Source organism: Equus caballus, chromosome 5, assembly GCF_041296265.1.
Source record: "Equus caballus isolate H_3958 breed thoroughbred chromosome 5, TB-T2T, whole genome shotgun sequence".
Lineage (NCBI taxonomy): Eukaryota > Metazoa > Chordata > Mammalia > Perissodactyla > Equidae > Equus > Equus caballus.
Genome location: NC_091688.1, coordinates 23,975,220 through 24,119,398, shown reverse-complemented (window position 1 = coordinate 24,119,398; position 144,179 = coordinate 23,975,220). Strand labels below are relative to the sequence as shown.

At 42.0% G+C, this 144,179-nt stretch overlaps 2 protein-coding genes and 2 long non-coding RNA genes across 9 annotated transcripts; 1 reads left to right on the top strand and 3 right to left on the bottom strand.

The window, feature by feature from the left end:
* Window positions 1–11,394: 11,394 nt before the first annotated feature.
* NEK2 (NIMA related kinase 2) lies at window positions 11,395–23,583 on the bottom strand. Its single transcript, XM_001489608.6, has 8 exons — window positions 23,040–23,583; window positions 22,018–22,235; window positions 21,221–21,461; window positions 18,976–19,058; window positions 18,103–18,229; window positions 16,988–17,207; window positions 15,194–15,319; window positions 11,395–12,183 (listed from the first exon to the last, which is right to left on the bottom strand). The coding sequence occupies exons 1-8, from the start codon at window positions 23,133–23,135 to the stop codon at window positions 11,957–11,959; spliced, it is 1,338 nt and encodes a 445-aa protein (XP_001489658.2). The 5' UTR covers window positions 23,136–23,583; the 3' UTR covers window positions 11,395–11,956.
* LOC111773477 (uncharacterized) lies at window positions 23,349–33,105 on the top strand. 3 transcript variants are annotated; one of them, XR_011438517.1, is made up of 6 exons: window positions 23,349–23,510; window positions 26,510–26,665; window positions 27,934–28,011; window positions 31,015–31,204; window positions 31,469–32,061; window positions 32,163–33,105. It is a non-coding gene; the product is annotated as an uncharacterized lncRNA (long non-coding RNA). The 3 variants fall into 3 exon arrangements; XR_011438518.1 differs by lacking the exon at window positions 26,510–26,665 and having other exon boundaries at window positions 23,366–23,510; XR_011438516.1 differs by lacking the exons at window positions 26,510–26,665; window positions 27,934–28,011 and having other exon boundaries at window positions 23,370–23,510.
* A 10,786-nt stretch (window positions 33,106–43,891) lies between these two features.
* LOC111773478 (uncharacterized) lies at window positions 43,892–60,754 on the bottom strand. Its single transcript, XR_002807940.2, has 2 exons — window positions 60,420–60,754; window positions 43,892–48,515 (listed from the first exon to the last, which is right to left on the bottom strand). It is a non-coding gene; the product is annotated as an uncharacterized lncRNA (long non-coding RNA).
* A 6,910-nt stretch (window positions 60,755–67,664) lies between these two features.
* Window positions 67,665–143,295, bottom strand: LPGAT1 (lysophosphatidylglycerol acyltransferase 1). Of its 4 annotated transcripts, XM_070266728.1 has the most exons (9): window positions 142,694–142,895; window positions 142,253–142,444; window positions 141,119–141,383; window positions 108,578–108,696; window positions 104,558–104,653; window positions 101,602–101,875; window positions 98,558–98,684; window positions 74,538–74,644; window positions 67,665–72,431 (listed from the first exon to the last, which is right to left on the bottom strand). In XM_070266728.1, the coding sequence occupies exons 2-9, from the start codon at window positions 142,376–142,378 to the stop codon at window positions 72,280–72,282; spliced, it is 1,266 nt and encodes a 421-aa protein (XP_070122829.1). In that variant the 5' UTR covers window positions 142,379–142,444; window positions 142,694–142,895; the 3' UTR covers window positions 67,665–72,279. The 4 variants fall into 4 exon arrangements, with proteins under 4 accessions (XP_070122829.1, XP_070122828.1, XP_023496524.1 ...); XM_070266727.1 differs by lacking the exons at window positions 142,253–142,444; window positions 142,694–142,895 and adding an exon at window positions 143,099–143,295; XM_023640756.2 differs by lacking the exon at window positions 142,253–142,444 and having other exon boundaries at window positions 142,694–142,928.
* Window positions 143,296–144,179: the final 884 nt, after the last annotated feature.

The window sequence follows — 144,179 nt, the reverse complement described above, 5'->3', positions numbered from 1 at the left end:
ACGCCAAGGCTTGGCAAGTGGGTGTGCATTCCCGGGCGTCCCCGGGGCAGCCTGAGATGCGGGTGACTGCCCTGGGTCTTGGCATCGTGCGGGCAGATGATGTGAGCCCAGCTTCCCTCATGCAGAGTTTGCCAGCCTTACAGAATTCCTGCCAGCCCAGCCTGCCCCTGATCCCAGCCACGTTTCACCTGGGCAGCCTGTGTTCCCATTTTCCACACCTCAGTCCCTGCCCAGAGGGTTCGGCTGCTGAGGGGAGCACCGGATGCTTGGGAATGAGCTGCCCCAGCAGGTCGATATGCTGGGAGCCCGCAGTCTCTCCTGGGCTCATGCCACCCACGCCTGGCATCCAGCCCCACGCTGGCTGCCTGCCAGCTTCTCGTGTTTCGTTTGCTTATCGCTGCCTGTTTTGGAAGCTTCTAGGAAGCGAGTCTCCACCTGAGGGAAATCCTGGGCTCTGGAGACCCGCGACATCTGAGGCTTTGAACTCTCAAGAAAGCCCAGCACGCAGTCGGCCACCTCAGGCCCAGGGGCGAGGACAAAGGTCACCTCTGCGCCACAGCCTGGCAGACGCTCCTCATACAGCTCTCCAAAGCATTATCTTCAAGAGAAGATGAGGCCTCCCGAGACAGCTCATCAGCGGGACCTGCAGGAAGCAGCTGCCATCAGGGGTCAAGGCTGCGCAGGGCTCCTGCTCCATCTGAAAAGAGAAATTAGAAGCACCTTGTATGTCTCCCATAATTCATTTGGCTTTACTATAAAAGTCACTTCTAGGGGGAGATCATTCAAGTAAATTGTGGACGTGCTCTTGTGATGACTGACTAGCAGATACCCCAAATGTACCCCAGTTTGAGAAGCAAGGATAGAGAAATGTCTCTTGTAAAATCTCTGCTCAGTTAAAAACTTTTAAAAGCACAAATTATCTGGCAATGCCCAATTTTTGAAACTTGTAAAATAGATGTTAAAAACCCCCGTGAAATTTGTTAGAATCATAAAAGAGGCAGCTTTAATATAGTGAATTTGCAAAAAAATAATAAAGAAAAAGAACCCCCCTCATGTTATTCCCAACACACAGAGATAACCGTTTTGGTGTATATTTTGGCGTGTTCAAGATTGTCATACCACGGACTCTACTTCGGGTCTTAATTAGCATCCGAACCTAAGCATTTGCCCAAATTGATCCATTAATGTTCATTGAGATGATTTTTAATTTTTAAGGGCTGCAGGGTAATCAATTGTATGGCTGAACAGAAGTTTTTTTAACCATTCCCTTTTTGACATTTAGGTTGTTCCTACTTTTTACTCTTATAAAAAATGTTTAATAACTACCCATCTTTGCACATTTATCCGACAACATAAGTAGGATAAACTTCCTAAAAGTGGAATTGGCGGGTCGCAGGGTAAGAACCCCGTATGGTTCCTGGTACATCCTGCCTTTGCTGGTTTCTTCCTTGGCTTCTATGAAAACCATCCCCACTAGGAGATCAGGGAAATATTTGCCTGAACTTTCAGTAATGCTTGACTTTGTCGTTAGGTGTTTGCATTATAATCCATCTGGATTAATCGTAACTCTAATAATAATACTAGCTAATATTTATGAGCTGAACACAGGGCTAAGGACTTTATAGGCATTATCTCACATAACCCCTACAATCGTGCTCAGAGGCAGAAACTATATCCTCTTCCCACTATAACAAAATGGAGATTTTGATTCATCTTGGTCCATGGGATGAGGTGGGGACCACTGTTATTTTCCCATATTATTCTTTTTTTAAAGATTGGCAACTGAGCTAACAACTGTTGCCAATCTTTTTTTTTATCTGCTTTTTCTCCCCAAATCCCCCCAGTACACAGTTGTACATTTTTTTAGTTGTGAGTCCTTCTAGTTGTGGCATGGGGGACGCCGCCTCAACATGGCCTAACGAGCGGTGCCATGTCCATGCCCAGGATCCGAACCCTGGGCCGCCGAAGTGGAGCGTGCGAACTCAATCACTCAGCCACTGGGCTGGCCCCTTTCCCATATTATTCTAATATCATTTACTAAACAACTAATTTTTCTCCCACTGATTTGAACATTACATTCACCAAATACTACTAATGTCCTTTAATACATAGAGTCTGTTCCCGGGCTTTCTCTTCTTTTCCCCTGAGCTGTCTGCCCATCCTCCAACCCTCTCTGTTTTCATCATTGATGTTTATAACATATTTTAATATCTGGGAGTGCAGATCCACCCTATTCTTTTCCTCCCAGAAATTTCATGATTCTATTCATACATTAATTTTGCCACATAAATTGTTCCATGTAAATTCATTGTGTCAGATTTTTAAAAAAAACAAACCTGGGGCCAGCCCGGTGGCATAGTAGTTAAGTTCGCCTGTTCCACTTTGGCAGCCCAGGGTTCACAGGTTCAGATCCCGGGTGCAGACCTAGACACCACTCATCAAGCCATGCTGTGGTGGGGTCCCACATACAAACTAGAGGAAGATTGGCACAGATCTTAACCCAGCGACCATCTTCCTCAAGCAAAAAGAGGAAGACTGGCAACAGATGTTATCTCAGGGCCAATCTGCCTCACAAGAAAAAAGAAAATAACCTTAGGTATTTTTATTAGAATTGCATAAAACTTACAAATTTGGCCAATGGCATTTTACCATATTAAGAGTTCTCAGCATGGCATGTTTCACCATTTATTTAACGTCTCTCAGTGTAGTGTGGCAGATTTTTTACTATGAGGATTGTGCATTTCCCATAAACTTTATTCCTTGGTGTTGCTAATATGAACAGGACTCTTTGCAGTACGGGTCTCCTGGCCTGGCCCTGTTCCTGGCTGTGATGGTGCCCAGCAAACCCCAGCACCCAACAAGAGGAGGCCCCACCAGGTGGGTACAGCTGCAGGCAGTGGCAGAGAAGGTTTTGGCTGCTTATTTTTAAGCAGTGGTTCTTGCTGTTTGGGGTCAGAGAGAGTCTAGTGAAAACTATGGACTCTGTCTCGGAAAAATGTCCATAACGCCTCCAACATTCCCAGAGGATTCACAGAGAGCCCCAAAACTCATCCAAGGACGGTAATTAACAGCCCTGCATTAAAAAGTTGGTCCAGCTATGGATTCCTCCAGGTGGGCAGTGCTGAGGACAGAAGTCCTTGGGTCTGTGTGACCTTGGGTGAGTCACTTCCCTCTCGGAATCTTTATTTTCTCCTGGAGAACAATTATCTGCCCAGTCCAGCTATAGCATCGTTTCGGGATCAACTGAGATCATGTTTGTGAAAGTGCTTTGAAAACCGCAGCTAAGTAACACAAAAGTAAGAGATAATTAATACCAGGAAAGGGAATATAACGAGGGCCAGCTCTGATATGCGGTGACGACATTTGAGTTTCTTAGAGAGCGCTATTGGCTCCCACGTCACCACTGCCCTCTGTGAACTTGGCCTTTGCCCCCAGGGTGGCTGATAAAGGCCTTCCCTGCTCTCCCTTTCTAAGGTTATGAGGCTGTTACGCTGACCAGGCTAAAACCATGATTAAGTGGGTGGATGTTGGGAAAGAAGTGTTGGGGCTCGTGGTTCACAAATATCAGTTTCTGGTTGTTATAAACATTAAATCCTTTCCTGTGTGCTGGAGGAAAACAGCCAGGAGCCTTAGAGAGGCCTTGCGCAGAGTGACTAAGAGTAGGACTGACCCTCAGGTGCACAGCAAGTCCTGGCTCTGCATGACCATAGGCTGGCCCTCCTCTCTAACCCCTTAGGGTCCCCACCATAAAATAAGGGGCTACACTCCCTGAAAGTGAATTTGCAGCTGAGAAATTCTGCAAAATGTAATAATAAATCCAAATGCCCCATAAGAGACTTTAAAGGCCTTCCAAGTTGTCCTCCCGCCCCCAGCAGCTGATGGCACCTGACCTCGTGCCCGAGCTTGAACTTGGGGTTCTAGACACATCAGCCTCTGTGTGTGTGTGTGTGTGTGTGTGTGTGTGTGCGCGTGCGAATAGTAGGGGGACAGGGGTGGGAGAGGAAAGCAAGAGAGCGTGTCACTGGGAACCTCTTCCTAAATACAAATGGCTGCTCCCTTCTCCCCAGGATAAATCGGGATGGTGGAAGGATATGCCGCAAGGATATGCCGCATTGGTCTTGCATTCACCCACATCCACATCCCGAGACTCGCCAGGACAGAGGGCAAAGGGCAGGGCAGCAAGTGGGTGAGCAGGAGTATTTTTGAGCACCCCGCTCTCAAAATCTCCTCCCTACTAGGCCTGCCATATGGAGGGTAGGAGGGAAACGCTGTCCTTCATCCTGTCCTCAGGAGAGGATGCCTCCAAGTGAGGCCGGGAATGTCTTTCTGACTTTCCAGATCCTGGCTCAGTGGCTGGCGTACCACAGGAGCTTAATAAAAGACGCTCGGGCAAAGGAAGGAAGCCTTCTCCCATGCTTTGCTTAAACCTTCTCGCATCCTTTCTCTGTTCCCTGTCTGCCAATTCAGTGTCTTCTCTCCTTCTGACTTTTGCTCAAACTGCACCTCCCCAAGATACCTCCAACGGACCCCCGGCCCCAATTTGTGGCCCCAGCCCTGCGTCCCCGCTGACTCCATTAAGAAGCTGCCCGTGTATGCGCTCTCCTACATGGCAGTAAGGACTGTTTATTGAGCAGCATTACAGATTATCTTTGTTATATCTGCTAAAAACAAATGCACACACTCAGCCCAGATGAGCAAAGTTGTGGCTTCTGTTTCCTGTAACGAATCTAATAAATATTGTCACAATCTCCACCTGGTCGGGTAGTGAGAGAAACATTCAATAGACTAATTAATTGACCGGTTGGGGTAAATATTCAGTGAATTCAAAGTTCAACTCTAATGAGCCATTTCACCCCTCCTGGTCCCCTTGGTAATGTGGCATCAGGAAAGCTAACAGTCCTCATGTCATTGCTCAGGGTAGTGGTGGGGACGGATCCCCAGCTGGCCCACGGATGGCTCTCTGCTCTAGGTGACCATCTGTCTGGTCCATGAGCTAGGCTGTCCCAGTCTGTCCCTGGCCCTCTTGGGACATCTGCTACTGGTACCCATGGCAAGTGTAAGCCCTGGCCAGTTCTCTTGGTAAGGACAACCTATTGGCCACCTCCTCTGTTCCTGAAAGCTCTGCTGACCCCCAAAGCATGGTTGTAACTCCCGTTCAGCCCAAGACCCGTGTGTAGCCCTGTGCCCCCAGCCAGATCCTTATCGGAATTCCGTCGTGGGGACATGTAGGAAGCTGGGTCTCTTCCAGTTCCTTCCATATCACAGAACACCAAGGGCTTTGGGAATGTCAACCAGGCCCTCTCCCACCCCCACACTGCCACAGTCCCCAGCACAGGCTGCCCCTGCCCCCCAACGCTTCCACCATCAGAGTTCTAAGTGGGGTCAGGGCACCAAGGACCCTCTGCTTTTGCCTCTCCCCTCAGTCTCTTCAGCTTGCTTCCTCACGCTCGGATTCAGCCTGCAGCAGGAAGGCCAGCACACAGGAATATGACCACCAGCATCCCCACCTCAACCCATTTTCTTCCCACAATTCCCTGGCCAGGAAGGGGGCGGGCTCTTCTCCCTTCATTCTGAGCCGTGTTATCACTCACGCCCTGGCTACCGGAGGGTGGTCCACCGACAGCAGCATCAGCATCACCTGGGAGCTTGTTAGAGATGTAGATTCTCAAGCCCCACCCTGGACCTAGTGAACCGGGATTTACATTTTAACAAGAGGCCCGGGTGACTCATGTGCACATTAAAGTCTGAGGAGCAGAACCGCTTACCTCACATCCTGGCTGCTTTCTGTCCTTGTCTGAGGTCAGCCTTTAGAAGCTGGTCCTCTAGTCCTGGTTCTTGATATAGCCATGGGAGCTGAGCAAATTTAGGAAACCCTTTTCTTTCTTGCCAAAGCCCAACTTCCAGATGCTGCAGACTCGAAAATCTTGCCTTAGTGCCTTGAATGTCACAAGCTGAATGGTGACTTTTTCTTTCTCTTGAGATTCTGACTATAACGATCCTAATCCTCCCCAGGGCATCCTTCTTGAAAAAAGGGGCAGGGGAAGAGGAAAAGGTATGGAACTGTGAAAGAGAAAAACACTCTAACGTATTTCAGTAGCTTTTGCTGAATTGAGCCTGGGTGATGCCAGCAGCCTATGTGGAGGCAGAGGCGAGAAAGAGCCCTGGGCCTTGGCATTGCACATACTGAACAATGTCATCTAGGAGGGTGTAGTTTCCCCTTTATAGGGGTGTAAAGAGAGATCCTCTAACCTTAGTACCCAGCTGGTTCCACACTTCCTGAGAAAGTGGACTGCCTCTATTTTATAGGCCTATAGGGCATAACTAAGCATTGTCCCCTTTTTGCTTTGGCTACTAGGAAGCTTAAAGCCAAACTGGTGGCTCAACAATAGCAAGTGTGTAATTATGTATGATCCTCCATAGAACTAACTCCATTCCTGGCTCCACCTCTCCTCCTTCCTTTTAGTACATGCATTTTATTAAAACCTATGTTTTCTTATGAGTCATTTAAAATCTTTCCTAAAGCCAGGCTGACTAAATTCATGGGCAGGTACTGTTCTAGATCTCTGACTACAGTTTGTCCCACTTAATCTTCACTGATATTCTGTCTCTCTTTTCCAGATGAGGAAACTGAAACTCAGAGAGGTTCAAGAAACAAGCCAAAGGCAGGGCAGCTGCTGAGCATCAGTCAGCAGTCTCAGCAACCTGAGTCCAGAGTTCGGCCCCCAGGAGGGAGGCATGTGGACATGGTTCTCGTGGCAGGTGGGCCAACACTATGCTGAGAGGGAGCAGAGGGGAGATTCATATCAGCCTTCGGACTCTCGGCCAGCATCATGGGGATTTGCCCAGTATGCTCTAGGGGGCAGCCAAACCCTGGTTGGAGCCTTTTTAATGTATGTCCTCTATTTCTCCAGTTAATTGACCCTGAAGGTTCATGAGGGCAGAGCTGGGGCCAGCGAGTCTGTGACTGGAGCAGGCCAGCTGCCCTATCCCTGCCTTACTCTTGAGGCCCTAAGTTCTTAACACGGGGGCTGTGTTCCCCACATGCTGGGTACTCCTGGCAAGCTGGTTCCCTCAAAGACCCAAGGTAAGGCTGCCCTCCCAGAATGGACGTAGGATGAATGCAAAAGATGACACAAGGCAGCTATTTAGAAAAGAATGAAGAGAATTTATATGTACCAACAGGAAAGGATTATTGCTAATTGAAAAAAGCAAATTAAAGAATAGTACGTGTATTAAGATCCTATTTGTGAGTGTGTCTTAAATGTGCATACTCAGATACACACATGTAGACACACACCCCGCAGACCCCCATACACAGAGACACCCCACCCTGACGACCCTCTCCACCTCCCCCCCCCCGACACACAGGAGGTCTGGAAGGAAACACCAAACACCAAATGGTTAACAACAGCTTCCGGAAAGAGAGACAGAAGGTGGGGTTATGGGCGATGGAACTTTTACTTTTTAATTTTACTATATATTTCCATATTATTAGATTTTTTTACATTGATGTTATTACTTCATTATTTAAGGAAAAACTGATTTTTTTTAAAGTAATGAATAAAATCAGCCACTGTGAACACTTCCTGTGAATGTGTGACTAAGATGACGGAACGCCCGGTTCCATCGGGAAAGCCAGTGTGTCGTCTCGGGGAAAGCAGGGGCCGGCGGGAGGAGGGGGTTTGCTTCCCGGCTGGTGGTCTTAGGGAGGCAAGTGATGCAGCCGTACGTGTGGGGGGGTTTCAGTAGCTCTAGCAGAGCTGCAGAGCCCCAGAGCTGTTGCTGTGGGCTTTGTCCTGGAAGGAGGAGCATCACCTGGAACCATAAAATATCTCAGGGGAGGACAGGCCTGATGGGGTGGGCCTGGGGATGGTACTGGGCATCTGGGCGGGGCTTTCGAGGAAATGGAGAGCCATGAGGTGGAATGAAAGATGCTGAGGTGAGAGGGGACGGCAGCTACTCAAGAGCTATTTGGCTTGGGGTCCTACTGGGTCACTTGAAAACCATCTCTCAGGCCCCCGCATCGGCAGCACTAACCCATCTCTCCTAGCGTGCAGGTCTGGGAAGCCCCCGGACCCGAACCATGCCAGTTCTGCATCCATCCTTCCTTAGTCATTCAAAGATCTCGGGTGAAGCCATGCATTATCACCCTCAACCCATCATTATGGGAAACTAGATGGTTTGGGAACAAAACTAACCCTTTGCTGCCTTGTGGAGGCAGGTGGTAAAGGTTCTAGTCAAGAGCACGAACATTAGAGTCAAAAATGTCACTTGAGGGGCTGGCCCGGTGGTGCAGAGGTTAAGTGCACACGTTCCACTTCGGTGGCCCAGGGTTCACCGGTTTGGATCCCGGGTTCGGATATGGCCCTGCTTGGCACGCCATGCTGTGGTAGGCATCCCACATATAAAGTAGAGGAAGATGGGCATGGATGTTAGCTCAGGGCCAGTCTTCCTTGGCAAAAAGAGGAGGATTGGCAGCAGGTGTTAGTTCAGGGCTAATCTTCCTCAAAAAAAAAAAAAAGTCACTTGAGAAACCAGTAGTGCTTCTTCCCAGCTGTGATCTGTGAGCTTTGGTGTCCCCATGTAAAACGTGACACTAATGATGCCTGTTTCTCAGGGGGTGTTGTGAAGATTGAATGAAATAATGGGAACAAGGCATTTAACCCACGCCTGGCGGGTCATCTCTCAGTAACGACCGATTGTCCCGGCCGTGTGGAGTGTGGGACTTCTGGTCTAACAGAACCATGGCGCCACCTGGTGGTTGCTGCCTCTCACAACAGGTGGTTAATCTTCCTCAAATCCAATGACCCTTTTCGAACGCCGGAACTCATTATTGTTTCAACATGTAAAGTCTGTAAAGGTAAGCGTGTGTTGGTGTCTAGCAGAGCAGTTTAGAAAGATCTTAGAAAGAGATGCTGGAGAAGCATCATTTGGGAGGACTCCCCTCACCTCCCCATCGAAGAGATCTCCTTCTAATCTACCATCATTGCCGAATCCCGCCGGATGCTCCCAGATTGAGGGTGAACAGGAAACAAACTTTTGTTGGCTTTAGAGCGGGCAGAGGGGATGCATAATCCATTTAAAAACTTTTCTTCTGTGTTTCCAAGCCTCTGCCCCCTTTCAAGGCAGCCTCCTCCTCTTCCTGCTGACCCCTCATCACCACCTCTTCTGAAATTGCAACCCCCCCATTCCCTACTCCCCGCCCTGCAGCATTCTGCTCCGGAGGCACTAACATGCCCTGCTTACTATCTCCCCATTTGAATGGAATCTCCCTGAGGGCAGAGATTTCAGTGTTTCTTCATTGCTGTATCTTCAGCACTTGAAATAGCACCTGAAACAATACTTACTATTTTCTAAGGTAGGAAAGGAGTTGCCTAAAGAAAGAGCTGGTTTCGTGAGGGTGAGACCAGTGCAGTCACACAGGCCCCATGTGTAGAAGGACCTGGCATTCAGAAAGTCCTGGGGTTTAATGCTCTGCGATTGCAGTCCTGAAATTCTTCATAATTGTGTTTTGGGAGTCAAGTTCGATGGGACAATGCACACGTGGGGGGCTTGGATCCTCAGTTCATGCATAGTCCTGCCTCCTGCCACCAGCTTCCCCCACCCCTGGTGCACCGGGCCCCCACTCAGCCTCCCCTTCCTGCACATGACCCATGACCACTGCCCTACGCTGCTCCCACAGGGAGCCTGGACATGGGCAAGGGAAGGGTCAGGGTTGGGTGCCGATGCCCAGAAGCGTCTCAGGGCAGGGCACACAGCAGCTGCCCCCTGATGCCTTTCCACGCTCCTGGGGCTGGTAGCCCCATGGCATGGCTGTGGACGGCCAGCTGGAGGCCATAACTTAGCAGGGGTGATCCAGGTACCCTGATCCAGGTACGAAGAAATTCCCAGCTTGGAGGTGTAAAGATCCTTGGGGTGACCTGTCTGCCAGGGGTTGGGGCAGCGGACCTGAGGGAAAGGGAGATGCCTGGCTTGACTTCTCCAACCTGGCAGTGCGTAAGTCTGGTGGCTGGAGGGAGGGCGAACTGAGCAGGCACCAGAATCAGGGGTCCCCAGATGCCTTCAGAGGCATCTCTGTGTCTCTTCTGGGCAGCTTGAAACACTCTCCCAGGATGAGCCACAAAATACAGATTATGTAATTTCAGCGATTCTACGCATGAGTTAAATGTGCTATTTGTATTTAAAACTGGCTTCACACAATATAAAAGATGAATAGTAAAATTCATGCTAATAATTTAAAATTTTAATTTCTTTTGCTTAGAACATTAAACAGCAAATAATGCCATAATAAGCAGAGAGACCTTGGAAGAAAGGACAAGGCTTTATATGTACCTTTGATGGTACTTGGTTCCTGCTCTTGGAACAAGGAGAGCCACATTGTTATTTTGCACTGGGCCCTGCAGAGTATGTTGCTGGTCAGGAGTTACTCAACATTTATATCGAAGTGGTCCTGTTAGGATTCATCTATGGACACACCACAAAGGCAGGGTAATCAGTTTCTCATTGTGTTTGGATAATATCATTTGTCTTTGATGGAACCCCATTACCCACTGTGTAATAAACCTGTATCAAATATCTAATACAGGAGCTATTTCTTCCCATTTATTATTAACCCTCATACCTTAGTCTTATTTCACTAAACTAAAAGGATTAGCATTGCCGGGAAAACATCACATGAAAAATGTGATGGGCACAGCATGGACTGCTAATTCGTATTAAAAGTCAGACACATTAAAAAAAATCCATCAAAACCAAAATGTTTCCATATACCAACAAGTTTTCGCTTAGATCAGGTTCCTAAAGAGTGGCACTATTGACATTTTGTTCTGGGGGCTGTCCTGTGCACTGTAGGATGTTTAGAAGCATGCCCAACCTCTACCTACTAGATGCCAGTAACACCCTCCCCCCAGTCATTACAATTAACAATGTCCCCAGGGGCCAGCCCAGCGGCACAGAGATTAAGTTTGCCCTCCGCTTCAGTGGCCCCAGGTTCACCAGTTTGGATGCTGGAGGCAGACCTATGTCCCACTCCTCCAGCCAGGCTGTGGCAGGCATCCCACATATAAAATAGAGGAAGATGGGCACCGATGTTAGCTCAGGGCCAGTCTTCCTCAGCAAAAAGAGGAGGATTAGTGGCAGATGTTAGCTCAGGGCTAATCTTCCTCACAAAAAAAACAGTCTCTAGACATTGCTAAATGTCCCCCGGGGGGGGGGGGGCAAAACTGCCCCCAATTAAAGACCACTGCCTTAGATGGACTAATGAGAAGAGTGGTGCACTGCCATCACAGCCCTGTGAGCATCAGATCCATGTTCTTGTCCCTACCCTCCAATGCCTTTGAATCATAAACAGACTCCCTCCAACTAAGAGAACGACAAATGCAAGAGACGTAAAGATAGGAAAACTTAAGAATTCTTTTTATTTAGTGAGAAAGAGGCAGGTGGATGATAGCCAGCTCACATACTGTTAAATAGAATAAAAAGGAAAAAAAGAATATAGACATCAGTGATAAATTTTCACAAAAGGTGACAGATTTGCACTACAGAGCAATGGGGTATTTTCTAAGCTCAAGAACATTTAAAACCTCAGACTTAAATTTTAAACCTAGACAATTATAAGCATACCACTCAGTCATTTAGAACTGGGTAAATATTCTTTTCCTAACATCATTTCCCCCGACATTTAGAAGGTAACATTTCATGTCCCAGTAGTAATCACACACAGGATTCAAAGCCCAACCATCCAAAAAAGGGTCATTCTTTCTATAAAGTGTTCTTTAAAAAAGAAAGAAAAATTAAAGACGTGGACATTTTCACAACTGTTGCTGAAGAACAGCAAAAGCTATTCCAAAATATCACGCTCACTGTACAAAGAGGCTCGGCTCACGGAACCAAGCACACGGAGCTGCAGCAGCTGAACGCCCGTCTGTAAGGGGCGGGCGCCCCTCGCCCGGCTCGGCTAGCGCATGCCCAGCACCTGCCGGCTCTTGAGCTGGTAATGCCTCTCCAGGTCCGACAGCGCCTGCGCGCGCAGCTGGGCGGCTTGCAGTCTCTTTTTCAGGTCTCTGCACTTGGATTTGGAGGCGAGCTGACTCTCAGAATTCTCGTTCCTCACCATGTTCTCTTTACTTTCCCCACTGAAATGAACTTTCTTCTTAATCACCGAGGATGGAAGATCAAAAAGTTCTTTAGAAAGAGAAGAGAAAAAGAGTTTTGAGTTACTTGAACGGGAGTTCAACTCCTCCATCCTTTGACGTATCAAAACTATTCTTTCAGTTCACCTTCGACATCTGGATACCGGTCTTATTTTCTCCGGGTAGGAGGAGGGGGCACGAGGCTGGCAGAAATCAATCAGCCTTTTAATCCATAGCACTAGAAAAATAATTCTAAAAGGTGCCAAAAATCAAAGAACTTATGTTTTTTTCTCTTAGCAATCAACTTTGTTCTTAAGGTTAAATGCACTGGGGATTATGGGTCACAATATAAAACTCATGGAAATCAATGGTATTTATCTCTATTCTTGAAAACAAAGTGTGTTCTATCTAGAACACATTACTTCCAGAAAAGTCTGGAAGCAGAAGCTCCTTCTTAGGGAGAGCACCTACAGTTTTGGTTAAATATTCAAGAACACATTTCAAAGCAGCTTAATTGACCAGAAACTTGTTTCAAAAAGAACCTAAACAAATTCAGTGTGGAAAACATAAATCAAGAAGAGTATAGTGAAAAACGTGAATTGTGTTTTTTACATGAAAAAATTTAAAGTAGTAACTCTATTAGCTACTGACAGAGCTATCTAGAGGTTGGGGACTTGCAGGTTTGAGTTCCAGAACCCTTTTATTTCTCCTTTGTGTTCATTTAAAAGAAATATGTTCAAATATTTACTGGGCTCATGGTGTGGGCCATTGTGGACCAAACAAAGGCCCTATTCTAGAAAGAGGAGATAGACCATAAACAAATAAACTAGTGCATATGAGGAATATCTCAGGGTGATATGTGCCTTGGGGAAAAATAACACAGAGAAAGGGGGACCGAAGTGCTGGGTGGTGTTAGCAGTGAGGAAAGCCTCATAAGGTGACCTGAGCAGAGAGCTGATGAAAGCAAGGAAGCAGGAAGCCAGGGGTGGTCTGGAGGAATTGTGCTCCAGGGCAAAGAAACCACGCACTGAGGGAGAGGTAGGCTGCGCGGAGAAATGCTGCCTTCCAGCGGCTGGGACTTCCTATTTCACACATTGTTTCTGGGCAAAGCACACCTGATTACCAGACCCTAACCTATTGTTTCAGATAGATCCCCCTTTCACTACCACAAGTACACAGTACAAGCTGGTATACGTTTGTAAACCAACTATGTAAATTGTGGTAGATCTTACGAATGGGATAATTTTATAAGAAAGAAAAGTGTTTACAAAAAGAATCAATATTTCATCAAAGAGAAGAATTAGTGTTTCATTAAACAGACTAAGAACATCTTTAAAGAAGATGCTGCTGCTTACTGTGACGATCTTGATCTATTTATGACGTTTTCCTGCTGTCTGAGTTTTACAGCCCAAGGACAGGGACGGGATATTTCCAACTGTCCCGAGTTCACAAGGACACCCAGTCCCCGTTGCTTTGTTGCTTATTTTAAGGCTCTGACACATTCAGCACTTTAAAACATCACCTAGCTCCAGAGGATACTCATGCCTACAGCTCATTTTAAGTGTTTGCCATGATCCGCATACAGGTAGATTCCTATACCTACCTATGAAACCCACCATCCTCCTCCAGCTCTTTTCATCTTTTGCTCAAAGACTCTCAGGGTGAGATGTAAATAAATTCTTTAACTGGGAGAGCCATCCCCAATAGGGCCTTCAAGAATTGTCGGCAATGGGTTTCATGCATGAAACTCGCTCAGATAAAAATTTCTCCTTACTCTATCACAGTAATCATGATTTAAGTCTATTTTGTCATTATGGATGGCAGTGTGGAATCTAAGAAAAGCCGAAATAAGTATCACAAAAATACTGAAATGGCAGATAGCAATATTGAGAAAAAAGAAACAAGATATTCTAACAGAGAGAAAGCCAAAGTTTTATATAATCTTTGTTCCATTTACTTTCATCACTAGGTTCATCTATTTCCATCATTTAACACTATGAAGTTATTGTAATCAGCAAATTAACTTAGTTTTCTTTGCCTGTTCTATTTTCAAAATGCTGTCATGCTCACTGAAATGACCAAATTCTCTCAGTGTATTCAAGATGGAAATGACAGCCTTCACAGATGCTGTCCTACATGGTATGAGGGAGCCATAAGAACTCTAAGTTTCACTGGAAAATTCAGACACTCAATTTTTCAAATCAATAAAAGACTTTTAAAAATAATTTGTGTCACAAAGAAATCAAGAGAAAAGATGTTTAACACTTTGCATTTTCTATCATCTTAAGAGTAGGTTAAATTAGACTTGGGGTTTCTGTGAAACGGAGAAAGCCTGTCAGAGGATGGCTCACGGGTCCACGCTGACCATGTCTCACCAGAGCAGAGCGATGGGATGACGCCCACGGAAAGGCAGGGCCCTGGGAAGGCTGCCTGTCTACATGCTAGACTCTGAATAACGAGGGAAACACAGACAGCTCCACATAACAGAGCGTATGGAGATAGTAAACGGCCAAATTTTGACAGACACATGTTACAATTTGAACAGGTCTTAGCAAAGATCCCAGAGTGGTGGCCTGTTCTACAGTTGGCTTATCATGCTCTTTAAGCCTGACTTTCTATGAAGGATGTGGCATGTATTATTTGGTCATGTGGCAACAGTAAAATGCTAGGATTTTTACTTGAAAAGGGAGAGCAACATAGAGTTTTGATAACGTACCCAGAGAAAAATCTGAAAGGCACAGCATTTTTTTAAATGTCCTAATTTTTAAAGATAAATATCAAATACTAAACACATAGTTTGATAGGGGAAGTAAAATGGAAGACGAAATCATTATGACTCACTGCCTCAGGTCTATGAACCCAGCAAGCAAATCACTGCTATCACAGAATTCTTACTTCTCCTGAAATGCATATATGCAATTAACTGCATCTTAAAATTCGAGACTTTGCAAATGAAAAGGCTGCGAAAGCCACGGTGGGGGCAAAGCCACCGTGGGGGCAACCTCGGTGCCGGTTTCCTCATCAGCGGCAGCAGCTTCTGTTTACTGAGCTGACTCTCACACCTGGTCTGCTCGCCAGCGACAGGAACTTGTGCTCCTTCAGCAGGCTGTAATTCTTCAACAGACTCTCTGCTCTAGCCAGTTTGTCCTCAGCCAGTCTCTCACGAACACAAAGCTCACGTTCCTTCTCTGTAAAAAGGGAATGAACAAGAAAGAAAGAAATTAACAAGCGGCTCTGGGTATAAAACAATTTACATTGGATAATCTTATCGCTTGTCCTTGTCACTAAGACTAGCATGCCTGAGCAGCGATTAATAATGCTCTGTGAAAGGATTCTCACCATACAGCCCAGCCATCGTGATTGTGCTAGTTTTTAATTCAGCGTTTTATTATGTTGTATGCTGTCTCAGGTTTTCTTACTAGGACTGGTTTAAGCACAAGTACAAAGTTAGTTTCAACCCTGGGCATGTTGTGTACGAGTAACTCACTGGGGAAAACAAAAAACTAAAGCCATCTCTGATCTCCACTGAAAAGGGGTAACAGTTCATTTTCCAAGAGTTACCCGGCCTCACAGTACAGACCTTCCTTCTTATGGGTGAATGACAGCACCCAAATAGAGGGGAATAAACCACAACTCAGTTAGGAGGTGCTCCTTTAGATCAGTAACAAAGGCTATTATTTATTCATGGCCCAGAATTCAGAAAGTTCAGATTTCAGGGTTTTTTTTTTATTTTTATTTTTCGCTTTTTCTCTCCAAATCCCCCGGTACATAGTTGTATATTTCAGTTGTGGGTCCTTCTAGTTGTGGCATGTGAGAGACCACCTGAACGTGCTGATGAGCGATGCCATGTCAGCGCCCAGGATTTGAAGCGGTGAAACCCCGGGCCGCTGAAGCGGAGCGCGCAAGCTTAACCACTCAGCCATGGGGCCGGCCCCTAGATTTCAGTTTCTATATGAAATTATACAACACTGGGGAAAGTTTTAATAAAAACTTTTTTTTTTGACAGAAGAGTCAAAAAAACGTTCCTGGGTGAGCACAGGTCGTACCTCCACAGAAAGCAGATCTCATAGCGCTATGCAATCATCATTAGGAAGGAAAACATTAACGAATGCATTGGATGCTTGTAAGCACACTTAAATAGAAAAAAACTTATAAGCTTTAAATTGGGCATAAAGCCGCAGAAGCGAAATCAGTGAGCCATGAGGGCGGTACGGGACAGTCACAGCCCCATGTTATGAACAGCCTCACTCTGCCACTACCTCACATAATCCTAAAACCCTGGTAACAGCTCCCACTTTAGTGGAGCAGAAGGATTTTCAACATGAAAAACTAATTAGCACCCAATCACTTAATACCCATCGGAGTATTGTTTGTAAACCTAGACTATCTTGTACCTACATTCTCTACTGAATTGGCTCAAAAATATCTAGTCCTATGTCCTGGAGGATTTGAGACCTGGACTGTGTTGGAGCAGCCATATCAGAAGGTAGAGGTCATGGTTTTCACTATGGAAGGCAGCAAATTCTAAGATGTTCCTTCACAATGGAAAAACTTTAGGGTATATATATTGAGGAAGAGAAAGAAAAAGTAACTCTACAGTAGAGTATGATGGCTACTGCGTTAAGGCCATCACAGCGAGCGCCCAACAATATAGAGACAGTAACCGTCTCAGAGAAGCAGGCTGAACACGAAGGCGCCAGCAAGCTCAGTTTCCGTATTCTACAATACATATTTCGGTTTCTCAAGTATTTATGAGAATGTTCTAATAGAACACACACATATAAAATGCTCGATTTTCACACACATCACAATAAGCTTCCCATAGCTCTCTTGGCTTCGCCCCCGTTCAGACTCACGCTCCAGGCGTTCTTCTCTCGCCTTGAGGGCTCGCTCCCGCTCCTGCAACTGTATTTCCTTCAGTTTCAGCTCACTCCGCACAGGGCTGGACTCCTGCAACTTGTCGGGTTCTCCCAGTCGTCGCCCTCTTCTCTCAGGATTTCTTTTCTCCTCTTCTGCAACCAAGTCTGCTATCAAAGGATTCTCAAGAATTTCTTCAACAGAAGGTCGATGGTAATCCTGGGAAAAAATATTCAGTGTTACAGTCAGATTTCATAACAGAATATTCATCCGAAAAGAGCAGTTACATAAAAACGGCATGTATTTCCAAGCCAAAAGAAAAGACTCCCTTAAGGATGAGTCTTAAACACCTGAAAAATAAGGTCGCTGGTGACTTTAACTCATGAGGTTCTGGGTCCACAGGTAATACAGATTTTAACTTACCTTTGCCCCCTTTAACCTGGAGGGCTCGAGCCCTGGGCTGGTGCTGGTGGCATTGCTAGGGTCTGCTTTAGCACAAGTACTGCCCTTGCGTCTCTAAACTACTCGAAGCAGGATGCTCTCTCACTGACCTCAATCCCATACTTCACCTGTTTCTTTCTTTGTAATCCCACAGCATTTCACTTCTGCTCTTACATCAGCCTGACTCCTAGGACATCTACCTCCCCATCCCACGGCTGGATTTTTCCCACATAATCTCTTCGTTCGAGTTATTTCCCCTCTGCTCTTGTTAGCCACCATTCCCCCTCCCCATCTCGAATGGTCTTTAATCTCCCAATTGAAGCTAGAGGTAGAGTGATAGAGTCTTATTTCTGGCCCCTTCCCGTACCACCTGCCACTCTGAGGTAGGTGAGAACAAGGGGAACTGGGGATTTGGATCCTTTTTGCTGTCTTTCTTTGCTACCAACCATCTGTTAGCAGGGCAGAGTGGGAGGAGACGTGAAGCAAGCACAGAAGGTAGGGCAGCAAGGAGACGCAATTTGCCAAATTTACATATGTTTTCACTTGTGGTAACAGAGTAGATTTAGCTAAGGAACTATATTTAATGTTTCTTCAGTCTCATGGCTCTACGAGAACATATACTCAGAAATTTAATTGAGAGATAGAAATAGACAAGATAATCTATAATCTTTACCTTTAAATTTAACATCCTTGTAATAATGTCATTCAATTCATCAGAGTAACGATATGGAATTCGCCTGAATTTGCCTTCTCTGATCTTTCCAGCTAGCTCTTTCTGGTTGAAAGCTGTAAATGGAGGCCTGGGGGGGAAATTTTTTGAAATGTAGAAATGAAAATATATAATAGGAACCAAATCAAGGCACAGCTGAAGTTCCAGTTTGTATTTATGTTTCTACTGCCGAGCTTTTCTTCTATAGCGAAGTTTCCCAGTCTTGGCACTGCTGACGTTGGGGTCCTACGCTTCTTTGTTGTGGGGGCGGTCCTGGGCAGCGGAGCGCGTTTTGCAGCGTCACTGGCCTCTATCCACAAGATGTCAGAAGCAGTCCCCAGTTGTGACAACTGAAAATGTCTCCAGATATTGTCAAATGTCCCATGGGGGCAAAACTGCTCCCCCCTCCCTGGTTGAGAACCACTGCTCTACAGAATAGTTTAGAAGGGTAAAAATGAAAAGAGGGGAAAGAATTGGAGCGCTTTCTGATCTCCAAGTCCCCAGACCTCTCCCCGAGATCTTTGTCGCATCTCTTCCATCCCCTTACAGTGGCTGTACGTCACCCGCCTGGCCTGCGTGCTCTCCCCTCGAGCCAAGCATGAGTGTGACGGGGAAGCAGGGAACCGCCTTCGGAGCTGGAACAAGTCAAGATCCAGCCTCATGGCTTAAAATATTAATTTGTAAATAATTGTTTCAACCTGTCCATCTACCTTAATTTTAGCTTAGTTTATAATTCTTTCAGACTTGAATATGCATGGATGTTCAAAAAGCTGAACCCAGTGAAAGGTGACAGAGCTGAGTGCAAACCTCAGACTAGAAATCTGTCTTCATACTTACATTAGTGCACACAATTCATACAGCAAACAACCTAGTGACCAGATATCCGATTTCTCATTGTATGACATGCGATTCATTTGTTCCTTAAGAGGGAAAAAAGGTAAGAAAGTAGAAGGATTTAAAACTCTATTTTGTTTGAAAACTTATAAAATTACCCGAGATAAAAATGGAACCTTAAAAACTTTGGTTATATTCAATCAAGGAAAAAAAAGGAAGAAATTTTAAAATAAATATTTTATACTGCTAACAAAAATTTCAAATACAAGAGGTTGCTTCAGCTTACATCAGATCTTGCATCATAATAACAAAAAATGGTATTCTATACTTTATCTTCAAATTCATATTGGAAAAAAGACAATGATCTTATCCTAATATGCTTTGTCATATATAATTCATTCACTTATTCGTCATTCACAAACATTATATTAAGTGTTACTATAGGCGAGGCACTGGTAATTCAAAGGTGAATATGAGAGACCTCTACCCTCTACCCTCAAGGCATTCATAATCTAGAAACTTCATTTTAAAAGAACCAGAGAAAATTCCAGAATAACCAAAACATGTATCTAGCCCACATTTAAATGGATATAGACATAAAAAGGTAACTGAATTATTCAATTATACATTTTTTCCTTAGTCCACTGTGTAAACCACCACAGTAAGAAACATTCTCATTTCCTGCTTTAATGTTTGCCCTCCTCCTACACTTATAGTAAAACCAGTCTACATAGCTCCTGTTTTCAAGAGGGCACAGGGGCAAGTACCAAAACACAGAGGAGTCTTCTTAGTGTCTTAAAGTACAACAGGTGAGCCTAAAACCACTTCCTGACAATCAATGCCTTAGGGAAGGCTGAACTGATCTAATTGCAAGGGCAGGTGGGAAATGGAACAAAAGAATTGTGCGGGTTTCAAATTTTCCAAGAACCGCTTCTAGATAATTTTCCTTTATGTTAAAGGCTTTCTATTTGGAATTTGATCCGGTGAGCAAATGACACTGTTCTGGCCATGCCTAATCTTAGTCAAAAATAAAATCATTAATTAACAAGCTTTATACTGTAGTCAGTTCAGTTAACATAACTAAAAAAGATTTAGAAAATCCTAGAAATATTTGTGAACTCCTAAAAAAGTTAATAAATACCTCTCCATCTTCATCTGCTCAGATTTCATCTACAGCACACTGGTGCTATCCCTTATTGATTCAGGCTTTTTAAAAGCCATCAGACAATATCTAGAGAGTCATAAACAGTTCATAGCCTTTCACCCAGCAATTTCATTTTGAGACCTATCCCCCAAGGAAATAACCAAAAAGGAAGAAAAGATAATTCTTACAAAGATATGCCTGGCAGTCCTCCTTAGAATGGTAGAAATTTTGGAAACAAAATATCTAGCAATGGAAGAAACAGGTAAGTGAAGTGGATGGTCTCTGCCGTTCCACTGAAGGAAAAGGCAACAAAAAAAGAACAAGTAGAAAAAGTTAACACTGTAAAAACACGTTATCTGAAGTGAGTGAGCCTCCTGAACCCAGGATCTCCACACACAAGAATCATCTAGAGTCTGTTAAAATATAGAGGCCAAAATAAAAAGGTGAGGGGAGGGGCAGAGGCAGAGTGCAAGGACCTGTCCAGAGATCCAAATTCACTGGATTTGGGGCCCAGGACTCTGCATTTTAAACAAACACTCCAAATGAGTCCAAGCTGGTGTCCAGGACCTATGGCAATTTGAGAAACGCTGCTCTTGAGAGCAGAGACAAAACCTAGCTCATCTTTGTAATCCCACAGCTTAGCACCTGGTCGTCACTCAATAAAACCTTACCTGAATTGCTGATATAGAGGAGTTTAATGGTCTGGCGGTCCATTTGGAAAATATAAATTTCAAAGGAAACAGTATCATTAATTGTTGGCTGTTGGATATTAGTAAACAAACTAACAAAAAGCTCAATTTCTATGCACTTGAATGCTTGCATTAAGATGTTAAAAAAGAATGTAAATTCTGGGGCTGGCCCCGTGGCCGAGTGGTTAAGTTCGCATGCTCCGCTGCAGGCGGCCCAGTGTTTCGTTAGTTCGAATCCTGGGCGCGGACATGGCACTGCTCATCAGACCACGCTGAGGCAGCGTCCCACATGCCACAACTAGAAGAACCCACAACGAAGAATACACAACTATGTACCGGGGGGGCTTTGGGGAGAAAAAGGAAAAAATAAAATCTTGGAAAAAAAAAAAAAGAATGTAAATTCTGAGATACTTACAGGAGACATGTAATAAGGGGTGCCAACAAATGTCTTTGCAAAACTTGTATCATGGTTTAATATTCTAGCTAGCCCAAAGTCTCCAAGCTTAACGTTTTGCTTGCTATCCAGAAAAACATTGGCTGGTTTCAGGTCCCGATGCAGTACAGTATGACCACCGTCACTTCGTCTGTGACATTCCTTTAGGGCCAGAGTCAGCTGAGTCATCACTCGAAGAACAAACTCTTCATCTAAGTATTGTCTGAAATCAAAGCAGTTATAAAGCATATAACATCTGAATAAAACCATTACAAAGATGGGATGATGCGAATTATCTAGTTTTCAAAGTACACAAATAGGGGGGCCAGCCCAGTGGCCCAGCGGTTAAGTTCACACGTTCTGCTTCGGTGGCTCAGGGTTCGCTGGTTCGAATCCTGGGCGCGGACAGGGCACTGCTTGGCAAGCCATGCTGTGGCAGGCATCCCACATATAAAGTAGAGGAAGATGGGCACGGATGTTAGCACAGGGCAGCCTTTCTTAGCAAAAAGAGGAGAATTACTGGTAGATCTCAGCTCAGGGCTAATCTTCCTCAAAAAAAAAAAAAAGAAACAAAGTGCACAAATAGGGAAATAAATTATTTTGATGTGAAATACAGGTGTTGATTCACCAAGGATTTTCTAAAGTACTGTGGCCCCATCAAACAAATACAAGAACACTCTTTCACATTTCCAAGTACTTTGTCCCTGATCCTAAAACAGGATGCTTAACAGAAACGAAACTAGGCCCATTTTCAGCTTACACTGAAAAGATAAATTTACCTTTCCTTGGTTCCCTTTGTAATTACACTAGCCAGGTCCCCTCCTTCGCAATATTCCATTACAATGTACAGTGTTGTGTTGGTTCGGTCAATAATTCGATCATAGTAACGGACGATGTTTGGATGTTTCAGTTCACGGAGCAAATTCACTTCAGAAACAAGCATTTGTTTCTCAGCTTCTGTCATGGAGCCATAGTCAAGTTCTTTCCAAACTAATATCTGAAATAAGAATTTCCAAGGTATGAATGAATGTTCCAAAATTTAAAATTTACAAAACTTACCTTGTCTATTAAATAGATCCTACAGTCATTATCACCTAATTTAGTTTAATGATCTTAAGGACCCCTGAGTTTATTTCCATAATCTTCCTCTAATTTTTAAGCTGTAAATGGTGCCATGGGAGAGAGGGCGATGAGAGACCTCAGGCCTCCCCCAACGCCCTACCCTCCCTCAGTTGCTTTGTGAGAGGTTGGCAAAAGGTACTTTGGTCAAAGCTGGAGGATAGGCAAAGTCCCTGACCATCCCAACCTGTCAAGCTTTTCCAGGGTGAGAGACCTTAGGAAAGATCCCTGCATCAGTAGCGAGGCAGTTTCCTCTCCGCTGTTTCTTTCTGTACAAGGTCTACATACACACTGGGAAATATGAATCAATAATCAGAATAATGGATAGTTTAAATGAGTTCTAACTGCAAGACATAGAGCTCCAGTTCTGGTGGTCCTGCCCCTTTCTCATGTCTGAGAGGGCTGCCCTTCTCTAAAAATAGCTCGGGAGTCAGCTGTCATCAATGGAAGGTCCTTCGCAGGTCACAGACGGACGAGAAGGGAAAAAAGACAGAAGAAATGTAGTGCATCACAAGACGCAGTCTCCCATCCCTTGAGCGACCCAGGACAGACGCAGGCCTGGGGAAGATGGCTGACTCTTCTGGGCACCCTGCTTTCGAGATCCACACCCCCAGCCCTCTCGCTCCCCGCCGGCGGCGGCGGGCGCAGCAGGGGCGGGGACAGGGCAGGAGCCCGCGCTCACCTTGCCGTCGCTCTTCCTCCGGATCTTCTGGCAGCGGCCGTAGGAGCCCGTGCCGATGGTGTGCAGCACCTCATAGTCCTCTGCCCGCGTCGGCATGGCCGGGCCCGCCGCACGACTCTTGCAGGTCGCGCCGCAGCCCCAGAGCTGCAGCCTCGGACTCTGAGACCCCTCCAAGCCCCGCTGCCCGGCCGCCCCAGTGTCCAGCCCCGTTTAACCGTCGCGGGCCCTGGCCTCGCAGCCTATTGGCCCGCGGTCAGGTCGCTTCGTCTCTCTGATTGGCTAAGGAAAACACAACACCATAGGCATCCTGGGAAAAGCGTATCGCTAGGCAACCGCGGCGGCGTCGGTGTCGGCACCTGCCTTCCGCCTCTAGAGAGAAAGGGGCGGAGCTAAACCAAAGGAAGGGAGGGAGCTAGAAAGCGGCTGCAGGCAGGTCTCCGCGGTGCTATCCCACTGGCTGAGGTCGCCAAGGTAAGCAAAGTCCACAGGTCTTTCTTCAGACTTCTTTGCACACTGCCTGAACCAACTGCCTTCTGACCTTTGCACTCTGACCCCTCACACTGCCCACTCTCCCCTCTCCGGTTCCTGTACCCTGAGCCGGGGCGGGGTCACGCTGAAGACTTGGCGAGAGCCAAGTACAGAGGGGAAAAGTACAGTCCCTCTGAAGGATGAGCGTATGAGTGCTGGCTGTGGTGCGGAACTGTGTCAAGCGCTTTACATGTATCGTTTCGTTTATTCCTCAACAGAAAGCTATAAAGCGGGAAGTAATGTTATAATTTCCCATGAGGAAATGGAAGCACAGAAAGGTTAAATTATTTGCTTTAGGTCCAACATCCAGGAGAGAAGAATCAATGCAAAAACAGTGGATACTCATAGTAATGATTTAGTTTACATATGACTTTAGGGTGCCGTCATCCTAGAGAGAATATGTATATACTTTTTACTGAGGTGTAGTTGACATACAATCTTATATTAGTTTCAAGTGTGCAACATAGTGATTTGAGATTTTTATATAGGGACTGTATTTTTGAACACCAAATTTCGAGGGCTGTTCAAATGCAGAGGGTGTGTACAAAACCTCAGGGGAGAAGGTGGAAGGCCCTGATGTTTTGGAATACCAGAGAGAATATTATGGCTCTAAGGCAGAGACAGTCAAGTTTATCTTTAAGTCTCCTACAAGGAAATTTTTATTAGAAAAGACTACCAAATAGATTATTTGGGGGTGCTGAACACATAATTTAGAAGACTTCATTGAACATAGCCTCTTCTAGGCACTCACAAAAACCAACATTTTGAGCTCACCTAGCCGGTGGAACAGGCCCGTTTTTACCTGGGAGAGGAGCCCTGGAATTCTCCATCCAGGGCTGGATGGAGGATTATGTGCATTATCTGAAGGCTAATAATTTGGCAATAGATAAGTAGGTCAGTTTTCTTTAAATATCTGTTCAGCATGGGACAGAAAGGAACTTGATTTTCTATTAATAAGAATTACAAACCTCTTTATGTTAAAAATAAGGAATTTATTACATGTACTGAATATAACATAATTGAAATTGCCAGCCAGGAGAATTTTTAAAGTAACATTCAAGGGCACTGTCTTACCTCAAGGGAATGGAACCAATTTAGGTTTCAAAAGTTATGTAAGGAGCTACAAGTGGCTGAGTTAATTGGCATTATATTTTTTGTTTTAGTATCTCTTAAAGATTGACATCCATGGAGTGCTTTGGCTGGCCTGCCGCAAATCCAGTCCTCCACCTTCTCTCTGGCCACTCTCTGCTCTTTATTTATTTTTCTCCCCAAAGCCCCAGTCATAGTTGTATATCCTAGTTGTAGGTCATTCTAGTTCTTCTATGTGGGCTGCCCCACAGCCTGGCTTGATGAGCGGTGTGTATGTCTGTGCCCAGGATCCAAACCGGAGAACCCTGGGCTGCCAAAGTGGAGCACATGAACTTGACTACTCAGCCATGGGGCCGGCCCCACACTCTTCTGCTCTTATACTTTGCCCCAATGCCCCAAATCTGGCCCGCTTTCTCAGATCCACCACCAACATCACCACCATCCTCTTTGCACCTGTTATTCCATTTGTCTGGAATGCTGTTCACCACGCCCTGTTATTCACTCCCCCACCCCTGATCATGTCTGTCCAGAGGATACTACTTGTCTTTCAAGATTCAATGCCAACGGTCTCTCCTGTACTCTAGGAAGCCTTTTCTAGCACACTAGAACAAGCCGTTCCTCCATCTACAGTGTTCACAGACCCCTTTGTTCAAAAATCAACCCTTAACTTGTTATTTATCGTGCTTTATTTATATGGCTCTCACAGTAGCTCAACTCCAAGCTCCTTGTAGCCAGCATAAGTCCTGTAATAAAGGAGGCATGCAATAAATCTTCGTTAAATGAAAATATGAGAAAGAAGCTTGTTAATAATCATGCAAGGATTCAGAGTGAGCCCTCAAGTGCTCATCTTTCAAATGCCCCCAGCCCGATGGCAGAGACTACATATTGGAGAGAGGGCCATCCCAGGAGCGTGGAGAGTGGCTCCTAGGCACATCTGTTCATTCAACAAATACTTATTGAGCACTTACTACGTGGCAGGTATAATGATAGGCATTGATATGCTGGGTGTTCATTAAAAAAGAGACAACAGGGCCACGATGACAATGATAAAGAAAAGCGTGACATAGGATAGCATGACAAACCCTAATGACCAGCCAAAGTTAGCCCATATCATTGGGTAGGAGTGAGGGGCAGGACAGCCCAGCGGAGACCACTGGACACCAGAGCGTAAAGAGACATTGGTGGCTAGGAGCATGTGGAGGCCAATCAGGAACTTTATAGGAAACAACCCATACCCTGCCACTTCCTCTCTCCTTGCTTCATAGTATGCCCATTCCGTAAGGCTCAACTCATGCCCAGTTTCTTCCCTTAAATTTTCCCTGACTGCCTTCAGCCTGCTGCGATCTCCTAAAAGAGCAATTAACTGTGTTCTTTACTCATTTAGAATGTGCCATATACTAGTCTATATGACTAGCTTCTCATGTGTTTCTATCTTATGTGACCTATGAAATTGAAAATTTATCCTTCAATGAATGTAAATTGAAGCTCTGCCAGGTGCTGACGATACCCCAGTGAGCAGGACTGACGTGCAGCCCTGGAGGTGGAGCAGGTAGCTGCACACAAGAACACAGGGAAACTCAGCCGTTACAAGCCGTGGTAAGAATGCAGGAAACAAAGGACTGAGACAGAAACTGAAGATTACGTTTAAACAGAGAAGTAAGAGAGGAGCAGTTCCGTGAGGGTGGGGCCAAGGCTTGCATTTCTCTATAACCACTCTCCCATACCCAGGGTCTAATTCACTGTCTTCACAATTTTCTTCTTGAATGTTCTCATGTGGTCAGTTTTCATTTAAATTTGGTGAAATCTCAGATGAAGAGATTATTGGCATCATGTGTGTGTTTTCTCCTCCCAAGTGTTTTACAGGTATTCCCAGAGACACCAACTAATTTTTAAAAGAAGATATTTGGGAGACTAACAGGCATCTCCAACTTACCCTGTTCAAAATCAACCTCCTGATCTTGGCCCCAGATTTGTTAGACTGGCCGTCTTCTTCATCTTCTTCATCTTAAGTAACTAATGCATATAATTTTGTTGTTGATTGTTTCATTCACAGGCAGTATTTCCAGCACCTAAAACGTGCCTGGAACTTAGTAGGCACTCGATGAACATTTGTCCATTGAACGAACAAACGGAAGAAGCCATACCTCATTGCCCTCAGCTTCCCTTTTTATGTTACATTAAAGAGCCACAAGGGGGCTGTACATCACTCCATAACAAACAAGGAGCCAGCAAACCCACGTGGTCCACCCTCCGACGCCTGTCCTTACAGGAACGCCGAGAATTGCATATTGAACATTTCAAATTTCAGACAAGACATGTGTGTGTCTTATCTCCACAATTACTTAGAGCAATCTGAAATTAGGGACTATGGAAATTCTTTAAAGTGCCTGATAAAGATTTCTAGAAAGAAAAAAAAAAAGGAGACGTTTGTTCATAATAGAAGCTAAAAGATGTTAAAGAAAAATGCATGACACAGGACGTGCTCGATAAATAACCATGTTCTAGAAGAAAGGATGAGGTGTTATGGAGCCTAGCCCTAATAGCGACACATCACTGATACAAACAGAAGGACAAGATGCAAACTAAGATACGGCTTTGGATTAACGGCAGGCACCTGATGGAAGAATATGGTTCTTTGAAACCAAATAGTGCTTTGTTCTGTGCTTCACCACATTTTCAAGAGGGATAGTGTCAAACTTGCACCCAAAGTTACAAGTTAGGGCAAGGCTGACTTCTGTTCTGTACAAGGATAAACTTTCAGACAAAGAGCCATTCACAAATTTTACATGGCTTTTCATGATATGTATAAATTCAAGATATTTGTTGTCTCTAAGAATACTGGTGATATAAATTGCTTAAGAAGAATGTTAAAACTAATCATTGATGCTGAGGCTGTAACGTATTCCTAAGGGACTTTAGAAACTTTAGAGAACACTCCTAATTTTCCCTTAAGGGGGCAGCACAGTGAAGGTGTAGGAGCAGTGGGTGTGAGGCCTGGAGACCCAGGTTCTTCTGGTTCTGTTTTGATGAGCTGTGTGCCCTCGGGAATCCAGTCCGCCTCTCTGGGCTCTACAAAACAAGAGTGTTAATTGACCCTTCCAGCTTTACATGTTATGATTCTATCCCCTCTTCCTGAAAATTTACCAGCACTGCCATTAAAGCCAGAATGCTGCTCTGTTCAGCTCTTGGTTTGACCGCAGGTGACAGTTTTTATTAAGTAGCTATGTCTGCATTAGCTTTCTCAATACCCCTTCTCTTCGTTCTTTCCTTTTACCAGTAACAGACAGAGCGACAGGTGCTGGGGTTAGAAAGATGAAAACGCAGCCCTTGACCTTAAAGAGGTCCCCCTGGAAAGGTGAGCCAGCAGATCAGCTACCTCTATGCAGTGTGAGACCCACTCTGGAAGAGCTCTGCCTAAATGCGGAGGGAACCCAGAGGGAGGAACCAGCTCTGATAAGGAAGGCAGGGAGTGCAGGTCAGGGAAAATGTCTCTGGGGGAGGTGACACGTGAACCACATCTAAAGGATAAATTGGAATTAGGAGAAAGGGAACTGTGGGTAAAAGCATGAAGGCATGTGGGGGTCCTGTAGGTTGGTGGACCAAAGAGTGGACGTGGTTACCTTGAGAGAACGGTGGTTAGACAGGTGAGCAGGAGGACCCAAGGGCTGAGGCAGTCTTCTGGAGATGATGGAGTCCCAGTGGAAGATTGGAGCAGATGAAGATTACTAGGTTGTGCTCTAGAAAGATCACTGTGGTAACGCCACAGAGAATGTTGGCAGATGGGTGTGGAGGTTATCGTAGCCACCCGGGGGAAATGATACCTACTGAATGAACACAGTGGCCATGGGAATGAAGAGGGGGGGGAGCCCAGAACTATCTGGGAGGTAGATTAGAGGAGATGCAGGTATGTTGGGGAAGTAGACCAACTCCTGGCTTGAGTGACCAGGCAGATGGCAGTGTCCTTCACTGCAGGAGGAAATTCTGGAGGAGGAACAGTTTGCAGTGGGGCACACCATGCTCATGTTGAGCCCAAGGGCCTATGGGGGAACTGGCCAATGGGCAGTTGGATTCAAGGTCGCAGCAGACCAGTCTGGGCTGGAGATAGAGAGCTGGGAGTAGGCGGTGACAGAAGCCAGGGGTGGGAATGAATATGCCCCAAGAATGGCAGAGAGGGACGGGAGATAGGAAGGGAATCTGGAGGTTTAGTGGGCAGGAGCAGGAAGAAAAGCCAGCAAAGAGGACCAAGGAAAGCGACCAAAGAGGTAGGAGGCAATACGGAAACGACTTGTAACCCAGATTCTGAGGGAGGAGATGGTTTTAAGACTGTGGGAGAGATCCACACTGCCAGATGTTGCAGGAAGAGCAAACAAGGTCAGGCCAGAAATGAAAACACCAGATTTGGTCATTTGGAGAGTCTAGGTGACCCACCTAAGAGCATTTTCAAGTCAAGGGGGCAGAAGCCAACCTGCAGGGGTCGTAGTGGGACCAGACAGTGAGGGAGGGTAGACTGTGTGTGTGTGTGTTTGTGTGTGTGTGGACAGCCCCAGGCAGCTTCCATGGCAGCTGTGGGCACTGCCTTCCTGCCTGTTTGCACCTTGGTCCTGTGCCCCCAGAGAAAGAGCAGCCTGACCTGGAGGCCTTCCCACCCTCATTGTCACCACACCCCTGACATGAGCCTGCAGTTGATTTCACGTTACATGCTCATGACGCGTCACCCCATAGGAATGCAGGGTTCTTCACAGCAGACGCCTTCCCCATAGCAGCCGTGGATGAGATTCCCGGCTGGCTGCAGCAGCCTCTGTGAAGGCGGTGACCACGATGACCCAATGCAACCACAGAGGCCTGGGAAACGCTACGTTGGCCCACATTTGCTTACCGAGCAGGGTTCAGAAGAAGTCAGGGGAGGAACTTTGGTTTTGACTTTGAGGGGACAGAACCATAAGGCTTGGGCGCCAGCACGGGTTAAGTCTGTTCTGCCATCAAGGTGCCTCTTGAGCTCCCAGATGCCTCCAATAGGCAACAGACTTGAATGTGGATTCACTCCGGAAGGAAGGGCCCCACGTTCTTTTTGTTGTTTTTCGGCGCTGATCCTTGACAAAGCCTGGCAGGGGAGTAACCTCAATGCCATTGCCTTTTGACAAGGGAGGACATCCCAGGGCAGACATGGAAAGGAACGTCTGCAGTGACAACCTGCTCCCTCCAGTCCTCGGCACGTGACTGGTCACTGAGCTCAGGCCAGGCACTGGGTAAACATCCTCTCACCCCATCTCGCAGCTGCCCCTGGGGAATCTACAAATGAGGAACTTGAGGCCCAAAGCTGTTAAATCATTGACTCGGGGTGGTGAGTAGCAGATACAAACAGAAGGCCCTGGGGTCCACCTTGGCACCCAGGATCTTAACAGCTAGTTTATGTGGCTTTCCTAGTTTCACTTAAGATGGAGGGGATTTGAGAAAATCAATAGCAGCAAGCCAATGTCTAGTTTAGGTTCTGTTTTAACAGCTGTGCCATGAAGCCTGGTGTCTGCCTGCTGACCAGGCCTTACTGTCCTTGCTGGACCCCAGAGAGCTGGCCGATTGCAATATTGTAACATGATGAGATCCCCGATGGGGCTTCTGAGCTCCTGCTCCTGAGTCACACTGACCTGGCCTGAGGCCACCACTCGGCCCTACACCCACAAGCTGGATGAGACCCCGAGCAGTGGGCCCCTGAGTCGCAGGCACGTCTCCTGGAGAATGGGGAACTAATGCCTGCCTCACAGGGTTTCACTGAGTGTTGAGTGAAATAATGTATGTGGTGTCTGACCCACCGTAGGTGCCCCAGACGTGATAGCTATTATGGTTTTTAGTATAATTCTCTCACTGGGTGGAACCACAGAGAAAAACACAGCACTGTAGGCTTTCTGCTGCCTGCTGAGGCTCCAGGAGGGGCGTTCACACAGCTCCCCACGTGGCCACCCTGGCCGGCATTTCCGAGGACACACACTTCCCCAGCTGGGCTCCTTCCCCTGGCTTCTGCTTGGCCGACCCCCACATGGCATCCTGCCCTGGGCGGGTTCTCAAACCTGCCTTCAAGGGCATTCAAAGGCATTCAGGTGCACAGCTCTCATGACAAGACAGAGGAGCAAGGGGGAAGCACAGCTGTTTTGGGGTGGTTTTAAATCCACTTCCCCATCGATGAGCAGGTGCAAACAACTCCCCAGTGCCTGCCCCCCTTCTCTTGCTGCTCTTACCACCCCCCACTTTTTCTTTCTCTTCCCCTTCTCACTACTGGTTCACTGCAGAGAGAGGCAGCCGTGGGGAGCTGAGGAGAGGAAAAGTCCTGGTCCCCAGCCCTCAGACCTAATTTCCTCCCTCACAGGCCGCAAGTTCCAGAACTGGCCTTAGTCAGATCCCAGACATGATGCAGAGGCCTCACTCTTCCTCTCTTCTTTTTCTGGAAACATCTGGAAACTCCTCTGGGGAGATCTGCCACATGGCCTCTGGTGAACTTCAGACTTTCTGTATATTCTTCCGAAGTTCCTCGTTTGTTGTATATCATGAGAAATGACGTATGTATCTTTCTCCCAAATACGTAATTTGAACCCAAAGCACAATGTTCTTAGTTAAATCCCTGCTCTTAAAGAACCCAACACATGAAATCAGAATTCACCACACAGAGTAATTTGGGGAAGGGAATTATTGCTGATACAAACCACTCATTACTTGATAAAAGTATTTGATACTGATTATTTTAATACCCGTCTTCCAGAATGCTCCTAAAACATGGCTTAAATTGAAAGATAACTGTTTGCCCTTTTGTTTTTCTGGAGCAGTTTCATGGTGCACAGAGAGAAGATCTAATCTGAGGTCTGGGTGACTGTTGAACACACAGCTCTTCAGGCTCCTGCCAGGCTGTCGTGTCATCACGCTGCTGTCCTCACACTGCCCTCCGCCCTGGCAGCAGTGGAGGGTTGTCCTGGAGCATCTTGGGGAGCCAAGGCCACAGTGCCACCCGGCATGATGATGTGGCCCACAGAGCCGGGAATGGTAAAAGCCTCTCGTCCACGCCAGACACTGTGCTACTCACTGTTTTTCACTCTTCACTGCATACCTGTAATCGGAGCGTTGGTTTATTCCCATTTCCTGGGAAAGAAAACCGAGGCTCAGAATGGTTAAGCCTAACATCTCCAGCCACCATACCGGTTCTCACCGGGAAAAGAGAAAGCACGCCCACCCTACAGATTCTTGGAAGTCTGGCTCACTAATCCCTGAGAAAGCCCCCCGACACCCACAGACCACGCAGAAACCGTATGACTCCTGCAAGCACTCTGGCCAGAACTGGGGCCTGCCGAGGGGACACGTCAGGAGTCAGGGCGAGCCTGGCTCAGTGGGTGTGCTCGTCACACTGGATGGCCGAACACCACAGGTAGGCATGCGTGTGCATGTGTGCTTGCACACCCAGAGGGAGGGGTGCAGGTGGGGACGAGGGTCGTTTTTACAAATGCAAAACCTGCAGCCTCCCCACAGAAAAAGGGAAGCCAGACAAAAACCGAACAGCTGGACCACAGCAAGCCCTGCCCCAGCGAGGAGCCAGGGCGGGACTCCCTGTGAGAGATGAGAAGGCCTTCACCCCACCCCCAGCCTCCCCTGGGCACACAGGGCTGGGGCAGGAATGAGACTGTTTGGTGCTGCCTGTTTGCCCAGGGACCCAGGCTGAAGGCAGCCCACCACTCTGCTATTTCCTCTCTGAGCCCCATCCCCCAGCCGTCTGTGATATGAGAGCCTGGCCGTGTGCCTGGCAGGCCCTGGCCTGGGCAAGGGGCTGACAGGAATAGGTATCTAGGCAAGGAAGGGTGGCACAGAGAAGAGCATCAGGGGGCCTGGGAGGCCCGGGAGTCCAGGGTGTCAGGCAAGACCCAGTGACTCCCCAATGTCACACGTCATGGCAGACCCTGGGCTGTTTTGGTACCTGACAGAATTTCATCTCCATGCTAACGGTGAGGGAAGGGTCTGCTGCACACACCACCAGAGTGAGAAGATTATGGAGAAGAGGGTTCTAGAATTCTCTTAAGCAGCCCTGCCGTCTCCCAGGCCTGTGCTTCCTCATGTGTAAAAGGACGGTCAGCAGTACTCAAAGCTATCAAGGGCATCAAAATCAAGGCAAATCTAAGAAACTGCCAGTCTTGAAGACCCCAAGGGACCATGACGATAACTAAGTGTAATGTGACACCCTGGATGCTATCCTGGAACAGAAAAAGGACATTAGGTAAAAACTGAATCAAGTATGGACTTTAGTTAATAAAGTAACAACACTGATCCATTAGTTGTGACAAATGTAGCATGCTGATGTAAGATGTTAACAACAGGGGAAACTGGTGTGAGGTGTATGGGGACTCTGTGCTAGCTTCATAGCTTTTCTGTAAATTGAAAACTCATACAAAATAAAACATTTGTTTAAAAAGAAAAAAAAGAAGAGTCAGCCTTACTGTCTTTAAGCTCTGGGAGCTGAGAATTTTGTTCTCCTTTACCAAGTGTGGATTTCTAACACATCTTTTCAAGTGATTTGGCAGCATCTTGGCGCTTTCAATGATTAACAAGGGGCTGATGACAAGTGGTTCCTTACAGGAAGGCCAGCAGGGGTCCTGCCGGGCGCCTGCAGTCCGTGAGACTGTGACAGTGACACAGTGAGCATAATGTAGCCACTCTCTGGGGGCACTGACTGTGTGCCAGCTGAGGTACCGCAACCCTGAAGACCAGGTATTATTATACTCTGTTTACAGGTGAGGAAACCAAGGCTCCAGAGGTTAAGTAATTTGCCAGGGTCAGACCACTAGAAAGTGCCAGAGCTGGCCTTGCCTTCAGTTCTACCTGACTGCAAAGTTCCTATCCTAACCGCTGCTCAAGAAATAACGCTGCACTTATTTTAATATAGTTTGTCATTAAGAAGCTTTCCTGTATCCCAGCTCAGAGGGTACTGTGTTCCAAACCCACATACTCCTGAGTTCTAGGAATCAAAACCCATAGGCCAGAGCATGGCTGCGTTCCCAGAACATCTGTGTGCAGTCTTTGTAGGGACAGGCCTTCCCGCAGCAGCCTCGAGGCTTTCCCAGACTGTCAAATATTGGCGACGTCCTGTGTCTCCAGTGGCTTTTGGGACCCTCATACCTCAGTCATCCCTGAGAAGGAAAGACGACAAGGAAGGACAGGTGGACCTTGACCCGCTTCCTACCCAAATCACAGGGCATGTGGCAGGGTGGAGACGGGACCAAATCCAGACCAGGGCTGCAGCCGGCAGACCACTGCACGGTGCGACATTCTCTAGAAGCCGCCTGGGCAGGAAGGCCAGGGTAATTTATGTGCAGGGCCAGGTCAACCGCCAAAGGCATGAAGGGAGAGAAAGTGACCTATAAGAATTAGATATGGACATTTAATACACATGCAACAGCACATTCTGAACACAACTGAGGTGAAATTGTGTCATGCAAAATCCACGCCAACCAGAGCCAGCTTGTGCAGAAATGGGAGCCCCTCCCCTCCTCCCGTCCTCGGCTCATTCTGTCATCCCTTTTGCTTCCCACCCAGACTGCAATCTCAACCTTTCCTTATTAGCCCCACTTCATGGTGACCCTGAGTTTCATCTCCCTTCCCTGGGTGGTTTAAAGATGCTTTTTCTATACTAAAGCCAATGAATAACATCTTGTTTGTTACTTTGTAAGCATTCCCGGGCCTGTCCCAGATATGTCTATTTCAAAACTTCATCTAAACTAGTTGTATCATAGGCTGTGGGTGGGGTGACCAAGCATCCTAGTTTGCATGGGACCGTCCCAGGTCTTAGCACTGAGAGTCTCGCATCCCCAGGGAACCCCTCAGTCCCAGGCAAACTGGGACAGTGGGTTACCTGGCTGTGGAGCCTCTCCTTGGCAAGCACCCCAACCTGTTCATAGCTAAAGCGGTGTTGTTCATAAGTGGTGTAGACCCTTGAGTGTGGTCCTTGGATGGTGGCGACAGCATCCCCTGGGAGCTTGTTAGAGATGCAGACTCTCAGGCCACACCCCAGACCTGCTGAATCAGAACCTGCTCTTTAACACGGTCCCCAGGAGATTCCCATGAAGGCTGAATTCGAGAACAGCTGCTCTACAGCCGTGACTGCCAGCCTTTCTCTGCTGAGAAACACAATGTGGACAATGTCCGCTTTCCTGACATGCTTCCATCGGGCACCCCCGATTAGAACTGAGCCCCAGCTTTTGGGAGGCCAGGCAAGCGCTAGACCACTTTTGAAACCATCCTGACTGGGCAGGCACAGCCTCTCGGGGAAGGCTGCAGCTGGGCCAGGAGGGCCGCAGGTTTGCGTGGTCCTGCCAGAGCCGCCACGCCAGGCTTCTCTCTCTGAGGATACGAGGGAGAGGAGAGTTGGAGGCCTGGCCTCAAATCTGCTCTAACTTATAAATGTAAACAGATAAAAGAGTCACAAATGTTGGCACCTGAACAGTGATTAGCAGGAAGTTATATGTGACGCCTCATATCTGATCTCAGTACCCTGCCCTTCTCGACTTGGGGGTTGATCAGAAGCCCTCTGGGGCTTGTTTTTTAAAAACAAAAATGCCAGGGCCACAGCTTGGACCTCCTGAATCAGGGGAGAGGCCAGGCTGCTATGATTTGGGGAAGTCCCCCAGGTGGTCCTGGGACCAGAACCACGAGAGCCTGCACCCTGCTCAGCCTTGCCCTCTCTCTGCCACCCTACCTGTCACCAGATGAGGATGCCCTTCCCTCCCGGCACTGGAGGAGGGTGACAGGGACTCCCAGCCCCTGACCGGCACGGGCCAGCGCACTCTTTCTGGGGGTGTGGGCGTGGGGAGAATGGACTGTAGCAGACTGGACTCGAGATCTCAGAACCCTCGGGAAGCTCAGACACTGCACGGTGTCTGAATACAGAAATGTTGACAGCAAACTGCTGCTTTTCAGGGATGGATATGTTCCTGAAGGTGCCTCGGGGCTGGCTGCCCAAGCCTGGGGGTGGTTTGCTCTGAGTCCTGCAATCCCTTCGCTCGCAGTTTTCCTCCCACCCACCATGACTGGACTTTGTGAAGAATCCGGTCCCTGGCTGTGAAACGTTTTTCTCTTGAAGTACCAAGAAAATTTCCCCCAGCAGCCTTTGCAGACATGCCTCTGCCACTGCACCCTCAGGGTCTCTAGTGGGGTGCTTCCAGGGCTGAGCTCTGACCCCATACACCTCTTCCCTTTAGGCCACCTGCCACTGAGGGAGCTGCCCTGAAGAGCCACCCTTGAGACACAGGGAGGGGACACGGACAAAGAAGACAGGGGTTGAAGATGTAGGAAGGACCACTGATGGGCAGTCAGGAAGCCTGCCTTCTGGTCCCTACTTGCCCACACAGTTATGAGTCGCATGGCCTTGGACCATCCCTTCTCCTCTTTGGGCCTCAGTTTCCCCTCCCTGTGACGTGAGAGGGTCCAGAGGGCCTCTGAGCTCTGCTTCAGCTTTACGGCCATGATCCTTATGGACAGGGCTCCCTGTCCACCAAACGGACCAGCAGAGCACATACGCAGGACACATGCGTGCAGACGTCCTCTTAGGCTATGAGTTCTGAGGAGTATACATGGGAGGGCTCATTTTATCTCCTGTGCTGGAGATGCAGGCCACCTCCTGCACCAGCAACGTTCCCAACACTGGGGAGCAAAGAGTCTCACCACTAATGTCCTTTCTGTGCCCACTTTGCACATTTCTCTTTCAACCCTCCCACAATCTGTGAGGAACTATCATTATCCCCATTTTGTTTTCGAAGAAATTTTTATGTAAGTTTAAACTGTGTCAAATGTACCAGGTCTGCTGAACTGTGTAATTTTTGGTCTTTTCCCTGTTGAACTAGAAATGGGCCAAGTGTGTCATCATTTGGCACATAAGACACCAAGCATTTGTCCATCGAGAATCAACAGATCTCAACATGGGACAAAATTGAGCCTGACTCTTAAATCTCCGCGAGGATTTTACTACCTAATAAAGTTATCACACAGCTTTATTGCCTTGAGGGCAAGTTGAACTCTTTTAGAACAGCGGGCACAGACGTGACTCAGTCTGATTTAGTGCATCCCCAAACAATGAAGTCTTGGGGGGTTTTGTGTGTGTGTGTTTTGGTTTTGTTTTGTCAAAAATTCTGGAGCATACTCAGCACAAGATTTTACCTAAAGCTGCTGGAGCAGCATTAACATATATTCCAAACCCCACCCCCACCCACCCCACCATTGGAGTCTCGTTTTACACATTATGTAACCCAGCAAAAAGGGGCTCATTCCGCTCACTGCAATCCAGTGCCAGTCAGTTGCAAACAAGCCAGTGGTTGAGAAAGGAAAGTTTGTGCGATTAGCTCCATAACCGGAAGATGGCAGACTAGCGTCCCGAAGAACCATCTTAAATCATACAGAATCCTGAGGCAGTTCTCTAGGGGAAATGGATAGGGAAGGAGGGGGGTTAGGGATCGCGTGTGACCAACTTCAAGGCATATCATCCACATTATCTCTTTCTCCTGGTCATTCCTGATGGATACCAAGGCAGAACTTTTCTTTCTGGAGGTTGTCATTGTTCCTGGGGAACTCAGAGAACAAAGTTGTCTTATCAGAGCTGGGAGATGTACGTTAGCAAGAGTCATAGAACTAGCAGATCGTGTATTTTGTAAAAGCAAGAGGCGCTTAATTATCCCGGGTATGTGCAGGCTAGAATATCTTCACAGAGACTAGTGAGTCAGGGCATAGTTACAACATTGCTTCCTTGCCCTAAGATGACTTCCCTTGTGTTATCTTAAGATCTTGCTGTTACAGTTTGGCAACTGAAGCTCAGAGAGGTTAAGACACTTGCCCAGGGCCACAGAGCTGGTGAGTGGTGAAGCCAAGATTTGGACTCAAGTTTGGCTGATCTCAAAGCCCATGCTAGTACTACCGCAGGGTGCCATGTTAGTAATGAGGTGAGTATGTGAACACCTCTCCTCACCTCACTTAAGGCCAAGGGCTGCTTCTGCATGATACAATCTAAGTGACCAACCAAAGCCACCAGTTTACGATGTGGCGGGCTATGTTCTAGGTGCTGGGGATCCCATGATGCCCAAGACATAGTCCTGCTCTTTAAGACTCAGAGTCTGCTTGAGCTGAAAAAAAAAAATCCATCATGGCCATGTAGTGTGTTAAGGGGTTTGACAGAGATAGGTACACGTGCTCAAGGAGCATGTAAGAGCATCACCTACCTCCCACCTTGGGGATCAGGGAAGGCTCCTCAGGAGGTGATCCTTGAGTTGGGTTTTCAAGGTCAAGTAGGAGTTAGCCAGAGGGCTGGGGTGGGAGACAGTGTAACAGGCATAGAGAACAGGGGCCGGCCCTGGATGTGTATGAAGATGCTACTAGAGCAAGAGGCTGAACCAGGCCTCGAATGTGCTTGACTTCACTGAGGAGGTCTTGCTTCATCCTGACAGTGACGGGGAGCCATTGGAGGGTTCTCAGGAGGAGGAAGGGGCTTAATCAGATGGACATTTGCAAGGATCACATCAGAGTCAGGGAGAAAGACAGACTTATGCCTGGAGGCCTGGAATCCAGAAAAGAGGTTACTGTGAAGTCGCTAAACCAAGGCAATAATGGGGTGAGGGGGGCGGCGCATAGGGAGATGAGGACGCCATCCAGTCACGTTTAGAAGGTAGAATGACTGGAACGTGGTGACTCGAAGGTAGGCAATAAACAGGGGGGAGAGGTTGAGGCAGACACCCAGGCTCCTGGATATGCAACCTGGTGAGTGACGGCACCATCCACGGAGATAAGGAGGAAGGAGGAGCCGGGGTCGTGGGGAGAAGAGGTCGGACCTGTTCCAGACCCAGAGCTTTTGAAGTGCGCCTGGCCCTCCCACTGGAGGTTCCCAGGACAGATGATCTGGGAAAGACATGTGTAGAGATCTGGGGTCATCAGCAGGTAAATGATGTGGAAGCCACAGACGTGGGTGTGGAGGAGGTGCCTGGAGGGTGGGGGAGGGGAGAGTGCGGGGAACAGTGAGGTGAGCAGGGTCACAGGCAGACAGGCACCAGCTACGCAGCGGGTGTGGCGAGTGGGCTCTCATCTTCACGGCTTTGCCAAGCTGCTGTTTGGTTGAATCTCAAACCAGCTGAATTCTGCCTCCAGTCCCTAAACGAGGACTGGTGCCTGGGGTCGAAAGTAGCTCTCCAATAAATTATTTCTTTTATGTGATTATTGGCGGCTGCCTTCATTAGGGGCTGTTGGTACAAGCATTAAAACTGCGTTTACTGAGCCTGATTGAATGAAAAAGAAAACTAGAATATAGAAGCGAGTTAGAGGTGCCCCCATCCCCCAGTGGAAACATCATGCACAGTGCAGTGAAGGGCCTTGCAAGGAAGGGAAGTAATGGGAGGAGGGGTGGCGGGGGATATTAGAGTGAAGATACCTAAAGAAAGGTCCAGAAGCAGCAGTGAACAGTGAGGGCAGAATTGCAGCTTTCAACCTGGCCCAAGTGTGTCCATGCTCCAGAAGTGACCTTCCATTCTTCCTGTGTCACCCAAAAGAGGTGGCAGCACCAGAAGGGGAAGCATAGCCATTGGTTCCTGGGCCTCTTTTGCTCTGCAGGGGTGTGGCGGGCCAGGCTCCCCGAGGCAGCCTCCTGGGAGGACAGCTGTAGTCAGTCCGGGCGGCACCTGGGGACTTGGGCTTGCCCAGCCCCCCACCCCGGCCCCCTCAGGCCCTCAGCCCTCACTCTTATCTACCAGTCCTAGGGCACAGGTGCCCCTGCAGAAAACCCCTAGGTGTGGTTGGTCATCCACTGCCTGGGGGCAAGCAACTCTGACCAGCTTCCCAGCTGGTCTTCTCACGGTCTCATTTTCGCACTGCTTCTAACATATTTTCCTCCTCAACTTAAAAGTCCAGGACAAACGGAGTCCAGGTTGAGATCTGGCCTTCTGCTGACTGCAGTTTACTTCTCCTATCCTTCACAACGCCACAAAAATAGCACCTAACTTCTAGGACTGACTTCTGAAGACGTGAAGAGCATTTTAGATAATGCATGTCAGCGTCCGAGACCCAGCAGAAGGACAATGAACCTGAGCTAGATCTTCTTTTGTTGGAATTATTATTCTCCTATCTGCTTATGGAGTGCAGGCCCACCCACCCAAAGCGCTGGAGCATTAGGAGCTTGTCAAAAAGCCTTATGTGACCTGAGCCTTCAATGAACTGGCTGCCTGGCTGGCTCGGTGCTCTTTGCCACTCAGCAGAACTGATGACGCCAACGCCAGGCTGAAGGCCAAGAGTTATCAGGAATCTGGGCCTCAACTTGCCCCAGCAAGCACGGTGCAAGATTTACACACACATACTGTCATCACAGCACCAGACATTGCAAAATCAGTGCCTCGTGCAGGATCTAAACAAGGGAGGCTGTTGGCATTGGGAGCAGCAAAGGGCGTGGAAGAGCAAGGTGATAAATAGGTGTGTGTGAAAGGGAGGGAGGCATAAAGATTTCTGAGCAGGAGCCTGGGCTCTCCAGGACCCTGCACCGCACCCCGCCGCCTCCCCGGGGAGGGTGGGAGCACAGCCTTCTTTTTCCTGTTTCCTCTTTGATTTCTTGGTTAGGTTGTCCCGGGGAGCACCTCTGTTTGTCCACCCAGGGAGTAGGAGGTTGCTCAAAGCTGTAATAAAGCTCTGTGCTTGAACCAGCTCTGCCACTGCTGGGGAAGCCGCCCCAAGCGGTTTAGAAATGGCTGAGGGAGACTTGCACAGACACTGAGCTAACCCCCACAACATCCATTTCCTGCTCCGCCCTCTCCTCTGCCAGGAAGTTTAACTGGGTGATGCTGGAAGGGGCTCCCCCTTGACATTAAGACTGGCTGCACAGGAGTCAAGGTGGGGCCCACACACCTCGTCACCTCAGGTCGTTCCAAGAATTCCCTGGGAGGTAATCCAGTTGCTGGGCCAACATATCAGGGTCATCTTGTTCCAGAGGAGGAGCCACAGCCCAGTTTGAGGCCCTTGCCAGCCCTAGCATCCTAATGAGGCCTGGGAGAGGCTGGGATGCGGTGGCCTCACCTAACCCTGCGTGCACAGGTGGCACCCTCCTTGTTGGCTCTTGGCTTAGGTTTCCCTCCGTAGGGAGCTCTGATTGCCCCTCCCAACCCCCACCCAAGCCTGCATAGAAAACCAGCAAGGCTCCAGCATGTTCCTTGGTTTGCTCCCCTGGCTTCCCCACTGGGGCTCATAAAATGAGGCGAGAGCACTACCGCCTCAGCAATAGGTATGCCAGGCCAGGGACAGATCAGAGAAAACAAAAGTTATGTAATTCCTGTTGGCCTTACATTCAGATATATGTTTTCTCTGATTATCCTGATTTTTATTATCTATATGTCTTTTTTTAATTATCTGGATTCTTGAAAGCCACCTACCATGGTTTATGAAAAACACAGACATTTATTTTAGCGGTAGTCTGCTCCTTATCTCAACGGGGGAAGAAATGTGATTTGGGGAAGAAAATTATCCCCCAAGCCAGGGCACAGTCATGTCTAAGACACATGAAAAGGGATGGGGGTCGGTGGTGAGTTGACGTTGTGCCCGCTCAGCTTCTTGTCCCTCTCCCTTTTCTGTCCCTGCCCCCCTCTTCCCCTATTCCGTGCCCACAGAAAGAGGGTCAGATGCCACCTGGGGAGAGACAGCTCTCTTCCCCTGCTCCTTTGCTCCTCTGGGCGCCACCACAGAGGGAAAGGAAGTGGGTGCCTCTCCCCCTGTTGGCCCCAGCCAGGCCCCTCATTAAATGTGGCTTCTTGGCACACTCACCCTCATAGAACCTTCTGACACCCTCCCTCCCCAGCTCGTCCCGGTCTCAGGCCACTCAGTCCCAGCCTTCAGGCTCTCACCCCTCCCCATACACAGGTGCTTTCATTTTCTGTCTTCTGTCTGACCCACGCACCCCAGCATCCTGTTGGATCTGAAGCTCTCTCCACTGGAAGCCCTGTGTGACTGCCCACTCCTGCTGGTGATAAACCCCAAACCTGAATCTCCAGTCGTGCATACATCTCTGTGAGGTTCTAGAAGGACTCGGGGCTTCAGGCTCCATCTGTGTGACTTCTGTTCCGAGTGGCAGTATAGCACACGGCTGAAGAGCCCAGACACAGGAGCCCACCCACCTGGGTTAGCATCTGCCACTTACTTTAAGCCCCTGGGCGAATCTCCTCACCTGTTTTTGTTGTTGTTGTTTTAATTGTGATAAAATAGACATAACGTAAAATTCACCATTTTAACCATGTTTAAGTGTACAGTTCTGTGGCATTAAAGTACATTCACATGTTGTGCAAATCACTACCATTCATCTCCAGAATTCTTCCCATCTCAAAAAGCTGAAACTCAGGGAAATTCTGACACATGCGACAACATGGATGAACCTTGAGGACATCATGCTAAGAGAAATAAGCCAGACACAAAAGGACAAGTACTGTATCATTCCACATATGGGAAGTACCCAGAGTTGTCAAAGTCATGGAGACAGAAAGTGGCATGGTGGGTTCCAGGGGCTGGGCAGAGGGGGAAATGGGGAGTTCTCGTTTAACGGGCACAGAATTTCAGTTTTGCAAGATGAAAAACGTTTCGGAGATGGGATGCACAACAATGGGAATGTGCTTAACACTCTTGAACTGTACGCTTGAAAATGGCTAAGGTGGTCAGTTTTATGTTATGTGTAATTTACCACAATTAAAAAATGTTTTTGAAATTCTGACCCCTCCCCGCCCGCCAAAAAATACCCTGGAAACTCTACCCTCACATCACCTCTTTTTGCCTCAGTTTCCTCATTTGTAAAATAGGAATAATCATACTACCCATCTCGTAGGCTCGCTGTAAAGATTTGCTGGGTAATGTATATAAAGAGTTCATATCAGTGACCGTCCATCTAAATGTCCTAGTGGCAATTATTATTATTGTTAATGTTTCATGTTGAGCAGGGCGGGAAGGGGGTAGATTAGTAGATCTACTTTTCAGAGAAAGGGGACAGAGACGACAGGAGGACATGGTAGAGGTGTGGGGGGAGGGGAGTCTATTCTGGGACTTTGAGAATCTGCCCCACAAGAGGGGGGAATTCCTTGAGGCTTGTTGATCTGAGTATCTGGGTCCCAGCAGCACTGCCTCAGCCTCCCAGTCACGTAGGCTCAGTCATTTTAAATGTGTGATCATTTATATACAGCAGGCTGGAATGTCTGAGTCTTTTACCTAGCGAAAGGGTGAGCTGAACACCAGTATTGGCACAAACCAGATGGAAAGAGTGCAGGAGAGCTTTCTGAATTTCTTAACCGAATAAATTACCTCCAAGTCCTTGGGCAGGGGTTTCCAGGAATGTGGTTGAAAATTGTCTCATCTTCCAGTCGAGTAGACCCTTATTGCAATTTTTTAAAATCTGTTCATAAAAAAGGCCTTATGAAACTATAAAACATAATTACATTTAATAAACAATTGGATTAAAAGGAAAAAAATCACACCCTTGAAAATCTGGGAAGGATAGTCCGCAGTTATACTGGGGTCCTACCACAGTGAGTCCCCAGGTCCTGGACTCTCCCATCCTCACAGTCCCCGTCTGTGACTGCAGGGCACCAACTGAGCAGAGTCCCCCGGTTTTCAGAAAGATCCAGCTGCAGACAGACAGCAAAGACTAATGAAGCGAAGAAAGGACATTACTCTAAGGGGCTTTACAGCATCTGTTGGACCAAATGTTTTCTGACATTTGTACTAACTCCCTTGGGATCTTGCTCCAAGGAGTCTAATGACCTCATTTCCTTGAACTTTCCCCTCTGGCCAGCCTGCAGGCAAGCACGCGGCGGAGAGGCGGTCCCCTGATGGACAGGCGGACCAGTGTTGTTCCATCCAGTCCTCAGGGCCCGTGCATGGAGGTGGGCTTGCATGCTGCCTGGGAATAAGGGCTGTGGGACCCCTCAGCACCTCGCTGCTTCCCTCCGCCCTCCATCATTAGGCACGGGCTGCAGCACTAATGCTGGGAATGCTGGAGACATCACTTTTTCTCCTTTTTTGTTTTCTAGCTTTATTGAGGTTTCATTGACATGCGACAAGCTGCACATATTTACAGCGTGCACTTTGATAAGCTTTGACATACGTATATACCCAGGAAACCATCACCACGAGATAGTGAACATATCCGTTCCATCCTCCCCAAAATTTCCTCCCTCCCCTCTGTACCCCCATACCCCCTTCTCAGGCAACCACTGATCTACTTTTTGTCACTATAGATTTATTTCATTTTATAAAATCTTACATAAATGGAATGGCACATTATGTACTTTTTTGGTCCAGATTCTTTCACTCAGCATAATTACTTTGAGATTCGTCCATGTTGCTCGTAGTACTGGTTCATTCCTTTTGGTAGCTGAGTAGTAGTCCATTGTATAAATACCATAATTTGTCCACTCAACGGCTGATGACCATTTGTATACAAGTCTGTATGGATGTAAGTTTTCATTTCTTTTAGGTAAATGCCTAGGAGTGGAATAGCTGGATCATACAGTAGGTACATGTTTATTTAAGAAACAACCTCACTGTCTTTCAAAGTGGTTGGACCATTTTTCATTCACACCAGGAGTGCCTGGGAATTCCAGTTGCTCTGCATTCTTGCCAGCATTTAGTAATGGAGGTCTTTGACTTTAGACATTCTAATAGGTCTGTAGCAATATCTTGTGGTTTTGATTTGCATTTCCCAAACTAATGATTTTGAGCATCTTTTCATGTACTTATTTGCCATCTGTATATCTTCTTTGGTGGAGTGTCTATTTGAATCTTTGCCTATTTTTAAAATTGGATTGTTTCTTTATTACTGAGTTTTGAGAGTTACAAAAAATATCATCTAAACATACATCTTTTATTAGATATAGGCATTGCAGTCTGTGACTTGTCATTTCATTCTCTTAACAGTGTCTTACGAAAAGCATAAGATTTTGATTTTAAGATGTCTAATTTATCAATTTTTAATTTTATGGATCATGTTTTGGTGTCATGTATAAGAAATCTTTGCTTAACAGAAGGTTCCAAAGGTTTTCTCTTATGAGTTCTTCCAGGTATTTTATAGATTTGATTTTACATTTAGGTGTATGATCCATTTTGAGTTAATTTTTATATACGCTAAAAGGTATGAGTCCAAGTTTATTTACTTGCATGTGTATATCCGATTGTTCCAGCACTATTTGTTGAAAAGACTATTTTTGCTCCACTGAATTGCTTTTGCACCTCTGTAGAAAATCAGTTATGCATTGCATTCATTTCCTGGCACTGCCTAACAAAGTGTCACCAACCTGTGGCTTAAAACAACAGAAATTGGTTCTCTCACAGTTCTGGAGGCCTGAAGTCTGAAATCAAGGTGTTGGCAGGCAGCACTGCCTTAGGAGGTTCTACACAAGAATCCTCCCTTGTCTCTTCCAGCTTCTGGTGGCTCCAGACATTCCTTGGTTTGTGACAGGGTAACCCAATCTCTGCCTCTGTCTTTCCCTGGCCTTCTCCCCAGGTATCTCTCAGCGTCTTCCCCTCTTCTTAGAAGGGTACCTGTCATTGGATTAAGGGCCTATCCTAAATCCAGGATGATTTCATCTTAAGATCCTTAACTTAATTACATCTGCATAGACCCTTTTTCCAAATAAGGTCACATTCACAGGCTCCGGGTAGACATATGATTTGGGGGGACGAGGTGGACACAAGTCAACCCACTACATGCATCTCTGTGTAGGTCTATCTGGTTACTTACTATAGCTTTATAATAAGTCCTGAAATCAAGCAGTGTTAGTCTTCAGCTTGGTTCTTTTCAAAGCTGCTTTGGCTATTCTAGGTCTGTTGTATTTCCATATGAATTTTAGAGTCAGCATGTCAATTTCTACAAGAGACTATTGGGATTTTTTCGAGATTGTATTGAATCCATTTGGGGACAATTAACATCTTAACAATATTGCCTCTTCCAAACCGATAAAAGTGGTATGTCTCTCCACTTATTTAGATCTTTAATTTCTGTCGACAATGTTTTGTAGCTTCCAATGTACAAGTCTCTCACATGGATGGTCATGTGTATCCCTACTTTATACTTTTTGATCCTATTGAAAAGGATATTATTATTTTAATTTCAATTCCAATTGTTCATTGCTAGTATATAGAAATACAATTGATTTGCAGATATTTACCTGTATCTTACAATCTTACTAAACTCACTTGTTAGTTCTAGTGGCTTTTTTGTAGAGTCAAATCAGATTTTCTTCATAGATGATCATATCATCTGAGAATGAAGACAGTTTTACTTCTTCCTTTCCAATAAGGATTTCTTTTCCTTGCCTTATGCATTGGCTGGAATCTCCCATACAAGGTTGACAAAAGTGGTGAGAGTGGATGTTCTGATGTGCACCTGATCTTAGGAGAGGGCCCTCAGTCTTCCACCATTGAGTATAATGTTAGTTGTAGGCAGGGTGACTAGTTTTCCCAGGACTGAGGGGTTTTCTGGGATGTACCACTTTCAGTGCTAAAACTAGGATAGTCCCAGGCAAACTAGGACAGTTGTAGGTTCTGGGTCAGTTTCAATGATTATATTTTCTCCTCATTATGGGTTGTATTTTCCTGTTTCTTTGCATGCCCAGTAATTTTTTATTGGATGGCAGATGTGAATTTTACTTTGTTGGGTGCTAGATATTTTCGTATTCCTATAAATAGTCTTGAATTTGTCCCAGGCTGCAGTAGTGTTGTCCTTTCAGGTCTTTAAGATTCGTTAGGTGACATGAAAGCAGTATTCAGTCTAAGGCTAATTATTTTTCACGACTGAAGCAAGATCCTTCTGAGTACTCTACCCATAAATTATGAATTTTTCCAGTCTGACTGGTGGGCATAGGAAGCTTTCCCAGCCCTGTGTGAGCTCTGAGTACTCTTCCCTTCATCCTTCTGGGTGGTCCTTTCCCCAGCTGTGGGTGGTTTCTTCACATACATATGCTGATCAGTGCTCTGCCAAAAACTTGAACATTTCCAGGGTTCTCTTTCCGTGCAAATCTCTTCTCTTGGATACTCTCGTATGGGTCCTGTAGCTTCCTGCGTCTCCCCAGACTCCCAGCTCCTCCTCTTCACTTACAAAATCTGCTGGGCTCCATCTTGGTTTCCCTTCCCTGCACTGTGGCTTAGAAATTCTCTCAAGGCCGTAAACTGGGGCAGTTCTGGGGCTTGCTTTGTTTGTTTCCCATCTCTCAGCTACCACTGACCTTTGTGGCCTCATGTCCAGTGTTTTGGAAGCCATCATTTCCTTCATCCCTCCATCATGCTAGGAGCTCCCAGAAGGCAAGGAGCTTGCTTTATCAGGCTGGGCACAGCTGGAGAGCAGGCAAGCCCGGGGCCTCCTCCTTCCTCCTTGTCCTTCCCTCAAAGCATGTTCCAACAGACACTTAAGTCCACAACATTTTACTGCATGGTTATTCTCCCCCAAGTACATGTTTGCTTTCATGTGACACAGATTAAGCTTCAATCCCTTCAGACTGCCCTGTCTTCCCTCGATGGTTCCTGAGGCCACGCACCCTCCAGGAAGTCTTCCTGGATGGAGTGAGAGAGATGATGCGTCTTCTTGCCACACCATCTGCCCATGCGTTTACGAATCCTTTTTCTTTTGTTTGCCATTATCACAGTGATGCCTCAGAACTCCTGTCCCCAATCTTGGGTTTCCCCAGGAAGGTTTTAATCAACCTTACCAGTTCCATGGGAACGTACGGGGTTTATAGTTCAAATAACTTTGGGAACTATTGCTGCCATCTCCCACTCATGGAGACTCACAAACTATGCTAAGATTTTAAAGGCGCTGATAAATATTGGAGCAGAGAAACCTGTTTGCTTTGTTTACACATATTTTCTCAATGTGTTTGATCCCTGTAACTCTTATTTGATCTCAGAATCTCTCTGGACTATTTATTGTTCTTAGGAACACACTTGAAGAAACACTAGCCTAAATCATCATGAACAATGAGAGATTCTTCTCTGCTCTGCTCTTCTCTTCCCAGAGCGCATCAGATAAATGCTGGTTGAGCAAGTAATTAAAAGAAAGAATTTTAAATCGTTCTCAACAACCCATTCTGACTTTTTCCTTACAGATCAGGCTGGTTTTCCATGAGACTCTCCTGAGCCTCTCTTACTACATGCGCATTAGCCTCCTCCTACCTCGTGTTCTTCGAACCCCACTTTAGTTCATTTGCTCCCATTTGGAATTAGGTTCGTGTAAGGTGAGTAAGTCTGGGGGCACAGACTGAAAGAACACAGATGAAGAAGGGCAGGACCACAACACTGCACACCTTTAGGGGGCACCCTTCGTATTGCATTCTATGTGAGGGGCACTCTCGTGGAGTCATGCAACACACCAGCCTTAAGAAAGAGTTTGAAAGCAGACACTCCATGGGTTTTCTCATTTCTAGATCTCTGATTGCACCATTGCTCTTCTTGGAACGCTATACTGCACGTTCTCCTGTCAAAATTCTGCTTATGTCCTAGCTAAATACAACTTCAATGAAACCATGCCGGGCTCCCTAAGGGCAGAGTTAGTGTCTTCTTTCTCTGTACTCCCATGATCTTAGCAGAGTCTGCCTTCCAACGTGATTACTTGTGTCCAGGCCTTTTCCCTGATTAGAGTATGCATTTCATGAAGACAGGGACCATGTCTTACTCATTTCTGTAACTGTGGCTCTTAACACAGGGCCTGGCCTGGGAGCAGCTCAGTGGTTCTTTGAGGAGTAAGTGAACAAATGAACTGAGACCCAATGGAAGCTCCAAAGATCAGACATCGTTGGCTCTTCTGAGAAAGTCTTGGATGTAGCATACAAGAGTTCTTCGGGGACTCATGGCGGGCTGCAAAGGGAGGAGGGGAATTTAGGACATTAGAGTGCATATGTCACTTCTGGGCAAAGCCAGGGAAGTGGCAAGACTCAGTTCAATGTCCAGCCTGCTGTATTGATGCCATGATGTTGCTGGACATTAAAACTTGGTTGATGCATGCTCATGTGTTTGTGAAAGAGGACCCCCAGCATGCACACCTGCACATACTCATGTGTGCACAGGGACAATTTAGGCAAACACAGAAATTATCACACATGGTCACACACACATGGAGATACACAGATGTGCACTTGGATGGCTGGGTGTGTAGAGATGCATATGAGGCATCCACGAACACGCACACACGCAGGGGCTCAGCAATCTTGGACAGCCCAAGAAACACAGCGAGTGGGATAAGAGGTGTTAAAGAGCAGGGCAGCAGGATCTCTGAGCAAACACATGGGCTGCCTCTTGATGACCAAAGCCAAAGGACGCTTGGAGAGGCTGGACAGTGAACTCCTCCCCGCCTTCCCTTCCTCTTTTCCAGAAAGTAGTCTGGGACGGAAGGCAATAGGCAAGCAGGTCCCTTGCAGCCCCATCCCCTGTACAGAACCACAGCGTCAGGTGCTCAGCAGCCAGAACCAGCAAGCATCCAACAAGGTCAGCCCCTTCTGGGCACAGCTCTGCACTAGATGGCAGGGAAGCCTCGGGGAAGGGAGCGACTTCAGGCTAATCCTTCCTCTGGCCGTGCCCCTGCAGTGGTCTGGCTAGTTCTGACCTCCTGCACAGTGCTTAGGATCTTGTTCCAGGTGCTATAAATTACAGTCACGGGTGTGTGTGTTTGTGTGTGTGTGTGTGTGTGTGTGTGTGTGTGTGTGTGTGTTCTCTGCCTGGCTAGCAGCTCCCCCGGGGCAGAGATCAGGCCTTCCACAGTGAGGTTGAGCCTCTTTTGAGGGGAGATCATGCCTCTCTTGGGAGGAAACAGGCATTGCTTTCTCCACCCCTTCACACTCGCTGAGGGCCCCGAAAGAGAGTGGTTTCTGAGTTGGGTTTCTATCAGTGAGCTGTTGCTCTCTCTCCCCCACAGATCTTTTGGGAAATCTTGGCTGCAAAGGGCTTTTAACTTGGGGCCCTGGTGAACCACCAGACTTCAAGTTTCAATCACTGGCAGGCTAAGAGGCTGGCAGGCCTGGGAAAGTGACCACTGGCTCAATCCCAGCGGCAGCACCCCAGAGGCGGAGTCCTCTCAGGTTTCTTGGCCTATCTGAATCGCTAGGGAGTTGTTGAGAACCTGAGGTTTCCTCAATAATTTACATCCATGCTCCTCCCTTGACAGGATCACATAGCCCCCGGACAAAGTCAGTGCACACTATCCTGGGGTAACTTGACCTCCTAGGTCGGGTAACAACAACAAGGGGAACAATGCGGAGGATCACCCTGAACTCTGGCCAGCACCCTGAGATCTGGACACAGCTGGAGGCCAGTGACCTGATAGGGCCACTTGCGCTCAGCCATGGCCTTCCACTTGCTGGGAGGTGGAGGATAACTGAGAAAAAGAAAGCCGAATGTTCTGGGAGCCTTAAGAAAGAGATCGAGGCTCTCTTTTGCCCAGCCTCACTAGTCTGTGGGGCTGTTGAATGAGGTTACTCTGGCTCGGGTGCCCCACTCCCTGCCCTGTCTCTGTCATTGTCTAAACTGGAGTGCCTGCTGGGAATTCTTGTTCCTTGTCCTTCTGCCTATGCTCCAGGCCCACCCCCTCCCCTGTCCCATGTCTTGGTTCTCCTGAATCCTCACCCCTCTCTCTCCACTGGCTCCATTCCTTTAACGTATAAACATACTTCGGACTTTGGGATCTCAAAATAAATCCTCCTTTGCTTCTCTGGTCACCACCCTACTACTCTCCTCTTCTTGGATAAGCCACTGGAAAGAGACTGAGGGCACCACGCCTTTCCTCACCGCCCACTGCCCACAGCCCACTGGCCTCCTCCACCTGCCCCACTGGAGCAGAGGTCCCCCCGTGATTTATATACCCACAAACCCTCCTGGGCACCTGAATGTGCCACAGGCAAACTCTAAACTTGTTATTCATTTGTCAAAGTTTTTTCCTGAGGAAGATCAGCCCTGAGCTAACAGCTGCTGCCAATCCTCCTCTTTTTGCTGAGGAAGACTGGCCCTGAGCTAACATCCTTGGCCATCTTCCTCTACTTTATATGTGGGACGCCTACTATGGCATGGCTTACCAAGCGGTGCCATGTCCACACCCTAGATCCAAACTGGCAAACCCTGGGCCACCAAGGCAGAACATGCACACTTAACCGCTGCGCCACTGGGCCGGCCCATCATCAAAGTTTTTTTTAAAACACCTTTCTGTGCCAGACATAGAGCTATAAAGCGAATACAATTAGGGTCAAGGAGCTTACACTTTGATGGTAAACAGAAATGTAAACCAACCATTAGGGATCTGATTGCAAAGGGATGCAATCGAATATGCCCAGAATGTTATGGAACCCAAGGGAAGTGTATCAAACTGGGAGGGGAGGAGCAGCTGGTCAGAGAAGGCTTTCTGGAGGAATTGGGTTGGGACTGAGTTTTGAGGGATGTGTAGGAAGTGGGTAGAAGAAATTGGGATTTTGGCTATAGGACTCTTTCAATTTTAAGTGACAGGGCTAATTTAAGCAAACCAGGGAATTCTGTAACTGGGACAACCAGGTAAAGCTGGCCTCAGACTCTCACAAGGCTTTCAGATGTGCTGCTCTTCTCGTACTCATCTCTGTTGTTTCTCCCTCTGTGTTGGACTCATTCTCTCCTAATCAGCTAAGCTTCCTCTATGTTTCAGGGGGCAGGAGGGGCATGGCCACAGGAAGTTCCAGGCTCATATCACTTCTGTTTTGGGGCCCCAGAAGAAAGAGGGAACTCTCCCAGCACCCATATATAAAATCCCAGAGAAGGGTTCTGATTGGCCCAGCTTGGGTCATGTGCCAATCCTGGGCCAATCACTGAGGGGTGGGATATTATGCTTGACCTGGCCTGGATCTCCTACCCATCCCTGGGGCCAGAGGGCCGGATACTGTGATTGGCAGCTCCATCAGGATGACATGGAATGAGACAGGGGGAGTAACCCAAATGAGAGGATGCTGAGAACACAAAAACAGCACATGTTCATGATAGAGAACTTTCTTGACAGAAAGAATCACATTCATAAAACCATAGAAGACCAATGGAATGTGTCTGGGAATTACCTCTAGTTTTATATAGCTGGATATAAGGATGAACTTGGGTGAGTGACAAGAAATAAACTTAGAGAAGAAGAAAGAATTTGGAGGGCCATATGACCTAAATGACAGAGTTTGAATATTATCCTCAAAGCTATGGAGAATCTTTGGAAAATGTTATGTTAGATAGTTATATGACTGGATTCTTATATTTGGAAAAAAATCCTTTTGCCCATATACCTGTTTTTTCCTTTCTTCCCTATTTCAGTTCATGGCATTCCCATTCCACCATTTCCATGAGCTAGAAATCTGGGGGTAACATGAGGTCAGTTCCCTCAGCCAAATCCTTCCTGGACCCCTGCCCCATTAGCCATTCCTTTCCACTCTGTGGCATTGCCTAGGTTCAGGTCTGGGTCTATTCTTGCCAGATCTACTATAGTGGGCCCCGTTGACTTAGCCCAATGCATCCAGTCTTCCAGGGAGGTATCTGTGCCCTGGCCCGTGCTGGGTTAGACCTGGTTCTCTCTGATTCTATAGTACACATCCCTCTCATAGCAGGCATCCTCCTGCCTTGTAACTGTGCACCATCTGGCTCTGACCGTACGCTCTGTGTACATATGCTCTGTGTGTGCCTCAGAAGCAAGAGCCCTGCTTTTTATTTCTTACCCCAGCTGCAAGGAGTGTCCAATACACTTTAGACCCTGCGTAAATATTTGTTGATTAATGAAAAATTTAATGAATAAAGGAACCCCACCTCCTACCACTAAGATAGGCAAATATGAGTGCACCCATAACTGAAAAAAGAACACGTTCTAAGGCTTGAGTGAAGCATTCGGAAACAAGTCAACTTCCAATGTTCATGTTCTTTTTCTCTATCCTTCTAGCTCCTCTGTTCACTTTCCATCTCTCTCTCTCTCTCCAACTCTCTACCTTGTCTAGTCGTGCATGAAATGGAACTGAAATCTGCATTGTATGCGTGTGTGTGTATGTGTGCCTGAAATGCTTTATGTTACCCACTTTGATTTGAAAAAGTGAATGGTCATGCAATTTTTCTGAGCTGTGAGTCTGAGTTTTGTTTCATATCATAGTAGACCTTGGTAAAGCCCTAGAGGCTCCCCATTTCTGACGTGGACGTATAAACACACTCCTCAAGCTATGCACATGAACACACAAACACATACACACTCACACATACTCACACACACACACGCATCGTTGTCTCCGTGGCACCACGCGACTGGAAAGGGCCAAAGCCGATTTTCCAGAAGAGGGAGGAGAGATGGACAGACAAGATGAAAGCTCGTTCTTTCTCTCACTGCCTGTCTGTCTTGCACACACATACACACAGTATTGCTGTAGAGGGAATAAAACTTCGATGGGGGAAAGAGTGCTGGGGCAGGAATTTAAATCTGGGATCTATTCTCACCAACCAGCTGCATGACCATAGGCCAGTTAATTTCTCCTCTCCAGACCTTGGCTTCCTAATTTATAAAAAGAGAATAACAGTACCTGTCTTTCTTGTTCCACAAGAGTGCGGTGGAGATAAGGTGTAAGAAAAGGGTTGAATAGTGTTCCCTCAAAATTCGCATTTACGTGGAACCTCGAGATGTGACCTTATTTGGAAAGAGTATTTTCAGATATAATTAATTAAGGCTCTTGAGATGAAATCATCCTGGGTTTAGGGTGGGCCCTAAATCCAGTGACTGTGTCCTTATAAGAAGAGGAGAGGGCACAAAGAGACACAGAGAAAACAGCCACGTGAAGATGGAGGCGGAAATTGGAGTAATGCATCTACAGCCAAGGGATGCCAAGGATAACGGGAAGCATCAGAAGCTAGGAGAGAGGAGTGGGAGGGTTTCTCCCTCACAGCCCTCAGAAGGAAACAATCCTGCTGACACCTTGATTTTGGACTTCTGGCCTCCTGAACGGTGAGAGAATAAGTTTCTGTTTTAAGCCATTCAGTTGGTGGTAATTTGTTATGGCAGCCCTAGGAGGCCAATACATAAAAGTAAAGTGGAATACATAAAGTAAGATGAAAAGTGTGAAAATTGCACAGCATCATGGGACAAAGGATGTTATTATAATAAGCATAGTGAGTACACAGAAACCTATTAAACTCATAGTCATTGAGCCTTGATCTGAGTGCTGCCCGGATCTGTCCCTGTTATGTTATTGCCACAACCATAGCCTTAACCCAGCCACAGCCAACTCTCATCTGTCCCAGCCTGGCCTGCAGCTTGGAAATCATCACTGACTCAGAGGTGGAAGTTAAACTGGCTCGTACCAGCTCTGGATACTGTCTATTGAGTGCTTGCTTGGGTGCCTCCATTGTTCTAAGCACTCCAAAAGCACACTGTGTGCTAGGTGCAGACGGGGAAACTGAACACAATTAGTAGGTGGCAGAGCTAAGATTTGAACCCAAGTGGTCACGCTCCAGAGCCTGCGCGTTAACTACCTCACCACACTGCCTCCAGGCAATGGGGATCACCCCTTCCCGATTTATTGGGCACACACAGCTATTACCACAGCCTTGGGTTGCCAGCCTGTCCTTCCTCCTCCTCGCATCTCCTCCCACCTCCTCTCCCATTATATAAGGTGATGACAGGCTCTGAAAATCCTCATGTTCTCTAATCCCACTCCTCCTCAGGCTAGGCCCTGCCTTTGGTCTCCTTATTAGATGCTCAGGCCCCATAGCAAAAATCATTTATGTAAGGGAAATGAGCTGGTCAGAAATGTGAACCAGCTATTATCCAGCTTAGGTACTTACTTAGTGTCAGGTGGGACGGGAAAAGGCACTGGCGGAGCTGTTGATGGGTGCCAAGCTGGGCGTTAGATCCTGTTACTCACCTGGGAGCTCGGTCCCCAGCAGCTTCGACAGAACAGGCCTGCAGGGGGTGCCTCCAGTCTCTAAGCCCTGAGCGTCTCAGTTTTTCAGATTGCCTTTTTATCACTCCCACAACCACAAACTCTCAGCTACCTCTCAGCCTCTATCCTCACTCCGTACACCCTGTCCTCAGGCTCAGACTCTCCCTGCCACAACCCACTTCTGTCTGAATCCTATAGGGGTTCCCAACCCCCCACCCACCCTCAGTGAGCTCATCCAGTCCCCTCACATTGGCATTTACCTCTCCAACTCCAACACCCCCTCTAAGTTTCAGATTTATGTTTTCAATGACTTACATGACGTGTCCTGGTAAATAGCTAGCAAATGTCTGAAACTTAACATGTTCGTAATTGTCCTGTTCCAGTCATCCCCGTCTCAGCAAATGAAACCATAGTTCATGCAGTTGCTTCAGCCTGAAAACCTAGGAGTCATCTTAATTCCTCTTTCATCTTCTACAGTTGATTCATCAGCCAATCAAGTTTAACTCTTCCTCCAAAATATAACTTGACCCTGTCTCCTGTGCTACATCCGTGGTGGAGGCCACGCCCCTCTCAAGCCTGGACATTGCAGTCATCTGCCAACTGAGCCCTGCTTCCATCTGGGTCTCTTTGATCCATTTGCCACACAACAGCCAGGTATCTTTGAAGAGCCATGTCAGTTTCAGTTTCATTGCTCTGCTCCAAAAGCCTCTGCTTCCATGGGACTCAGAATAAAAGCCTAAATCCTTGTGTGGTCCTCAGGGACCCTCCCTCTGGCCTCCTCTCACGCCACCCCCCAGCCACACAGGCTCTCAGTCTGCCCCGAGCCATGCCCAGAGCTTTCCGATACAAGAGTCCCTGGGAATGGTCTGCTCAGGTCTCAATGGCTGGCTGCCTGCTTCTTGTCAGGCAGATCTTAGCTTAAGTGTCACCTCCTAGAGAGGTCTCCCTTGACCACCCCCCTCCCAATCACATGCTAATCCGTCTCCCTGTGTGACCTCCTTCACAGCACTCATCCTAAATAAAATTATCGTCCTTTCTCATTATTTGACGTAGTTATGTTCTATAGAGTCACCGTGAACAATGAACTAGCAAATATTGAGTCATTGGGGAAACATAGGTTAGGTACCTCTGAGCCTCTGGCCATGGAATTTTCAACAACCCATTAATGTCTCACCTTGTTTTATGTGTGTTTCTGTTTAAAGACACTTTATTTAATACATTTTGTTCATTCATTAACATCCGACTCAGCCGACCTCACTCACGCCTGAAGAGAGCTTATCTGACACTCATCTTTTCTCTGCAAGGTACTTCCCAACCATTTTACAATAATGAAGCTTCAGCACCAGACAAGGCTTCAGCACCATGCTTGGGGGCCATTTTAAACAGCGAAATCACTGAAAAAGCACAAAAATGCAAAAAACATGGCACTCAATAGGCCACAAAAAGGACCCTGGTTGGTAGTAGGAGAACTAAAAAGAGAAGGTTCCACCTCATCTGGGAACGTACACGTCAGCCAACTCAAAATTTTCGCTACTCTGCAGTTGTCCACGAATGACTCGGGAAGTGCTGGACGTGTTGATCTTGGGGTTGCAAATAAGCTCCAGCAAGTAGGTGAGTTTGCAAATATGGAATCTGCAGAAAAGGAGGATCTTCTGCATTTCACTCAGTCATTTTCTGTATCTCCTGACTAGAACGTAAGCACCAGGAGACCTTGTCGGTTTTGATCACTGCTGTATTGCCAGCACTTGGCACCAGTGCTGAGCACCTGGCAAGCACTCTGTACATATTTGTTGATGGAAAGAAAAATTGGAAGAAAGAAAGGAAAGGAAGGAGGGAGGGAAGGAGGAAGGACAGAAGAATAAAGTCCACGTTGCTCTCCACTCAGGATTACTGGTGATGCCTCTGCAGGGACCTCCTGCTCCCAGAAAGACCATGGGGCCGCCACCCTCCTCATCCCTTCCCAGCTCTCCCAAGGTTCTTTGGCTCCTTCCTCTGTTCAGAGCTCCCCTTCTCTGGAAAACTCAGGCAGAGCCTGCCCTGCTCCTGACTCTGCTCTGCCTAGCCCCATCCGCATGGCCTGTCTCCACCACCGGATCCAGGCATGCCTGCCCCTCGGGAAGTCATCAGCTTCATGCTTTGGAAAGACTGCCAATCCTGGCTTTATATTTTTTCGTCTTTCCCTGCTTCCATCTAGGAGCTTCCTGGGGGTGGTGGAGGAACAGGCCACACGCTTCATCTGTCCACCTCCCCGGTCCTGTTCTGTCGAGTTCCCAGAGCACGCTCCTACCCTGGGCTCGGTTCCCCAACCTCACAGCCGACCAGTAGTTGATGATCAGATTCTCTTCTATTCTCCCCTGAGACTCTTCTGGGAGGTGAGAGTACAGAGCTGTCTGACCTTTCCTTTTAGCTGCCTGGAGGCATTTGCATCTCCCTCTGTTTAGCTTCCATTTCGGTCTCTCCCAGGTGGAGGGGAAAGTGTACTGGGCCAAGAGTCAGAAACCCTGACTTCTGATATCAGACCTACCATCAATTAGCTCTGTGACCTTGGAGGTCATTTACCCTCCCTGGCCTCAGTGTCCTCATTTATTTTAAAAAGAGGGTAAGCTCTCTCTTCCTCTTGTCTTTCGTGACCATCAAATAAGGTAAGTGTGTATAAAAGTGCTGTGCAAACTGTAACGCTCCCTTCAGGGGCACGTATTTCAGTGTTATTTTATCCTTGGTTCTCTCGTCACTGGAACACTAGAATACAAGTGGCTTCAACCCTGAAGACATTCCTTATCTCACATCAAGAAACCTGGAGGGAATTCCAAGATTCAGCAGCTTGACAACGTCCAGGCTCTGGGTTAGCTTCTCTACCAGGCCCTTGGCTGTCTCCTCACTAGATAATGGCTGTAGCTGCTCCAACCCTCAACCTTTCACATCAACAGTCAAAACAGGAAGGTGTGGGCCACGGGGAGAGCTGGTTAGAAACATGAACCAGTTATTACGTGGCTCAGATACTTAAGGTCACGTGGGACGGGACAAGGCACTGGGGGAGTTGTTGGTGGGGAGGAGGAAAGAGGCTCCCTCATTTCTCTCGCTTTTTTTAATCAAGGAAGAGGAAAATCTTCCCTGGAAGCCCCCAGTAGACTATCCCTCAGATTCTATTGGCCAGGACTTGGCCACACTAATAAACTGATCACTGGTATAGAATGAAATTCTAAACCAATCATGGTTCATCTGCGGTTCACGGGTGACCCATGAGAAAAATCGGGGTTCTGCCAGCACGGCAGGCGGGGAGACAACATCACCTACCACACCCTCTCCTGGCCTCCTCCGCAGCCCCCCCACCGCTCCGACATCGTCCTCTAGTCCCCACCCTGTCCCACACTGTCTCATTCCAGGTTCTGCACTTTAGGCCCTGCTTTGCAACTTCCTTCTGGTTCCTGCCATCTCTCCCAAGACTTCTTGTCATTTTCTTCTTCTATTTCTGGGACTCAAAGTCCACTCCCCTCCTTCCTGTTTCTTCTTTCTGACCCACAACAACCATCACTGTAAAGGTGACAACTGCCTGTACCCCCGGCTAGTAAAAGGATGAGTCTTTCTCTTCGTGCACTGACTTTGTCAGAAGATCCAGAAAACATTTCAGGATCTTATCTGTGCCTCCACATCCACACTAGGCCTGATGGATGGATGTGTTATGGCATCAAATCGGAAAGCCTTTTTTCAATAACAATCTCCGACATTTACGCAGCCCTTGAGCATTCTAGCTCAGCGTTGTATAGACTCCCTTACTCCAGCGTGACCCTCAGGAGAACCCAGGAGGCAGACAGGGCAGCATAACAACCCCTTTTGTCAGATGAATCACGCGAGGCTCTAGGAAATCCAGGAGTTTTCCCAAGGCCAAAGAGCTGCTGGGAGTTGGATCTGGAGATCAGGAGAATTTCTGGCTCTGGCCCAGGACTAAGCGCCCTTTTCATCGCACCATGATCTTGAGACAGCTCACAACTGGCCTGTTTGAGCGTCCAGTTTAGATTCCAGATAAGCAGGAGTTTGCCAAGCTAACAAGCTCCACTGTGTGTGCCAGGAAGGGAGCGTAGGAACTGGTCCGATGCGATGCCAGGCACAGGACAGCAAACAATGGTTATGTTACATTTACATAAAATTCCGTTGGTTCAAAATTCCGCTCATTTGATCTCACAACACCCCTGTGAGGTGGATGTGGCAGGACGGATTATTGTGTGCAGATGTGGAAACCGAGGAAATTTGACGTAGCTGGCCAGAAAGAAGGGGAGCTGAGACCTTACCCTGCGATGCCTGTTTCCCAGGCCTGGACTCTTCCCCCTCATGGATCATTGACAATCATAAACAGTGTGCCTCTGCTTGTAGGTTCGGGATTCCCGGCCGGGCAGTTTGTCAATCAGTGGCTCAGAACAATGAGGGAGCAATTAGGGCCTAGAAAGTGGTTTCGAGGAAATGTGGCCAAGGGAAGAGGGCCTTGGCACTGAGCCAGCAACCCCGGCTGAGCCCAGGACAGCCTCAGGCCAGCGCAAGGAGAGCCCCCAGCAAGCCTGCGGGCAGGAGGGGACTGAGGAGAAGGGTGGCCGGGGGGGTCTCCAATGTTCTCCTGCCAGCAGGGAAGTTTCACTCTGAATTCTTCCCTCAGTTTCAAGGCTCCTTCTCTAGGAAGCCTCTAGGTATTAGCCCCTCCCCTGCAGCCCTTCAGCACGGCCACAGCTAATCTCTGTGAGGCCATCTGGAGTAGGTCAGCATGCTGTGGGAAGGCGGACAGAGCTGTGTCCTTTCTCTCCTCCCTGGCCTCCTTGCCAGTCCACTCAGTAAACAACACACTCAATAAACAACAGCTGACTGACCCCACCCCGCTGGCCCACTCTCCTGTGCTCTGGTGTTGGTTCTGTGCTGTGACGGGCAGGGGTCGGGTAAGAGAGTAGCTCAAAGAATGGACAACTGCAGTCAGTGAGGAAAACGGAGGGGGACAGAGAAATCCACAGGAGAACAATGCAAATGACATTTTGTCCACGGGTCTTCTTGCCACCCCCCTGCCCCTATATTCTACTGGGAGCTGGTCCCTAGGGAAAGCTGGTGGCCCCTGGACAGACGTCTTCGGTGTCCCTCACTATATTCCCTGGCCTGCTGTTTTCAGCTGCCATTGTGGTGAATGGCTCCGGTTCCTCACTTGGGCACATTCCACCGGAAGCGCTCGCCATGAATCATTCTCCTTTTGGCCTTGGGGCTTCTCCAGTGCCAGGGAAGCCTTTCCCATCCCCTGGAGGGGCAGTCCAGAAGTCTGAGGAAGTTAATGGCCACAGGGGCAGCTCCCAACCAAAGGGGGACAGGAGGTGGCGGGTAAATGCCCAGACTCCTGCAGAGCTGAGCTCCCACTGCCGACGCTGGGAGCCTCAATAAGGCTCCCTAATATTGGCTTTTCCTCGTCCCTTTTCCTTTCCTGTCCTTTCCATGTTCTCTGCTCCCTAACTCATTCCAGGGACCATCTCTCAAATAAACTACCTGCACCCAAAGCCTTATCTCAGCCTCTGTTTTAGGGGGAACCCAAACTAAGACTCCCCTCAACTGGCTGAGCGCATGGTCATCTCTGCCTGTCTGGGCAGCTGTAGCTCCCAGCGGCCTTGCCCACCTCCCAGGTGGGTTTGGTGAGGTTTTACTAAGGGCAATAAAGGAGAAGAGGCTCTGGGCTGGTGACCCATTTACATTCCTGTAGCAGTTCCCCCGTGACTGTTCCCCTCTCGAAGCAATTGCACACAACCCCCTGGAAAAAGAGTGAACCACAGTGGCTGAGAGGACAGGCACAAATAGGCCCCTGCCCTCCCCCCGAGGCCCTGCACAAGGAGCACCCACGCACCTGGCTCTTCCCATTCCTCGTTTCCTCCTTGGCAGTTCTGCTGGCAGGTCTGACTTCATAAATGTGTGACCTGCACTTGTTTTAATGCTCTGCTGTTGCCATCTTGAGATTCTTAAAATTTTTGAACCAGAGGCTCCGCATTTTCATTTTGCACTGGGTCCCACACACTGTGTAGTTGGTCCTGCCTCATGGTTTGATGCTTGGGGAGAAGCCTCTGCAGGGATGAGAGCAAAATGCACCCTGTCCTCCGGCCAAGCTGAGCTCATTGTTTCTTGCCTCCTCTGAGTACAGCGGAAAATGAAGGCACAGTGGGAGCTTTCATCTCAGGCCCTGTTGACAAGGGCCCATGCAGGGACAGGCCTTAGGGGCCAGCTGGCCCAACACCCACCAAGAGTTGAGTTCTCTCTCCCAGCACCCCTGGCACAGGCTCATCCAGCCTCTTTGTGATTCTTCCAGTGACAAGAAACGCCGTGTTTCACTGCTCATCCTAACTCTAACCATCCCTCACTCTTGTGGAGTGTTTTAAGGTTCTCCAAACCCTTTCACAGGATCATCTCACTGCATGCTCACCAGCCCTCTGTGTGGCAGACATTTCTAAAGAGTAGAGGTTGAGAAATTGCAGCTTCCAGGTTAGCAACCCTTGCTGCCTTTCCCAAACAGCCTTTCCCTTTCCTTCTATCAGCAATTGAAATCTCACTTCGTGTAGGAAGTCTTCACCCTATCAAAAGAGAACAAAACTCCTTAATCCTTTGTACTAAATGGTTTTCCACCCTGGGCTGTAGGTAATGTAATGCCTTTTCTCAGACATGCTTCACTTCAAATAATAGTCATGAAATGACATGAGCTGAGCAGCCTTTTAATGAACTGAATTTTGTTTTAAATGTATTAGACTTCTATTTAAAGATGGAGGTATAAAGCAGGATCACAGAACCTCCCTCCTGTATTGCTCAAAGAAATGACACAGAAATTTAAAAACAAAACAAACACACAATAACCTCCAACAGCCAAAAAGTCAATCACACAAGGAAAGAGGGTAGAGCACATGCTCTTAAAAGGGCTAGTCAAAGAAAGAGATGGAAGCTTCTAGAACCATGTGATTTTGTCCCACCCCAGACAGGGGAAATACTTCCATTGAGAAAATCCTGAGCACTTCATCAATGCCCTCCAATTCGGAGGGCAGCCTCCTGAGGCAATGGGTTAGTGCAAAGAACTATCTGAGAGTGGAGGTCCCCAGGACCTGGGACCCGAGTGGGCAGGAAGGGCTGTCCTTGGCTTGAGGTCTTCTTGGTGGCATGCAGGGTTGAGAGGAAGAGCTGGAGCCCATGGGAGGAGCAGCCCAGGTGGAACGTCTCACCATGTGGACCCACCAGTAAGCACACTCTTGCACCACCCAGATGGCTGTGGCTGCGTGTGGCAGGTGCTCCTTGAAGGACATGCTTGTTGCTTCTCACTTGCTCAGCAGACCTAATACTTTCCCGCTTCCATGGTTTATATCAAAAAAAGGCCTTTACTTTCATTTTCCTTTTGTCTGTGGTTTTCAGATTCTTTGTACCTATGTTTGCACCCAGCACCACTACCACTCTTCCCCACCCCCCAACCCCAAGAATAAATACCTTTCAAATGAGAAACCCATGGGGCACTTCCGCTTGGGTGGGTCTCTCTGTGTTAGACTTTACCCCTGTGGTTAGACAGGTAGCTACCAGTGGGCCTGGTGAGGTACCCCTCCTGTCGTTCCTTTCTTCCCTCTTTCAGTAAAGAATAAGTCAGTCTGAGTCAACGCTCCTGCTGACACACCGGGTTTCCCCATCACTCAGACATGATTCCAGTTTATTCCAATTACTATTCCTGATCTTAATCCGTGGAATGGATTCTGAAGGTTGAGTAGTCAACTATTCCATTTCTCTGCATCCAAAGAGAAACTGCTTTATAAATTCCATATTCATTAACTCATTCAGTCCCCTTGCCTTTCTTAGTAATCCTTTAGGAAAACAAAGCTAGGTTCTCTTCATTACTGGCCAGCCCAGGACTGCTCCAAAAAGTGTCTTGCCTGGGCAGGCACAGGTCATCTCCATGAGTCATTGTTCATGCCAAGCTTCCCGCCAGATGATGGCTTCTAAGTATTTCCAAACCTCCTCTAAGAGACCTGTTTCATAATCTCAGCTTTGCCCACCTTCTCTCTTGTGGAATTGCCACCTTCTGGTGTCGATGCTCCAAAGAAGTTCTGTGAATGGTGGGCTGGACAGCCAGTTGGGTATCAGGCTGGGGAATCAGAGGCTCTTAGGGCCAGTTCAGGCTTTGAAATATCACCTCTTATCACCTCCTCACACCCATCCCCAGCAAAGCTGAGCCTCAAACCCATGCCTGCTGTCCCAGCTCCGTCTCAAGCTCCTCTGTATTCCACCATAACACCTCAATAACCATAAGCAATATTTCATTTTCATTCTGCCCACTTCCTTTTGGTACCAAATTCCTAAGAATTGAGTATGCGGCACTTTTGACTGGAAGATAAAATGTCAGTTCTCAAGACATGAACTTTAGAATCTTCTGCAACAAGAAAGGAACAAGTTTTCTAAATTACTGTGGCTTCCTGAATCTTTAGGATGTCCTCAATGTGTCCTTTTATACTTAGGATCACATGAATTATACATAGAGAACTATGGGCTGGTGGATATCTTCTAACTACTGGAAATTGTATTTCCCTCCCTTTTGATAATTAGTTTGAGGTCTTCACCACAAGTGACATCATGTCTCAGATGCAAAAATAGGTCCCTATTCAGACTATGTAATGTCTTCTGTCTGGCAGGTCCTATTTCCTCTTTATACCCTAGTCTCCTTACCTTCCTAATTGGCTCTCTGACCTCAAAGCTTTTTCTTGTTGCTGTCTGGAGCCTAGATAATTAGATATAGTCTGACCAGGTGAGGTGAGGAGTTTGGCTGTGCTGAGAGCGTTTCAGTCCACCTTAGAAACCCAAAGGACCCAGGGCTCTGGCAAATGGGAAGGTGGGCATTACAGCCTATGTGACAAGGATACAATTCTTCCAAACCGAACCAGTAATTTGGCCCTCAGGCACAGCAAGGTGTGGGAATAATTTGCATCCTCTGTTAGACCCAGTTGGGGTGGCATAAAGCAGCCTCTCTCACTGAGTATTCGGTACAGTGTGCTTCACGTACATGCTGTCATTCAATACTGAAAAGAACTCTTTGAAAGTTTCCCATTTAACGCACGAGGAGAGTGAGGTGGAGAGGATAAAAAACTTGTCAAAGGGTTGAGATTCAAGCTCCTGGGCCAGGTCCTGGGTTCTGCCGCCCTTCTGTGGGCTCCTACGCGGGCAAGCCCTGTAACCCAGCAGCCGCTGTGATGGAGGGACGTTTGGGCACCAGAGGCAGCCGTGGCCCTGAATTTATTACCTGCTGCCAGTTACATACCTGGAATTCAGAAATGAAAGGAACTACTATGAGATTGAAAGCTCTATCCTCTTCAGTCTGAAACGAAGGCGTTCTCTTTATCTTCTACCATATAGGGCAAAAATATAAACAAAATACATTTCACTTCCATATCCAAAAAAGATAAGAAGTATGGATTTCAGACTTTTTTAGTGGCTAATTGTATCTTTGCATCAGCTGAGGGGAAGATAAAAAAAATAATGTAGGGCTTGAGAACTACTATGTTTACTTTAAAATTGAGGAAAAGAAAATTATAGAAGCTTTTGGATCCATCACCTCTTTAACAGGTATACACAATCCTTTCGATTTAACTCTTATTTACTAAAAAGAGAAACCCAAACAGAGGCAATCTGCTGTTTGGAGAAAAACATTTGAAGGGAAATCAAGAGACCTGGTTCTAATCCCTGAAATGCTATTAAGTAGCCATTTGATGCTACCAGCAATGGACCAAAATTGCATCAGAATGAAACGCGCCATCCCAAAACAAGGTGATTTCTAAAGTTCCTACTAGCTCTGAAATTCTAAGGGCCAAAGAGTTATGATCAAGCAATGCCAAAAATAATATAAAGATTACTCCCCAACAAAGCCTCCACGCTTTTAATAGGTGCCCTTTGATTAATGTGATTTATATGCATGAGTGATAGATCAACAGATCTAATTCTCTTAAAGTATTTGGAAACTCAAAAAATTTCCAACTATTGACACTATGGGTGAACTTGTTAAAGTGCGAGAACTCTTCTAGACCCATCTTTAACTATTCAGATAGCTGAGGAAGTTTTTACTGTCATAGTTGGTCTTTAAAGATGGCTCCCGACGGGCCATGGCTCCCGGTACTCACACCCTTCTGTAGACCCTCCCACATTGAATCTGGACTGGCCCTGTGACTCACTTTAACCAAAGTGATGTTGTGCCAGCCCTGCGTCTAAGCCAAGTCTTGGTTACTTCTACTTTTGTGCTTTTTGGGAGGCCTGAGCTGCCATTGCTCTCACTGTCTCACTCTAAATATATCAGAGTTCAAAACACACAAAACAGGCCCAGATGCCTGGTTTCCAATGCCATCCTTTGTCCTTATTGAAATGTGTACATATCAGGGAAAGATAAAAGCCCTATTGTGGGCTCTAGATGCTCTGATTAAAAGAGGCTCCTTGTCACCAATATTTTGAATTGTGCTTTTGTTGGGCATCCTGGAGATGCCTAATGGCTGAGAGGCATGCTTTTCTTCTGCCAAGAGGGCTGAGCACCTGAAATGGCAGGTGTGATCCTGCAGGGTGAGCCCTCAGGGATGGCAGTCGTAGGACAGAGTGCACACGGAAGCCGGTTTCCTTAAGACCATCGTGTTTGAACACTCCCTGGGGTCCTTGTGTGTCAGGGCTGTGTGCACTTCTGTGTAGACAGCAGCCTTTGGCGTTCCCTTTGTCTTCTAACTTTCCTGGGTTCCTCTACCCAGTACTCCAAGCTTCTGATTTCTCCACTTCTAGGTACCTATTTTCTTTTCCCTCAAATGTCCATCAGCTGGTCCTAATACTGTGTTAGTTAACTCGTAAAAAACTGAAGACACTTTTCAGGGAGTTTTTGCATCAAAAATGAAACAAAAGAGGGCTGGACCAGTGGCGCAGCGGTTAAGTTCGAGCACTCTGCTTTGGTGGCCTGGGGTTTGCAGGTTCAGATCCCAGGTGCAGACCTACATACCACTCATCAAGCCATGCTGGGGTGGCATCCCACATACAGAACAGAGGAAGACTGACACAAATGTTAGCTCAGGGCCAATCTTCCTCAAGCAAAAAGAGGAAGATTGGCAACAGATGTTAGCTCAGGGCCAATCTTCCTCACAAAAAAAGAAACAAACAAATGAAGATGCAGCGGTTGCTATCTTGGGGGAGGTATCCCAGCCCCATGATTTCTCAACGACACCACTAAGACAGCTGCTACAATCTCAGATGGCCCAGTGGTCTCTCCTGCCTGGGGTAACAAACAGTGAGAACTTGACGACCATCTCTAGAGTGAGTCTCAGACCTAAAAGGCAGAAAGTATTTCAAGGAGAGGCGACAGGAACTTTCCAGGGGAAAACTCAGGAACGAGCTTTGCAATAGGCTCAGGCTTTCTGGTGAAAAACATTGTTGCAATTTCTTCCTTTGTGAAATCGGTTCAATCATACCTAATTAAGAGCAGCTTTCTGCGTATGAAAGGAGCCTGTCTCATTTCCAGGGCTTAGCCAACACTCCTCCCACATTCCATTTCTGTGTGTCTTTATATGTGATTTGGATTACTGATACCTCGTTTATGTTTCTCAAGCCTCTAAGAGTTAGGAACAAGGTGATCCAAGTCCTGAGAGGTAAAAATTTATTGATTTCTATCATATCAGCATATTGTGATATGGTCACACCTGCTCATATAGCTAACTTTTTCTTACAGCCAAAAGAGGAATTTTTTTCCTTTTAAAAATACATGTTTTCAGCAGGAAGAAACATTTTAAAAACAAGCATTTTCATATTAAGTGGAAATTTAAAACAATGGCTTTTTTTCCCCAGCTCATGAGGAATAGGGCTGGTCAGCACTAGATCTCTGAGCGCCTCCAATGTGCTTTCAGGCCTCTGCTTCCAATTTGTTCTTTGTCTTCCACAGAAACCACTTCAAGGGGGAAAAATTACAACTCACCAAGACGGCAGCCTAAATCCAGACACAAAAAGAAGAGGTAGACTGAACCTTAACCATTTAACTTATTCGGCAGATTGTATAAGATATTTTAATACATTTGAATTCTTTCAGTGGGATCAAATACATTCTTCAAACAAATATCTAAACAATAAATGTTTTAAATGCTCAAAACAAAATCTTAGAGATGGCTCTATCAGTTTACTTAGCTTTGAGCAATGAAATCACAGAACCAACTTTAGAAATATGCAAGCTTCCCACGTACTTCAGGAAAAGTTTGCTTTTGTCAAATTCTTCAAATTGAAAGCACGCTCTGTAGGACTGATGCTAATGCTTTCTCAATCTCTAAAGCCCCCCGCAAGGGTCAGTGATGGGAATTTCCTGAGAGCAGAGTATAAACTGTGAGAAGTCTATTCAACACTAACGGTTTAAAAAAACCTCACAAAATACGACGGGGCAGTGGTGTGCTGGAGACAGCGCCTACTGGCTCCCAAGAGTCGATGGTTCAATTTCGCCAGCAGTTGTTAAACAGCTGTTATTTAAATTAAATTATATAAGCTTACAATTGGTGCTGAAGCTAAAAGTGGTTCACTTTAATGAGTATAATTTGTGCAAGGATAAGAAATAGTTTAACAGATCACATACCAGACAGAATGACAATATATTTGAGAAATAAGTGGATTAGGATGTAATTCCATTTTTCAAGTCATGGTTGAATTGCAGTCATAGGTTGGCTACAAGAGTTCAGCAAAAATCAATTAAAACATCTTGGGAGAATCAATTGGCTATATGGAATTTACAAGAAAGCATGTTTTATTATTATTATTTGTCAATTGTGTTATATATCCTTGCTATCAGCAAAACTTATAACAAACTTATGTACAATTGTACATATAATTTTTATTCCAAGAGAGAAGACTGTTAAACATTTATCAGTACACCTCTGGATGCGAAAAATGGGGTGGGGCCGGGGGAGGGGTACTTTAAAGCCACAGAAGAAAGTACGGTGTTTTTTCATTTGGTTTTTCAGTTTACCCTCAGCATCCAGCTGCCATGGTGTGCTCTAAGTACACGCCCACAGACGTTAATGCCCAAACACCTTCAGTAAAACACAAACACTCCCACCCCACTACTAAGAATTAAAAGCACTTTACTTGAAAAAAAATCAACTTTATTTTTTCTAGGTTAAAAAAAAATAGAACCAGCTATTAATTTTTGTCAAGAAAATGCTTCTTTTGGTGTTCACATCTAAATTTCTGAAAAGGTGATCTGGTTACTAAAATAATCCCAAATGCATTCATAAACCAGATCCACATGTGACCAGCCCTTTACAAAAATTAATGACAGTTGCCACAGCCTTTACATTCACTCTCATCATACATTACAACATGCAGATACACAGAGAAAGAAAGACAGGCCAACAAGCTGAATAAACATTACGGCATTGTATAAAATAAATACAACTTTGTAATAACTGTAAAGAAAATGAAAGCACTTAATACGACGATGGCGGCTCCAGGTATAACTGTTTCATTACCCGGTCATGAAATAAGTTACTGTAAAATGCATAGACTCCTTACATGGAAGAATTTGTGCATCACAGTCATGTCTTCAATAGTTTTACACAATAAAAATAAAGCCATTCAAAATATGTGTGCATATTTTGCAACTAGAATACACTTAAAAATTTTTTTTTGCTCTTTCAACTGTTTTAAAAAAATATTAAATGTAAAAATCCTCAAATGGAAATTTTGCAGAAAAACCCACATTTTATCTTCCATATGGCTAGAGTCACCCTCCCCCAACAGTTCAGCACCCTCAGCTTATTCACAGGGCCCAGTTCCTAATTGCTGGGGATCAAAGCAAAATGATTACAATAGAGCACCAACCAGTAGTCATTGCTACTGCTCCAGAGAACACCCGGCCCTTTTGTGATCTAGAAATATCTAATTTAGGTAGTTTTGGTCCCAAACATATTAGCCTCTATCTACCCCTTATAAAATGAACCAGTACACCTGCTGCCCAGTGCTGCTTTTGACTTTGCCTTGCAATGTGAACAGATGTAAGGTTCACAGCACTACATGGCAAAAAATAACACGAACCACTTTTATCCATCCTTCGTGGACCAGAGCCGACATGCTTGTACTAGTAACTCTGGAGTGAAGTCCTGTGTCATGATGAAAAGAATTAACTCTTCCTACTCAGCAGTGCAAATACAATTTTCTTAAATATAAAAAGAATCCAATTAGACTATCCATGATTAAAGACTACTTCCTATGATGATAACCAGGTCCCACTTCAGAAGAGTCTTTAGGGAAGTGATTGTCAAAAGAACGTTACTAGACAAACCCACATGAAGTGAGTGACACGAGCAAAGAATGGAGTGGCCTTCTTAACATCAATCACATGGTATCAACACCAGAGTGACCTTCTGACATTTGCATTTGGTGATCTAACTTTTCATTTTCATAAAAAGGCTTGAGAACAACTGCAATACCACTACCTATTCCTTTCCTGGCCTACGGATTATTTAGGTGTCCGTGTTTCCTCTTCCTGAAGCTGTCTGTCTTTCCAACTCTTCATTACTCATTAACATAATCATAAATATACAGGCAAGAGAAACTAACAAACAACTCAAATCATTTTTTTTAATTAGTAAGCAACCCTAGAAGAAAAAAAAAGTTTGATGAGAACAAAAACTCAAATTCCTAAACACAATTCGATTTTTTGGCTTACTATGACTTATTACTGGATTAATTATCCAGTAATCTCTAGTTCCTTTACTGTGGAAAATTAAGAGTTGGTTGTAATATTAACAACTACTTAATAATATGACAGCTCTGAACTCATAGCTACATATTTTTTAAAAAATCTACTATTTAGAGTCAACTAATTTGTTTGCCCACCCAGAACATCATTTTCCATTCTGTGACTATTCTTTACCTTCCATTGGCATAGAGGTTTCTCCACAATATCTGTATATTTCAACAACAATAACAGTTTCTGAAGTTAAGAGCGAACTGCTGGGGTGGTCACTTCTGTAGCCGCCGCCCCTGCGCGTGGCCAAGCGGATGCTCCATCACTGTGACTCGCTGAGACCAGCATCCAGCAGCGAGTTCTCAACCTGTGGGAATCTAGGCAGATCGGCTGAGACCAAAAAGTGCTGAGATTTTACAAGCTACTGGTATAAAACTGGCAACGTTTTATTTCCTTTCTCCTTGACAAAATGTATATTCTTCAAAACTCCTTTCATCTCACTTTGCAAAGAAAATACAGATTAGGAATTCTTATTCAGTTCTGTACAGTGGCACATTGCTGCTTCCCTGACTGCCATATGAGAACACTGATTCTCTCTTGACGTTTCGAACACAGGCAGGAGAACTCCAGTTACTGATAAGGAAAGCACTATCAATGCTCTCAAACAATCGTATTTTGCAAACAGAAGAAAGAGAACATGTTGATAAAGAATCAAAGAGGGATAGGGCAGATCAAATACACATCTATTTACAACTCACAGGTCTATTTTCAGAAATTAACTCACACATCTATTGGTATGTCACTGTGGAGACTGCTGAAATAAGTCTGCGCTAAAAGTAAAGCATCACACAGAATAATTTGTGTAATGTGTCCAGTACATTAAACACTATTATATTCCTTTGGAGCACAGTGATGGTGAGAGTGGCCCTAGGTCACATTTACGTATGCGTTTCTCTTTTTTGATAGGAGAGCCGGCCGCTCTCCCTCTGACTTGCTTTAGCAATGAGAAAAAGGTCTATTAGCCAGAACTGTGCGTGCCATACCTGACAATGAGCAACTTATCCCCCAGATGGCTGAATAATCTCTCAAATGAATAATTTCAATTCATCCTGTAATCTAGCAGTTTGCTGGGCCTCAAACAGAAGCATCTTTAAGCTTCTATTTGGCCTCCTATCATCATCCATACCTCTAAATGGAGATTGGTTTCACCCACTCACTGTCACCACAAAATACATAAGGACATGCTTAGGTTTCAAAAAACATTGCATCTTATAACAACCATTACAAAACCAAACATATTAACACTGTCCTCCGCGTTTTACCAGAGCTCGTGTAACACGCTATGAGGTATTTCAGTTAACGCTTCATTCTCTTTCTCATATGCACTGAGTTAACCTAAAGATGAAGCTGCGGTGGGCTTTTATTTGGTGTTGCTTTACCTTTCCCACATAACTGGGAGAAAACTCACATCTTTTTAGTTTTTTTGGTTTATTTAAAAATGAAAACGTTAGCCTTTATTTTTATTTTCTGTCCTACTTCTCAAAACTGTCATTTGTACGATTAGCAGCAACAGGGGAACCTACGCTGCTCACATGACAGGAAACTATCACTGACTTACTAGGATCTTAATAGTCTTGCAATCCCAAACCAGAAAACACACTCTGACTCTACAGCGGGAGTGCAGGAGACGGACGGAGGCAGCGCCAGCACTTTCTGAGAAGAGTTTGGTTCTCCTATGAGGTAAACCACAAGAACAGAGTGACAAAAACAAAAACAAAAAAATGTTTTCTAGAAATAGACACTTAACTTTATCCTCTTCAGGAGCAACTGGAAGAGACTGGGAAGCCTTTCCTCGCTGGTCTGTCTTCTAGTTACACCACCTTGACACGGGCAGCAACTTGATGTGATGCTGGAACAGGGGGTCTGGGGGCGCCATGTGAGAACTTGTCACTGTTCTAAGCCAGTGTCTGCCTCTGGCTCTTATCTTTCTAAGCCTATTTGACCTTAAATTGATCACTTAAATGTTGTACATTAGTTTGTTTCAATCATCCCCAAATACACTTGGTGCTAATATGCCAAAATGGAAAAAAAATGCCTCTGAGCCACAGGTAGAGGCCTGCCATCAGTGTGGCACCCAGGGCAGCGTGGCACTGGAGAGCATCAGTGCACAGGCACACGTGCAGAGACAAGACAGCCTCTCAAGAGTCCCACTCACTGATCACACTTACATTTGTTTTCAGGCTATATTACTAATCCTTTGCAATATCTGATAAAAGTGCATTTTGTAAAAGACAATTATCCATCTACGATATGCCTTTTATACAAAAAGAAAAATCAAGTGACCCCCTCCTACAAGGGAAAGCACTCGTGCATGTAAACACGGTGTGGGACTGAGCCAGCCTTTTTCAAGGACACACTCTAGTACCAGGATGTGTCCAGTGGACACTGCTCCCCCTCCCCCAGAGCCTGCCTGACACTGAACCTCACTTAGCTGTTGAGGACCAGAGCGTCACTGCAAGCCTCGGGGAAATAGTTCTTCAGAATGTGCCAACCAGCTCCCCTCAAGGTTACTAGTAACACAGCAGGAGTTAGAACGAGGGCACTCGTCAGCCCTGCGCTAATAGAGACTACTAGCTAAGAGGAACGAAGACAGCTTTCTGAGCTTGAACTAGATTATCAAGTATACCTGGTGGCAACAGAATCTCTTTCAGACAGTCTTCTAGGATGATTTTATGATTTCCTCTTCTCCAAATGTGATGTTTGCCTAAATGTGTGGTAGAGCGTATCTTTTTAAAACCCGAAGAGTCCTTAAAATATATTAGCAGGTCATTATATTACTGATCCTCATTTTAGTAGAGTTTTAAAATATCCCAAAGGGGGACAAATATTAATCCATCCATTGAATTTCTTTTGCTTTTTTTTAATATTCTGATTTGCACATGTAAAATAATGCACGCTTATGAAAGTCTGAACTCCTATGGTGACTTTGACAAGTCCAAGTCAATTCCTAAAACAGGCAATGGTAAAAATACTGAATGATGTTGTACCACATATAGCCTGACAAAAACGTAACAGAGTGTATGAGAAATATCCACATATTGCTGAGGGTCATCTCCCTGGAAACAGCTTCTTTATGGCCCTTGAGAGGTGGAAAAGCCCCTAAAAGACAAGATAGAAATATTACTTCGTTTTACTGTGGTTGTAGGTCTCCTGGAAGACAAGTTGAATGTTAGTTTAGAGTTTCTGTTTTTTGTTTTCTAAAGCATCTTCTGTGACTTCCCATTGCTCTTGATGAGAAATCTCATTTGAAACACAATTTTCAAACTGCTGATCTCCTTCCTGCCTCTAACCCTCTGGCCTTCTTCTCTCTGCCTGGCATGCTTCTCCTTCACCTCAGTGAATGGCAGTTCAGCTGCATCCCGTCCACTGCCTCAGTACCACCACCTCCCCTACCCGTCAGTCACTCTCACCTCTGTGTTTATTTCCTTCTTGGCACTTTCCACAGTCTGTAATGATCCCAACCTATCTTTCTTTTTTCTACAGACTTGTCTACTGTCTGTCTCCCACTGGAATATAAGCTGCATGAGAGCAGGAACTTTGGTTACCTTGTTTCCCACTGTATCCCTAGAGATTTCCACAGTGGCCAGGACACAGGATGCGTGAAATCAATATTAAATAATTTCAAAATAGCATAACTTATACTAATTCCTCCATTTACATGTTAAATGTTTTTGCCACAAAAAAGTGGTTGTAAATCACTGACAGTTTCAAAAGGCAATATGCTTTATGAAATATATCTTAATAACAAAAAGGAGAAACACAGAGTAAACAGATGTCTTCAAATTCTTTCCTGGAAAAGAAAGCCACAGCATTTCAGAGCAATATTACCTAAGGTCATCCTGATAACGCTCTACAGCATTTCAGATAGTCTCTGTCCTCGCTGATAATCCCATAGGGTAAGCTGATTTCTGAGAGGATTTGCTTCTTACAAGCAATCTACAGAGAGGACTTTCAAATTTCAAGGTCTATCATGCAAACAGCTCTCTTATAAAGAGGCTTCCATTACTGTTGCTAAAATTTAGGACAAATACCATAAAGCAAGAGCCTGAGACTGAAAAAGAAGAGAGACCTTCGTGGACTCCTAATCACCTCATGCCTTGTTATACATCCATCCTGTCTGATCTTTAAAGAAAACTTGAGAATAAGACCAAGGACTGCACACAGCGGAGAGGGCCATCTTGTTCCATCAGTCTCACTAGGCATTCTAAAGACACACGCAGTGGCCAACTCCTGCCCCATTAATGTGCACTACTCCACAGCCCAGAGTCAGAAAGTTAAGATCGGGAAGGAATCCTGTTGAGGGCAAAGTGAAACAAGCCTAAACACAAACAAAAGCATTAAGGGTAATTAACAGTATCAGCCTTTGCTCAGCATCTGGCCTTTGACAGTCTGATTTAACATCCACTTTAATTCCGGACCAAAAAAGTCTAAGTGGGAAAAAAATAGGTCCTTCTGTTAATCTAAAACCCCATGGCCAACCTCAGACCTGGGACAACTTTCTCTTCACCTTTTTTTTCTATTGTAGGCTCTAGAAAATAGGCCTACAACACAGCTATTTGTGAAAGGTCTTTGGTAGTGCCTGGAGCTCTTTCCTAACTCCCTTTCTTCCTCCTCTCTCCATCTCCCCAAAGGTGTTTTTCACTGCATCATAGTTTCACAGAATGTAGAGAATATGAAGTATAGAAAATAGGATAAATAGACTTTTTCTCCTATCGAGAAAAGTATAAAGGTGTATCCATGAACCTTAAAAAATGAACTTTATCCCTAGGTATAAAGAAAAGAATAAGCATGTAAAAATGCAGTTAGAAATGATCTCAAATGACTGGAAGATGATGGTATTATTTCAACAATCAAGTATGTACAATGCCAAAACATAAACCTGATCTGCTGTTTCTTAAAACAGCCCATACAACTGTACGTGCATGATGGCAGTCTTCTACACGCTGTGCACTCTCCTGACTTAGGTCCATTTGTACAACAGTTTACTCATCAGTTGATCTTTGCAACACTGGCTGATGAAGTGAGACCCTGAATAAATTCAACACAAATTTTTCTTTATGAAAATTGTAAGCTGAACTTCTTAAATACAGAAATACGTTGATTCCTTCAGGGTATCTGAAGAATTGAAAGATGATTATCTCCCCTAAAGCACACCTTTGGAACTAGGAGTAGCTTCAGGAATGTACGTAACAGGACACTGTGTACCTGTTTCATAAAAATGCGATAAGAGGTCCTCTTTCTCAGTAAAACGCTGATAGAGCCAGTCGGTAAGGTCATCAGTCTCCAGGGGCACATCTTTAACTGGAAAGACCCTATTAAGAGTTAGAAAAAAAGGGCAAAAACTACTTTAATTCCGAAGTTAAAATCATTCACAACCACAGGTCAGCTTTGGTGATTGAGAAGCAGAAGAAGCTATGGACTCCCTTCTTGCTTTTGCAAAGGTTGGTTTCTTCAGCTTCTCAAGATATCTTGTTTTCTTTTTAATTGCAGCTGATTATACAAGACAATTCATTTATTTATTCATTCATACATTTACTGGCCTATTATAGGTTAGGTCCAGTGCTAGATGCTGAAAACATACTCTTAGATTATCCTACATCTATGAACAATTATTGAGATATAATTATGCCCTCCCATGTTTGTGAGTTGAAGTAGGAATGATATTCGGAACAGATGAAGTTTTAAAATGCAGCTACTTTAGGACACATTTAGAGTAGTCAAATCCTAGGCCAAATAATGCATCTTAGCAACGTTCTTTTGGTGCGAACGTCTCAGAACCAGACAGCATCTGCCTAAATTGGTGCCTTTTCACTAATTATATCAGAGATACTGGTTTCGTGAGCAGGGCCAACTCTTCCTGATTGGGAGTGGTCACTGGAACGTGATTCTGAAGATTCCGCAACCGTGTCCTGACTCCACAGGAAATAGACTGGGATGGTTAGTGATGCACACACACTGGAAGTGAGAACAGAAAGGGGCAGCGGGACTAAGTACTAAGTATTTGCTTACCTTAAAAAAGAGTTTCTTTTTCTTTTTTGTTTTCCAGTTTTGTGGGGGGTTTTCTTTAATCTTTTTTCTTACAAAGGGACACAGGTTAAAAAGTCTGCAAAGGTTTGTTTGTATGAAAAATAGCAGTGCCTTTCGTTTCTTCCTCCCCAGAGGAATCGATTTTTACCTCTTTTAGTCAATTATCTTGATATTCATTGCCACGTTTCTTCTTTACATTTAGGGCCTATCTACTGACTTCTCACTACGGAAGACGAGGATTAAGCTCTTTCATCCCCGTTCCCACTACACACGCACATCCTTCCCACCTTCCCAAAGCAGCTGTATGGCTACTTTAGTAATTAGCACAATATCATATATTTATATAAATATAATCATGTAAATATATTCAAAGCTAAGCCATGAGTAATAGCTACTCGTCAGCCATGCTGTGGTGGTGACCACATATAAAACAGAGGAAGACTGGCACAGTTGTTAGCTCAGGGCTAATCTTCCTCATCAAAAAATAAAATAAAATAAAAATACGCAGACTCCTTCCAAGGCCTTTTAATACTATGTAGCATGGTCGTTTGCACACAACTTGAAAAAAATCAGAAGGAACATTATTTAAGAATCACATTATAACCAGATCCCTTTCTCATGTTATCTAAATATTTAAACATCAGACTGGGGGTATTTTAACACCCAAATTTAAGTATTACTGAACAGGAAAAAGAAGAGAGGAGAGAGGGAGCAATGTGGTATGAAAAAATCTATCAAAAGCCAATTTCAAAAAAAAAGAAAATCACAGTTTTGATTAAAAATTTTGCTTTCAAAAATTTGAAAGGGATCAGAGGTAACCAAAATATAGGTTTATTTACCCAGAAAATAACTTTCTCATTCTTAGCCATCTTTCTATTCCTCAGAATATTGTGCTACATTGCTCTAAAGTAGAAACATAGAAGTGTTTTGGTTTATCAGATATTTTAATGGGGTAGGAGATCCTAAGGTCCAGAAACGTCAAGTTTCAACATGATGCTATAAAATCCCCCAGCAGAATTAGATTTTCTCTTGATTTGAAAGGGCTAACAAAAAAATAGATGAATTAAAGAATGTCATAACTTTTAAAAAGAGAAAAAATACTGGAAATGCTCACACTACATAAAATCATCCTACAGGCTAGTATTTCTTAGCCCTTTTACTGCCTGTACTCCTAAGCAATCGAAAGATCTCTTTCAAACTAAATATCTCACCTCCGCACTCTCTCACATTCCCATGTGCCTCACTAAGTGAGGCAGTGGGGCTCCCTGGCTGAGATTCCCTTCCACACACAGTGGGGTTTTGTTTTTTGTTTTTTAACTCTTGGAGAGTCTTTGCTTTTTAGGAAAATTAAAGTAATACCAAAAGGTAATGTGGCATAGTGATGACGGGTACACACTCTGGAATAAACTGCCTGGGGTTGAATTCCAGCTCCACTACTTGCCAGCTGTGCGACCTTCGGAAAATTGTTTAACCTCTGTATGACTTAGTTCTCTCATCTGTAAAATGGGGCTAATATTATTTACCTTACAAGCTGTTATACATATAATGTGCTTACAACAGTACTTGGCATAGGGTAGTGGCACCACTTGACATCAAGCGCTGGTGGTGGTTGTGAAATGCCACATCACTCACGGCAAGCATTACTGTGCTTCAAGCTCTTTGGGTTCAGCAACAGTTGCAGTGAAGAGACCACACCTGAAGTTGTTATGAGGGGTTGGCATTCCATGACTATTTTCATACAGTATAATACTTTACACATACAGAGTGGGTGTTTGTCTGTGTGTGTGTGTGTATATGATATACACACACATATTCATATACACATACCATTGAGAGAATAGTGAAGCCAGCCTCAAGCCAGCCATATAAAAGTAAGATAAATAGTTGTTATCAAGTACTACAAAGATGAATTCTATTTTTTTTTTCTTGAGGAAGACTAGCCCTGAGCTAACCTCCATCTGCCACTAATCCTTCTCTTTTTGCTGAGGAAGACTGGCCCTGAACTAACATCTGTGCCCATCTTCCTCTATTTTATATGTGGGACGCTGCACAGCATGGCTTGATAAGTGGTGCGTAGGTCCCCACCTGGGATCCAAACCGGCAAACACCAGGCTGCCAAAGTGGAGTACATGAATATAACCGCTACTCCACTGGGCCGGCTCCAAAGACGAATTTTTGACAGAGATCCTAAAGACTCTTTTAATATGAATATTGATATAATCAGAGGAGTACAGATAAGGAGAAAAAATTTCAAATGAGAAGTCCCTGGGCTATTTAAACAGGTTTGTCTTTCCATCTCTTCAAAGGGTAACTTCTATCCTTTGAATTATAAGAAACTCTCAAATTAGAAATAATATTCCAAACATCTTATTGTTTCCTCTCTCTCCTCTCCCCATTTTAACTAAGAACGCAAATTCCTATGGGGGAAAGTTACATAGGATACACAAGATCCTAAGGCTGCTTGACAGACTACTTCACCTGCAGTGTACATGAAATACTACAGAATTTAGCCGTTAGGCAAACATATTTCTAGGGAAAAATGTTCTCTGTGTTCACCATACAATGCTGAGCTCACATCTCCTCACCCTGCTATATCTTTGCTCCTCGGCTGCAAAGGACCAGACTCCCTGTCTCAAGCCACTATCTCCACTTAAACTGGGTTCGAAAGGGACATGATTAAAAAAAAAGTCAGTTCTGTGAAGTAGCTTTTCCTAACCTCTTCCCTTCTCTAAGAAATCTCTTTAGGTACCTAAAGCTACCCTAAAGAGCCATAAAACAGCCATTTACATGTAAGGATTGAATGTCTATATTCACCAAGCAATTTTACAATCTTAGTTTGCAGGTATGAAGATGAATTAAAGCAAACAGTGACAATTTTGTTTTTACCTTTTCTATATTTATACTTTCAATTTCTTTTTTTTGTCATATTGTCTGACTAGGACCTCTAGTACAATGTTGAAGAGAAGTTGTGATAATGAGGACCCTTGTCTTTCATTCCTGATCTTTCAGGAGGAAACATTCAACACTTCACTGTTAAGTATGATACTTGCTGTAGATTTTTTTTTTTTTGTAGATACCATTAATCAGATTAAAGATATCCCCTTCTATTTCCATTTGCTAGGAGTGTTTTCTTTTTTATCATGAATGAGATTTGCATTTTATCAATTTTTTCCATCTAATGAAATGCTTGTATAATTTCTCCCTTTATTCTATTAATGTGATGAACTAAACTGATTGATTTTGAATGTTAAACCCAACTTTCATTCCTGGAATATATGCTCTCGTACACAATATGATGTATGTTTTATATATCACTGGGTTAATCTTGCATTTATAATCATGTAAGAGATTTTCCTGTAAATTTTCCTTTCTTACAATATTCTTGATTCAGATTTTGGTATCACAGTCATGCTGGTCTCATAAAACAAGCTGGGAAGTATCCTCTCTTTTCTATGTTTTGCAAGAACTGTACTTAATGTTGTTTCATTGTCTGTTTAATGACCATAGGATCTGGCATGATGTCCCCTTTTTCGTTCTCGATATTGGTAACATGGGCCTTCTTTTTTTCTTGCTCAGTCTTACCAGGAGTGGATCAATTTTATAGTGTTTTCAAAAAGCCAATTTTTTTATTGTTGTTATTTTTCCTACTGTATGTTTTCTACTTCAATAAGTTCTCCTTTTTATTCTCTGCCTTCTACTACATTTTTGGATTTCATTTGCTTTTCTTTTTCTAACTTCTTGAGATCAATATTTAGATCACTGATTTTTAGTTTTTTTCTTTTCTTCATTTTTTTTGTAAAGAAGATTGGCCCTGGCCTAACATTTGTTGCCAATCTTCTTCTTTTTGCTTGAGGAAGATTGTCACCAAGCTAACATCTGTGCCAATCTTCCTCTATTTTGTATGGGGGATGCTGCCACAATGTGGATTGATGAGCAGTGCTACATCAGCACCTGGGATCCAAACCTGAAAACCCTGGGCCACTGAAGCGGAGCACACAAACTTAACCACTATGCCACCAGGCTGGCCTAGTTTTTCTCTTTTCAAAGAGAAGCTCATTTTAAGGCTATACATTTCCTCTAAGCACAGATTATGCTGTATCCCATGAGTTTTTTTTTCCTGAGGAAGATTCACCCTGAGCTAACATCTTGTGCTAATCTTCCTCTTTCTGCTTGAGGAAGATTAGCCCTGAGCTAACATCTGTGCCAATCTTCCTCTATTTCACATGTGGGTCACTGCCACTGCATGGCTGACGAGTGGTGTAGGTCCGTGCCCAGGATCCGAACCCAGGCCGCCAAAGTGCAGTATGCCAAATTTAACCACTAGGCTGGCCCCCCATAAGTTTTTATAGGTTATATTTTCATTATCATTTTGTTAAAAATATTTTCTAATTTCATTGTAATCTCTTAATACATGGTGAACATTAAATTCCTCTTATTTCCTATTGATGAACAGTTTCTCATCTTTTGTTATTATAAATAATGTGGCAATGAATAACATTGTGCAAATGTCCATTCATATGTGTACAAGTATATCTACAGGATAAAATTCCAGAAGTGAAATAGCTAAGTCAATTGCCAAATACATCAGTAATTTTGAAAGATGCTGCTACACTGTGCCAATTTATATTCTGACTAGCAATTTATAAGAATGCCTCTCACAGAAAGATTTTTAAATCTGGGATATGCCAATTTGGGACATATACTAGAGATTCATCTATGAGTTCTCTTTAAGGATATAGATATCTTGTGTTTTTAATATTAATCTTAATAAAAATATTCTGAATCATACAGATAAACATCTTATAACTAAGTACAACCATGTGATTTCAGTGCCTATATTTATAGTCACTTTGGCACCGTGCAGTGCCACTTGAAAAGGAATATGCCAGAAAAGCGAATGGGGGTACACTTAAGAGCAAAATCTATTCTTTTACCTCTTATGATTTGAGATTTAGCTGTAACTCTCCCTGTGACTTTTAACATCCATTAAAATAAAACAAGAGAGAGGTTCTGCTGCTTGTTAGTTCACAGGTAACAGCTATAAATTCTGTACAAAACGCACAAAGTAATCAGAGGGAGACTCTGGAGGGTGACTAGAGGAGGCAGATACTGGAGGAGGGTCAGGACTTAGAAAACAGGAGAGGCACTGGGCAAGTGTTCCAGTTTTTACAGCTTTTTACGTGAGAATAGTTCCCAGCTTGTGCTGCGCAGAGAGGCTCCATCTTACACAGAAACATGCAGTCTTACTGGTTGAAGAATCAGAGCACAGAGATGAGGCCGACACAGCAGTTGGGAAAGTGAGGAATGCCAGAAAAGTCAGCACAGAGTAGAAGCCGCGACCTCTGAGTAGAAACCCCCCAAACCCCTGACTGACCCCCGAACCATGGTATGTGGCCGACTCCAAGCAAACAAAGCCCCACAACTCTTGGCCAGCACAGTTCTGGACACGAGTTCTTTGTGTTTCTTTCAAATTAAATGTCCGTAAATATTTGGATTTTTAGGAAAGTCAGTTAACTTCATCCTGATACTAGAGGAATGTTTTAAAATTACAAATTTAAATTTGAAAATTAGATTTTACTTTTTAAGTGAATGGCACTACAAATTACTGACTTTTTGTTTTTAGATAATACTGTATTAACACAGTTTTGCAATATAAGCAGCACTTTTAAGCTATTCACCTCTATTACACTGAGTAGCAGCCAAATGGTTTGGGGAATTATTTGCATTACTTTTTAACCTCTAAAATATACTATTTCTGTAAATGTGACATCAGACACAATCAACCTAAGGATAACTTAGCAAGAGTCATAGGGCTAAAGAATATCTTGAAATAGTACTTAAAACATCTTTTAACGAGAAAAGTAAGGCTAGATTGGGGCCGGCCCAGTGGCATAGTGGTTAAGTTCACGTGCTCCACTTTGGGCAGCGCAGGGTTTACAGGTTCGAATCCCGGGTACGGACATTACACAGCTCCTCAAGCCACACTTGGGTGGCATCCCACATAAAACAGAGGAAGACTGGCACAGATGGTAGCTCAGGAACAATCTTCCTCAAGCAAAAAGAGTAAGATTGGCAACAGATGTTAGCTCAGGCCAATCTTCCTTACAAAAATATAATAAAAATAAATTAAAAAAAAATAAGGCTGTGAATTAAGCAGGAAGTTTAGGTTTATCAATTAAACTACTGAACGACCGTGGTGAGGTTGATAAAGTATCTACTGCTTTAAATGGGGGGAGTGTGGGCGTGGGGCTCTGTTTTGACAGAAAACCTACCCCACCATCTGCCCTGAACAGCCTGGACATTCTCTTGGTGGGAGACGGCCACGAGGCCAGCCCAAGCACTCCCTCAAGGGCAATCTACTTCTATTACTCCGATTGTTTGGTCACTGTGGGATTAAAATATTAAAACAACTAATCCCCTAACATGGCAGAGTATCAAATGCACTGAATACCAGTCCTCTTGGGATCAAATAAAGGGAGTTCTTGTGGGATATAAATAAATAAATAACAGAAATAAATCTTTCCAATACCAATAGCTATCTAAATGAGAAACTAGCTCCTTATTTTCAAGTAACAAAAATTCTTACTATCAGTAACCCAGAAAGTGCTCTTGAATACACAGTGTTCTACCAAAATCCATAGAATCAGATTTAAGAGAACTAGATAAATTACACTTTCAAAAAAGGATATAAAATACTGCTCAGCAGCTGCACCTCTATACATTTGAGTTAGAACAGCTGAATTTTCATGCCACCAAGACTCCAGAATGTGAGCTAACAGACAACACGGCTAAACCCTCAATTTAATTATGCCCAGAAGCCAACAACACACAAGGAGCTAATGAGCACTGAAGAAGATTTTGAGATAAACAGTTCCTGCTTTCAAAAACCTAATAATCTAGCGGAGGGATACGAAAAGTAAACAAATAATCTAAAACCAGAATATGGTGAATGTTGTGTAAGGAGGTTAAAGAATTTCTGTGTAAGTTTAAAGGAAGGGGTGTATGTGTCTACTTATAGCACAGGATACATGGACAAGGCATCACTTAAGTTGACCTAAAAGACTAAGGTGGATTTAAGAAAAATTTTTAACAAAGTAACAATATGCATATTGTTTTCAAAAGTCAGAGTACTACAGGGGCTGGCCCCGTGGCCGAGTGGTTAGGTCTGTGCGCTCCGCTGCAGGCAGCCCGGTGTTTCGTTGGTTCGAATCCTGGGCACGGACATGGCACTGCTCATCAAACCACGCTGAGGCAGCGTCCCACATGCTACAACTAGAAGGACCCACAACGAAGAATATACAACTATGTACTGGGGGACTTTGGGGAGAAAAAAGGAAAAAATAAAATCTTTAAAAAAAAAAAAAAAAAAGTCAGAGTACTACGGGGCTCAGGATAGAAAGTAACAGTCCTATTTTTCCCCTCCTCAGACACCCGCTTCCTAGATGCAATCCCTTTCAACTTTCTTTTGCTATTCACCTCCATTCTGCTTATTATCATGCTGATACCACTATTTCCAGATTATCCAATTTAAAATTTATTCACTGACTCCCTATATGGAAGACAAGGATTTGGCTCTATCACACACCTTTGTCTTCTTCGACTTCAGCTTCCTCCTCCTCCTCTCCTACAGAGTTAATCATTCTTTCTCGGTGCCAAATCTGTCCTGAGTAACTAACCTGATTAGTTTATGCTGTTTATTTTCTTATGTGTCTGTTTCCTCTATCAGACTGTGCTATATTCATCTTTGGACAACCAGTGTGTGAATTAGTGCCTGCTCCTTCATGGGAACTCAAGTTTGCTGAACTGAATTAAATTGAAAGTAATCTGCCAGTGTAAAACTTTATGAGGTGCTATCAATACCATGGGCATAGTTAATTGACACCATCAGGGTTAGTGTGACAAAAATAACTCAGAAATGCAGAAACTACCTGTCACCAAAAATAGATTTACAGACAAGAACAGATACTGTCAAATTTAACACATCAGAATATCTCCCAGCATTCAATTCCCAGAAGCTTTGCCTTAAGCCATTGTCCTGGGGAAAGCTGCTCAGCCCTCATCCTCAACAGACTAAAAATGTAATATTTATAGCTCCCCTGGATCCACTAGAAAGGCTTAAAAAAAACCCACTCAGCTATCTGAAAACAGTATTCAGCAACTCAGATATAAACTTTTAGCCACATTAATACAGGGATAAAACAAGGCTCTAAGGTAGTGAACCTGGGGTCACATAGGAGAGAATCTTGAGGGACTTCAACGTTGATGTGGAGAGGGAGATGGCCAGTACTCAGCACCTGGGCCACTGCGTCCCTTCACAGTCAGGGATAATGGACCTAGTACCCCCTGCCCAGAGCCTGTTCCTTCTGATACTCTAAGCCACAGCAAACCAACACGCCACATGAGAGTATGAACAATGAGATGGCGTTGCTCAAATTTATTTATTACATCTTATTCGTGTTACATCTTTTGAGACTCATTAAGATGTTGAACAAATGCTTGCTTAATGAACTGAACTATCCAGTAAGTAAAACATGACATTGGTACTTGCTTAAGAGAATCACTATTATGCTTTCCATGAGTCTAATGATTTATAAATTTTTTATTAAGAGTTTATTTTTGTAGAGCAGTTTAAGGTTCACAGCAAAATTGAGGGGAAGCTACAGAGATTTCCCCGTATCTCCTAAGGACTTTTTAAAACTTTTTATTTTAAAGTATTTTCAGACTCAGAGAAAAGTTGCTAAAATAGTACATTCACATGCATGCTTCACCCAGCTTCCCTAAATATCAAGATTTCCCAAATTTACTTTATCTTATCATTGTTTCTCTCCATATATACATCTACATTTTTCTGACATATATATGATTTTTCCTGTTTTTGAAAAGTACAGATATTATGTTCCCTAAATACTTCCGTGTGTATTTTCTAAATACAAGGTCAGTCTCTTACATAACCATAATGCAATGATCAAAATCAGGAAATTAGCACTGATAGAATACTATTACCTAATCTACAATCTACAGATTTCATTCAGATTTTGCCAACTGTCCCACTAATGTTTATGAAAAAAAGAAAGAAAGAAAGAAAGTAGGTACCATGCTTTAGGAAGAGGAATATAGCAGTAATATAAAAAAGAAAGACTGAAGTGGGAAACCAGTGTCAATAAAGGGATATTTAATAAGTACATATACGCCCAGTAAGAGCTTATGGGGCCTGAGCTAGACTGTGGCATTTAGATAAAAAGAGAGAATACAAACAAACACACTGGCGCTGAATATGAGAGAGGATAAAATTAAAGAGCAGCAGTGTCAAAGGAACTCCCAAGTTTTCATTCTGGGTGAGGGCAGAACAATGTTAACCAAGACCCCACTTGGAAAGCCAGGAGATGAAGTTTGTGTGAAGAAAAATGAGTTCATTTTTAGAAATATTAGGTTTGAAGAAGCAAAACGGTATCCAGGTGGAGAACAGGAAGGTAAGCGAGGGTTTGGAAAGACTGAGAGCCAGGGGTCCACCTAGAGAGGAGCCGTTTCTCTCTTTCTACATACTCTCCTGTTACGAACTCAGCCTCCACAGGAAAAAGAAAGAGGACTAAAAACAGGATCCTGGAGAAGGTCTATATTTAAGCAATCTGTCAGAGACAGTGTGTGTAAGTTTGTGTGGAGATAGACAGAAAGATAAATAGGGATCATCAGTGGGAGTTATGCTTAACCGTTAATCAATTAAAATTTAAACTCTAAGAATTTTTTCCAACAAAGCTAAATTATATTAGAAAACAAAAAATATTTTTTTAAAACCACAGCCACTGTGCTTGACCCTGAAGAGATCTGAAAGTGAAGACATCAGGAGCCCCAGGGGGCCAAGGTGGCAGGGAGAGCGCTCTTCATTTCTAAAGCTCATTATAGTTCTCTAAAGCACATTATGTCCAGATTCATATATTGAAAATAACCTGGTAAGTTAGATTTATAGGTTATAGTCTTGGTTCTTTACTATATTAACAGTAAAAAATTTCTTTCAAGTATAACTTCTTATAAATATTTGAGAAGAAATTAAGCTTATCTTCTAACTAAAGGATGGAGATTTTATTTTATTTGAAATGATGATTCACATTTTTCAGATCTTCAATTTCATTACAGAAATACATAATTAAATGCACCATATAATCAAACCTCAGTTAAGATCACTTACTTAATGTCTCCAGCCTCCTGAATGGTGCCAAACTAAAATGTTTTATTTTCTTAAAGGAAAGGGGGGAAAAAACTGCTGGTGCAGAAAAGAAAAAAGAACTTGTGGGTGGTGTACATTAATAAAGGCAGCCGAGTAGAACTAAAAACCTGAAGATTAAATTTAATGTGTAACTCTCCACTTTCCAACTGGAAGCTCTGAATAGCAACTGATAACTAGAACTTCCCACCTTTTCCAGGGAAAAGCTAGGACACAAGAGGCAAAGCAATAGAAAACAAGAGATGATAAGAAAAGCAGACCGGAAGAAGAAAATTGTTAGCAGAAGTAGGGGTGAAATAAGCAACAATTATAAGCAATGATAGAGAAAAGCCATAGCATAGGAAAAACTAAAGATAGGACACTGTTTCCTTCCTCTAGAGGAAAAAAAAAAGCCACTTTTAGTTCAAGAGGCAATCTTAGGACCTCACTTCCAGAAGAGTGATTTTGTGGCTGGAGCTGAGGGTGCTAACCCTCTAATGCATCATTAGTACCTGGCATGAACCACTTTAGAGTTACTCACAGTTACTGGGAAAAGGTGACCTGAAACTAGGTCCCCATTATGTTGAATAACTGATTTTTACTATGTTAATTTTATTCCACTTTATTCTAACTTTAACACCAAAAAAGTCTAATTATAGAAATTTAAGCTTCTGAAAGCTCACTTTTTTATGTGCGTGAGGAAGATTCGCCCTGAGCTAACATCTGTGCCAATCTTCCTCTATTTTTGGCATGTGGGATGCCTCCACAGCGTGGCTGATAAGTGGAGTAGGTCTGCACCTGGGATCCAAACCCGCAAACATGGGCCACCAAGGCAGAGTGCATGGAACTTTAAGCACTTGGCCACGGACTGGCCCCTTAAAGCTCACTTTTAAATTATGGATAAAACACTAGAATATAAAAACCCAGACTATATAACTCGAATATTTCAAGATCCATGATTTAAAGGGGTAAAATCTATTTAGTGTCTATTAAATGGTATGCATTTTAAATGTGACTTATTAAATTCTTATAACTACATGATGAAAATGCTTTTGTTGCGATTATTCAAATGATTATTTAAACCAAAATTCTAAACTGCAAGCTTTTCCTTTTTCAATTAATTTTTTAAATTGAAGAGTTAATACATTCACATTGTAAAAAGAACCTCAAATACTGCAATGAGAAGTAAGACGTCCTGCCCAGAGGCATTCACTGTTGACAGTGGAATACCAACTATACGGCAGTCACTGCTGCCTTTTTTGGGGGGAGAGGGGACAGGCAGCAATTACTTTTTGGACTTTTGTTTGTTTGAAGTGCTGCATGCTAAAGATCCAATTAACTTATAAGTAATGCTTTATTATACTGATTTTAAGATGTCTCCCAATTTCAGAGATGTTAAAATGTGAAAAAAAATCTTAATTAATGAAATATGGTATAGGATTTCTTGCTTATTGTGTTTTTTAGAACTTAATTCTGGTATCTAAGAAGTGATGTGACTTTATCTCTATGGGATGGGCTTCAAATATCACCTTTATAACCACCAACTATAAGAAATATAATTAGAAAATAATCCTGACTCCACTGTCACGCATTACAGATTTCCAAGGGAAGACTCTCTGGCGAGGAGGGAACAGCCAGTACAAAGAGCCTGAGATGGGAACACCCTTGTCACATTCAAGGACAGCAAGAAAGCGGGTACAACCAAAGTGGAGTGAGTAAGGGGAAGTAACAGGAGATGAGGTCAGAGGGTAAGAGCGGGTCAAACAGGGCCTTAGACACCATGTAAGTCTCCTTGCCTTTTTAGATGGGTAAAGCCATTATGGGATTCTGAACCCAAGATTGACATGATCTGACCTAGATTTTAAAAAGATCACTCTGGATATCACATTGGAAACAGACACTAAGAGGGACAAAGGTAAAAACAGAGCGACCAGTTAGGAGGTTGTGTAGTGACCTAGGAGCTAGGTAGAGGTGATAGTGGCCAGGACAAGGGTGAAAAGAAGTGGTTAGATCTAGGATATATATGTAAATATAGAACCAAAAGGATTTCCTCAGTGAGTAGATGTGAGATGTGAGAGAAAGAGAGGAGCCAAGGATGACTCCACGGTTTTTGATGTGAGCAACTGGAAGGATGGAAGTTGCTATCAATTATGAGATGCAGAAGGCTACAAAGGAGCATATATTTTTAGGAAAATCTAAAGGTTAGTTTTAGAGATGATTATTAGTCATCCTACTGAAGAAATCAAGTGGTCAAATACAAAATTCTGTTTAGCTTAGTCCTTTGAAGAAATACAACACTTTATTTAGCCATTCCTCTACTGCTGAATATTTATGTTGTTTCCAATTTTTTACTCTTACAAAAATGCTGCACTAATATCCCTTTCTCTAGAAAATGTAGTCCCAAGTATAACTGTTATGTCACAGAGGACTTAAGATACCACCAAATTGTTCTTCAAATTGGCTGCACCAATTTGTGTGTCATTTTCCCTACAACCTTACCAATCAGTACTTGATAACTGATGAGCAAAGAACAGTATTTTCTCTTATTTTGTATTTCAATCATCTTTTCACATATTTTGATTTCTATGAATAAGGAAGTCTTTTTATATCTTGTCTATCTTTCTATTGTGTTTAAAAATTATTATTGATCTGTAGAAACTCTTTAAATACATACTCAATATTAATCTTTGTTGGGTCTGGCCTGGTGGCACAGCAGTTAAGTGCACATGTTCTGCTTTGGCAGCCCGGGGTTCACTGGTTCGGATCCCAGGTACGGACATGGCAACACTTGGCAAGCCATGCTGTGGTAGGCATCCCACATATCAAGCAGAGGAAGATGGGCATGGATGTTAGCTTAGGGCCAGTCTTCCTCAGCAAAAAGAGGAGGATTGGCAGCGGATGTTAGCTCAGGGCTAATCTTCCTCAAAAAAAAAAAACTTAATCTTCCTTATATGCATTTCAAACACCTTAACTTTGTTTATGGTGGTCTTTTGCATACTCCAGTTCTTAATTTTGATGCATTCAAATTTATATTTTTTCATGATTTATGACTTACAATTTTTGTGTAAGAAAGGCCTACCCTACTGTGAGGACATTAGGAGTATCCTCTATTTTCTTTCAATACTTTAGAATCTCATTATTGATGTTGAGATAAAAATCCATCTGGGATTTATTTGGGGATATGGTACGGGGTAAAATTTTAATTTTATTTTCCCCCATACATAGAATCAATGGTCCCAAACCATTTCATTTATTGAAAAATTTGCCCTTTCTCCACTGATATGTGCTGCCTACTCAATCATACACAAGTTCCCAAAGAAATCCAGATCTTCCCATCTTTCCATCGATCTGGGTCTGCCCTTATACTATACTGTTTAAATTACACTAAGCCTTGATATCTGGTAGGAAGAATTCCAGTTTCGTTTATCTTCAAAGCTATCTTAGATATTCATTTATCTTTATTCTCTCAAATGAATTTTAGAACAATCTTGTCAAGTTTCCATAAAAACCCTCCTGGATTCTCATTCTAAATCCTTCCGAATATAATGTAATGGAATTATATTAAATTTATAGATTAATTTGGGAGAGCTGACATCTTTACAGTTTTGAGCCTTCCCCTCTATGAATACAATATCTCTATCTGCTTATTCAGGTCTTTCATGTTCTTCAATGAAATTTTTATATTTTTCTTCATAAAAGGCTTATATATTTTTTAAAGTTTTATTGGTAGTACTTTATAGTCTTCCTGCTTCTGAGAATAGTGTCTTTTTTAAAATTACATCTTCTATTTATTGCCAGGATAAAGGGATACCATTGATTTTTCTGTGATGATTTTCTATCAAGATTGCTGACCTCTATAAATAGATGGTGAACTCAGTGTCTTGGGTTTCCTATGTAGATGACTGTGATGCTTAACTTTATGTGTCAACTTGACTGGAGTAAGGGACGCCCAGAGAGCTCGTAAAACATTATTTCTGGGTGTGTCTGTGGGGGTGTCTCTGGAAGAGATTAGCACTCAAACCAGTAGACTAAGTAAAGATCACCCTCACCAATGCAGGGGGGCATCATCCAATGCACTGAGGGCCTGAATAGAACAAAAAGGTGGAAGAAGGGGGAATCTGCTATCTCAGCTTGATACACATTCCTCTTACACCCGTGGACATTGGCGCTCCTGGTTTTGGGCTTTCAGAATCAGAAGGGACTAACACCATCACCTCCCCTTCTCCCTCCTTTCTCAGACCTTGGGACTCAGACTGAATTAACCATAGGCTATCTTGGTTCTCCAGCCCGCAAACAGCAGATTATGGGACTCCTCGGCCTCCATAACCATGATCGCCAACTTCTATAATAAGTCTCCTCTTATTGATCTCTCTACATATCCTATTGGTTCTATTTCTCTGAAGAACCCTGACTAATAGAACTATCAGTGTATCAATGGATGATTTGTAGTTCATTTTTCAATTAAGTTTAGAACATTTCCAACACCTTTATAGTTTAGGACACAGCGGGTGAAAATCCTTTTTAATGGCTCACCAAACAACATAAGACTATGGACCTTCTTATATCATCACTATGACAGTATCTCAGGCAAAACCAATCCTCTTTATGTGTTATTACATGCCAGAAGAGGCCTAAATTTTAAATTGAAATTCCTGACATCATTGTTTGGGGTAAAAGGGCTAGAATGAGGAGGTATCATTTTTTCCCTCAAAGCATTGGATATATTTGTTTTAAGACATTAAACTAATAACAGCATTCAAAAACTATTCTGACAGACAACCAGGCATTATATGCCTGCTGATGGAAGTAAGCATCACCACTTATGAAGCATTTCTTGTCAAGCAAATTCAAACCCCAAACTGATGAAGTTTTAGTATCTACCCAGCAATTTACAGGAAATATAGAAGTCAGGGAAACACACAGGATACAATCAGCAAAACCAAAATTATCAAAACTCTACAGGACAAATAGTCTCAAAAACTAAACTATAGCCTCAAAAAATAAGCTATAAGAAAAAAACAAAAGAGAGGGGGGGAATCTATAGATAAAAGGAAACAAGAGATATATTAAGCAATTATAATCTAACTGAATCCAAACTGTTCAAAAAAGTCATTTATAAGACAATCCAGGAAATTTGATAACTGACTAGATATTTAACGATATTAATGAATTGTTATTAATATTTTTAGGTATGATAATGTGTAATGTTTTTTACAAAAAGAATTCATACATTTTAGAGAATACATAATGAAATATTTACAAATGAAATGATATGATGTCTGAAACTTGCTTCAAAATAATCCCATGGGATCTGGGAAATACAGAAAAAACAACATTCACCATACATGGATTTAATTAGTAAGTCTGAAATTTTCCATAATAGAAAGTTTGGGAGGGAAAAACCATTTCTAAAATTATAACCCTTAAAACTTATAAAAACTTGTGACGTTTTTGTTTTCTTATTTTAGGAAGTAAGGGAAAAAACCAGAAAGGAAAGCCAAAATGATATATTAATCACAAATATATATAGGTTTATGCATAAAGTTACTAAAATATTATACTCTGTTTTTAAGTGTTGGTAATTTTTCTCATAAATAATTTCCCCCCATCTCTTTGACAATCACTCTCGCTATTTAGATGTAATTCTAATAATGTTTTCCTATCCAACATTAGAACTAACAGGTTAAATATATCTACTATAAAGGAATCCAAAACATGGATGGGGGAACTATACGTAAGTACTAAGTAATATACTCAGCATAGTATTATTTAAAGTCAAGAATAAAACCTGAAAAGTCTACGATCAATAAGGAAATGGGTAATTAAAATGTATCCACTAACCAGGGTTTTGGAAAGCCACTAAAAATGTAAAGACTTTATAACAATATTTTCTAATACTTATAAAATCTGCAATCTTAACACCTAGTAAATGTATAGTACATTATATGTTCATTAAAATGCTATGGGGATAAAGTAGAATACTAATAACTTTCATGCATATTACAACTACATTAAAACTACACTACAGTTAAAACTAAACTACAGCTACATTAAAAACATACATAAGAGCAAATATTAAAAGGAAATATAAAAAAGGAATTTTAGGTGAACATGCTGGGAAGGAGTTTTTCCCTCTATGAAATATTTTTCATAAATTTATTTTTAAAAAAGCATACAATTAATATTTTATGAAGTATACAATAGAGAACACCTAATAACATTAAAGAAATTTAATCCTTTAACCTCAAATCTAAAATATTATCAACATCCCATCAAAAAAATTATTAATGAGATGTTTCACATTCCTTTTTCCTACTAGTCTTTAAAATCTAGTGTGCATTTTACACTTACAGAACATCTCAATCAGACAAGCCACACTTTAAGTGCTCAACAGCCATAGGTAGCCTTTTGTGCTATAACTGGACAGTGCATGTCTATACCATGAACTTTAGCATTCATACATTCAATTAGTATTGCACTTCTACTATACGCCAGCATTGTTCTAGGAATATAATTGTGAACAAGACAGGTGAAGCATCTGCTCTCATGGAGGTTACTTTCTAGACAGGGAAGGTAGACATCAATGAGTAAACCTTTAAGATTTCCAATAGTGATTGAATTTTTAAATAAACACGCTACCTTCACCCTAATCTTATGTTTCACATCAGCGCATTTTAATATCAGGTTGGAGGATTATCATACCTACTTCGTAAACACGAAACCTGAGGCCGAAATAGTGATATACCATCTCATACCTACCAGAGTTGCAAAAGACCAAAGGTGATGACTTTGACAGAGATGTAGAAAAAGGTGATCTCTTACATACTGCTAATGAAACTGTAATCTGATACAACCACTTTGAGAACCATTTGACTAACCCAGTCAAGGTGAAAATGCACATACCCTATGATCTAGCAATTCCACAGCTGGGCACATACAGATCTTGCTTTAACTCTCACTTATAAGTATACGCTTAGTGAAACAGGTATAAGAATGTTCATTGTGACATTGTTTATTATACTAGCTAACAGACTGAGAAAATAAGTATCCAACAATAGGAGAATGAATAGACAATGTGTGACAATCATATGACAGGAATAGAACAGTTAAATAGTGTTAATAGTTCAAATGAACAAAAGGGAGCCAGAAGTGTAAAAATAAAAAGACCCAGAATGTAACATAGAGTGGAAAAACACACGTTGTAAAATCATATACCATATATGGTAATATACATTTAAAAAATACACACAACAATATTGTATATTATAAATGTATCTGTGTAATAAAAGTATAAGGACAGGAAGGATACACAACAAATTTATGATGGCAGTGGCTTTGTGGGTGGGAGAGAAGTGGTATGGAACAGAGAAGGGGAACGATGGGAACTTCACTAGAAATGTTTTGTTTCTTCTATTAATAAAAAAATCCTGAAGCAAATATGTCAAAATGTTAACATTTGCCCATTCTTCTAGTGAGCATATTTTCTTTAAAAATATTGGTTAAACATTCCTTCTCTGAATTAATTTCCCCTCCCCAAATTGAAAATAAATTCTTGCCCCAAGTCTGTAATTGAATCCTTCTCCAAAGTAACCAAAGCTCCAATCAAATTAGATCTGAAAGCCACACCTGTGCTGTTAGTAATCTATCTATGCCACTACACTCATGGTTATATCTGCTTTTAAGATTTTTGAAATGAAAATATAAGCTACTTCTGCACAAGAGAACCATCTTCTCTAACTCACTGTCCTAATTTGGAGTAAAGTAGACACTTATATTAAGGACAGGGGTTACTTTTGCTTTTAGCCCTATAAACATTCCATCCCTGTAACTAAAATCTAATTCATGTTTCACTTTCCTGTTAACTCCTTAACAGTGGCACACTGTGCCCATCGCTTCTTTAATAGGAATAAGCTGTCTGCTAGTGGGACAGTGATAGAAAGGAGAAAGGAAGAGGAAAAAGTTGTTCCCCTCAAATGTTTCTCATAGTTAAGCCTTAGTTCCTCTTTTAAAACAAGCTTTACTTTTGAAAACGATCAATAATGTAGTTCTATCCATACTAATGAAAAATATTTCCCCAGTTAATATATAATTAGGGGAAGTAAAGAATAAGAAAAGACATCCTTTCTCTTAAAGTAATAAGTGGCTTAGATGCAATCCATGGGGAATGCTAATTTACGAATACTGGACTTATCAATAACCCATATACACTTCATGTATCTTAATAATAATTTGTAAGGTGCTTTGTAGTTTTTAAAACACATTTTTATCAGTATACCATTTGGTGCTCAAACAATGCATTCACAGAAGCAGGGGCTACCTCTGGCCATCAAGGTCCTAGGATGGATTGCCTGAGGAGCTCAGTGATTAGCAAAGTGATCTGGGTACTTAATCTTCATTTACCACAAGTTTTCTAAGGAGTAAGCTCCAAACACTTGCCTTAAAAGTTTGACTTTTGAAAGATAACGCTACCTATTTGTAAGATTGGATCTAGTATATAACCGTGTTACAAATTTTTACTTTCTCATTTATGTGGGATTTTAGGAAAGTATTCCACAGCATATAATTACATGTATACTTAGGGTTCTCTTCCAGAAATCCTAAAAATCAACATAAGCCTAAGAAGTTACTTGACAATATAAAGAACTGCTATTGGAAGACAAAATAGTTTATTTCAGAACATTTAAAATAAGCTATTGCATTCTTAGGCTTTTTCCCTAAGCATCAGTACAGAAACTTAAAATCTAGACGAACCTTCTGCTGCACATTCCGGTAATCTAGACATTCTTTTCGTATTTCAACAAAGACCAAGCGTTTTCTCAGCACTTAACTGTGCTGACACATATGACTAGAGTCACTCTGTAGGGAAAACACCTTTCTTGCTCAGAGATCCCCATCCACCTGTCACAGTGTGTTCCAATGAGGTACAGAACAGGTAGCGGAATCTACTTGGTGGCCTTGACGATAGTTTCCAAGAAGAGAAGAGACATGTATTAAGGAAATAAAAAATGGCCCAACCACTGATTAATGCTAAATAAACAATGCCAACTGTATTGCTTCCCAAGTGGATTCCGATGGTCAGGAAGGTGATCGCCCAATAACAGAGAGCCCGAGCCCTCCAGGGGCACGTTCCACGGCGCTCAGCAGGCACCAGGATGTTTTACATGAGAAAGGACAGTTACTACCTTCCGTGATATGACAGAAGTACCTAGAATATGATAGAAGTACTTCCTGTATGTGGAAACTTAGTACCGATTTAGTACTTATGAATTGTTAAACTTCTCCTTAACCCGTTTGGACTTTCAACGTGGAGTTTCTCTTAGAGTTAGATTTCACTTAATTACCACCACCTCCAAATGTGCTTGGACGTGATCTAAAATGACCGCCCTTTAAGCAGTACTAGTGTTCTAGGATTCATCTATATTAGCTCTTTTCATAACCTTCTACTAACTGCATTATTTCTTTTAAAATAAAGAAATTAAAACACACGGCAATATTCCAAGTGGGATCTGATAAATGCCGAACAGAACAGAATGATTACTTTCTGACTCTCACATGTTTACTCCTCCAGATTATACTGAAAAAAACTAGCAAGAGTACTAACTTGCCCAGCTACACCATAATCACCATGTGATCACTTCAATTAAATTCTCTAAGAATGAGGGCTGCTTTATTAAAACAAAAAAAAAGTCAGCTGAGGTTACAAAGAAAACAAATACTTTCTACATCATGTGAAGCAAAATTGGCTTGTACCAATTTTGTACCAATGGCTTGTACTTGTACCAATGGCTTAACAGTAATGTTAACTGCGGGGAAAAAACATACATTCATGAATAGTTTTTAAAATCTGCCTATAGGTGAAGATAAGCAGGACAACATTAAGCAAAACTACTATTTTTCAGTGAACTTTACAGTTTCCAGGCCACCTTTTCCTCTCTCTCTGGGCACCCATTCCCCACTGTAAGCAGTCAATGTAGTTTTTCTTGCCAACTTTCCCACATTAAAAGAGGAAGAGATCTAACCCCAGTTATTTATATTATTCACATTTCTGTATATACGATTTCTAATGTTGTATTTTAAATCTATTTTAAATGGAAACATCTCATCATTGTTTAAAATTTTTAAGATATAACCAAACGACTAGAGAGTCTGAATAAAAAACAATCTTTCTGAGAACAACAACAAAAAACCAAAATGAGTAAAGACCATCATGTTTGTTTAAACTTATTTTAATTTCAATGGTGTTACTCGTGCCAGGAAAAATCGAGGATAAGCAATAAAACAGATTATTTTGGAACTGAGAAAGCTGGGAGGTAAAAAAAAAAAAACAACCAAATAAAAAATCAACCTTTGTTTCCCTATGCCCAGGGTGCCCTGAGGGCTTAGAACAATACGGGAGGAGACCTAGTCGGTCCATGGCTGATAGAGGCGGTCGTGGGAGCTGCTAACGACAGGGCCCGCACCCTCTCGCACAAGCTTCTTGCGAATCCTCAAAACTATGCTAACAGCAAAACACCAAAAGCACCTCTGTTCTCTCTCGCCGCTTTCATTTGTCCTCCCTTTTCCACCTGAACACAGGTCCTTCCCTTTTCCCTTGGTTAGACAATGATCTCTATTAAATTCCTGTGAAGAAAAGAAAATACCTCCTCACCTGTCCCAGCACTCCTAGGGTATGTATGTTACGTACGTGTGTGTGTGTACAAATAAATAATTGGGCATAATTTGTACTTTAATTATTATTTTGGGGTATGATTCTATAACACAATTTAATCTCTGCTAATCTAACACATTAGAATTTTCTTTACTATTTCTGTCTGGTAATAAAGTCTCTATAAAGAAATATATTTCTGAGAAACTTCTATTTTATTAACAGAAGTATTTTTCTATATTAAATTAACCATTCATCATTTTCTACCTACTATTTGGTTTTGATTTCTAAATCAAGGGTTCTCAATTTTTTTTTTTATTTCTTTTTTAAGATTTTATTTTTCCTTTTTCTCTCAAAGCCCCCCGGTACAAAGTTGGGTATTTTTAGTTGTGGATCCTTCTAGTTGTGGCATGTGGGATGCTGCCTCAGCATGGCTTGATGGGTGGTGCCATGTCCGCGCCCAGGATTCAAACCAGTGAAACCCTGGGCCGTCGAAGCAGAGCGTGCGAATTTAACCACTCAGCCACGGGGCCAGCCCCTCAATCTTTTTTAAAATCCTTTACCTATTTTAAGAACAGAGGGAAAGCTATGAACCTTTCCTGCAGAAAAGTGCAAACATACACAAAATTTTGCATAGAGAAACGGGTTAAAAACTTCTACTTTGAGTGAATTTAAGAGGCTCGCACTTGCTCCTGTTAAAATAATTTTACTAAAAATGGACATTTCTTCTATTTCTAAGATCTCTTATGATTCCATGAATTTTTTCTGAGTATCTAAAAACTAAAATTTCTTCTATTTATTGGTTAAAAAAGAAAAAGAAGGTCTACCATAATAGATGTTTAATGTTTTCTCCCGTCTCAGTTCTTTTTGGGTACGACATTCTAGGAAGATCTACATATATCCAATGAGGATACAATCCACATGTGTCCAATACACACAGATCCAACAGCCATGTACTCCTGGCTTTGGCATTAAAATTGAGCTTCATTTATAGATTACAATTTAAAAACTTACTGAAGTCTAGATATAGGAGAAATTCTTCCAGGGCCTTGGACATAATAAGTAAAATGGACAACATACGTGGAATGGAGTCAGAACAATCATCAAGAATTACTTCCTTACCTTACACATGAACTTCATAATTTGGCAAAGCAAGTCACACAGCAGAATCAACTGTAATTTTATGGTTATCCCTCACATAGCAAAAACCCAAACTGTAATATTTAAGTTTCAAAATTTGTTTCAAATTATTCCAACTCTGTACTTAAATTTCTAAAACTCTGATGATTTACACATATGAAAATATGCTGCCTATTTACTATCAATGGGTATGTAATCTGAGTAGTTTTCCTCTAGAATTGAGGGCTTTTATGGCAATTGTGATATTCCTTGGGACCAACTGCTGACTTTGCAACTTAGTTGCCATGGGTTGAGATCTTTGATTAGGAAATAGAACAAAGATAAATAGCTTATAAAGTGATCAAATCTATCCAGGCCTTATTAGCATCACGCTTTGATATAAATACCTAAAAACATTTACACGAAACTCTTTAAAAAAAGAATTCTACATTAAAAAATCTCGAGAAGCTGGCACAGAATATTCAATACATGTTTTCGCTGTTGTTTATGCAAATAGCACAGGCATACTAAAATATTAAAAATTTAGGGGCCAGCCCTGTGGCCAAGTGGTTAAGTTAGCGTGCTCTGCTTCAGCGGCCCAGAGTTTCGCTGGTTCGGATCCTGGGTGCAGATGTGGCACTGCTACTCAGGCCATGCTGAGGCAGCGTCCCACATGCCACAACTAGAAGGACCCACAACTGGAATATACAACTATGTACTGGGGGGCTTCAGGGAGAAGAAAGAAGACTGGCAACAGATGTTAGCTCAGATGCTAACCTTAAAAAATAATAAAAAATAAAAAATAAAAAATTTAAAAATGTAAGTCACAGCTAAATTATCAATTTAATCATTTAGAAAATCTTACATGACAATGATTTAAAAATAAATTCCATTTCTACTAACACAAATCTACTTAACCCAAATGAGTATATATTTATCTGTGATGTTTGGCCCTTTAAGTTAAATTACTTTTACTCGAGAGCATCAGGCAATCAAGTAATCATAGTGCCTCAAGAACGCCATTTTTAGAGACTCTTATCACTCAGTGAAATAACTATTCAAATGATATTTTCATATTAAAAATTTAGCATAAGAATGATTTTGAGCCATTTTGGCTATCAATTAAAAATTTAATATTAAATATTTAATTAAATGTTTTAATATAAAAACATTCACACTATCCTGAAATAGTACTTTATGTTGGATACACGCTGAGTACTAACGCAGACTTCTTACCTGTAATGTACATGTGTGACCGTTGGTTTTCTGTATCCAAGGATCCAGGTTTGAATATCCATGGGTTCAGCTTTGGGGTAAGCTATGGTTGTATCTATTACCCACTGGAGGCCTTTTGATTTGCTATCTAAGAACAAATAAAAAAACAACTTAAAATTGGATCAATTTTTATATTATTTATAGCAAATAACACAGTATAGATTACTTGAGGAGTATTAAAGGATACTGACATTCCTTTTGCTTTAAGAAAACAGGATGAACTTTGGTGTTACTGTTCTTTATAAGCAATGCACTTAGGATGAAATTAAGCATTTCCTATTATAAATGAATGAATCTCCAACAAATCAATAAATAACAGAGCACTATTATTTATTGGATGTGCATCATTCAATACAATTAGGCACCATCAAGGTCTAATTTATATTTTATCACTCATAAAAACTGGCCTATAAAAAGCCAGAAGCGAAAGTATCAAATCACAAACTGAAAAACAAACCTCCAAACAAAACAAATCCACACACTAAATATAACACAATATAATACAAACACCAAGAATGTGATACTTGGGAGACTACTAAATATCGGAAAATAAGGAAATAAAATTAAGCGTTTTATTGATCCACATGTTTGCCAGTTGCTGCTCTTGTTCAAAACAAGATAAAAAAACTCCTCCCATTTTAGCTAGAGCTACATACAAATAACGCAATCAAACCTGTCTGCCTTTAGCGGGTATAACAGGTAACTATTGTTATGAGAAGGAATGTGGGAAGTTCTGTTTACTTCAGCCCTTTGCATGCTGTCTTTATTTCCAGAATGGAGTACAAAGCTGAGCAAGAACTGAGAGGGGAATCCTCAGAGAGAATGCTGATAGCTAGACTTTAACATGTAATGGTCTATCTTTTGAAGTATAAAGAGATCCCTAAAAATATAAAACTTATTTTCAAACATAAGTCTAAATATGCATTAGGAATCAATGATATTTTACTTTTGTATGTCAAATAATTATAAACTGGTCTTAAATTCTTAAAAAATTTTAGACAACATTCTGAAGGGGAAAAAAAATACCCGTAAAAGAAACAAGCAAAAAAATAATAATTTTGAAGTAACATATTGCAAAAAGGAAAAGAGTTTACATAAACTCATTTTAATAAGCTACCAGTGAGGTACACACTGAAATGTTCAGGGATCAAGTATAAGATGCATAAAAAAACAAAATATACATAAAAAGATGCATAAAAAAGATGCATAAAAAAACAAAAACCAAGATGGATAACGGATGTATAAGAGGGATGGAGAGAGAGATGATAATGCAAATATACTAAAATGTTATAGAATCTAGTTGGTCAGCTCATGGACATTAACTGTAAAATTCTTTCAACCTTTATCTATGCTTGAAAATTTTTACAATAAAATTATGAGAAAAAATCACCAGAGATCAGTTTAATATCTATTAAAACATACAATAAACAAACAAAAAATACTAATCCTTTTAAAGTTAATCAGACTGGATGAAACCATTTAAAAACAGCAGTCTTTATTAGTGCAACTAATCCTATTTGGAAGACCTTTGCCTTCAAGCTTTGACTTGGCTGACATTGCCACAGTGTCTCTAGCAGAGAAGCTATTCTGAACTTTCCTTTTCTATTAAAAGACTCTTTCAATTTGTCTTTTTAATAGACGATGAAAGATTAAGAGAGCCGACTGCCAAGCAGCTGCTTAGAAAAAAACAAAAGAAAGGAAAACTCAGTGCAATCTCACAGGCACTATTTCTATCTCTAGTCCTTACCGTCATCTAAAAACACATATTTCTGAGGGCCAATAATTTCTATTTTTATTTTTTATCTAAAGAACATTAAAGGAAACAGCAAAATGCTACTAAGAAAACAGGCCTAGCGAGTTTCTTTCAGCTTTTTAGTTTACAATTTATCACCAAACTTCCAGCGTCTTAGACAAACTTGTTCATAACAGTCTTCATGCTGTTGGCACAAATATTTTCTGCAAATCCTCACAATTCACCAGGCTATCTCTAAGACGGTTGCATTTTTTGGCGAGGTTTACTTTTTCGTGGCCGTAAAAGCTATACATACTTATTATAAAAAAAAAATTCAGAGAAGTATTAAGAAACGGGAAAAAATCGTCCATAATGTTGCAACTCAAAGAAGCCATCACTGCTAACATTTTGGCATCTTTCCTTTCATTCATTTTCTACGGTCTGATTGTTTACATATTTGAGCTCATGTTGTTTTCATAAGAGTTGTATGTTCCTCCCATTCCATGAACATTACAGAACATAAGCATTTTTCCAAGCCAGTAAAAACTCTCCATAAACATTTGTAATGGCTGTGTTGTATTCTGTTGTATGGATATCTGATAATTACTTATCCGTTTTCCTTTTTGCTATTTCCATTTTTTTGCTATTATAAATAACGCTGTGATAAACTTCTCTGCCAGTATTTCAGACTATTGCCTTTGGACAGGTATTATTTGCTACAGAATAACTGAGTCATTTATCAACATTTTAAGGCTCTTAATAAATACCGCCAAACTGCATTAAATTTATCCTTTGTATTAAAAACAAACAAAAACTTTCTAAATTTGATAAATGGAAAAAATATATATTATTACCATTTTCATTTCCATATCTATGATTGGTTTTTTAAATTAGTCACTTCCACCCCTATATCTTTTAACCTAGCAATTCCACTTCTAGGAATCTATACCACAGAAATACTTGCACAAATGCATGAAGATATTTACATGGATGTTTACTGCAGCAATGGGAATGGCTGGGAGAACGGATAGGTAGGGTAGAGGAAGGACACTTTTGACTTCATGCATTTCTTTATTATTTGAGTACATTATTGTAAGCATGGACTACTTTTGCAAATAGAAACATTTAAAAATTATACTTTCATCTTTTCCCTAAGTAGTATTTCCATTCGACAAAAATTATAAACATAGAAAAGAACAACAACGTTATCTTCTGGAACTCCAGAAAATCTTTTAATTCCAACAAAGGAAAAACATGCTAAAAATCATCCTACCTAATTCTTTAGTATCTCCTCCTGCTGGACTTCCATTTTCCTGTCGGGCTACAAGTGCACTCAAAATAATTTTTGTTGCCCCAATCCTTGGCAGAGTGACATGTGTAAGAAATGGCAAGTTGTTTTTCTTGGCAAACGTCTGACTTGTTTCTCGCCTTTTCCTGAGGAAGCCCCCTTCTGGGAACAAAACAATCCATTTTCGACCTCTGCTCCTGTAATTATTTTCCAGGTGCTTCTTGAGAAAAACCAGCTGTTGGTCACGATGAGATTTTCCCTAGAAGGCAGACACACATATAAGAAGTACAGGTACATTTGAAACATAAAATTAAATAGAAATAACAGCTTCTAAAGTAAAACCCAATCACAGACTAGAATATTCTAGTGATTCTCCTCCACTTCCTTCCCCTCTTGACAATAGAGGTGAAAAGAAATTATTAGCACTTACATAAATAAACCTTCTTTCTAAAGAAAAAAATTGCTCTGATTGCCTCTGAAAGTTCATTCCCGCATCAATTAGTGACTATGTACTGAGTGCCTACTACTTGCCAGGCACTGTCCTACCCCCTGGAGATAGAGAAGTAACTAAGAGACCCTCGTGGAGCTTAGTCTAGTGGGGAAGACAGTAAACCAGGAGTGACTTGGAGACCGAAAAGAGGAATCCAGAAAAATTTGCAAGAAAGCCTAAACCCACAACTAAATATTACAAAGGCTCTTCCTTTCAGTATGATCAATTCACTAATAATCTTCCAGACCGCACAATTACAGAAGCTCCCCAAAATAATTTGTATGTTTTCAATCTTTAAATTATTCCAAATGCAAAAAAATCGTAAGGCAGTTTCTTAGCTAATTCACTGAACTGAATTATGATTAAGCTTTATTTATTTGTTAAGTTCCCAAGACTACATGTAAAATATTTTTAACATTCTTGGAAATATCTTGTCAAAATTGTCCGGGAGCAAAGTCTCAAGAGATTTTCTTTAACATTAAGACTTTTTTTTCTCTCCCCTCCCTCTGTGTTATAGACTTTTATTACTCTCTATCAGGGAAAAAAGTGTTGTTCTTTAGAAATGAATTTGTAAATCTCTCTGATATTTTGAAATACAACCTTTAAGTATACAAAACTTTACGTTGTAATAAAAAATGAAAATGTTTTGCAGTACATTATTTTCTACTTTTATCCCCTCAAAGTACACGGATAATTTAGTAAAATTTAGGCTCTTCTTGATGCTGAGGATCATATTAGGGTCAATTGTTATCCTACACTAGAAATTCAATGACTTCCTTAGACTCTCGCGATGAAGGGGCTCAGTTGGTTTTTCCTCTGGATTCCTCTAGACTGCTAAGCTTCAATTGTTGGTTCTGCTGTCTCCCCTTCCCGCCATACTCTGAGACGTTAGGCTAGTTTCTTTGTGAAGTTGTTCTGGTCACGTTTTACTTCATCTCAGTCTTGTGGCCAGTCCCCATTGCCACTTCTTCCTGAGGTTCCAGTGCGTGCTTCTCTTCCTCTCTCTGCTCAGAAGAACCAAGGGTATTTCCAGAACAAACTAGATAATTGCACAGCATGTGAAAAACAAAAATATGTTCTGTACATAAAACTGTCTGGAGTCAAGTATATTGGTTTTGTGACACCTATTTTCACACAGCTTAGAAGTTTCATACAGCTTAGGAGACTCCAGCTATTTTCTGAATTTGTGGTTCTTAGAAGAGGCTTAATTAGATTCACCAGTTATTCATTAAGTACTTATTATGTGCAAGGCACTGCCCAATCCAGGTTGAAGTTGCTAAATATATAAATACCAGATAAGTGTGGCATTACCATACATAAAAACTCTCACATATTTCAGTTACCCATTTTTGAGAAAATAAACCATGTGATACTAATAGCATATCAGGGAAATACTATAATGTAGTGCTGATTTGGTAAGAGGATATGATTCTCTTTCCTACACTAAACTATTCCTAATGCTTCGGACCCATTCCCAACCCACATTCCTCTATCAAACCCATACTCATTCTTTAGATTAATGCCGAATATCATCTTCTCCTCTAAAGTTTTTCTGGATTCACAGAAATCTGATGTAATTACTTTCCCTATTATGAATTCCCAAAATATTTCCTCTTATGTATTTATTTAATAATCTCCCTACTGGTAATCTTATTTATTTAATAATCTTCCTACTGCTAATTTAGATACCTTCTGTATCATATAACAGTGACTTGTAAAGAAAAATAGTGTTAATAGAGATGATGATAGTGGTAATCATGATAAAGATGATGAAGAAGGGAACAGGCACTGTTCTGAGTGCTTACCATGTTATTACTTCACTTGATCCCCACAGCAACCCTATGAGGAGAGTATCTATTATTCTCATAGCTAAGAAACAGAAGAGCCGAGAAGGTGGCAGGTGCTTGATAAATGTTTACTACACATTGTACTGTTTAGTTGGGAGGAGGAGGGTAGAGAATAGAATATTCACACTATCAGTATTTTAATATTTATGCATACTCAAATTCAGATTGAAATAAATGTATTAGAGAACAAAGATTCAGAAGAAGAGCTCCCTGAGATACTAGAACTGGCTCTACCTATTACAATTGGGTTTGTTATGACTCTTTTTACTTTAAAGAATCAGTTTGGGGCTGGCCCAGTGGTGTAGTGGTTAAGTTCACACGCTCTGCTTCAGCAGCCCAGGATTCACAGGTTCAGAGGCTGGGAGAGGACCTAAACATCACTCATCAAGCCATGGTGTGGCAGCATCCCATGTACAAAAAATAGAGGAAGATTGGCACAGACATTAACTCAGGGACAATCTTCCTCAAATAAAAAGAGGAAGATTGGCAACAGACATTTGCTCAGGGCCACTCTTCCTCACCAAAAAAAAAAAAAGAAGAAGAAAAAAAGAAAAGAATCAGTTTAATCAGTCTATCACTGCGAAAACAACTGCTCATTACTTACCTGTCTTATAAAGAAGTCTCCATGAATTAGAGAAACAATTCCAAAGTTTGTGTACTTAAAAATATGATCCATCAACCACATAATTTGGGCAACAACCTGAAATATTTCAAAAGAAATAATTAAATGTTAGAGAGAGTAAATCTGACTGTAGTCTAGCCAAGTCTCTAAGTTTTAAATACAATCTTCCAAGCTTACTCTTAATTAACCTAAATGTCTTAAATCTAATGTTATTTCTACACATAAAGTATAGCTATGGATTCTCCATGAAAAATTACAGGTCTTGATTCCAAGTCCTGGAATCCTAAGTTACAGCTATATATATCACTGTTAACAAATGAAGCAGAATTAACTTCTTAAATTTGAACTTAACGATTTCAAATTTGTTCTACCCTAAACAAAGTCTATGGTAATTGTCATACAACTTGTAAAATTATTTTGAAACAATACAATGAATGGCTAAAGTTATCAAATGAGGGTTATACATTTAATTAATAAGCACTAAAACTTTATAAAATGTGACTTTATCTTAATGGTTAAAATATTAAAAGTTACAAAATAAAAATATATATAAATATAATTATATAAACATTGTATATTTATATAAAAATCATATATAAATATATTTTATACAAAAATATAAAAATGTCCAAAATAAAGGAACATTAAAAAATCTCTTTAACAGAATGATTTATACCTTCTATCATGTTATGAAGAATATTTGTTAGCTTATGCAAGGCCATACTCTTTGCCAGGATAAAAATATTTATAGTGCCCTCAGTTCTTAAACACAAAAATATTATCCATTGCTGATAAAAGTTATTACTCTTATCAAGAGCAGAAGACTTTATTTTCAAGCAAATTTCAAAATTAAAAGTAATTGTAAACAGGGGTCTAATTAATGAATTGGTTAACTGTTCTTCCCTGCTGAGAAAACAGCATCCCTTGTTATAAGCCTTAAATAAATAAAGACAAAGCTACGATCTCAATCAAGAATGCAATCGAGCTCTACTTTGTTTCCTATGGGAATAGCAAATGTAAACATCTCTAAGCACTAAAGTATAGGAATTTACACATAAGGAAAAAAATAAGCATTGACACCCACGTGCTGCTTTTACAAAAACAGTAAAAAGCCCACAAATAATATAATATTAAAGCTTCTGCCTTAATTTTTCAGTATCACTACATAGTTCAGTTACACAACTCCTCCATCAGCTTCACTATAGAAAATCACTTCTGAAAAATAAAGATACATGCCCAGTGAAGAACTGATTCCCCAAGTCTATTAATACCGAGTAAAATAATCACCAATCTCATTCTTCAGTCTTGTTTTGCTTTGTAATGGTGACTACTTTGTTTAAATGCATTGAGATTTGAACTAAATGGAATTTCTTGAAAAGCACCCCAAGGAACAAAACAAAAAACAAGTGGATTCAATCTACAAAACATTTGAGCTTTAAACACAGTGTGAACTTCAGCTGCAATCTGTAGGGCTCTGGGTTTAAAACACCAACACTAAAGTCACTAGCTTTCATGTTCAACTTTACATTTATGGTGGATTTACAGCTTCAGTTAGAAGAGTTGCCTAACACAAATAAATACGGTACAAGAATCTAGTTATCTTCTGAGATTTGTATGAATAATTCTGTCCTATCTTATTTTAGGGGAAACATCACAAGTCAATAAATGTTTATTATATATCTAATAAAGTTCTTTTGACATAAATAAAAATTCTTAGTTTTATCCTCAATTGCCATAAAAGGGCAAGACTCTTTACAGATATTTATTAAAAGGTACCAGCACATTTAGAAAATACAATTAATCCTTTGTTTCATATTCCTCAAAAAAGTGAGTCAGCAGAGAGAAGCTGCCTGGGGCAACACTGTCAATGTTTCCGAGGCCCGTCACTCAGCATTTTGTCAGGTATTTCCAGAGACAAAATTGGTCTACATCAATTATTCTTTATCTGGAAGCACAGATTTTCTAAATATCAAAACCTCTAGAGAGGCTTACATGAATGACTTCCATTCTTTTCCATATTTCTGAAATGATGGCAAAGTCAACGGTTCTCCAGTTTAGAAATCTGTAAGGACAATTTTAGTGGTCAGAATGACTAGAGAATGCTCTTAGCAGTTCGTGGGTGGCAGCCAGGTACAGAGAACCTCTGGCAATGCCCTGGACGGTTCAGAAGACAGTGCTGTCCTACTGAAACGCTAACAGTGCCCCACTGAGAAACAGTGACGGTGCTACAAGGAGTCTTCTGAATTCAACAGCTACGTTACACTCAGAGCACCACTAAACTAAGATTTTTTTAACTGGACTACAATTTAGCATTACCCCTTCTTTCTTTGAATGGACCCATGGAGTATGCAAAAAATCAAGTAAACATTCCTACTTGTAAATGTAAATTAATACTGCTCTTTACGTATCAGGCAAGAGGTAGAGATTATAATGCTTCCAGTTTTATATTTCTCAATTACTCCTTTATGAAAGAAGGTAAAAAATGATTCAAGATTTCAAGTTATTCAGGAATATCAGGTCATCATAAAAAATGTACAATATAACTAATCTGAAAATAGAAACAAAATTACTCTGGACAGAAAAGTGAAGCTAAGACAAACTAACCGAAATCTCTTTACAAAAGCAAACAAACAAATAAAACTCTCCTTTGTCCACATGACTGGCGAATTTCAGATGACCTAATATTCTGGTTGACACAGTTATTGTCTACGACAACTGGAGTTACAGTAGTAAAGTTAGGCATACTTATACTGACCATTTTAATCATTCTTTGAGATTCAAACACAGTGATTCTTTTTTAACAATTCATGATTCTGAATATAAGAAAGGATTGAATTTATTCCACATTCCAGGAAGATTATGCCTCTGCTTTTCAGATAAACAAGAAAAACAGATTCCACAATAATCAAACGTGTGCTCCTTTACTCTCACCTCAATTTCTGACTGCTGACCTACTGAGGCAAAATCTCTAGCACCTCAATACACTAGGCTTATTCCTGCCTTGGTGTTTCGGCCAAGACTGTTTTACTAAGGAAAAAGGTGCTTCCTTCACCACTCTAAGTAAGTTCTACTCGTCCTTCAAGGCCAAGTTCATGTCTTCTTCCCTCCACAAAGTTTTCTATATCCATCAAGTACACAGCGAGCTCACCCCCCACTGAATACTTCTCACTTTGCTATTAAGCGTTGTTTGCTATACCCTCCCTCCACCTACCATGGGACTGTTGGCTCCTTTAAGAGTAGGAGAGAGTCTTACAGGATGGTGTTCTATACTTGGAGTTACTGACCATGAATATGAAGCACTTAACAAACATCTATTGATCTGCTTCTTTACTATGAGGCCAAATATTAACTCCATTAAATTTATACACTTTCTATTTATTTAGTTTTCTATGAATATAACCATTTTAACTTCTCCTGAGATGCTGAAGATAATTTATTTTAAACCCACCTAGTTTACTGATATATTTTAGTTATCAGTATAAGCAACGTAAAATCAACAGTTCAAACAAAGCCTTAGTAACACTGAATAAAATGAGCCTAATATCTTTCCTTCCAATTTGCTTTGTAAACGAAATTCAAAATAATATTTACTTTATTTTCTTTTGGCTAAAGATCCCCAAGATCACCTAACGCATTGACCACATTTACCAATTTTTTAGTAATACTGCCTTTTGTGTCTGTATTTCCCAAACTGGCAACCTACCACTTCACCTCAAGACAGCCCCCAATTTAAACCATATTAACTTTGCTTTCATCTCAGTAATTTTTTTAAAAGACAGCTTTATGGAGGTATAGGTCACCTTATTCCAGTTATTTATGTTTTTTAAGTCTCTTAATTCCTCTCCTGGAGGGACTTAGAATTATCTATTTTTTCTTTTTAAAATTTTCTAAATTTTCCGCAAAAGTATACACATTAAAGTCGAAGTCTATGTTCCAAACCATAGTGAGGTCCTGGAATTGCCTTTTTGTTAACCTCCCCTTTCCGCCCTCAGGATGGCTTACCAGTCCTTTGTCCTGGAGGCACATCATCAGAGTACACACATCTCCTGTTGCCTGATGATTCACCAACATAACGGCTTCATCTTTTGAAATTGCTTTAATATCTTCCCCCCATTCCATCACTGTAAGAATAAAAAAGCTGTCATTTTAAAGATTTTTACAGTACTACAAACCTTATATTAGAAAAACTGTGTCCATTAATGATGATATATCACCTAGCTAAAACCTTCAAAAGTTTAGAACTAAGTTTATTTCCTATAAAAGTCAGGACATTGATACAACATTTTATAGAGACCCAAAATATCCATTAAAATGTAAAACGGTCATTCCTTTGATCTAGAAGTTTTACTTCTTAGAATTTATCCTACAGACACATTTGTCCAAATAGGCAAAGATATATGAATAAAGGATGTTTACTGCAACTTAAATGTTCAACAACAGCAGACTGGATAAGAAAATTATGACATAATGGCAGAGTGTAAATCCATTAAAAGAATGGAGGTTATCTCTACACCCTAACCCAAAAGGATTCATTATCAAGTAAACAAAACAAATCACAAAACAGTGATGCCATCTTTTTAACAAAGGAATAAAATCTAAATGTTGTTTAATACATTGAAAATTGTATTCAATTCCCTGGGGGAATGAATTCCAAACTATTATCATTGGGAGGTGGTTTCCCAGAGCCCTTCAAAATCTACTTTATAATAAAATCTGCAAACGTTACAAAAATATTTAAGTATTTCCATTTTAAATCAAGAAAACTAATAGAGATGTTACAGCTATCTAAAATCTCCAGATGAAAAGTCATTGCACCAAAACCTATATGTACACTCTAAGGAAAACAGTGGTATCTCCATGTAGTTACGTCTCTTTTTATAGTAAATTTACTTCACAGAAAAAATAAAATTGAGCATAAGTTTCAAACATCAGGATTCTACAAAGAAGTGGCTAGCGTTCTTCAGATGTCTGACACAAATTACCAGAGGCTGATTATACACTGCTGTTCACTCATCTCACTCACTGCCAAAAGGAAAGCAGTCGAGACAGCTGTGTGTAACAGTGCTGGAAGAAATAGGGATGGGGAGACCCGGGGCCCACGAGCGTCACCTCCCTGAGCCTCCCTCCTTCTCCAATCACCCTTCACTGTCACCCCAATAGAGTGGAGCTCCTCATAACATAGTGGAGCTCACAAGAGCTCATTCGAGAAAAAGGTTCTGCTAATTTTTTTCTTTTTATTAAAACCCATTTAAGCAAGGCATTCATTCATTTTAAGGATCTTAAAATTTTGTATTAAGGAAATTTTCAGCTGGGCTGAACATATATTAAGTTGTGATACCTATGTGCAAAGTGAGGTATTCCAATCATTCTATGAAATGTTATTACTAATACTCAAATAGCTTTCAACGTGGGAAAAAAATTTTATTTAAAATTTTTTAAACGAATGCGGTACAGAAATTACAGTAAGGGATGTCTAATAAGCCTTAAGGAATACACGTAGGACACTGGGAGAGCCTAGCCTCTTGAAAGAGGCAGCAACATCATCTTTCCTTCACAACTTTCCTGTCCCAAGCTCCCTGTTCAGTTCGTCTGACAAGCCAACTTTACTGAAACATGTTTAAACAGCTACTATATCATACACTGCTGGGGGGAGTATAAACTGGTACGATGGTTTTGGAAGTCAATTTGGCAATATATATCAAAACTAAGAAATGTGACCATCTTTTTACTTAGTAATTCCACTTCTAGGAATTCATCTTACAGATATACTTATTCATGTGCAAAATGACACATATGCAAGGCTACTTATCATAGTATTGCTTATAAGAGCAAAGATGAAAACTAAAAAGAGAGACTAGCTCAAATTCATAGAAACTGAATGTGGTTTCCAGAAGGGAGAAATGGGAAGTTGGAATAGTATAGGGTTTCCGTTTTGCAAGATGAAAAAGTTCTGGAGACTGGTTACACAATAATGTGAATATATATAACAATACTGAAATGCATACTTAAAAACGGTTAAGATGGTAAATTTTGCTACGTGTATTTCATCATAATTAAAAATAAAAATGGGAGACTAGGAAATAAATTATAAAATATCTATGCAATGGAATATTATGCAATCATAGCATTTGTATACCAATATGGAACGATACACTATAATAATGGAAAAGTGTAGAACAGTGTGCAAAGGATGCCACCAGTTGGGTTTTAAAAAAGGATGGAGGAGAATATACTTACTAAACGAACACTCCCCATATCATGCCATTATCGACAACCCTTCAATGGAGACACCAGCCCACCCCCCCACCTCGTTCATTAATTCATTCTTCACTCAATAAATCAGCATCAGGCACTGTTAGGTGTTGTGCATATAAAATAAGTAAGAACAAAATAATAGCAGTTAAAACACTCAAGAAAACTCTAGCTTGGTTCTATAAACATTGGGCTATTAAGATGTAATGTGGAAAGTCTTCTGGCTCCACATCTATGTAAACAGATGTTTCATGACCAAGTATTCCTTTAAGGCAATCTCTGCTGCATGAATGGACAATACTAGATACTTAGGCCGATGCAATGGGAAAGCATATATGTAAATATAACTGCAAATAAAAATAAGCTTTTTACATAAAATGTATCTGACCTGTTTGCTCTATATAAAGTAGAGAAATCTAGTAAGTGTGTTGGTTTAAATCTCAAAATGGAAATTGAATTTAGAACCCTCTCTACTGGGTTGAATAGTGTTCCCCCCCAAATTTACATCTAGCCAAAATCTGTGAATGTGACTTTATTTAGAAACAGAGTCTTTGCGGATGTAATCAAGTTAAGATGAGGACTGGGGTGGGCCCTAAGCCTAAATCCAATATGACTGGTGTCTTGGTAAGAAGAGGGAAATTTGGCCACCGAGACACACAGGGAGAATGCCATCTGATCACGGAGGCAGAGACTGCAGTGATGTGTCTAGGATCCAGGAAGTATAAACCACCACCAAAAGCTGGAAGAGGCAAGGAAGGATCCTCCCCAGAGCCTTCAGTGAGAGCAGGACCTTGCCAACATCTTGATTTCAGACTTCTAGCCTCTGGAACTGTGAGAGAACAAATTTGTGTTGTTTAAGCCACCTCGTTTGTGGTACTTGGTTATGGAAGCCCCAGGAAACTAAGAGACCACCCCCCTCAACTTTTCCCATCCTTTCTCTCTCCTTTGCATTCTATTCCTCACCAAATTACAGGTTTTTTCTTATCAAATATAGGAAAAGAATAACTGCACTGTACTTTGAACATCTAAACAGACATCTAACATTATGTATTATAAATGGTTCTCAATGTTCATTTCTATAATACTTTCAGGGTATAAGCATTAAGAGTCAATCCAAAACATATTTGATCTCTCAGCCATAACTTTGCCAAAATTTATCTTCAAACTAAATGTCAATTTACTAAGACTCACATGGCATACTAAATCAAACAAGTGAAGGTAGCTGGATTGACTTTTTATTAAGAAATTATCCTGAGGTAGCAATAGAGTCACGTTGAATTTTGTAATAATCTAAATTTTATTCAACAATGAATTAATTTCCAATATCTGCGGTATTCTTCTTTTACCATACTTTTACCATACCATTACATATTTCAAAGATCATTGTTAGAAAGTTATATAATTAAGAAAATCAAGATAAAAAGTGCTTATAGAGAGCCAGCCCTGATGGCCTAGTGGTTAAAGTTCGGCACTCTCACCATTTCAGTGGCCTGGGTTAGTTTTCCAGTTGCAGAACCACACCACCCATCTGTCAGTAGCCACGCTGTGGTGGCAGCTCACATAGAAGAACTAGAAGGACCTACAATTAGAATATACAACTATGTACTGGGGCTTTGGGGAGGAAAAAAAAAAAGAGGAAGATTGGTAACCGATGTTAGCTCAGGGTGAATCTCCTCCCTCCCCCCAAAAAAATGCTTATAGAGAAAAAGCATTTATTTCATGCTCCTTAGACCATATCCTGCTATCCCAGAATCAGTAAGTATAATAATGGAGCCAGTTTCTTAACCAAGGAATAGAATTATTCACATGTTAAAGAACAGAAGCTATGGAAGCCTGCCAGTTCTTACAACGTACTTGATTAAAACAAAAATATTTTAACACACTGTTCTGTGAAGTGAATTCTCAAAAAAGAATTGGGTCAGGCCCACTATTCTCAAAGGGAATGAAGGACAACTGAATAAAAGCTGGAATAAAAGTTTTCTAGCTGCAAGCAAACTTTTAAAATTCTTGTTAAAAACCAAAGCCAAAGATTACCACCTTCTGCACACACGCGCACACACACACTCTCTAACATCTGAATAAACCTCCCCCGAAGTTATAGACTACAATTGACCAGGATAGTTCACATCTCAAAAAGAAAATAAAAACAACAATAATCCATCACAAATTCCTTAAAGACAGTAATGCTAAGTCCATCATACTGTCCCACAAAACAGAACTAATATGAAGACAGGTTGCTTAATACATGACCGCAATAGCTTACATTTCAAAGTTCAAAACATTATGCTTGCAAGCTGCTGCCACAAATGATTTTACCATTCTGTGCCTCAGTTTTCTCATTTATGTAATACTAATAATATCGTTAATGCCACTCAAACATTGTGAAAATGAATGAGATATAATTGATAGAATCATAGAGATCCTGGGTAATTGGATTACATGACGAAGTCACTTTTGATATCACTATTAACTGAAAGAGTCATATGCCTACTGTGTCGTGTAAGGTCAGGTATTCTAATATGAACAGTAAAGATCACAGAGCAACAAAAACCACAGGAAAGAATCTCATGTAGCTCAAGAAGTCTGGCTTTCAATAGCCCACCTTGGAGGTAGACGGACTGGATTCATCCAAAGTTAGGGGTCTGCAGAACAAATGGGGCAAGACACAAAGGGAGTGAGGACATTAATTAAGGGTGCCATGGGAAAGTATTTTAAGGTACTGATTAACGGAAGGGAGATTGGTGAGGACAGGAACCAGATAAGGGGGTGATTAACTAAAAGCAAATGGAGGGAGGGCTATTATAATAGAGAGGTTGTTGGCGTCATCAAGCGGATTCCAACTCCTAGAGACCCTGAGTACAGCAGAGCTTTTTGTGCTATCCTCTCACCTTCCAGCGCTCTATCAGAAAATGCTCTGCTGCTATTCATAGAGTTTTCCTGGCCAATTTTTTTGGAAGCTGGTGGCCAGGTCCTTCTTCCTTGTCTGTCTTTGTCTGGAAGTTCCACTGAAACCTGTCCACCATGGGTGACCCCGCTGGTATTTGAAATACTGATGACATAGCTTTCAGCATCACAGCAGCTGCCGCAGTATGACAACCAACAGACGGGTGGCTTAGTTCCCTGACTGGGAAACCAACCCGGGCCTCAGCGGTGAGAGTGCCGAGTCTTAACCACCAGACCATCAGGGCTGGCTATGATAGACATACTTGACATCATTCCCCCATCTCCACCCTGAGCAATCCTACTCAAACTCTCAGAAGTAAGCCCAGACATTTTGAGAAAGCCCCCTGGATGAATTTGATGTACACTTGTAAATAAGAACCAGTGGAATTGAAATATTGATGAGTTTTATTTTTTTAAAGCAAGTATACTGAACACACTAGGAAACTGTGGTCAGTGCCTCTTTTTGGCACTTAAAATTTAAGAGGTTAAATTTGAGGAGGCAAGGCTCAAGGTGTAGCTTTTGGAGGGGCTACTTAGCTAAAAGAATAACAGGAGCATATAGTATTAAATATACAGTTCAAAACTAATAATCTTAATAGCTAACATTTATAGAATGCTTCTATGTGCCAGGCATTAGTAACTAGTAATTTCTTATTTAATCTTCACAAAATCCCAAATGTACAGATACTATCATCCCCAATTTGCAAATGAGGAAAATGAGACAAAAAAGGTGGGGGCCAGCCCAGTAGCATAGTGGTTAAGTTTGCGTGCTCTGCTTTGGTGGCCCAGGGTTCAGAGTTTCAGATCCTGGGCACAGATCTAGCACCACTCATTAAGCCACACTGTGGTGGCATCTCACATAAAATAGAGGAAGACTGGCACAAATGTTAACTCAGTGACAATCTTCATCAAGCAAAAAGAGGAAGACTGACAACAGATGTTAGCTCACGGCCAAGCTTCCTCACAGAGGAAAAAAAACAAGGTTAAGCAATATTTTCAGTTACCTAGTTAAGAAGTAGGGGAACTGGGATTCAAAACCACTGTCTCATGCTGTCACTGTCTGTACTCTACAGGTCAAAGAATCTTGAGGACAGTAACTTGGATAAATTTCCCATATAGCCCCTGAAGTTGCTCATGATTATGGCAGGAAGTAGAGTGGACAATCCAAGTCCCAAAGTCCTCAACAAACATGATTGGTGAATGGTAGCAATGGGGGGGGGGGGCGGTACAGAAGCGTATAGACAAAGAATCAAGTGTTTTTTGCATGACAGTTGACTAATAACCAAGAATAAAAAGCCAATGAGTATCTAAGAAAAAAATCAACATTGTCTTTGGGCCCAGAATGCAGGCATCTTAAGTTCGATATGCTCAATACAGAACCAGCTCTTTCCCCTAGTCTTCTCCATTTCAACAAAGGACACTGTCATTCACCCAGTCAACTCAAGACAAAACCTACAACCACCTTTGATTCCTCCCTTTCCTTAATTCGCCACAATTAATCCCTCTCTAAGCCCTGTGGACTCTACCTCCAAAATGCATCCTGCAACCTCTCTGTATGCCCTGCGTTACTACTATCACTCTAGTTCAAGAAACCAACAACTTTCCTGGACCTCTGCAGTGATCTCTTAGTCTTCTCACTTCCACTCGAGCCACTTGCTCCAAAGAAAGCTTCAGGACAGAGTTTCCAATTCCAAATACCAATAAAATCAAAACGAGCACTGGCAAGCATGGAGTAAGGAAGAGCAGGAAAGTTGAAAATAATAACTGAAATTAACTCTGACTGGTATTGAGATTTGCTTTAAGTTAAACTTAGACTGTTTTCAAAAGGGGAGCTATCAGTATCTTGGGAGAAGCAATTTTCCTGCAGCCATTAGCACTGCAAAACTCTTAGCACCCCTGGCCAACAGAGTCTGTTACAAACCAGAACACCCCACCCATTTCAAAACATCCCACCTGCATCTCCATCCCATTTAAGAACCACTAAGTTAGAGAGTTGGAAATGAGTTAGGTCAATATAAGCCTGTATAAAATCAGTGCAAGGCTAAATAACAAATGAGAATAGTACAGACAACATGAAGACTAAGCAAACACATGCCTATTAGAAACAAAGATCCCTGCCTCTGATGCCCACCTTTCACTCGCTCTGCCCCCAGGATATGGAAGCCAGGAGTTAGGAAGAGTCTTCTCTAGGAAATCTAGCCAGCTCTAGAGAAGAGATCTAAAAATACTGACACCTAGGGTTCTCCAACGAAATACTCCAACCAGATTACCCTACAATGAGGCTCAGAGTGGACAACAATCCTCAGACTCTAGCAGTGCTATCAGTCAACTTTTTAGGCTCCTACTCTTAAAAAAGAAGAGATAGTCATGTAGTATCAGATACCCCAAAAAAGCCCTTAATGTTAAAGATAGAAAACAAAACAAACATAAAAATAAAGAACCTGGAGGAAACAGAGACAACACATGAAAAAGAAAACTTCAAAAGAGACCATTAATATCTACATTGAGGTCAGAGATGATGATGATGTGATAACCATGAGACAAGAACAAGATGCTTAAAAAAAAAAAAAGGGACATTCAGAGAAAAAAAAAAAGACCTGTTGGAAATTAACATGATAGCAAAAATGAAAATCTTAATAGAAAGATTGAGAGATAAAGTAGGGAAAATCTTCCAGAAAGTGGATACAAAGACAAGATGAAAAACAGGAGGGAAAAGATTTGAACATTAGAGGACCATTCTACAAAGTCCAACATTCAAGTAACAGACATTCTAGAAAAAAAGAAGAGAGGGAAAAAAAGTCAAATAAATAATTAAAGAACATCTGAGGATGTAAATTTCTAGATTGACAGGGGGCATCCAGTAACCACTACAGTGGATGAAAACAGACCCACACCAAGGCATACATACTCATAAAATTTCAGAACAATACAGCCAAAGAGAAGATGCTACAAACATTCAGAAAGGAAAAAGAGGAAACATACAAATGGGAAGGAATCAGATTGGCATTGGACTTTTCAACAGAAGTCAAAAAATAAAAATTTATAGAAAGTTAAAAGATCAAGGAATTACGGTTTCAAAATCCTGAAGAAAAACTATTTCCAGCCTAGAATTCTCTACCTAGTCAAACTATCCATCAGGTATAAGAATAGAAAAAATATTTTCAGGTGTGCAACAGCTTAAAAAACAATCCTCTTGTTTTCAGGAAGCTGGATGATGTGCTCTGCCAAAACCCAGAGAGAGGCAAAAAGAAAAAGAATTCTTAAGACAATAGAGAAGAGAGATCCCAGGGTGTTAGCTGCACACTAGACAGTCCAAATTGGAGCAAGTTAGAGGTTTCCAAGAAAGAATTTCCAAAAAGGTGAAATTGACAGAATAGCGTCTGAATGACTTAAGGAGAAACCTAAAGTTGACAAGGAGTTTGGGGTTGAATTAGTGACTGTTTCACAGAAAAGTAAGCAAAGAAATAGATAAAATTATTAACTCTAGAGAAAAGGTTGTGTAGGAAAGGGAAAGTAAACACAATTTTACTATATGGCTCTGCTATGAACAGATTTATATATTCATAATAAAGAAAATCTCTGAATATTGATATAATCAAAATTACAGTAAAATTCAAATACAACCTAGAAAAATTATTCTTTAAGATACTATTTAAAAGTAGAGTGAAGGCTAATTTTTTCTAAAAGTACATGGTTTCTGAGTATTAAAATAATATATGTTCTTTCTAGTAAATTAGAACAATATTAAACAACACAAAGAAGAAAATCACCCAAAATCCCACTATCCAGGGATAAGAAGATACTATTAAAATTTTGTAGTATATCTTCCAGTGATTTTTCTATATGTATAAAGATAAATGTTTTAAGCCAAAAAGGAATGATACGTAATATATCATTTTATACCATTTTAAATTTAATATATCATGTAAAATAGCTGTCATTAAATATTTTTCCACAACATGATTTTTAATGGCTACATAATAATTCATTACATGTTAGCACTATAGTTTAATAGTTTAGTTTAATAATATGGTTAATTCCCTAATGGTGGGTAATACCTATCAATTACAGAAAGTACTAGACAAAGAAGTATACAAAGCAAAGAACTATGTGGTTTCTGCTCTAAAAATTACTGTGACTTTCTTAAAACAAAGAGTAAAAATGTTTCTTCTTACAAATGTTAAGTTACCAAAACAAATAAAGTAAAAGCACAAAAATTTATTTGGTGAGGTAATGGAATTGCTCTATATCTTGACTGTGGTGGTGGCCACATACTGCATATGTCTGTCAAAAACTCATAGACTGTAAACTACAGGGGGTGAATTTTACTGTATGCAAATTATACTGCAATAAACCTCACTAAAAAACATGCAAAAATTTAGAAGACACAATGACTTTTCAATATGTTCTTTGAGTCAGTCAGTAAATAAATTCATACAGAAAACTAAAATATTTTTTGGATGTAATAAGTTCTAAATGGATAATACAGTACCAAAAAAATCAAAAGAGCAGAAGTCAATGAAATCAATAAAAAGGGTAATGGAGAAAATCAATGAAACCGAAAAGGAGTTCTTTGAAAAAGTCAATACGATTTGTAAACCTCTAGCAAAACAAAGAAAAATATAAACTACTGTCAGGAATTAAAGAGAAGATATCATTACATATACCACAGACATCTTTTAAAAATTTAAAGGTATACTGCGAGCAACTTTACAAACACAAATTTGACAACTTGAATGAAACAGATCAATTCCTTGAAAATCACAAACTCATCCAAGATTAAATAACTACCTGGAATAGTCTATCTCTAGTAAAGAAAGTGATTTTATAGTCAAAAACCTTTCAAAACATAATTCTTCTGGCCCAGATAGTTTCACTGGAAAATTCTACTAAACATTTAAAAAAGAAATAACACCAATTCTATACAATCTCTTCCAGAAAATGGAGAAGAAGGAAATAGCTTCAAGTTTATTTTGAGGTCAGCATTACCCTGATACCAAAACCAGAAAAATACAAAAAAACCCTATAGACTAATATCCATTGAAATCCTCAACAAATATTAGCAAACAGAATCCCAACAATATACACCATGACCAAGTAAGGTTTATCACAAGAATGCAAGGTTGGTTCAATATTAGAAATCAATCAATCTAATTCAGCATATTCACAGGCTAAAGAAGAAAACCGTTGTAATCACATTGCTATGGTCTGAATGTTTGTGCCCCAACTAAAATTCACATTGAAATCCTAAACCCCAAAGGTGATGTTATTAGCAGGCAGGGCCTTTGGGAGGTGCTTAGGTCAGGAGAGTGCAGCCCTCATGAATGGGATCAGTGCTCTTTAAAAGAGATTCCCAGGAGCTCTCTAGCTCATCCCACCATGTGAGGGCGCAGCAAGAAGGCTATGAACCACAAAGAGAGCCCTCGCCAGAAGCTGAGCATGCTGGCACCTTGATCTTGGCCTTCCCAGCCTCCAGAACCGTGGGCAATAAATTTCCGTTGTTTATAAGCTATTCAGCCTGTGACATTTTGTTATAACAGTCCGAGTGGACTAAGACACATATGAATTGATGCACAAAAAGCACTTAATAAATTTCAATATCCATTCATGATAAAAAGCTTCAGTAAACTAAGCATAGAAAGGAATGTGATAAAGTGTTTCTACACAAAACCTACAGCTAACATAATATTTAATTGTAATCATGTATGACTGCTTTCTCCCTAAGACTAAGAACAGGGTAAGGATGTCCAATCTCACTTCTCTTATCTAACATTATTCCAGAAGTCCTAACCAGATCAATAATGCAAGAACAAGAAATAAAACTCACACAGGTTGGAAAGGACAAGATAAAACTGCTCATATTCACAAATGGCATGACCGTCTACATAAAATATCCCAATTAATCTACAAAAGGCTCCTATTATCAATGTGAATTTACAAAAGTTTCAGGACACAAAGTCAATACAAAAATATCAATCATATTTTTTATACTAGGAATGAACAATAGGAAATAAATTTTTTTAAATCCCATTTACAATAGCTCAAAAAATATACTTAGGTATAAATCTAAAAGACATGGATAGTTATCTGTATGCTGAAAACTACAAAACCCTGATGAAATAAATCAAAGAAGGCCAAAATGAAATAAATACTATGTTCGTGGATTGAAATATTCAACACAGTAAAGATGACAAATCTCCCACAAGTTGATCCACAAATATAATACAATTCTAATCAAAATCCCAGTGAGAATTTTTGCAGGTACAGACAACTGGATTCTAAAATTTATAAAGGCCAACAAACCAGAATAGCCAAAATACCTCTGAAAAAGAGGAATAAAGTTGGAGAAATCATGCTACCCAATTTTAAAACTTACTATAAAGCTAAAATAATCAAGATGGTGTGGTATTGGTGAAGAGACAGACACACAGATCAACAGAACAGGAAAAAAAAAAAAAACAGAAATAGACCACACAAATATGGTCAAATGATTTTTGACAAAGGAGCAAGGTTAATCCAATGGAGAAAGAATAGTCCTTTCAACAGACAACTTTAGAAAAATATGAAACATCAACCCATACCTTATACAACGATTAATTCCAAAATAGATAACAGAGCTAAATGTAAAACTTAGAACTACAAAACTTCTAGAAGAAACCATAGGGAAAAATCTCCATGACCTGGGGTTAGGCAAAGTGTTCTTAGACATGACATGAAAAATACAATCAATAAATGAAAAAAAAAATCAGTAAATCGGACTTCATCAAAATTTAAATCTTTTCCTCAGCAAAAGACATTGTTAAGAGAATGAAAAGACTTGGAGAAAATATATGCAATCACATATCCAACAAAGGATTTGTATCTTTGTATTCGAAATATAAACAGAACTTTCAAAATTGAGCAGTAAGGTAAAAAACCACTCAATCAAAAACTAGGCAAAAAACTTGGACACTCACCAAAGAGGATATAAGGATGGCAAATAACCGAATGAAAAGATGTTCAACATCATTAGCCATTAAGGAAAATACAAATAAAACCGGGATGTGCAACCACTACACACTGATTAGATGACTAAAATGAAAAATACTGGTAATATCAAGTGGGGGCAAAGATGCAGAAAAATGAACTTGTAGACACTGCTGATGAGAATACAAAATGGTACAGCCATTCTGGAAACAGTTTGGCAGTTTCTTACAAAATTAAAAATACACTCACCATTTGACCCAGGAAACCCACTCCTGGGTATTCTCCTTAGAGCAGGGGCCAGCAAACTTACTCTGTAAAGGGCCAGCCACTAAGTATTTTAAGCTTGGCAGGCCATATATAGTGTCTGTTGCATATTCTTCTTTTGTTGTTGTGTTCTACAAACTTTTACAAATGTAAAAGCTATTCTTATTTCACAGGGCCATACGAAAACAAGCTACAGCAAAATCTGGCCCATGGGGCCTAGTTTGTTGACTCCTACCCTAGAGAAGTGAAACTTTACGTGAATACAGAAGCCTGTGTATGAATATTTATACCAGCTCTATTCATAACTGCTAAAAACTGGGAACAACCCAAATGTCCTTCAGTTGCAAAATAGTTATAAACTTTGGGACATCCATGCAATGAAATACTACTCAGCAACAAAAACGAACATTCTAATGATACATGCAACAACTTGCATGACTTTCAAAAGCACGCTGAGTGAAAGAAGTCAGTCTCAAAAGGTTACACACTGCATGACTCTATTTATATGACATTCTTGAAAAGAAATGATTACAGTGAAAATTATAGAAAAGATAAAATTGTAGTGAAAAAATACCACCTCTCCCTCAAAGTAGCCTGGTTTAAATTAATTTTGTTAAACCATTGAGAGTTGAAGTACATAAGACTTTACATCTTAAATTTCTTTCTACAGTATGTTCCAATAAAAGCATTTCACTCTGTGCAAAATCCTCAATTTTGCTCAAAGTTTTGTTTTCTCAACTTTTTAAATAGTTGCTTTTATTTACCTATAAGTTGACCAAGAGAATGCTGTAATAAACTCAGAGATTAGAATTTAAATCAAAGGTACCTTAATTTGATTCCATGTGCAAAAGTTTAAAGCAATGGAATTAAGTAGAATCTGCCTGAGGTTCCTAAAATGAGTAACTGGAAGAAGGGAAATTCTAACTTCTCCTAAAAATTATACCAAATTGCCAGGAAATAAGTGTGCAATGTAGGTACCTCTCTGATTTGCTACTAGAGCTCTAAATAGTTTTAGAATCAAACCATTATATTTGGTAGGGATTTTGATTTTAATAAAGTTTAGACCTAGAAAGGAATTTAGAGATATCTGAATCCAAATCCCTCACTTCACAGCTATTTTAAATCAAATAAAAGAAACAGAACTCTTAGGCTGCTCCTCGCCTGACCGAATTAGCTACAGAGAAAAACATACAGATGGTAGGTATAATTAATTTACATCACCTCCCGCTGACTATCCCCCAAAGCACTTACTGATGTGTTCATTCATTCAGCCAGTTTTATTCTCTTCATAGAGAAATAAGGTTCTACCATTACGGGGGACATAAAAGTACACTGGGATTCCATCAAAGTAACTAACTCATGAAATTCAACTATACGAGCTTAGCAAAGAGAAAAGAAAAAAAGTAAAAGCTGAGAAAAGAGAGAAAGGAAGAAGAAAAAGACTGACACAGAGAACATTTTAAATAGTGCAGGCAATTCTGCCCGCCTTTCCACTCAACAGATGTGTGCCCTGGAGTAAGCCTGAGACTGGAATTGTCAATCCGCTGTTCCTTGTCATTTTCAGCTCTCATGTGCCTATCATCATGCCAGCACCTCGCTGAGCCGTATAATTTTCGTTTTTTGAAAAATACATTTTCTTCCATAAAAAACTTAAGCAAACTTTTCAATTGATTTAATATAATCCCTGCTCTCAAGAAGTTTGCTCACTTATTGGGAGTAAAGACAGACTGGGGAATAATGTATTACACGTGAAAATATGTATCACAGGAGACAGGAAAGGAAAAAACTACTGTGAGCTAAAACATGAAGGGAAGAGATACCAAAGACACGGGGGAACATGGCCCGGGGTAGAGACCTTCTGGAGCAGGGTCAGTACTGGGAAGAATGAGAAATAAGGTTATATCTGTAAATATGAGGTCAGATTATAGAGGTTCTTTTAAAAGTCAGATACTAGAATTTAGCCCAGGAAATATAAGATTTCTCTTTTGTCACCAGGCAGGTGACAAAAGTGAGGGAAGTGGGCTTCCTCTATGGCTGTAGGGAGAAGTGGGACTGTATTAAAATAGGGAGCACATGCTCCGCCCCCAAAAAGGGCAGCTACTATCCAGCTCCAGTCTCTTGCTGACATCTGGGAATGTGGACCCAGGTTACCACATCCTCCAATTTTCTAAGAGTAATTGGAAATTTGAGAGTTTTTATTAAAGTTAAGGAAGAGGAGATTAACAGTGGAGGAGGGTTCCTGAGCAAGCAGGAAGGAATGGAATCCAAAGGAACTGGCTCTTGATAGAAAGGACATTATCACTGTAACAGGAAGAATAAAGGAAACGAGCACCAAAAGATAAGGTTGAAAAGGTAGGCTTGGGCCAGGTTACCAGTGCATCAGAATCCTGCATTTTATCTTATAAACCACAGAAAGCCAGCAGGTAAAAGGAACTGACAATATGTGGGATGGAGGGAAGGAAGGAAGGGCTGTGGGAATGAGGCAGAGTAGCTGTTTTTTAAATGGGGGGTATTTTTTTAAGATGAGAATGTCATTAGTATCTTTATATCCTGGAAGACAAGAAGCCACATGTAAGGACTTGCTAAAAGGCCTGACACATCAGACGTTCAATTGAGCTAAGTTTCTCTTCTCACTGGAGGCATTACCAGCAAACTATGGTTTGCACAGAAGTTAGTCTCCTTGTTGCAGAATTAAGTAAAAAGGCTCGAGAAAGGCTTTTCTTTTCTTTTCTTTTAACAGTAAGTCCTATCAGAAGACAAATAGTTCCTACAGGAATCAGAAAAACCAACTCAGAAAGCAAACTATAAATTGAAGAATCTAAGGTCAAAAGAAGAAAACATCATTTCAAGACTGGTATCAACAGGATGATGAATGTAAGAACATGACATAGAGGAGAGAATAAAGACACTACATAACTGGAATACGCCATAGGTGTAAGGTTCTTCTCACTGAGCAAGGAATTCAAACCTGGAGTCCATGGGGTCCATATATGGACTTCAAGGGAGTTGTGAGCCCCTTGAAACTATCTGTAAAATCATGAGCATGTGCAAAGGTACTACAGTAAGACAAAAAATGGCCCCTACCCCCACCCCACAAGCTATCTATGTCAACTTCCAAGAACCTATGAATATTACTTCATAGGTAAAAGGTGATTAAGTTAGGGATCTTGACAGGAGGAACTTATTCTAGATTATCCAGATAGGCCCCAAATCAGTGACAAGTGTCCTTATAAGGACACACTGAAAATAGCCATAGAGAAGAGGTGGCAATGTGACCCTGGAGACAAAGGCTGGAGTGATACAGCCAAGCTAGCAATGCCTACAGCTCGGGGAAGCAGGCAGAGGCAAGGAATCTCCCTCCAGGGCCTCTGCAGGGAATGCGGCCCTGATAACACCTTCCTTGATTTGAACTTTTGGCCTCCAGAAATGTGAGAGAATGAATTTCTGTTGTTTTAAGCACTTCGTAATAATTTGCTATGGCAGTCGCATGAAATTAATACAGGTGCACTTTCATGGGAGGAGAGCCCATAACTTTCATCAGATTCTCAAAGAGGTTCTTACAAACCCCAAAAGGTAAAAGAACTTCTATTGTGAAGGATAAAGCAAAACTGTCTGTAAACAAAGGAACTAGAAATTTTTTAAAAACCTGTAGAATAAGTCATTACTTGGATAAGGTCCCATAGTGAGTAAATGTTGAAATAAGAAAATAATAAGCTGTTTCTGACATCCAATACAATACTCATTTCGTTATCTCTTGGAGTTCAACCCCACAAATGCATTGAAAGGCAGGGATTCCCAAACAACTAAACAGCTTGTTAAAAATATAGATTCCCGGGCTCCATCCCAAGGCACTGAATCAGAATCTCCAGGGTAGAGGAATTCATAAATATATATTTAAAACTCCTCTGATAAATTCACATGTGCAGCCAAATCTGGGAACTACTACTGTAAGGCAGGGGTCAGTAAACTTCTGTAAATGGTCAGACAGCAAAAATTTTAGGCTATGCAGGCCAAGAGACAAAATTGAGGATATTATATAGGTACTAACATAACATATCAGTCTTCCAACAAATTTCTACAAATTTTTTATGGACCAAATTCAAAATATAAAAATAACTGAATACAACTTTTTGCAATACAGGCCTACTAATGAAAAGAAGGGAATTCTTTCTTGGGAGGGGTAACATTCCAGTTAACTAGGGTTCAAAGTCAGTGTTTCCTATCATCAGATCATTGCACATGGTCATCTGTAAAAAGCAGGAGAGGACTTGGAAAACTAAAGCAGTGGGCTGCATTTGGCCTAAGGGCTGTAGCTTCCAAACCTCTGCAGAAAGGTAAAGAAGAAAGAACCACAACCCCTGCCCTTAAGCAATAGACAAGTTAGTTAAAGAGACAGAAAGAGCAAAGGTAAAGCAACAGTGGAATACATGAAGTGGAATTCTGGACGTTTTATGTTGTGGAGCAGTGAGTTCAAGCATGAACAGCCTTTTTCAATGTCAAAAAATGTGGCAGATATCTAAGATAGTAGTTCTTTTAGCACTGAGGGAAAACATCCATGACAAAAAGCAACTATAAAGTCTATAACGCTTTAAAGGGATTTCTTATTAACCAAAACAGCAGCTACATATACTTGAAAAATATTAACACATATTTACAAGACCCATTATTTATTCATCCACAGATGACACTTAATACATGTATGGATCCTTGACCCCTGAGAGAACTCTGAAGCAGTGCAGGAAATCTCCACCCAAAGGTTAGGAACCACAATGACAGACTAGATGCTCAAGAGGTTCAGAAAGAAGGAAACAGTGGGAAGTGAGTAGAGGGGAAGGATATCATGGGGTTAGATAAGTAGGTAGATGTTTTCAAAGAAAGTGAAGAACAAATTTTAGGGAAAGGAAGACTACCAATGAGAAAATGCAGAGGGGCTGAGGGAGAGCCGCCTTACTAAGCAAGAGTTTGGAATAGGACCAAATTATGCAGCTCTGCCTCGCCGCCTGCCTCTGCCACTGGAGCCAACGTGTGAGTGTTTCCCATGTACGCAGCCCTGATGAGCATTCTCTCATTCAATCTTCACTAAGAACAGCTTCCTGAATACTTCAGCCGTGTAAGTAAATAACCCTGGTTTCATCAGGTACAACTCTAAGTGAGTCGAAATCTAGACTTTTCCATCTTAAAAATAAAAAAAATTTGAAAAGCTTTCTCTTGACCCAATTTCTTTCCTGCATCTATCAGCCTCTATTCCTTCAGGGCCAAACTTCTGGAAAGGCATACATTCATGTTTGCATTTTATCTCCTCCCACTGATCGTTCATCTCCAACCCGGTCCAATCTAGTTTCCACTTTTACCACCTCAGAGAAGCTGCTCTTGCCAAATGCAAGAAAAGGATGCATCAGCTCTCATCCTACAAAACATAAACTCTCAGCGGCATTCCTCAAGCCCCTGTCCTGAACACTGCTGACTCCTGACACCACACTCTTAGGGCAGGCATTCCCTCTATTTCTCCAGCTGCTCCTTCTTAAGCTCTGCCATCCTCCCCTCCCCTTCCTCCAAATGTTGGCATTCCCTCAGAGTTTGATCCTGGGCTGGAATCACTCAGTACTTAGAATCTCTCTAGGTGATCTCATCCATCTCCATGGCTTTAAATACCATTGGTAATTTCCCAATCTATCTTTCTAGCTTAGGTTTCTCTTCTGAGTTTCAGCCTGCATATCCATATGTCTACTTCAGAGCTCCACTTAGATGCTTCTCACCTATCCTGTGCTAAAGTTTTATCTTTCCTCCCAGTATTCCTCCTTCTCTGGGCTTCCCTATCCAACCAGCAGCTCACACCAGAAACCTCAGGGTCATCCCTGTCACCTGCCCTTCTATGCATCCTCTATGTCCAATCCCTCAGCACGTCCTGAAAATTTTCCTCCTATAACACTCTCCAATTAAGAAGGTCACTTCTTGGGGCCAGCCCTGTGGTAAGGCGGTTAGTTCGCACGTTCTGCTTCAGTGGCCCTGGCGTTCACTGGTTCTGATCCCGGGTGTAGACATGGCACCACTTGGCAAGCCATGCTGTGGTAGGCGTCCCACATATAAAGTAGAGGAAGACGGGCACAGATGTTAGCTCAGGGCCAGTCTTCCTCAGCAAAAAGAGGAGGATTGGCAGCAGTTAGCTCAGGGCTGATCTTCCTCAAAAAAAAAAAAAGTTTACTTCTTTCCATCTCTACTGCCATCACCCCTGGACCAAGCCACTGTCACCTCACCTGGTTAAGGTGAGAATCTTACAGAGGTTAGCCCCTGCACACTCTCACTTCTTTCTAATCCATTTCCACAAAGCAGAGTATAGAATTACAAGTATGAATCTGATTTCATCATTCCCTTACTTAAGATCCTTGAATAATTTCCTCTTAGGATAAATTTCAAATTCTTCATACACTCAATGGATTTTGCTTCATCAGCTCCCCACCCCACCCCCACACCTACCCCTCTCCTCCTCCTTCACTCCATGCTGTCCCCATCTGACCTTCCCTTAGTTCCTCAGATAGGACAAACCCTTTGCATCCTCTGTGCATGCTGCCCCTCCCCCAGCATCTCCTGGTCGACTCCTGTTTATTCCTCAGGTCTCAGTCTCAAGAGCACTTTCTCAAGGAGCCCATTCCTGCCTGATACCACTGTCTCCAGATTAAGGCCTCTGTTACTTACTCTCACAGCCCCCCACCCCCACTCGTGCTTTGTAGTCCTTTGCACAGTTCTCATTACATGGTTATCATGTGACTCCTATTGTCTCCCACGCGAAAAAGTCAAAAGTCAACTGCAGAAGAACAGGAGCTGTGCTGTTTTATCCGCCACTGCTCTCCCACCACCAGCACAGCGCCTGACAGAGCAGGCGCTCAAATAATTCGGTATTAGAATAGGTGGCTGAATTAATCAGAAGGCAGTTCACATAAATTGCTTTGAAGCAATTCACAATTTATAAACATAAAATTTAGTTAATATTTTAGTTAGACTATGGCTTAAAGTACTAACTATACATTACTTTTGAGGGATTAAAGCAGGAACTCTATTGAGCTATAATATTAACTAAGCTTGAGTATCCTCCAATATATTTCTAAAACGATCCCATAAGTTACCTTTTATTCACTTATACATACCTTTCCCCCCAAAGTTAACACAGTTGTTTTCCTAGGCATTAATATAATAATAATAATAATAATAATAATGTTATTTATAGGTCACCAAACACCATGCTATTCACTTTATAGTTAAGCTTCATCAGAAATAAATATCATAACCTCAATTTTTACGGATGAACTGAAGCTTAGAGAAGGTAAGTAACTAGATCAAAGTTATACAGCTAGTAAGTAGTGGTAGCAGGACCCAAACTCATACTAACTCAAAAGTCAATGTTTTTTCCTAGTACATCATGCCATCTCTAATATCATATTTATTTAGCAGTATCTATTATTTGTTAAAAACACAACATCTCTATATAAGTATTTGAGGCTTAAAAGGCTTTAAATGATTATTTAGCCTGTAAAATGACTGCTGAATTCAACCTCTCACATACAAAAACCAATTCTAACCCACTCATAAAAACCAGCAGGGGGGTGGGGGGCCAGCCCTGTGGTGCAGTGGTTAAGTTTGGTGCACTCGGCTTTGGTGGCCTGGGTTCACAGGTCCGGATCCCAGGTGCAGACCTATATCACTCGTCTGCCATGCTGAGGCAGCAACTCACTTATAAAGTGAAGGAAGATTGGCACAGATGTTAGCTCAGAGCTAATCTTCCTCAAGTGAAAAAAAAGAGGAAGATTGGCAACAGATGTTAGCTCAAGGCTAATCTTCCTCAGCAAAAACAAACAAACAAAATAGCCTAGCCTGAAAAAAAAAAACAGCCAGCAACTCTTATTCAAAATGACATCCTTGTTCCTTATCCATGTAATCTATACTTCCTTCTACAAAATAAATTTAGCTTCCAGTTAATTTTCTTCTCTGCAAGGATCTCAATTAACTTTAAAAAATGGAACCATCACATTAGGGGAAAATGTGCATATTGATCTCTGTTTTTTAGAAAATGCAGGTGCATTTTGGACACATAGTTCACAGCAAACTCAACTATTCCAAAAACCATCCATCAGAAGAAAAATTATGCCAAAAATCCTTTTGGTAGAAAATCTAGATCACACTCTTGGGTAGAGTATTTCACAAATCAACAACTTTGCTAACTGGCAATAGGCAGTCAATAACCATTTGATTGACCAATCACACAAGATACTTCTGCAACTAATGTCCTATTTCCTTGAGAGGGCAAGCATTGTTATTCATAATAACAATATTTCTAAGACAATTCCTAGTGAAACACGTAAGCAGTAAGTATTTCCTCAACGTAGAGGTAGGAAGGGGTCATTTAACCCAATTATGAATATTAATTCTTGAAAAACACTGTTCTCAGTGAACACTTTTAAATCCAAAATGGTTTTAAACTAGGATTTCTGATTAATGAACTACCCTCATTACCGAAGTCATAATAACTAACAAAAAGGACCGTGCATTTTTAAATAATTAAAATATAACAAAATATACTTAATACTCAAAACTGATTATAAAACCACAGTAATAAAGAGAGTGTGGTACTGGCATAAAGAGAGACATATAGATCAATGGAATAGAACTGAGAGTCCAGAAATAAACCCATACAGCCAACTGGTTTTCAACAAGGGTGCCAAGATCATTCAATGTGGAAAGAATAGTCTTTTCAACAAACAGTGATAGGACAACTGGATATCCACATGCAAAAGAATGAAGTTTGGACCCCTACCTTACACTATACAGAAAAATTAACTAAAAATAAATCAAAGACCTAAATGTAAACATTAAACTCTTGAAAGAAAACATAACTGTTAATTTTCATAACCTTGGATTAGGCAATGGTTTCTTAAATATGACACCAAAAGCACAAGCAACCAGTGAAAAAATAGATAGGGTGTAGTATACAGAATATAGAAAGAATCTTATGGGCAAAGGATTTGAATAGACATTTCTCCAAAGATATGCAAATGGCTAACAAGCACATGAAAAGATGCTCAACATCATTAGTCATTAGGGAAATGCAAATCTAAACCACAATGAGCTACCACTTCACATCCACCAGGATGGCGAAATTAAAACAACAACAACAACAACAACGAAAACCCAGAAAATAATAAGTATTAGTGGGGATGTGGAGAAATTGGAACTCTTCTACATTGCTGGTGGGAATGTACAATCGGACAGCTGCTATGGAAAACAGTTTGGCAGTTCCTCAAAAAGTTAAACATAGAATTATCATATGACCCAGCAATTTGATTCGCAAGTCCAAGAGAATTGAAAACATATGCTCTCACAAAAACTTGTACACGAATGTTCACAGCAGCATTATTCACAGCAGCCAAAATGTGGAAACAACCCAAATGCTCATCAACTGATCAATGTATAAACAAAATGTGGTCTATCCATACAATAGAATACCACTCAGCCATACAAAGGAATGAAGTACTGACACGTGTTACAATATAGATGAAACTTGAAAACATTATGCTAAGTAAAAGACCACATATTGTACGATTCCATTTATATGAAATGTTCAGAATAGGTAAATCTGTAGAAACGGGACATAGATTAGCGGTTGCCAGGAGTTAAAGGGAGGAGGAATTGGGGGCTGACTGCTTATGGTTTTGGGGTTTCTTTTCGAGATAATGAAATGTTCTGTAATTAGCAGTGATGACTGTACAATCTTTGTGTCTACACTAAAAACCAATGAATTGTACACTTTAATATGGTGAATTTTATGGTATGTGAATTATATCTCAATTTAAATACATATATTATAGGGGCCAGCCCCGTGGCCGAGTGGTTAAGTTCACACGCTCTGCTTTGGTGGCCTGGGGTTTCGCTGGTTTGGATCCTGGGTGCAGACATGGCACCGCACATCAGGCCATGCTGAGGCAGCGTCCTACATTGCACAACCAGAGGCACTCACAACTAGAATATACAACTAGAATATACAACTAGGTGCTGGGGAGGCTTTGGAGAGAAGAAGAAAAAAAGAAAAGAAAAGAAGATTGGCAACAGATGTTAGCTCAGGTGCCAATCTTAAAAAATAAAAAAAAAAATCTATAAGCTTAAAAATATATATATATAATATATTCTTAACACTAAAGCTATACTGATCATAATTTATTTAGTCTTTTGATGATTCAGAAATATCTTGCTTTATTTAAATTTACAGGTTTTTTCCCTTAAAGTGTCAAATAATGCAAACTTCTAATTAATAGCATATGCAAAATGAGTCACATACATGATTCATAATGTTTTCTTAAAATTTAATGAGTAAAACAAAAGTTTGGGAAAGGTGTTTTGCTAGCAAAACTTCATCAGATCTATAAACCTTAAAAAAAGTATAATCTCATAACTAAAATTTATGCATGCTTTTTACAATACTATTTTCCAACTATCTCTACTATAATTTAAAGAAAAGAAATCAACTAGACTTGCTTTGTTTTTCATATTTAAAAGGATGAAGCGGTCAGCCCAGCAGCATAGTGATTAAGTTTGCATGCTCTGCTTCGGAGGCCTGGGGTTCATGGGTTTGGATCCTGAGTGCAGACCTACATACCACTTATCAAGCCATGCTGTGGAGGCATCCCACATAAAAAGAAATACAGCAAAATTGGCACAAAGAGGAAGACTGGCAACAGATGTTAGCTCAGGACTAATGTTCCTCACCAAAAAAAAAGTATGAAAAGCAAAGAGAAAAAACTAATTTGTAATAATCTAGATTTTACATGATTATATTCAGAAGAAGAAATGAGACCTTCTACTAATTAATGAGTGCACACACTGCAGGAAGCATTTCACCAGGTTACTAATATGGTACATGAAACTTGAAAGACCTTCTGACCACAGGTCTCACTAATGGCACTTCACTTTCCAGTTCCATCACAAGCCTCTGCTATACGAAATCAGCAGTTGAAGTCACTAACAAATTTTCAGTTTTAATGGTAGAACTCATTAGTTTATAGGTACTACTAAAGTATATAAATGCAAAACTATTTTATGCCTAACAGAAATAAAATAGTAATTATTAATTTGAGTTTTTGTAAATGACCATCACCTAAGCCTCTGGAGTCCAGGCAGGTAATAAATGAACCAAGCAGATCTAGAGTAAGACAAGGAAAGAGTGGGATCCTGGGTGACCAGGAGAGCAGAGGCCCCATCTAAAGCCAGCAGCCATCACTCAGCTCCAGCAAACTGCTGCCAGACGGGAATAAGAGCCCAGCATGGCCAGATTTCCAGTTTCTCAAGAACTAGAAATCTTTGTTTCACGTTTTGTAAAATCGCTCTAATTTTGAAATGTTGGCAACAAACAAAAAAACAAGTTGAAATAATGCAAAAGCCAAATAAAGCACATCAGATGCTGAGTATGGCCACTAGTTTGCAAACTCTGAAAATAAACCCTTGAAATTAGTTTATAACAAGTAAACTATAAATATAAATATTTTATATATATAATATACTTTATATACAACTAATATATATTATATATACTTAGTATATACAATATACTATAAACATATTCATCAAAGTTTGGGAGGCACTGCTCATCCTTAAAGTTTTCAAGGTGGTCCACAGACCAGACCCTTAGAGAGTAGTATCATATTCTATTTCATTCATATTCCTTACTGAAGTATCAAAGATAACTCACTTCTTCCAGTCATTTGGTGACATTTTCTTACTGTAGCCAAGTGGAAATAGAGTGAATGTCTTACCTATACTCCACTGATAATTAGTCCAAGGATCAAAACAGTTTAGGAACCACTGGGATGAAAACAACAATTGGGGAAGCTATTTCCTGCTTTTGGACAGATCTTAAAGAAATTCAATTAGGTGGTAAAATTGGTCTCCATTTTATAATAATCAACTAGTAGTAAAGCAGAATGGGGACAGAGTCGTCTGAATAATAATTACATAGTTGAACAGAAATATTGTGTTGAACGTTCTGGTATGGTGGAGTTACAGACATGAATCTTCCTGGAAAATACACATAGCAACAAGGAGAAAGGAAAAAGAAAAAATCTCACAAAATTCCTTTTTCAGCAAACCTAGGAGAAAAATAAAAATATAAAAACTCCAAAATACATGAAATCAGGGCTGACATCAAACAAGGTTGGTATTGACAGAATCTATGCTGGGAGTGGAGAGCAGAGATAGAGACGGAGGGCGTGGCATGTGATGAGGAGGGCCCGGTAATGGCAGATCTCAGAAAGCAACAGCAAAAATGCACTTCCTTAAGGAGAAGGGTTTCCATTGGCCTGCTGGGGCTGTGTTCCTCCAGTCACAGCTGTAAAGAAAGAAGTGGGAAGTCTAGAATTGATGGCAAAAAGCCTCCAGACTCAGTGTGGTCTGGAGAGGCAGAGGACACGAGGTGACACAGAGAAACACACCCAGGTGCCATACGTAAAAAGGAATATGTCTGAGGCAGAAATCTGGAAATCTACCCTGGCCCCAACCACGCCTCCTACCAGTGACTGACTGAGGAAAATCTAATTCATTAAATTACAAGGAACAAAAAGGTAACTGTGTCAGTGTTGACGTAGAGACACTATATGAAAAATGGCATAAATGAGCAGCATGATGTACCAACTGCCAAAGAATGCTCACTAGAAAAATATTACAATGGAGAAGATAAAAATGGTAACTAAATATTCTTGCACGAATTTAAGAAAATCAGTGAAGTCACCACCACTATGAAGAAGATCACAAAGCACACATATAAGAAGCCAAAGAAGAAATGTCTAGGGGCCAGCCCGGTGGCACAGTGGTTAAGTTTGCACGTTCCACTTTGGTGACCTGGGATTCGCTGGTTTGGATCCCAGGTGTGGACCCACACACCACTTGTCAAGCCATGCTGTGGTAGGCGTCCCATATATGAAGTAGAGGAAGATGGGCACGGATGTTAGCTCAGAGCCAGTCTTCCTCAGCAAAAAGAAAAGGATGGGCAGCAGATGTTAGCTCAGGGCTAATCTTCCTCAAGAAAAAAAAAAAGAAGAAGAAAAAATGTCTAAAACAACAGGAATAGAGGAAGCATGAACTGGCAGAACTCAAGAAAGAAACAGAAGAGTAGACAAAACCATGACAAAAATGAAGAAGAAACAGAAAGGACGACAAAGAGAAGAGACATTGCAGAAGACACAGTAAGAAACATTAAAGATAGAAATAAACAAACAAAAAAGTGTTTAAAAGGATTAGAGAGAAAATAATAGATAAAAGGATATACAAAGAGGGATCTAACAGACATAGAATTAGGGTCACCAAAAAAGAAAACCAAACAGTCAAACAAAATAAAGATATCATTAAAGAAAACTTTCCTGAAATAAAAAATAGATTTGAATCTACACATTAAAAGGGACACATGTGCCAGCATATCCTAAGCCAGCATATCCTAGTAGAGTTACTAAATATTAAAGAGAAAGAGAGAATCCTTTGGGCAGATAGGCAAACAAGATCAACTCATTAACAGAATGTAATAATACATCAGATAAACAGAACATAAATATTCTAAGTCATAACAATGTATAAGTGCAAATAACAAAAATTGGGAGAAGGGAGAAAGTGAGCAGGTAGTATAATAAGCTTATAATTACCTTGATGTAATAGCTGGGAGTCAATGGATAGCCTTAAAGTTCACAAATCAAATAAGACAAGTATAAGCATACATAACAATACAAATGCAAATACTACTGTGAATAAATACCATCGGCTACTGAATAAAATTGGGTGATGAAGAAGTGAAAAGGGAAGAGAGACGAGAGAATTTTAAAAGAATTTTAACTTTGTTTATAAAAGAGAACTAATAGTTACTATCAACAGAGAACTAAGAATATCATATAAAGTAACCAGTAAGACAAAAACACAAACTTTCCTAAATATCAGAACAACCAAAACACAAAGAAAAACAGACTACACAGTGAAAGACTTAAAATTTATATATATAAAAATAGAAAACATAAAATAAAACACAATGACAGAGCCCAGACAAAACATATCTGACATATCAATAAATGTAAACGGATTCAACTCACATTAAAAGAAAGAGATTTTCAAGGTGACTCATAAATTAAAACCTAACTTCATGTGCATTTCTAGAGACAATCTAAATCAACGTAATTTTAAAAGTCTGAAAACAAACGAATGGGCAAAGACATACCAGGCAAATGTAAACAAGAAATATGTAGGCATTGTTTTACCCAGATCTTCCTGACTCCAGAATCTGAGGTCTTAACCACCACAAATACTGCTCCATGCGCTTCCGTAACAGTGCATGTGGGTAAGTGTGCATGAATGAATATACTTTATATATTTCAAAAAAATCTATCTAAAATAAATTACTCAATTACATATGATCTTTAAAATAAGACCAGATACCAAATTTACAGTACCACCAGATTGCTGAGTTTAAAGCATTCAGTAATATTTACTTTTAATGATATATTTTCCATATAAAAATCAAAACAATGTACTGAAAACTCCTCGCCTGGATTTATGTCAAGATCAGTTGTTGCCCTAACATCATGCACTAACTCCTCACTCGGATGACAACCTACTGTCAAGCACTCAAAAACTAAAATTCCAGTTGAATTGTTCTCTGCAAGGGTAGAGACCGAAGGAAGCAGGATTTTATCATATTTACAGTATACTACAAATACTTCCACTGAAGCAACAATTTTTTTAGCCTCCTGCAGAAATCCATAGCTATGATATTGCTTTCAGGTGTTAAAAGAGTTGTATCTTCAGAAAGAGATTTCATGGCTCAGAAACAAAAGAACATATGGGTAGTAAAAATTAAGAAACACTCTAGGAATATTATATAAAGGTCAATAATGGCTCTTTAAATACAAAAATAAACCTGTGGCAACATCAACTCAGTTAATGTTTAAGGGGAAGTAACTGAGAAACCTCTGTGTTCCAATCTCAACATTAATCACAGAAAGAGCGGGGGGCCTAAGAAAAGTACCAACCTGATAAGACTGGTTGAGCATTAAATGATTGAAACACTCAGAACACTGCTTGGCTTATATTTCAATAAATGTGAGCTAATATTATCATCACAAAGATATAAATTTCAAACTGACACATTATTCAAGCCTTTTAAATCTATTATGATTACTGATGATAGAGTTAGCCCCACAGAGAAATATTTCCCTAATGGAAAAAAAGAAAGGAATTTAAAGCTGCTCCTTCCTTAAATTCCCTGTTCTCTCTCTGCTACCACCTACCACTGATGCGAGATGAGGAGCCCATCCTCTTTTAACCCACAGTACATCTCCGTTACAGCGCCAGACCAGGAAGTTTTTGTTGGTGGTGCCCTGTCTTCCCCACCAAGGCTGCTGTGAACTCCTTGAAGTCAGGGATTATGTCTTGTGCATCTCAGCACCTGCAGGGCATCTGTTCCCACACGTAACAGATGCTCAGTAAAGGTGTGTTAAACTAACAAATGTGGTATTGTAGGAAAAGTATATTTGTGTACGTATGTGTATGAAAAACACGATCCTGTTCAGGGTTTATATTTTGTGGATTTCAGTGACCTTGATATCAGACCTTTCAGGAAGGTAGGCAGCTAAGGCACCTCAGCTGGGACCAAGAAAGAAAAAAGGGATCGGTCAAGAAATACTTAGACACCTATGGAGCGTTCCGTGAGGATGAGGCAACGAACTGAGCTCTAGGGTTATAAAGACTACATCTCTGTCTGCAAAGAGCTCACAGTCCCCTTAGGCACCAGGCAGGTGAGGATCTCGTCCCTACCAGTGAGCAGAGATGATAATGTTAGATCAGGACAGCTGACTCCCAGGGTTCTCCTACATTGCAGTGCTCTTTCCACTGGAGCAATGCCTTTCCAGTCTTGGCAGGGCTCATAGAAAAAAATACATTCTGCAGCATTAACCAGTACAGAGACACACATTTCTGATTTTTCCTATTTAATTCTATTCTATTTCACATTTTAAAAATGTTCATCCTGACACATTAAATCCTGACTCAAAGGTTAAAAAAAAAACTGCTCTAGAAGATAGATTTTTAAAACTCTCTCTAGATCAAGGCAGATATAATTCCTAATAGTTTTTCTCACACAATGAATTTGTATCCCAGCAAAAAAAATAAAACACTATCAAATAATCAAATAACCCAAAAAGACTAACATAGAGCCATGACAGCTGTCACTCGGGGAGTGGGAGGAAGCTAACCCTAATCTCCATCAGCTTTCCCTAAAACCACCCAGGTAAACACTCAATCTAATGGAAACAGCGTTTGCTAAGCAAAAGCAGCCTGGTGGCAAGTCCCCTAGCAGCCCAGCTCCCTTCCAGCCAGCCTGTGGCCCAAAGGACTCTCATCCTATACAGAAATTCCATAGCATCCACTTACGATGAATTTTTTTAAACAATTTTGTGCAAGAGATTTTAACTAAACATGTTTGTATGGGGAACAATGAATTTATTAACATAAGTGAATGAAGATCAAAATAAACTATTTTAAATAAACACATTTTATTAAAAAAAAAATCTGTCTGAAATTTGCCAATCTTCACTTAATCTGGGGAGGAGAGGGGGAATGTACTGATTTATCCCAGATCCGAACAAAGCATGCAGAGCTGGATCATTAGTTAAGCTAGTATCTCTTTTGGTTTGCCCTTGAAATACTAGGCCAAAGGCAGTACACAACTTTTCCTCCACACAAGGTGTGTGTATAGCACTTCCCACTAAAGGAAATGTGGTAACAACAATCATTACTGCCTAGTAGCAAGCTAGAGATGAACAAATCCCAATGTCCTCAGAGTTCATTCAAGAAATGTGTTCCCTGACAAGACATAAAGTCAGAAACAGGGAGAAAGACCAGAAAATTCCTTTCCATCTTCTGTCCATAGGCAGTACTTCAGCTCTGAGAACGCAAATTAGGTACAAGAATGTTCACTCAAGTTCTTGGGCTTACTTGCCTTACCATTCCCCATCCAAGGAGCATGTCTGAGTTTAAAGGACTCGTTTTTGTGACATTTGTCTCAAATTAAGACAATTTTATAAATCTTTAATAAATCTTCCTGTGTTCTCCAAAAGAAATCTGTTTAGAACTATGTTTCGAAAAATATTCTTTTTATAAAGATAGAATGCATTTCTCCTAAGAAAAAGGAGAAAGCCATACTTACTATAAATCAGCTCTAACAGAACTTTCTGTGATGATGGAAGTGTTCTCTATCGGCACTATCCAATACAGTAGCCACTAGCCACCTGGTACACAGCACTTGATGGTACAACCACCTAGCACTTGGTGGCTGGCATTAACTGAGAAACTGAATTTTAAATTTTATTTCATTTTAATTAGTTTAAATTTAAATAGCCACATATAGCTAGCAGCTACCATATGGGGCAGTGTAGGTTAGATAACCAACGTAAGTCCTCAGCAGCAGAGCTGAATAACTGACTCGTCTCACGCTGAAAGTCACAATTTGGAAAAATTCTATTTCACACCAATATTCAATTTGTAGCTTTCTAATTAATACTTCATTAACATTTACGGTTTCTTCAGAAGTGCGTTTTCAGCAAAGTTTAGCAATTTTTATTCCAAAACATTAACATACTAGATCTGTTGAGCAGAATTCCTTTGGCAACATTCAATTTTTCATCTGTGAAACTGAAGTGCAGGGAAAGGAAAAAAAAATCAAGCCCACCCTCCTCTGGATACAAAGGAAGGAATGAAATACATAATCCATACAAGGCTCAGATAACCTCCTAGACTCTTATGGGTACATCGGCTCCTCAAGTTCTACTTATGTTTGCTTCTTTAGACCCAACTGTAGCTTTCAACAAAAGTCATTCCTACATTTGCTTGACCTCTTGACTGTGTTCTGTTACCATCACACCATGACCAGACCCTCTAAAAGTATTCTACCTATAGGAAAACCATTTAAAATATACACACTAAAATATTCTATATTTAAATGAGACAACCTGATCAAATGGTCAAAATGCTGTAGCCCGAAGAAGAACAGATGCTTCAGAGACACTAAAATATGCAGATCATGCCAAGACCACTTTTCAAGCAGGTGGCAAAAGAAACTGCGCAGTTCTACAGTCAGCAAGGAAGAGACAAGAAAATACGCTTAAAAATCCATTGCAGCCACGCTATGGCCATAGGATAACTAACTTTAACTTCAAGCAGCACCACTGCGCTCCTTACAATCTCAAGGTCAACGCCAAATCAATTTTTTTCAGCTTCTCATCATGCTAACATTTACACACAAATATACCACACACACAAGCACAAACGTTTCAATAATTTCACTGTTTAAATAGAACAAACTTCTAGAACTTGTATGTCAAAATACTATGAGTTCGAGGCCACTACGGTGGTGTAGCAGTTAAGTTCGTGTGCTCTGCTTTGTGGCTCAGGGTTCGCAGGTTCAGATCCTGGGTGCAGACCTATGCAGTGCTCATCAAGCCATGCTGTGGCAGCATCTCATATACAAAATAGAGGAAGATTGCCACCAATGTTAGCTCAGGGCTCATCTTCCCCAGCAAAAAGAGGAAGACTGGCAGCAGATGTTGGCTCAGGGCCAATCTTCCTCACGACCGGGACCCCCCCCCCCCCAAAATACCATGAGTTCATTAAAAACAAGCAAACTTAAGTACACTGTACAAAGACTAAAGTCATTGGTACCACATAGCACATTTGGAGAAGCTCAAACTATACAGACCAAAGCAATTCTAAGACAGCAGTGCAATTCAGGTAAGAATTCAGCACCATAGACCAGAACTTCATTTTTTCTCTACCACTACCACTACCACCACCAGGTCCTAAAAAGGAACTAGATGCTCACCTACTGTAGCCAAAGAGCAGTGGGATCTCAACAAGACACATGACAAGGAAGCAATGCATACACTAACCCAGGGGCTTTGGGCCTTGCAGAATAACAAATAGCATTGCCAGGAGAAAAGGCTTCAGCTGCAGCAACTCAGAGCACTCTGACCTAGCAAGAGGCTGTCGGATCCATAAAAACTGTGTGCTGTCAGTCCTTTTCTTGTGTATATGGATAAAATCTGCAGATGCAGCCTGGGCAGGAAAGAGGGAGATAGAGGATTTAAAATCGGGTACTCCCGTGCTGTTTGACCCCAAGAGTACCCTCCCCACTCTTCCAAGCTATGACCCACAGACTCCACTGATCGCAGCATCTGCAGCACGATCTCTATCAATTATGAAATTCTATGATAGAAGCGCTAGAAACCTCAATGCTTTTTTCATTATCTTAATTCTTAGGGGGGGAAAAGTCAAATAAATATAATAAACAATACAGAATGTCCACAGCAGAGGCACAAGTTCTCAAAGCACTTAAGGTTTACAAACTGAAAATAAACACTATTCTTCATATAGTTCTTTAAAAGTCCACTTCAGAATAGTATTACTCCTGCTTCCCAAAATGCAATTTAAAGGCAGAAATAAAAATCTTAAGAACACTCAGATGATAAATTAGCTTAACACGGATGAAACATTTTTTTGTATTTAATATTCTAAGACATTTATGAAATAAAATATAGATTCTAGTAAACAAAAGAAACACACGTAAGAGAAAACAAAGTCATTTTTTGCTTGGCTTAAAATGTACACAGTACAATACTACATTAAATGAAAAAACTTATTAAACTATCTTAGCACAAATATGGCTCAATCCTTTTTCTAAATCCCCAATGTTGATGGGCTAAATACCTTACCTCTTCCTTTTATAAGCCCTGAAGTCCTATATAACCCACTCCTATTCCTCTAGGAGAGCTTCTGCAGTTTTAACAAACAAATGTCAATCACATTAAAAACATTTAAGAAATTTACCAATATGTAATTATGAAATTATACTTCTGAAAATATCATCCTTCCTAAATTACGATTCTGGAAAAAAAAACTCAATAGAGTTGTTTCCTATTTATTTTTTCAATAGTCAAAGCATAAAAGCATCTTCAACCCAAAGTGTCATGTATATTTAATTATGGCTCCTGACTTAAGCATAACATTACAAATCTGTTCATATACATTAAACAAAAGTGCTCTCACTCTTACCTGTATATCCCGCATACCATCCCCAAGAAGCCACCATTCCTAAAAGCCATTTATACATGATTCCTTCAATGTACCAGAACCGCTTACTGTCCAGCACTCGAAGGGGCTGAAGCATAATTACATAGCAGATGTAGGATGGAATAGCAACCAGGTTGTTGGCGACCATGAAGGCAAATCTCATCAGGGCTTTCACCAAGATCCAGCCCAGCCACGGAGCTTCTTCCAAAGTCACAGCCATTCTCACATTGGAGTCCGTCCTGTCTTTCTGAGGTGAAAGAAAATGTCATTTAAAAAGGAAAATGGCTTAAACGCATCTAAATAGTCATCAACACAGAAATCATCTTCAGCACAAAAATAAAAGAAAAATCGAGGGTCTAAGCCTTCCCGGTGGAGTACCTCGGTGATCTTTCCGGGAAATTCCAGCGGGAGACAGACAGCGAGGGAGGAGGAGCCGCACAAGGTCAAGGGAGCTGTTCACGGTGGCACAGGGTATGTCACAATATATGTAGCAAATGATAATACTATTCCCACTAACTAATAGGTGGCTGTCCCTGCACCGCTCTCACTGCAGTCTTCCGTTTGGACTTTAAGGGAGAAAAAAAGACCCGCTGGCTGCCGACACCCTCAGTATCTCCAAACTGACGACACGAGTGGAGAGAAGACTGAAACATGGACCTCTCGATCAGATTTCCCAGGTGCTGAGAACCTCGGTACCCTCGCCACCCCCATCCCTGCACATTGATTCATTCCTTCAAAAGGTCTCTCAGAGGAGCCAAAAGAGTTACGCGAAAAATGTTCACTTGCGGCAAAAGGGTTTCCGTTTTCCTTTTTTTAACAGAAAAAAGGAGAGGGGCCTAAAAATGAGGGCAAAAAGGTGAGAGGAAGAATGTGGGGGATAATGAGGCGAAAAGGAGGAAGGACAGGAGCAGGGGGAGGGAGCAAAAGCGAGGAGGAGGGAAGCGGGAGGGCAGGGATAAAGGGAATAAAGTCTCGGACCGGAGGCCAGGGAAGCGGGGGTGATGAAGGAGGCGGGGAGGAAGAGGCGACAGCGCTCGGGGGTCGGGCGGAGCCCGCAGCGGTTTCCGCCGATGTGGAAGGGGCCGGGGCGGCGGGCTCGGCCGGCGCCGGGCTCACCTCGGCGGGCGCGGGCGTGGGCGCGGGCGGCGGAGCGCGAGGGAGAGCGGGGCCGGCGGCCCGGGCGCGGTGCTGCGCAGCGGCGGCGGCGGCGGCGGGTGGGCCCGGCCGAGGGGTCGCGGTCATGGACGCGGCGGCGGCCGAGGCGCGGCGCGAGCGGGCGCGCGGGCGCCCTACTCCCCTCGCGGCTGCCTGCGGACAGAGGAACGGCAGGGACTCAAAGGCCGGACCTGTCACCGGGGCGGGTCCCGGGGAGGCGGGCGGATGCCCCGCGCCCCCGCCTCCTCCTCGGGCCTACCGCGCCCTCGTCCCTCATGCTGCCACCGCTGCCTCCTCCCTGGGCCGCGCGACGACGACACCCCTTCCCCGCCCCCCGGCGCCTCCCCGGCCGGCCCGGCCCGCCGCAGCCCCGGGGCCTGCGCCCGCCGAGCCGGGGCTTACCTCGGGCTGGCCGGGCCCCGGCCCGGGCTGCGGGAGCCGGAGGAGCCAGAAGAATGCATGGCCGGCAGCGGGGCCGGCGGAAGGAGGCGACGGCTGGGCCCGGCCCCGCTCCGGCTGCAGCGCGGCCCGCGCCCGGTCCCCGGCGGTGCCGAGCCTCGGTCCCCAGGGCCCGGCCGCCTTCGCCCCGGCCGGCGGGAGGAAGCGGCGGGAGTCGGGGCTGCGGCAGAGCCGCCCCCACAGCGCCCTCTAATGAAGGCGCAGCCGCCGCCGCCCGCGCCCCGGGTCCCGCTCGGCCGCGTGTCAGGGCCCCTGGGGCTGCCTGGTCCCTAGGCCGGGACCGCTCTGCGCCCAGGCCCGAGGAAAAGGCTGCTCAGAAAGGTCTAGTGCCTGAGCACCAATCCTTACGCCACACGAGGAGAGCTTTGGTCCCAACTCAGAGCCCCTTTTCAGCCCAGATAGCCGTTTTTCATTGTTAGGGCTCTCTCTCGTCTGTCACACCGATCACTGCCCAAACTGGAAGCGGTCTTCCTGCGGACTGAACGTCCTCTTTACTGTCATAGTGAAACCCAGTTGCTCTCATGGCTTTTTTTCTGAATCTCTCCAGAGCATTAAGGTCTAGAGTGTAAACTCAACTCATTTTAAGTGCCAGAATTCTTGTTTCTGGAAAGCACCTGGAACATTCATGACCATTCCAATTCCCCATCTATGCTCCCACTCCTACCCCCGTAAAAAAAAAAAAAAAAAAAAAAAGGAATCCAGTGGGAATGAGTGGTCTACACGGAGACATTGAAATTTAATCAAGGAGGGAAAAGCACTTAGGCAGAGCCTGCTTTAAATGCTCAGAAAGCGGTGGCCACAGATACCCCTGGACAGACCTGGTCATTCCTGGGACGCTGTAGCTGCGCTCAGTTTCAAACACTGGACCACCTTTGAAATAGAGAAATAGCCCGCGTGAACATTCTCAAATGGCCTGCCTAAATGTCAGTTTAAAAAATAAACTTATAAAATCTCGTTATATCCCTTAATGACATTTGTAAATGGCAGCGGGGGGCACTTTTTACACGTCCCTAGTGAATTGCCCTAAGTCAGAATGCCACCTATTCTGCCTACTTTGAAAATGTTTGTCACTGCGTTTGCTTTGGACTCTCTACTGTTTCTCTCTCTCTAACTTCAGTTCCTCTTTGGTCCACAGGTAAAGGAAAGAAAATTCATCTTATGCCTTATGAAAAATACTTTCTATTCCAATTCCTTTTGGTGATGAGGGAATACATGAAAGCACAGAACCTGGCTGAAATAATTTATTAGATTCCTTTCCATTTATTACTAATATGTTTTTATTTATATATTTGTATACATATATTTACTTATCTATTTCACTAATATTATATTTTAACTGCACAGGGCATAAAAAGGCACAGGCCCTGTCAGGAAACTTTCCCCACAAGTTCAACCTATGTATAGCAATAGAAAAGTTAGATATGCCCTT

Coding starts and splice junctions, on each gene's coding strand:
- NEK2 (XM_001489608.6), bottom strand. CDS start 23,135: ATGCCGACGCGGGCAGAGGACTATGAGGTGCTGCACACCATCGGCACG. Junction 22,236..23,039: donor GGAGGAAGAGCGACGGCAAG/GTGAGCGCGGGC, acceptor TTCTTATTTCAG/ATATTAGTTTGGAAAGAACT. Junction 18,230..18,975: donor TATGAATTGTGTGCACTAAT/GTAAGTATGAAG, acceptor TTTCCCCCCCAG/GCCTCCATTTACAGCTTTCA.
- LPGAT1 (XM_070266728.1), bottom strand. CDS start 142,378: ATGACCGCGACCCCTCGGCCGGGCCCACCCGCCGCCGCCGCCGCCGCT. Junction 74,645..98,557: donor GTCACACATGTACATTACAG/GTAAGAAGTCTG, acceptor AACTCTTAATAG/GGTCTTTCCAGTTAAAGATG. Junction 72,432..74,537: donor ATCGCATTTTTATGAAACAG/GTACACAGTGTC, acceptor CTTGTCTTTTAG/GGGCTTTTCCACCTCTCAAG.